The sequence below is a fragment of the Xenopus tropicalis genome, chromosome 3 (genome assembly GCF_000004195.4).
Source record: "Xenopus tropicalis strain Nigerian chromosome 3, UCB_Xtro_10.0, whole genome shotgun sequence".
NCBI lineage: Eukaryota > Metazoa > Chordata > Amphibia > Anura > Pipidae > Xenopus > Xenopus tropicalis.
Window position 1 is genome coordinate 3,980,399 of NC_030679.2, and position 144,179 is coordinate 4,124,577.

A 144,179-nucleotide genomic window follows, 5' to 3' on the forward strand; every position below is an offset into this window, starting at 1 on the left:
GTGGGTGGGACTAGAACACTCTGATGGAAGCTTGCAGGGGGAGGGGCAGGAATTCAGTAACTCAAGCAGTGGGTGGGACTAGAACACTCTAATGGAAGCTTACAGGGGAGGGGCAGGAATTAAGTAACTCAAGTAGTGGGTGGGACTTGAACACTCTGAAGGAAGCTTACAGGGGGAGGGGCAGGGAGTCTGTGACTCAAGCAGTGGGTGGGACTAGAACTGATGGCAGCTTACGGGGGAGTCTGTGACTCAAGCATTAATGACCCTTTATTTATCTTAGTCCTGTACCCAGAAACCCAGCTAGCCTCCCACGCCCAAACTGCCCCTGTTGGGGGCATTTATACAGGCGCAGTTACATATCAGTTACGGCGATGAAGTCATAGTGATGTCACAATTCACCCTGCACATAATAAACACATTTCCTTTTCATTTGTAAACAGAATTCAGCGGGTTTATTTGTGACACAATGTAACGAGGGGACTCAGTGAATAGTGAGAGGGTTAATAGCGCGGGGGGGGGGGTATTTATTCCTACAAAGCGCATTTCATGCCATTATCTGCTCTCTAATAATTAGATGTTTTGGTGACTTAATTTTTTTCTTTATTGTCAATGGGATCAAAAGCGCCGTTAGCGGGTAATTACTGCTTGTTCCCCCTCTCAGCCAGTAATTACCCGCCGCTCGCTGAGCCCGGGGTACTTGTGCCTGTCACCGGCCTCTATGGGAATCAATTACAGGAAAAGTTATTTTCCCTAAACAATGAATATTTTACTTGGATTTCACCCCCAGGTTTCTTCTGAAGGAGATGGAAAAGGCATAAAGTAAATATCATTATTTTATATCCTGGTATTTTATTAAAGGGGTGTTATAGGCTGTTATAGAATGGCCTATTTCTAGCAACTTTGCAATTGGTCTTTTTTTAATAGTTTTTGAATTATTTCCCTTCTTCTTCTTACTCTTTGCAGCTTTCAAATGGGGGTCACTGACCCCGGCAGCTAATGTAACTTGGACCCTAGCAACCAAAAACGTATTGCTCTGTGAGGCTCCAGTTTTATTGTTATTGTTACTTTTTATTCCTTATCTTTCTATTCAGCCCCTCCCCTATTCATATACCTGTCTCTCATCCAAACCACTCCCTGGTTGCTAAGGTAACTTGGACCCTAGCAACCAAAAACCTATTGCCCTGTGAGGCTCCAGTTTTATTGTTATTGTTACTTTTTATTCCTTATCTTTCTATTCAGCCCCTCCCCTATTCATATACCTGTCTCTCATCCAAACCACTCCCTGGTTGCTAAGGTAACTTGGACCCTAGCAACCAAAAACCTATTGCCCTGTGAGGCTCCAGTTTTATTGTTATTGTTACTTTTTATTCCTTATCTTTCTATTCAGCCCCTCCCCTATTCATATTCCTGTCTCTGGTTACTAAGGTAAACAAGAGCCTAGCAACCAGATTGTTGCTGAAATGCAAACTTCAAAGCTGCTGAACAAAAATCTAAATGACTGTAAAACCACTAAGAATAAAAAATGAAGACCAATTGCAAATTGCCTCAGACTATCATACTAAAAGTTTATTTAAAGGTGAACTACCTCTTTAATGGGGTAATATTGTGTGCCTTAGAACCCTTCCACAGGGCAATTGTACTCTTTCTGCGGGGTCAGACTGGGGTGTCTGGGGCCCAGTGGGGCTGCTGCTTGGGGGCCCCCAACCCCACAGTTGTGACGTCAAACCTGATGCGTTGGCGCCAACAGTTGGCAGAGGGAACAGACTGGGTCAGCAGAGGGCAGGGTCCATTAAGTTTTTTCCAGGTGCCCCATTGGCTGGGTGCTCCGGGGCCCCCAGGTCCCTCTTTCCCAATGTGCCTAAGGGTGGAAGGGGTTGGGTGGGTGGTGGGGGTGTCAGGACCATGGCTGCGGTCCCCTGGGGGGTGAGGGGCCCCTGCAGTGGCAGCCCCGGTGGGCCCTGCACCCCCCAGTCTGACCCAGGGGGGGTAGGTACGGGACCCCCTTGCACCCTATAGCTAATGGCACATCTGAATGACATACAAGGCAGGGTGAATCCAAAGGGGCACCCATGCACCATGCACCCCCCCCATCTGATGGTTTTCATGGAAAATGGGGCAAAGAGCAAAATACACAACACTTTACATGTGTTTTTGTTTTCAATTTGTGCACCCATTGTGGTGGGAGGGGCAGATTCCACCAGGGGCTGTCAGCTAAAGGCCCCCCACCCCATCCCTGTGGCGAGCCCACCCTCCGCTGCCTCCTACCACATACCTCGCGCCATGGAGAAGTGGATGTGGGGTGGCAGGGCCCATAGGGATTTCTCCTGACGTCCCATTAGCCCAGTTTGACCCTGACCAGTACCCAGGGTTGGACCCGGTCCCTGTTGGGTGGCAGGGCCCATAGGGATTTCTCCTGACGTCCCATTAGCCCAGTTTGACCCTGACCAGTACCCAGAGTTGGACCCGGTCCCTGTTGGGTGGCAGGGCCCATAGGGATTTCTCCTGACGTCCCATTAGCCCAGTTTGACCCTGACCAGTACCCAGGGTTGGACCCGGTCCCTGTTGGGTGGCAGGGCCCATAGGGATTTCTCCTGACGTCCCATTAGCCCAGTTTGACCCTGACCAGTACCCAGGGTTGGACCCGGTCCCTGTTGGGTGGCAGGGCCCATAGGGATTTCTCCTGACGTCCCATTAGCCCAGTTTGACCCTGACCAGTACCCAGGGTTGGACCCGGTCCCTGTTGCCGCTTCCCCTTGCCTACTCTAACGCATTTCATTTACGCGCACTCAGGGGAGGATCTCGAGGGGGTGCTGGTGGGGGCACCTTGGGGGGCCCTGCACCCCCCAGTCTGACCCCGCTAGTGCCCACCTTGCCCATGGGTCCTGCCCGCACTTCATAAGCACAGTGCAATGTACAAGGGGGCAAATTCCCGGTGCAAATTCTCCACTGGGAGCCCCCAAGCTATTTTATTACTTACCTATAGCAACTGAGGCCCCATATCCTTATAGTATATTCAAAAATATACATGAACATGATCTAATAAAATAATATGAGCATTATAAATAGGGCTCATTAACTAAACTACTGGCACTTTACACAAGTTACTGCCATCATTTACCCACTGGGGGGGCAAATACTTTTGTGCTGGAAACTGGAGGTGCAACATTTTCAGTGTGCACGTTTGGGTGCAACAGAACCCGGCGTTGCTTGGGTGCTAAAGGGTGCGATGAGCTATGAAATTCCCGCATTTCGTGAAACCGCTGTGAAAAAATTGCTGCAAAAATTGCAAAGTCGCCCGAAAAATAAAATCCCATAGATTCCAATGTATTTTGTATGGAAAAGTAACCACCAATTGAAAGGCGCCGACTGTGGGAAAAAAAAAAAAAACGCCCGACGACTAATGTATTTTTGTGCATTTTTCAGTTCTGAAATAACGTTTCACCAATTAAAAAAAAAATAAAATTGTGAATTAATCAAAGGAATAACCCAAATTAGATCTGTCCTGCTGGAAAGTGTTGGCGGCGTTGGCGCTACCGAGGCGAGTGCACTGGATCTTGTCTCCGCCCCCATTTATATTCATGGCAGATGCTGATGTTTATTCAAGGGGTCTCTTCTGATCTTCTAAGTGGGGAACTGGAGGCGACCGCTGGAACGCTGGCGCGGAGCAGGAATCTCGCCGGAAAGCGCAGAAATGCCGGGTTTGGCTTAATAAAAAGGGGGGACCTTGAGCAGACGCCAAAGTGACGGGGGGAACAAAGCCGGACGGACGTGAGAGTTGGAGGGTTTCACCAGCCAGCCATGAAATGGAAAGTAGCAGCTGAGGGAGAATGCAGCATCCTTCCAACGGGGAGGAGGAGGAGGAGGAAGGACCCAAGGTTACAGGGGGGGATGGGATCAAACTTGTAGGGGATTCCAAGGCAAACAAAAAATATAAACATGGAGTAAAGCCGCCATATGATTTGCCCCCCCCCCCCCCGTGCCCCCATCATTTGTCATGCAGGATCTCTGAGCAACTATACAGCCCTGTGCTTTTATTTCTCTCTTTCCATTCTTCCTCTTCCTCTTGCTCCTGCTCCAATCTGATGCAGCTGCAGCCCCCGGAGATTAAAGGGACTTTGCATTTTGATGCCCCCCCCCCCCCCCCACTTCATTGCCCTCAGGTTTTAGCAAAAAAAAAAAAAAAAAGGCAAAGATTTTGTGATTTTCATTCACAGCGTCCGGACTGGAATATGGATTTACAGCACTTTATTATAAATGTAACCCTTCGTGCCCCGCTGGCAATGAGCAATCACAGATATAACTTCCAATAAAGAGCTATTAATAAATGGTTTAAATATGTGCACATTAATTCTGTTTTCTTATTATTATTTTATTTAGTTATTATAATTATTTTTATTCTTATTTAATTTTTAGTACTTTTATTTTTTTCATTATTTAAATAATTATTATTTGTATTATTATTGTATTTTACTATTATTATTATTTTATTTTTATCATTATTTTATTTTTTATTATTTTATTATTTTATTTTTATTTTTCTTTGTATTTTATTTTTATTATAATTTTTTAATTATTATTTTATTTAGTTATTATAATTATTTTTATTCTTATTTAATTTTTAGTACTTTTATTTTTTTTTATTATTTTATTAATTATTATTTGTATTATTTTTATTATTATTGTATTTTACTATTATTATTATTATTTTATTTTTATTATTATTTTATTTTTCTTTGTATTTTATTTTTATTATTTTTTTATTATTATTTTATTTAGTTATTATAATTATTTTTATTCTTATTTAATTTTTAGTACTTTTATTTTTTTCATTATTTAAATAATTATTATTTGTATTATTATTGTATTTTACTATTATTATTATTTTAATCATTATTTTATTTTTTATTATTTTATTATTTTATTTTTATTTTTCTTTGTATTTTATTTTTATTATAATTTTTTAATTATTATTTTATTTAGTTATTATAATTATTTTTATTCTTATTTAATTTTTAGTACTTTTATTTTTTTTTATTATTTTATTAATTATTATTTGTATTATTTTTATTATTATTGTATTTTACTATTATTATTATTTTATTTTTATCATTATTTTATTTTTTATTATTTTATTTTTATTATTATTTTATTTTTATTTTTCTTTGTATTTTATTTTTATTATAATTTTTTAATTATTATTTTATTTAGTTATTATAATTATTTTTATTCTTATTTAATTTTTAGTGCTTTTATTTTTTTTAATTTTTGTAATAATTATTATTATTTGTATTATTATTATTATTATTGTATTTTACTATTATTATTATTATTTTATTTTTATTATTATTTTATTTTTCTTTGTATTTTATTTTTATTATTTTTTTATTATTATTTTATTTAGTTATTATAATTATTTTTATTATTATTTAATTTTTAGTACATTTATTTTTTTATTTTTGTAATAATTATTATCATTAGTATTATTATTATTGTATTTTACTATTATTATTATTTTATTTTTTATTATTTTAGTTTTATTATTCTTTGTATTTTATTTTTATTATTATTTTCAAAATATTGCATTATTATTATTATTTTATTTTTATTTTTTTATTATTTTCAAATTATTATTGTACGTTTATTATTATTTTTATTATTATTAAATGAATGACATAATTTTTTTTTAAAAAAAAGACCAGAATAATAAATAAATATTTAACAAAAACAATTGTTAAAAAAATTAATGAATAAACTTTTTGAAAATGTTTTACAATAATGTATTCTTTTAAAATAATAATACAAATAATATTGACATTATTGTTGTCATTATAATACAATACAATAATAATGTAATTTTTACTAAGCAATATGTTTATTTGCAAACTGGAAAAAAAAAAAAACTTAACCCTTTGTGTCCCATGGACAATAAACTATAAAAAATAAAAAGTCCAATTTTTTACAATACTAAACTTTTGAATATTTTTACATGAATGCACCATTATTTGTGTCCCAACCAGAACACTGAGAAAAAGACTATATTTTTTAAAACTTAACCCTTCATGTCCCACTGTAAAAAAATGAACTCACTAATAAAGTTTTTTTTTACATGAATGTGAGTATTATTACGTTAATTAATAGTAAGTGCAGATATTTCACGATATATACGTTTATATGTTTCATTCATATGTACAATATTTCTTCTTGGTAGTATTTATGTGCAGTTAAAGTGAAGAATTGATTCTGGGAAGCAGGATAAGATCTTTAGAAACACATTATATTTAAAGGGCAATTCATTTCCCAGAATGCCTTGCAGATTTCCCCCTTCCCATTCCCCCTGGTAAGTTTGTGCGGCTGAGCCCGACACGTCAGCCCAATCACTCATGGATCCTTCCTACGCATGACCTGGAAGATAATGACTTTTGTTGTCCTTTGTTCCTGCGCGGCGACAATTACACCCCCCCCCCTCGGCACTCACTTCTTTATCCATTTGTTCCAGGGCCCCCAAGTAGCACAGACAATTCCCTGCCCGAGTGTGACTGTTCATAATAAGTACAGCAGCCATCACATGCTCAATGCAAATATTCTGCTACATTTAAAGGGACAGGAAGCAGGAAGTCTCTCTAACTGCCCCCTCCCCCTTGTAATACCTGTCAGGGTGCATTTAATGGCACTTTGGCATCATTCAAGGTGAATCTAGAACATGTACAGAACTCTTCCTTGCACCCAAAGTACTAATATATACTGGCCTTCCCACTTCAGCACGTGCCCCATACCCACAGTAAGTGAGGCCTGTATGGCCTGTTTGTTTAATCAGTAGTAATGTATTTATTTGTCTTTTCTCCTCACTCTCTTGTATTTGTGTTTAACTCATAATGATTAACCTGGGTCTGTACAGCAACAGCTGTAAGTTAGAAGTGTGAGTAAATTACATATAGTTGAGGCAGTACATTGAGATGTCAGATGGGGACAGTAGGGCAAGATGGAGACAGTAGGGCAAGATGGAGACAGTAGGACAAGATGGAGACAGTAGGACAAGATGGGGACAGTAGGGCAAGATGGAGACAGTAGGGCAAGATGGAGACAGTAGGACAAGATGGAGACAGTAGGACAAGATGGAGACAGTAGGGCAAGATGGAGACAGTAGGACAAGATGGAGACAGTAGGGCAAGATGGGGACAGTAGGGCAAGATGGGGACAGTAGGGCAAGATGGAGACAGTAGGGCAAGATGGAGACAGTAGGGCAAGATGGAGACAGTAGGGCAAGATGGAGACAGTAGGGACAGATGGAGACAGTAGGGCAAGATGGGGACAGTAGGGCAAAATGGAGACAGTAGGACAAGATGGAGACAGTAGGACAAGATGGAGACAGTCGGGCAAGATGGAGACAGTAGGGCAAGATGGAGACAGTAGGGCAAGATGGAGACAGTAGGGACAGATGGAGACAGTAGGGCAAGATGGGGACAGTAGGGCAAGATGGGGACAGTAGGGCAAGATGGAGACAGTAGGGACAGATGGAGACAGTAGGGCAAGATGGGGACAGTAGGGCAAGATGGAGACAGTAGGGCAAGATGGAGACAGTAGGGCAAGATGGAGACAGTAGGGCAAGATGGAGACAGTAGGGCAAGATGGGAACAGTAGGACAAGATGGAGACAGTAGGGCAAGATGGAGACAGTAGGGACAGATGGAGACAGTAGGGCAAGATGGGGACAGTAGGGCAAGATGGAGACAGTAGGACAAGATGGGGACAGTAGGGCAAGATGGGAACAGTAGGACAAGATGGAGACAGTAGGGCAAGATGGAGACAGTAGGGACAGATGGAGACAGTAGGGCAAGATGGGGACAGTAGGGCAAGATGGAGACAGTAGGACAAGATGGAGACAGTAGGACAAGATGGAGACAGTAGGACAAGATGGAGACAGTAGGGCAAGATGGAGACAGTAGGGCAAGATGGAGACAGTAGGACAAGATGGGGACAGTAGGGCAAGATGGGGACAGTAGGGCAAGATGGGGACAGTAGGGCAAGATGGGGACAGTAGGGCAAGATGGAGACAGTAGGGCAAGATGGGGGCAGTAGGGCAAGATGAGGACAGTAGGGCAAGATGGAGACAGTAGGGCAAGATGGGGACAGTAGGGCAAAATGGAGACAGTAGGGCAAGATGGGGACAGTAGGGCAAGATGGAGACAGTAGGGCAAGATGGAGAAAGTAGGGCAAGATGGAGACAGTAGGGCAAGATGGAGACAGTAGGGCAAGATGGAGACAGTAGGGCAAGATGGGGACAGTAGGGCAAGATGGAGACAGTAGTGCAAGATGGAGACAGTAGGGCAAGATGGGGACAGTAGGGCAAAATGGAGACAGTAGGGCAAGATGGAGACAGTAGGACAAGATGGAGACAGTAGGGAAAGATGGAGACAGTAGGGCAAGATGGGGACAGTAGGGCAAGATGGAGACAGTGGGGCAAGATGGAGACAGTAGGGCAAGATGGAGACAGTAGGGCAAGATGGAGACAGTAGGGCAAGATGGAGACAGTAGGGCAAGATGAGGACAGTAGGGCAAGATGGAGACAGCAAAACAAGATGGAGGCAGTTGGGCAATAGAGACACTAAGGCAATATGGGGGCAATAACAGGAGATGGGGTCAATAATGCAAGCTGGGGACAGTGGGAAACCAGTGAGATGCCTTTATATAATATAAATGTATTTTACACCCTTGGGGTTGATTTTGGCTGAGGGGGGTTTGTAGGGGAATCTCACAGACCATAATGAAACACAAACATACAAACTTGGTGCGGCCGCCCCAGTGACCCAGAGATGTAGGCAGGAAGCTGCAATCCTACAGTTAAAGGGATGATCTGTCACTTTCCCTTCCCAGCCAAACCTTCTCCATATTCACTCCATACAAATCAATGGGATTCCGTGCCTTCTGGCTCTTCTACAACTCTGACCTAAAGGTGCGCCAGTCAATAGGCCCCTCCCACATCATTGGTGCAGCCTATAAATGGGCGAGATGGTTCCGCCCAGCACACATTTCATTCCCACTTGAGACTCCCATCCACCCGCGGTGCAATTGAGGCTGATTTCATTACGGCTCTATGAGAGATCCCCTTCGCTGCTGCTAGAAATCCAATTGACTTGGTACAGAAATCTATATATTTCATCCTAATGGTTTAATGAACTGTAGCACCGAGGTGTCACTACTCTCTGTGTTTGTACTGAGCCCCCCCATATCCTGCCCCAAGGCCTCTTAGTGTCCATGTTTAGCCATTAAACTAAACTTTCTATTTCTATTGATTCCTGCATTTGGTCCTTCCCTGGAATACCCCCCATCTTCCCCCCCCCCCCCCCCACTGTCACAGTGTAACCCCCATATCATATATGCACATAATGTAACTGTATAATATATAGGCACAGATATACCCCCCATCTTTCCCCCCCCCCCCCACTGTCACAGTGTAACCCCCATATCATATATGCACATAATGTAACTGTATAATATATAGGCACAGATATACCCCCCATCTTCCCCCCCCCCCCCCCACTGTCACAGTGTAACCCCCATATCATATATGCACATAATGTAACTGTATAATATATAGGCACAGATATACCCCCCATCTTCCCCCCAGCCCCCCACTGTCACAGTGTAACCCCCATATCATATATGCACATAATGTAACTGTATAATATATAGGCACAGATATACCCCCCATCTTTCCCCCAGCCCCCCCCCCCACTGTCACAGTGTAACCCCCATATCATATATGCACATAATGTAACTGTATAATATATAGGTACAGATATACCCCCCATCTTTCCCCCAGCCCCCCCCCCCCCCACTGTCACAGTGTAACCCCCATATCATATATGCACATAATGTAACTGTATAATATATAGGCACAGATATACCCCCATCTTTCCCCCAGCCCCCCCCCCCCCCACTGTCACAGTGTAACCCCCATATCATATATGCACATAATGTAACTGTATAATATATAGGCACAGATATACCCCCATCTTTCCCCCAGCCCCCCCCCCCCCCACTGTCACAGTGTAACCCCCATATCATATATGCACATAATGTAACTGTATAATATATAGGCACAGATATACCCCCATCTTTCCCCCAGCCCCCCCCCCCCACTGTCACAGTGTAACCCCCATATCATATATGCACATAATGTAACTGTATAATATATAGGCACAGATATACCCCCCATCTTTCCCCCAGCCCCCCCCCACTGTCACAGTGTAACCCCCATATCATATATGCACATAATGTAACTGTATAATATATAGGCACAGATATACCCCCATCTTTCCCCCAGCCCCCCCCCCCCACTGTCACAGTGTAACCCCCATATCATATATGCATATAATACCAACTAACATATAGGAGGTAGTACCCAGAGGGATGGGGCTATTATGCTACTAGATTTGCCTCAGAGCTATGCTTGGTACCAGATCCAGCCAATCAGAGTTACCTATGTTATCAAAAGTGATGAATAACATGAGCACTATCCATGGTACAGCTCATCTTGCAGATGATATGGAGACTTTCTCCTTATATCACAGACTGGAGTAATCACCCCCAGCTGTCACCCTGTGATCCTGCCTGCGCCGTATCTCCTTGTTACTCTGAGCCGGGACCCTGTGATCCTTATCAGCTTACAGATCCCCCTCCCTGAGTGTTTCCAGCTTGTAACTGTGTGTGTAATTGTACTGTATGGGCTTCTCTGTGCCTATATATTATACAGTTACATTATGTGCATATATGATATGGGGGTTACACTGTGACAGTGGGGGGGGCTGGGGGAAAGATGGGGGGTATATCTGTGCCTATATATTATACAGTTACATTATGTGCATATATGATATGGGGGTTACACTGTGACAGTGGGGGGGGGCTGGGGGAAAGATGGGGGGTATATCTGTGCCTATATATTATACAGTTACATTATGTGCATATATGATATCGGGGTTACACTGTGACAGTGGGGGGGGGGGGGCTGGGGGAAAGATGGGGGGTATATCTGTGCCTATATATTATACAGTTACATTATGTGCATATATGATATGGGGGTTACACTGTGACAGTGGGGGGGGGGGGGCTGGGGGAAAGATGGGGGGTATATCTGTGCCTATATATTATACAGTTACATTATGTGCATATATGATATGGGGGTTACACTGTGACAGTGGGGGGGGGGGGCTGGGGGAAAGATGGGGGGTATATCTGTGCCTATATATTATACAGTTACATTATGTGCATATATGATATGGGGGTTACACTGTGACAGTGGGGGGGGGGGGGGCTGGGGGAAAGATGGGGGGTATATCTGTGCCTATATATTATACAGTTACATTATGTGCATATATGATATGGGGGTTACACTGTGACAGTGGGGGGGGGGGGCTGGGGGAAAGATGGGGGGTATATCTGTGCCTATATATTATACAGTTACATTATGTGCATATATGATATGGGGGTTACACTGTGACAGTGGGGGGGGGGGGGCTGGGGGAAAGATGGGGGGTATATCTGTGCCTATATATTATACAGTTACATTATGTGCATATATGATATGGGGGTTACACTGTGACAGTGGGGGGGGGGGGGGGCTGGGGAAAGATGGGGGGTATATCTGTGCCTATATATTATACAGTTACATTATGTGCATATATGATATGGGGGTTACACTGTGACAGTGGGGGGGGGGGCTGGGGGAAAGATGGGGGGTATATCTGTGCCTATATATTATACAGTTACATTATGTGCATATATGATATGGGGGTTACACTGTGACAGTGGGGGGGGGGGGAAAGATGGGGGGTATATCTGTGCCTATATATTATACAGTTACATTATGTGCATATATGATATGGGGGTTACACTGTGACAGTGGGGGGGGGGGGCTGGGGGAAAGATGGGGGGTATATCTGTGCCTATATATTATACAGTTACATTATGTGCATATATGATATGGGGGTTACACTGTGACAGTGGGGGGGGGGGAAAGATGGGGGTATATCTGTGCCTATATATTATACAGTTACATTATGTGCATATATGAATATGGGGATTACACTGTGACAGTGGGGGGGGGGGGGGGGGAAGATGGGGGTATATCTGTGCCTATATATTATACAGTTACATTATGTGCATATATGATATGGGGGTTACACTGTGACAGTGGGGGGGGGGGAAAGATGGGGGTATATCTGTGCCTATATATTATACAGTTACATTATGTGCATATATGATATGGGGGTTACACTGTGACAGTGGGGGGGGGGGGAAAGATGGGGGTATATCTGTGCCTATATATTATACAGTTACATTATGTGCATATATGATATGGGGTTACACTGTGACAGTGGGGGGGGGCTGGGGGAAAGATGGGGGGTATATCTGTGCCTATATATTATACAGTTACATTATGTGCATATATGATATGGGGGTTACAACTGTGACAGTGGGGGGGGGGGGGGAAGATGGGGGTATATCTGTGCCTATATATTATACAGTTACATTATGTGCATATATGATATGGGGGTTACACTGTGACAGTGGGGGGGGGGGAAAGATGGGGGGTATATCTGTGCCTATATATTATACAGTTACATTATGTGCATATATGATATGGGGGTTACACTGTGACCAGAGAGGGGTGGAAATGGACATATATCTGTGCCTGTCAGGAATGCTATCAGGAAATGAACAGTTTTCCCCAGACAGGCAGTGCCCGTGTTGCATTGGGCGGGCAGGTTTATTTCCCAAGGGACCAGATTGCCTCATACACAGTGACAGACAGAGACATGTGTTGGATGTGTGCATCTTGCTTTATGGCATGTCAGACTCGCACTCCATGGTGCGGCCGTAAAGCTTTCAGCGGAGGATTTTACTGCACGCAGAACATCAGGGCGTGAAATGCGTTGGCCGCGGGGCCCTCTGCCTTTACACATCGGATCTATTTGTGGCTAGAACCGTCATCTTCCTCACCTCATGTCAAGGATAAAAATCCAACAGTTGCATTTTGTGTATTTTAGCCTCAGTGGTCCGGATTGGTCGGAACAGGAGCAAGATACACAATCCTGCCCCTAGGGGCATCTCTAATAGCCCCAATGACTTGGCAATCACCTGCCCATGGGAAAATGCCCCAAACTGTTCCCATTAGCAAAAAAAACACTAGTGCACATTTTTGTATCGAAAAGTAATTGTAGCAATGGTGCCGGTAGTTTCCGTGGGCGGTCTCATAAGGCTCAATGTGATTGGCTGAATATGACCTATAAAGCACACTATGGTGTAAATTTACTAAAACTCCACAATTTCTCTTTTTTTTTGTTTTCAAATTCGACTAAACTTGTCGTAAAAAAAGTCGTAAAAAGAATCAACTTTTTTGAGCTGTCGCCACGAAACTGCCGACTTTATCGAATTGGCGAATTGACGAAAGAATGAACTTGAAGGAAAGGGGAGGGACTATTGGCTTCTACAGGAACTCAGCGAGTTTAATCTGGCGAATTGTCCAGTTCGGAAAAGTTGCAGCACTTTTTCTCTGCAACTTTTTCAAAAAAAAATTTGAAATGAGTTTAAAGTTAAAAATCGATGGTTAGTAAATGAGCTCCTTAGTATGACTTTGGCACAGCCTTTTTTTTTCCCTGCACTGCTGGTTCTGACTCCTGATACAACTCCCCTATATCCATTCATTCCTCATTCTCACTGGGTTTATAGTTATGTGTAACTGTCACTGTGTCTGTCCCTTTCCCTTCCCTGCACTGCTGGTTCTGACTCCTGATACAACTCCCCAATATCCATTCATCCCTCATTCTCACTGGGTTTATAGTTATGTGTAACTGTCACTGTGTCTGTCCCTTTCCCTTCCCTGCACTGCTGGTTCTGACTCCTGATAAAACTCCCCAATATCCATTCATCCCTCATTCTCACTGGGTTTATAGTTATGTGTAACTGTCACTGTGTCTGTCCCTTTCCCTTCCCTGCACTGCTGGTTCTGACTCCTGATACAACTCCCCAATATCCATTCATTCCTCATTCTCACTGGGTTTATAGTTATGTGTAACTGTCACTGGGTCTGTCCCTTTCCCTTCCCTGCACTGCTGGTTCTGACTCCGGATACAACTCCCCAATATCCATTCATTCCTCATTCTCACTGGGTTTATAGTTATGTGTAACTGTCACTGTGTCTGTCCCTTTCCCTTCCCTGCACTGCTGGTTCTGACTCCGGATACAACTCCCCAATATCCATTCATTCCTCATTCTCACTGGGTTTATAGTTATGTGTAACTGTCACTGTGTCTGTCCCTTTCCCTTCCCTGCACTGCTGGTTCTGACTCCTGATACAACTCCCCAATATCCATTCATTCCTCATTCTCACTGGGTTTATAGTTATGTGTAACTGTCACTGTGTCTGTCCCTTTCCCTTCCCTGCACTGCTGGTTCTGACTCCTGATACAACTCCCCAATATCCATTCATCCCTCATTCTCACTGGGTTTATAGTTATGTGTAACTGTCACTGTGTCTGTCCCTTTCCCTTCTCTGCACTGCTGGTTCTGACTCCTGATACAACTCCCCAATACCCATTCATTCCTCATTCTCACTGGGTTTATAGTTATGTGTAACTGTCACTGTGTCTGTCCCTTTCCCTTCCCTGCACTGCTGGTTCTGACTCCTGATACAACTCCCCAATACCCATTCATTCCTCATTCTCACTGGGTTTATAGTTATGTGTAACTGTCACTGTGTCTGTCCCTTTCCCTTCCCTGCACTGCTGGTTCTGACTCCTGATACAACTCCCCAATATCCATTCATTCCTCATTCTCACTGGGTTTATAGTTATGTGTAACTGTCACTGTGTCTGTCCCTTTCCCTTCCCTGCACTGCTGGTTCTGACTCCTGATACAACTCCCCAATACCCATTTATTCCTCATTCTCACTGGGTTTATAGTTATGTGTAACTGTCACTGTGTCTGTCCCTTTCCCTTCCCTGCACTGCTGGTTCTGACTCCTGATACAACTCCCCAATATCCATTCATTCCTCATTCTCACTGGGTTTATAGTTATGTGTAACTGTCACTGTGCCTGTCCCTTTCCCTTCCCTGCACTGCTGGTTCTGACTCCTGATACAACTCCCCAATACCCATTCATCCCTCATTCTCACTGGGTTTATAGTTATGTGTAACTGTCACTGTGTCTGTCCCTTTCCCTTCTGTGAACTGATGATGATCCTGTAAATTATATCCTTATAAACTGAGCTTAGTGATGTCATCTTTGTCACATGACTCACTAAAACTTGTATATCATTATAAAGTACCCCCTGTTGTAAAATATGACGATATTAGAAGTCACCTCGGAGTTCCTTGACCTGTATAAAAGCATGAGGCCTTTGGTCACAGAACCCCTCAGTGACTGCTAATATCCTTATCATTTACAGTAGGGGGTACATTATCCCTTATAATACATGAGTGATACTCAGAGTTCCCTGTATAACTCAGCCTGCAGCCTTGTGCCTTTATATGGGGGGCACAGAACCCCTCAGTGACTGCTAATATCCTTATCATTTACAGTAGGGGGTACATTATCCCTTATAATACATGAGTGATACTCAGAGTTCCCTGTATAACTCAGCCTGCAGCCTTGTGCCTTTATATGGGGGGCACAGAACCCCTCAGTGACTGCTAATATCCTTATCATTTACAGTAGGGGGTACATTATCCCTTATAATACATGAGTGATACTCAGAGTTCCCTGTATAACTCAGCCTGCAGCCTTGTGCCTTTATATGGGGGGCACAGAACCCCTCAGTGACTGCTAATATCCTTATCATTTACAGTAGGGGGTACATTATCCCTTATAATACAAGAGTGATACTCAGAGTTCCCTGTATAACTCAGCCTGCAGCCTTGTGCCTTTATATGGGGGGCACAGAACCCCTCAGTGACTGCTAATATCCTTATCATTTACAGTAGGGGGTACATTATCCCTTATAATACATGAGTGATACTCAGAGTTCCCTGTATAACTCAGCCTGCAGCCTTGTGCCTTTATATGGGGGGCACAGAACCCCTCAGTGACTGCTAATATCCTTATCATTTACAGTAGGGGGTACATTATCCCTTATAATACATGAGTGATACTCAGAGTTCCCTGTATAACTCAGCCTGCAGCCTTGTGCCTTTATATGGGGGGCACAGAACCCCTCAGTGACTGCTAATATCCTTATCATTTACAGTAGGGGGTACATTATCCCTTATAATACAAGAGTGATACTCAGAGTTCCCTGTATAACTCAGCCTGCAGCCTTGTGCCTTTATATGGGGGGCACAGAATCCCTCAGTGACTGCTAATATCCTTATCATTTACAGTAGGGGGTACATTATCTCTTATAATACATGAGTGATACTCAGAGTTCCCTGTACAACTCGGCAGTTAGGGGGGTACATTATTCCCTGTATATAAATAAGGGGGGTTGGATGGGGGGCTGCAGGAAGCAGAGGGGCTGATAATGAACGTCCCTCACACACAGCCATGAGCGCGGCGTTGGCGTCAGATTAATAATTTATACCTTCATAAAAATAGATTAGGAAGCAAACGACTTCCCTGATTAATATGTTAATAGTGTATGTATTTATGAAGTCTGCACTCGCTAACGTTACTTACTGCGCTCGTACCCTCGCTACCCGCGGACGCTGAATACGAAGGAGAATAATTGGCGAATCCAAGCAAAGGGCACCTTCGTGTCCCGCGCTGCCCCGATAGCGTTTATTAGAATTAATTCCGAATTTACACGACCGGCGGAATCGGAAAGGAACGTTGGCGTCGGCGCCTGGAAATAAAGGGGAAATTAGATTTTAATGGAAATTATGCAGAATAACCAATGGCGGCTGCGTTTGTGTAAGGGAGAATGATTGCTCTACAGTCGCAGGTTTATAGGCTTGTTTGATCAAGGGCAGAGAACCCCCCCCCAAAAAAAGTCAGGGAGTCATGAAGTACACTCCATACAAACTACTTGTTACAGGCCCCACCCACTTGCCTTTTTTTGCATAGGTCACATGGTTGGGCGCTAATAGGACTCCTATATATGCCCCCCCACCATCTGCCCCTTCTATCTAGTGCATCAGTGGGGGTCCTGAATCTAATCCTCCTTCTGTACAACTCAGAAGGGCAGACAGGGTCGGACTGGGCCACCGGGAAAATACTGAGTGGGCCCCGCCGGCCCTGACCCGATCCCCATTGGGTGCTCCACTGAGCCAATGGTTTCCCTCCTCTGCTGAAAGTAAGTTCAAATTACTCACGCTCGGTGGAGGGGATTGGATGGGTTGTGGGGGCCCCAGAGGGGGGTGTGAAGACCACAGTGGGAGCGCCTTGGGGGTGCAAGGGCCCAGCATCCCTCCCAGTCCGACCCTGAGGGAAGAAATACAGAAGAACAAATCCATGCCCTAAGACTGGGGACCCCAATATCAAAAACCTAGTCATTCAGTGGCCCTCCCAGTATGGTTCCACTGAAAGGCAAAGTCACTTGGGGGTGCCAAAATGTTAGGCACCCCCAAGTGACTTTAATCGCTTACCTTGTACCCCAGGCTGGTGCCCCTTTACGGAGAGAACAGCCCCAGCCCGGGGTATCTGCAGCACTTCCTCCTTCCGGTTTCGCTCGTGCACGTAAGCCCCGGGCTGGGGCTGTTCCCCCCAAAAGATGTCATTGGTCCTCAACAGCAGGCCTGTACACCCCTATTTATCGTACTGGGTTATATTCATAGAGGTTTCGCCCTCACATCTTTGACTTCAATGTCATCTTCCCAGTAGAAAGTCCAATGACCTCGCGAGCATTTAAGGAAGTGATATCATAAGGACCAACGTGGAAATGTTGCTGAGTGGGGGAAACGAATGGCTGCCGGCTACTTTTTGCTTTTGTTAGAAAATCACTAATTTTTTGAGCCGAAAGTACCGGTAAAACTGGAAAAGCTCAAGTTTAAACAGACATTCGTTTCCATGAATCCTCTTTATTTTTCCTAAACAGGAAGCGCTCCAGCGGCCATTTTAGGAGCACTGGCGCTCATTCTTGGAAAACAATAATGTGTTTAAATTTTCACTTTAAACTGGGAGACGTAGAAAACAATGAGGGGGTTAACTTCCCCTTGAAAACCTGTGAAATAGAAAACAAGAAAGGGATTAACGTCCCCTTGAAGTTGGGTGAAACTGAAAACAATGAGGGGTTAACTTCCCCTTGAAAACCTGTGAAATAGAAAACAAGAAGGGGATTAATATCCCCTTGAAACTGGGTGAAACAGAAAAAAATAAGGGGGTTAACTTTCCCTTGAAAACCTGTGAAACAGAAAACAAGAAGGGGATTAACGTCCCCTTGAAACTGGGTGAAACTGAAAACAATGAGGGGGTTAACTTCCCCTTGAAAACCCGTGAAATAGAAAATAAGAAGGGGATTAACATCTCCTTGAAACTGGGTGAAACTGAAAACAATGAGGGGGTTAACTTCCCCTTGAAAACTGTGAAATAGAAAACAAGAAGGGGGTTAACTTCTCCTTGAAACTTGGTGAAACAGAAAACAATGAGGGGGTTAACGTCCCCTTGAAAACCTGTGAAATAGAAAACAAGAAGGGGGTTAACGTCCCCTTGAAAATGGGTGAAACAGAAAAAAATAAGGGGGTTAACTTCCCCTTGAAACTCGTGAAATAGAAAACAAGAAGGGGATTAATATCCCCTTGAAACTGGGTGAAACAGAAATCAATAAGGGGGTTAACTTCCCCTTGAAAACTCGTGAAATAGAAAACAAGAAGGGGGTTAATATCCCCTTGAAACTGGGTGAAACAGAAATCAATAAGGGGGTTAACTTCCCCTTGAAAACCTGTGAAATAGGAAATAAGAAGGGGATTAACTTCTCCTTGAAACTTGGTGAAACTGAAAACAATGAGGGGGTTAACTTCCCCTTGAAAATCTGTGAAATAGAAAACAATGATGGGATTTAAGGCCCCTTGAAACTGGGTGAAACAGAAAACAATAAGGGGGTTAACTTCCCCTTGAAACTGGGTGAAACAGAAATCAATAAGGGGGTTAACTTCCCCTTGAAAACTCGTGAAATAGAAAACAAGAAGGGGGTTAATATCCCCTTGAAACTGGGTGAAACAGAAATCAATAAGGGGGTTAACTTCCCCTTGAAAACTCGTGAAATAGAAAACAAGAAGGGGGTTAATATCCCCTTGAAACTGGGTGAAACAGAAATCAATAAGGGGGTTAACTTCCCCTTGAAAACCTGTGAAATAGGAAATAAGAAGGGGATTAACTTCTCCTTGAAACTTGGTGAAACTGAAAACAATGAGGGGGTTAACTTCCCCTTGAAAATCTGTGAAATAGAAAACAATGATGGGATTTAAGGCCCCTTGAAACTGGGTGAAACAGAAAACAATAAGGGGGTTAACTTCCCCTTGAAACTGGGTGAAACAGAAAACAATAAGGGGGTTAACTTCCCCTTGAAAACCCATGAAATAGAAAACAAGAACGGGGTTAACGCCCCCTTGAAACTGGGTGAAACAGAAAACAATGAGGGGGTTAACTTCCCCTTGAAAACCCATGAAATAGAAAACAAGAAGGGGGTTAACGTCCCCTTGAAACTGGGTGAAACTGAAAACAATAAGGGGGTTAACTTCCCCTTGAAACTGGGTGAAATAGAAAACAATAAGGGGGTTAAGTTCCCCTTGAAACTGGGTGAAACAGAAAACAATAAGGGGGTTAAGTTCCCCTTGAAAACCTGTGAACTAGAAAATAAGAAGGGGGTTAATGTCCCCATGAAAGTGGTTGAAACTGAAAACAATGAGGGGGTTAACTTCCCCTTGAAAATCTGTGAAATAGAAAACAATGAGGGGGTTAAGTTCCCCTTGAAATCGCGCCAAGGACAGCCCGTCACTGACTATTCTATTCTCAGCCTCCATAGGAAACAATGGTAGTCGGCAGATCAACCATTGATAGAAAAAAGTTCACTTAACGATAATAAATGAGGAATTATGGGAGTTCTTTCCAACAAACCCAATTGTTTTGAGGGAACAACACCAGAAATATCAAGTACCGGCACAAGCCCACTTGTAAATCTCCAAAAGTAAAAAAAACTAACTTTTTCTCAAAATCGGTTTTCAAAATGAATTCAGCCATAACTAACAGCCCCTGGTTTATACATAAAGAAAAGGTTATAGTTTGGAGCAGGCGATAGGCACTTCCTCCTTCCCAGCATCCTCTGCAAGCACGTAACCGCGGCCACAACAAGACTTTGCTGCTGAAGTAGCGGACAGCTCCACAACTCATCGCGAACGCGCACGCTTCCCAGATGAAGCCCCGCCCCCCTTCCGTCTCATTCGCTGAGAAGCGCGGTCCTTCCAACACTGCGCCGCATCCGGGCACTCTCCCCTCTTGGCGGGGACGCGCATGTGTGACTGGAGAGCCGCGGCACAAGTTTCTTTCATTTCTATCCCTCGTAGAAGCAAAGTGATATCCTTCCGCCTGCGCCGGAGAGAAAGTAATCCCAGCTCCGCCGGCTCGGCAAGTGGCCTCCCGTCGGTAACTTCTCTCGGTAACAAATTCCGGAGTGGGCTCGGGTGTGGGATCTATGTTCCCAGCTGCTCCGGGGAGTCGGTGGAAGCCTGCGGGGCACTTGTTCTCGGATACGGAGTGAGTGATGAGTCCGGTCCCCTCAGAACTTGCTCAGTCTCCTCCTCACAGCGGCCGCTGACTCCGCACTCCCGGACCGAAGCCGCCTGGCATGGAGCTGCACAGCTTGCAGGAGGCCCTCCAGTGCCACCAGGTACCCACTCCCGGCATGCTTTGCGGGGACACTTGGCAAACTACTTTGTGTGGGGGCTATTGTTCTGCACCTGCTCTACTGCCCCCCAGGGGGGCAACAACTAACACTCTCACTCCCCCAGCACCCACTTCTGCCCCCCAGCACCCACTTCTGCCCCCCAGCACCCACTTCTGCCCCCCAGCACCCACTTCTGCCCCCCAGCACCCACTTCTGCCCCCCAGCACCCACTTCTGCCCCCCAGCACCCACTTCTGCCCCCCAGCACCCACTTCTGCCCCCCAGCACCCACTTCTGCCCCCCAGCACCCACTTCTGCCCCTCAGCACCCACTTCTGCCCCTCAGCACCCACTTCTGCCCCCCAGCACCCACTTCTGCCCCCCAGCACCCACTTCTGCCCCCCAGCACCCACTTCTGCCCCTCAGCACCCACTTCTGCCCCTCAGCACCCACTTCTGCCCCCCAGCACCCACTTCTGCCCCTCAGCACCCACTTCTGCCCCCCAGCACCCACTTCTGCCCCCAGCACCCACTTCTGCCCCCCAGCACCCACTTCTGCCCCCCAGCACCCACTTCTGCCCCTCAGCACCCACTTCTGCCCCTCAGCACCCACTTCTGCCCCTCAGCACCCACTTCTGCCCCTCAGCGCCCACTTCTGCCCCCCAGCGCCCACTTCTGCCCCCCAGCGCCCACTTCTGCCCCCCAGCGCCCACTTCTGCCCCCCAGCGCCCACTTCTGCCCCCCAGCGCCCACTTCTGCCCCCCAGAGCCCACTTCTGCCCCTCAGCGCCCACTTCTGCCCCTCAGCACCCACTTCTGCCCCCCAGCACCCACTTCTGCCCCCCAGCACCCACTTCTGCCCCCCAGCACCCCATTGTACCTGAGTTCTCTGCACCCCACTTCCTCATTGTTGCTACTTCCCAGCACCCCAGTAATATTAGCTCCTCCCCCCAATCTCTCTTGCCCCCCCCTTACTACTTTCTTCAGAACTCTGTACCCCATTAACCTTATTTATTCATAACTTTGAGCCCCCAATTCCCCTACTATCTCCCATTGCCCCCCAGAATGCCCCCATAATGCCCCCCCCCAATTAACCCCAAGTTTCTCTCTCTATTCCTTACTATCAGCAGCAATTCCTTTACTCTCCCAACCCCCCCACCTTCTGTTTCATCAGCTCTTTACTCTCATTCCCTGGTGCCCCCCCAATTCTTCCTGTATTCTCTCATCAGCACCCCTGTTACTGAGCAACCCCCCCAGTCCCTTGCCTGTGTCCGTATCTTTCCCTTCAGCCCCCCCTCCCTTCCTGTTCCAAATACCCCCCCATTCCATATAGCTCCCCCCTTTCTAACTCTCCCACTTTGCTACTTGTTTCTTCCATCACTAAACTCTCCCCCCATCTCTTCACTGTAAATCCATTCACTCCACATCTTCAACCTGCAGCGCTTCAGCCCCCCCCTTCCCATTCCATATACCCCCCCATTCCATATACCCCCCCATTCCATATACCCCCCCCTTCCTGTTCCATATTCCCCCCCCCTTACACTTTGCTACTTCTTTCTTCCCTCACTAAACTCTCTCTTGGCTGAAAATCCATTCCCTCTCCATCTTCAACCTGCAGCGCTTCAGCCCCCCCCATTCCATATACCCCCCCTTCCTGTTCCATATTCCCCCCCCCCCTTACACTTTGCTACTCCTTTCGTCCCTCACTAAACTCTCTCTTTGCTGTAAATCCATTCCCTCTCCATCTTCAACCTGCAGCGCTTCAGCCCCCCCCCCTTCCCATTCCATATACCCTCCCATTCCATATACCCCCCTTCCCGTTCCATATACCCCCCCCCCCCCACACACACTTTGCTACTCCTTTCTTCCCTCACTAAACTCTCTCTTTGCTGTAAATCCCATTCCCTCCCCATCTTCACCCTTCAGCCCCTGTGGAACTATATCCCCCAGCATTCCTTGGGCCGGCAGCCTGCTGGGAGTCGTAGTCCATGAGCAGCTGGAGAGCAGAAGAGTGAAGATCTTTCACTCCATGTAACATACACACTACAACCCCCTCCCCTTTGCTTTCCACTCGCTCAACTTACTCGCCCCCCCCCCTTTACTTTCTTCTCTACTTACTCTTCCTCCTCTCAACTCATTCATCCCCCGTCACCTTCATTCTCCCCCTCCTCTCACTATTTCCTGCCAGCCTACCTCCTTTGCCCCCCCCCTCTCCTTTCTGCGACCCCCTTCTCTCCCCGCCCCCTCCCTCCCTAGGCTTTTGCTGGAGCAGGCAGTAAGGATTTGGAGTAATATTGCGGTGCTGCTGCTGCTGCTGGAGATTAGGACGAGAGCTGAATATTTATGAGCCCTGCTTGGGGGGGGCGCCTGCCTCTCGCCCTCCCTCCGTGTTTACTTGTCTCTTTGTTCCTCCCCATTTCCATCAAACTTCAAGCACTTTCCCCTCTCCCATCTTGTGCCACTTTGTTTTTCTTTTCCTTCCTTGCTCCTTTCTTCTTCCCTTCAAGATTAGAGCCCTTGGTTGCTTTGGTGGGGCTCCCCGAGAGTCCCGCTGACCCCCCCCCTTTATTATACAAACTAGTACAGATGAAGCAAGATCCACAGGTAATTCCAAATTCATTTTTATTTGATTTCTTTTCCTAATTAGATCTCTAACGAGAGGCTGGAGTGATGTATGAGTTTGTGTAATGGAGTCCAGACTTGTGTTGTGCGTCGGAGAAACTTTATTCCCAGCTCCTTTCTAATTACCCCCCCCCCAGTTACTATTCTTTGTTTTATATAATTGCTTTATGCAATTTCTGCCAATTATTCCAATCACCAATCGGCTTTGGAAAAGTTATCAATCCCTGCGTGAGGGATGCACCTTCGCTTGTTTATCTATTTGGCCTCTATATTAAATGTGCTTTATTTTCACTGCAGCTTTAGGGTTTCATGGGAATTTCTGTCTAAATCTCACATTTTTTTTCCCATGAACTTCTCGTGTGTTTTTCTCTACTTTCATGACATGTGATCTTTTTCAATTTTTTTTTTTTTTTAGTGGAAAAGTTAAACGTTTGTGTGTAAAAATGTATAACCCTCCTACAAATGGGGGGACTTGGCAAAGGCAAAAGCTACTTCTAACTACCCCCCCTAAAAAAAAAAAAAAACAAGGATCGAGCACTAGTTTGAGATTTGATTCTGTTTTTTTTTTTCCCCCGAGTCGTCCATTTTGAGTTCATCGACATGGGTTTTTTTTTTTTTTTTAGGAAGGTGTAAATAATGTGACGGGAGGAGGGGGGGCGGCTTTTTTTTTTTTTATTTCTACTTGGCTGCTGGGGTTCTGATGCAGTAAGAGGGTGTTGCCCCCCCCTCCCCAATCAGATGGATGTGTTTGAGCCTCTTTGTTGCCGATTGTGTGAAGTGATCACTTTACCCCAACGCTGCACTTTATTCAGTCACTTTCACCGCTATGTTTTTTTTTTTTTTTTTCCCATTGGCAAATATGGAGGTGGCTGTTAACTCTGTGGGTGCCAGCTGGTGTGGAGCCTACGCTGGGGATGGGAGGAGAGGGGGGTGGGTTGGAAGCAGTTCGATGTTTTGTGCAATGACTTTAATGGCATCTGTTCATGGTGTTGAAACCCCCCGCCCCCCCCAACACACAATCGCAGCACTAAAGTCTCCCTTCTGTGCATCTATGTGGCTGAATAGTGAAGTGAATGGTGGGATTTTGCCGTTCCGTGGCGGCGTGTGTGTATTTCAGCCCCGGGGGCAGTTTTGTTCGACGAATCGATCGTTTCTTTCCTTCGGAATGCAGCGTTCAGCACCTAACTTGGAACAGCGCCTTCCTTCCTCCCCCCCACCCTTCCCTTTCTCTCTCTCTCTCTCTCTCCATCCATCCGCGGGTGCTGCTTTCACTTCCAACCGACTTTTTTAGTCAACGTTATTCCCCCGGGGGAGGAGGGGCTCGACTCTACCGAGTTGCAGCACTCGGCACTTTGGTAGTGGAAGCTTCCATTTTGTGAGGAAGGGGTGTTGGTTTCTTCCTAACATGGAGAAAAACTCTGCAGAGTTTGAAGGGGAGGGGGGGGATGGGCCCCATTCATGCTGAACATTACCATTTTGATTGCTTTGATGCCATTTTTGGTGGGGGGGGGTGGGGAGGGGATAAAAGACCCTCGTTGGCGAAGCACAAAGATGTTTAATCACTGTGTAGAATCAAATCAGATGGTTTCCACTAGCGAAGCCAATCTGTCTCTGGAATAAGCAAGTTGTTGACTCGCTGTGTGTTGTTTTTTTTTTTTAATTCCCCTCCCTGCCCCTCGCTTTACTGCAACAATGCGTTTCGAGTCCCCCCCCCCCCCCAAGCCGGCAACGTGGTGTTATTTTTTTAATGTTTAAGACACGTCGCTGCAGTCATTTATTTTGCAGCGAGAATAAAACTCCTCGTCGGAAGGCGGATTAAACACTTTACACCGATATCCTTACGTTAGGTTGTCTGTTCATTGGGGGGGATAACTTATCGGGATCGATAGAGCGTATCAACAGTTAGGAGAGTAACGTAGATCCTGATATTTATGTCGTGGGATTCGGTAGCCCCAAGACGGCCCTTACTTTACACCGTATAACCATTTATTTGCCGTTTCGCCGCTATGCGGAACGCCGAGTCGTATATTTTTCAGGTTCGAAACGATTCTACAACCCGACGAGCCTCCTCGTCGCTGCCAAGTGCTCCATAAACACGTTTGCGTAGCAATTTGTTATGCTGGGAGTGTATATCCGCCTATTCGCTTATCGTATATGCTCGTTATTCCGGCAAAGTTCTCTGCATTACGTGGCACAAGGGCTCGATTCAAGCAGGAAAAAAAATTCTCTTTTTTGACGTTTTTGTGACTTTTTCCCCCGATTCCGGCAACTGTGAATAATTCCCTTTTTCTGCCGGAGGAACAGCTTGTATTTTAGTCATTCTTTCCCCGTTGCCAGCAGGCTGTGTCCTCTGCAGGTTTCTTCTTGGAACTTTCTACGCATATGACTCACACGTTTTATTATTACTATTAACCTTTATTTATAAAGCACCAACATACCCCGCAGCGCTCTACAATAAGTGGGTTTCATACATTGGACATACAGAGTAACATATAAAGCAATCAATAACCGATACAAGAGGGGAAGAGAGCCCTGCCCAAAAGAGCTTACACTCTACTAGGAGTAACATATAAAGCAATCAATAACCGATACAAGAGGTGAAGAGAGCCCTGCCCAAAAGAGCTTACACTTTACAAGTATTTACTTCATTTCCCATATTTTGTTCTCGAAGGGTTCCTCGATTCATGTCGGGAACGAAGCAGGGATGTAAAGGAGTGGGCAAAACCGGAAAGTCATAAAAAATAAGATGAAGCTGAAGGCCTACAAATGTCAAGTTGGAACTCCCAGGTTGGATGGTGGGAGTTGTACCTCAAGCTGAAGACCTACAAATGTCAAGTTGGGACTCCCAGGTGGGATGCAGGGAGTTTTAGCTCAAGCTGAAGACCTACAAACATCAAGTTTGGACTCCAAGGTGGGATGCTGGGAGTTGTAGCTCAAGCTGAAGATTTACAAATGTCAAGTTGAGACTCCCAGGTGGGATGCAGGGAGTTGAAGCTCAAGCTGAAGATTTACAAATGTCAAGTTGGGACTCCCAGGTGGGATGCTGGGAGTTGTAGCTCAAGCTGAAGACCAACAAATGTCAAGTTGGAACTCCCGGGTGGGATGCTGGGAGTTGTAGCTCAATGGCTTCTAGGAGGGTGGCAGATAACTGACCTTGACGTAGGCGTGGGAAGTTGTGTGTTGGCCAAGGCCATGTATATTTCATTTCAAACCATGTAGCTGGCTATTGGCCAAGGCCTAATCAGATATCAATGTGAAAGGGAATGGGAAATGCCATCACATGGGGCACCATCAGGCTGGGCAATGTGGTCCATTCCAGATGGGTCTGAACGTGGCTCTCCATGTGGTCAAGTCATTGACCCAAGGCCCAATTAGACTAGTTAGATCTGGCCTGCACTTGGGTAGGAAAGATCTTGGGTCTTCTGTAGAGCAGTGATCCCCAACCAGTGGCTCAGGGTAACATGTTGCTCCCCAACCCCTTGGATGTTGCTCTCAGTGCCCCCAAACCAGGGAGTTATTTTTGAATTCCTGACTTGGGGCAAGTTTAGGTTGAATAAAAACAAGATTTACTGCCAAATAAAGCCCCTGTAAGCTGATAGTGTGCATAGAGGCCCCTAACAGCCAATCACAGTTCTTATTTGGCTCCTCCATGAACTTTTATGGTGCTTGTGTTGCTCTCCAAGTCTTTTTACATTTGACTGTGGCTCACGAGTAAGAAAGTTGGGGCCCCTGGAGTAGCGGAACTGGAATAGAGGCTAGTACGTGCCGGTTAAGGGGGCGGTTCACCTTTACATTAACTTAGTATGTTATAGAATGCCCTGTTCCTAGCAACTTTGCAATTGGTTTTCATTATTTTTTATCATTTTTGAATGATTTGCCTTCCTTTCCAGCTTTAAAATGGGGGTCACTGACCCCGGCAGCCAAAAACTATTGCTCTGTGAGGCTCCAGTTTTATTGTTATTGTGGTTCATTTTTACTTTTTTTTTTTTTTTTTTACTCATCTTACTATACTGACCCTTTGCTATTCATATTCCCATCTCTCTTTTAAATCACTACCTGGTTACTATGGTAAAATAAGACCCTAGCAACCAGATAGCTGCTAAAATACTAAACGGAGAGCTGCTAAATAACTGAAAAAAAAACCACAAAAAATGAAGACCAATTGCAAATTCTCAGAATATCAATGTCTGCAGCATATTAAAAGTTTATTTAAAGGTGAACTACCCCTTTAATCCTTATGGTTGCCCGATGACTACCATAGTTACTTAGGCTAACAAAAGACTCTCTGTGCTCGAGGATCACGTCTGTTTAATTGGTATTGGTTCAACATGCAGATATATCTTCCTTTCTTCCATCAGTCAGTAAATATTGGCGTTAGCAGTTTCACGTCGCGGTTACACTCCATTGTTTTTAGTATCTGAATGAATTGATGGAGCGGGGGCATCCGTGTAAACATAACACTGTATCTTGTCTTCAGCAGATCTCTCCCGCTTTTATGCACCCACGGCTCGGATAGCTTTATAAAGGACCCGTTTATAGCTTTAAAGAAAAAAAAAAACAAAAACAAACTTAAGTTTAAAGGGGACCTGTCACCCTAAAAAAATGATTCCAAATCCTTTTCCATCTTGTTAGTTGAGCAAAATAAACTTTATTTACACCGTATAAACTAGTTCATTTTTTTTCCCTTCAGTCTTGGAGTTTACAGTCATAGCAAACAGGTCGGCGCCATTTTGTTTGCACTGTTATTAAGGCAAAGCTTTGTATCAGCCCAAAATCTTATGCATTTGCCATTAGGTGATTTCTAAAAAGTGCTGATTGGAAAGTTAAAAGAATTGTAATTAAAAATCTGAGCTGTCAATCATATATTGCCTGCCCCGCCTCCACAGAGGCGGGGCAGGCAATATATGATTGGCAGCTCAGATTTTCAATTACAATTCTTTTAACTTTGCCATTTAGGTGACATTTAGGAAGTGCTGAATGGATATATATAAGGTTTTGGGGGGATACAAAGCTTTGCCTTAATAACAGTTCACACAAAATGGCGCCGGCCTGCTGGCTGTGACTGTAAACTCCAAGACTGAAGGGAAAAAAAATGAACTTGTTTATATGGTGTAAATAAAGTTTATTTTGCTCAACTAACATGATAGAAAAGGATTTGGAATCATTTTTTAGGGTGATGGGTCCCCTTTAATGCAGTGTTTTGATTCGCTAAAACCCAGAATATTCCTATTATCCTTATAATAGATGAGGAATGATTAAAGGGAATCCCACCCCCAACCTCGGCTGACATTGGTTCTTTAATGAGGAGTCAGAAACAGGGGGTCATTGATCTTTTTGTGACTAGAAAATATACAATGTTGGAAGTAGGATAACTACATGTATATTGCTGGCCTGTGGCGCAGCGTGGGGGGGTTATCATTATGTTTTCCCAAGTACAGGGGGGTGGTAGGGGATTGTTGTGCTGCCTCGGGGGGGAAGGTGTTCTTTGTTGCACACTGCGTTTTTATGCGAGTTTAATTCTCTGCACTGCTTGTTCTCACTGCTGAAACAATGTAGGGGCATTTACTTTACTTCAGATCTGCTTTCCTTTATGGCAGGGATTCGACTTTGGTTTATTTAATGGTTAAATGATTCCCTTTTCTCTGTAATAATAAAACAGTACCTGTACTTGATCCCAACTAAGATATAATTACCCCTTATTGGGGCAGAACAGCCCTATTGGGTTTATTTAATGGTTAAATGATTCCCTTTTCTCTGTAATAATAAAACAGTACCTGTACTTGATCCCAACTAAGATATAATTACCCCTTATTGGGGCAGAACAGCCCTATTGGGTTTATTTAATGGTTAAATGATTCCCTTTTCTCTGTAATAATAAAACAGTACCTGTACTTGATCCCAACTAAGATATAATTACCCCTTATTGGGGGCAGAACAGCCCTATTGGGTTTATTTAATGGTTAAATGATTCCCTTTTCTCTGTAATAATAAAACAGTACCTGTACTTGATCCCAACTAAGATATAATTACCCCTTATTGGGGCAGAACAGCCCTATTGGGTTTATTTCATGGTTAAATGATTCCCTTTTCTCTGTAATAATAAAACAGTACCTGTACTTGATCCCAACTAAGATATAATTACCCCTTATTGGGGCAGAACAGCCCTATTGGGTTTATTTAATGGTTAAATGATTCCCTTTTCTCTGTAATAATAAAACAGTACCTGTAATTGATCCCAACTAAGATATAATTACCCCTTAAGGTGGCCATACACGCACCGATATTATCGTACGAAACCTCGTTTCGTACGATAATCGGTGCGTGTATGGCATGTCAGCGAGCCGACCGATATCGCAGGAAGCTGCTGAAATCGGTCGGCTCGCCGATCGGCCAAGTTAGAAAATTTTGATCGGGCGCCATAGAAGGCGCCTGACCAAAATTCTCCCTTCAGAGCTGAATCGGCAGAAGGAGGTAGAAATCCTATTGTTTCTACCTCCTTACCTGCCGATTCAGCCCTGAATGGTGTGTGGCGGATCTGCCGATGTTTCGTGCGACCGACGGTCGTACGAAACATCGTGAGATCGCCACGTGTATGGCCAGCTTTATTGGGGGCAGAACAGCCCTATTGGGTTTATTTCATGGTTAAATGATTCCCTTTTCTCTGTAATAATAAAACAGTACCTGTACTTGATCCCAACTAAGATATAATTACCCCTTATTGGGGGCAGAATAGTCCTATTGGGTTTATTTAATGGTTAAATGATTCCCTTTTCTCTGTAATAATAAAACAGTACCTGTACTTGATCCCAACTAAGATATAATTACCCCTTATTGGGGCAGAATAGTCCTATTGGGTTTATTTAATGGTTAAATGATTCCCTTTTCTCTGTAATAATAAAACAGTACCTGTACTTGATCCCAACTAAGATATAATTACCCCTTATTGGGGGCAGAACAGCCCTATTGGGTTTATTTCATGGTTAAATGATTCCCTTTTCTCTGTAATAATAAAACAGTACCTGTACTTGATCCCAACTAAGATATAATTACCCCTTATTGGGGGCAGAACAGCCCTATTGGGTTTATTTCATGGTTAAATGATTCCCTTTTCTCTGTAATAATAAAACAGTACCTGTACTTGATCCCAACTAAGATATAATTACCCCTTATTGGGGCAGAACAGCCCTATTGGGTTTATTTCATGGTTAAATGATTCCCTTTTCTCTGTAATAATAAAACAGTACCTGTACTTGATCCCAACTAAGATATAATTACCCCTTATTGGGGGCAGAACAGCCCTATTGGGTTTATTTCATGTTTAAATTACTTTTTTTTTAGTAGACTTAAGGTATGAAGACCCCTTACCGCCGGTTCTTTAATGGTTTGGGGCAGAGTAAAACCAGTTGTGTTGTTTATACAGAGGGCGCGGGGGCTGCTAGAGCCTCATTCAATCTGCCGGTGTCATGTTAGGGCACGTTTTCGCTTTTCTCTCGCGTTATCAGATGATTTCGGACATATTGATTATTGTTGCTTGGGGCTGCTCAGAGCGCGGTTTAATAGAGTGCGGTGTTGCTGCTGCCAACGTGACTCTTGCTGGGTTTTTTTTTTTTTTGGTAAAAAATCATCTATAGAGCAGCGCTGGTGTAAATAAGAGTGTTTGGAGCCGTAGCGATGAATTTTTCCTCTCAGTTTGGGGCTTACATGTGTTTTCTCATTTCACCTTCAGGGACCTTTCATTATTGCTTCTTAGAACTCAGCTGGCGACTCTCACTGCCAACGCAGCCTGCCACTCTCTCAACTCCAACCTGCCAACTTATTCCTACTCAGCATCAAAGTACTAGTAATAGGGTGTGGGGCTGTTTGTGTGTGTGCTTATTTCTGCCCTTGGTACCCCTGGAACTAGCGGGGTGACTGTTACCCCAATGTTTCTATATATCTGTAACCTTGTTATGGGCTAAGGGGGCCCAGCCTGAAGGCCAGTTAGGGGGGGATTTGGGGTGAGTGCTTATTTGTGCCCTGGGTACCCCTGGAACTATAGCGGGGTGACTGTTACCCCAATGTTTCTATATATCTGTAACCTTGTTATGGGCTAAGGGGGCCCAGCCTGAAGGCTAGTTAGGGGGGGATTTGGGGTGAGTGCTTATTTGTGCCCTGGGTACCCCTGGAACTATAGCGGGGTGACTGTTACCCCAATGTTTCTATATATCTGTAACCTTGTTATGGGCTAAGGGGGCCCAGCCTGAAGGCCAGTTAGGGGGGGATTTGGGGTGAGTGCTTATTTGTGCCCTGGGTACCCCTGGAACAATAGCAGGGTGACTGTTACCCCAATGTTTCTATATATCTGTAACCTTGTTATGGGCTAAGGGGGCCCAGCCTGAAGGCCAGTTAGGGGGGGATTTGGGGTGAGTGCTTATTTGTGCCCTGGGTACCCCTGGAACTATAGCGGGGTGACTGTTACCCCAATGTTTCTATATATCTGTAACCTTGTTATGGGCTAAGGGGGCCCAGCCTGAAGGCCAGTTAGGGGGGGATTTGGGGTGAGTGCTTATTTGTGCCCTGGGTACCCCTGGAACTATAGCAGGGTGACTGTTACCCCAATGTTTCTATATATCTTTTGAGCTTTCCATTCACATACATTGCTTTTACACATGATTATAATACATGTATTATCTGGCCGGCCGGCGTATGGCGGAGGAATCAAATCAATGCAGTTAAAGGGTAGAATTTAGCGAATCAATATGACAGGACCATCACAAATGGTGCGAGCAACCGCAATGTCAAAAAGGGCATTTTGAACACATTATGAAAAGTGAAAGTTGCTCAAATTTCATTACATTTAAATTGGACTAAAACGAGAGAAGCTGCGTTTTTTCTTTCTATATAATTTTCTCCGATTTAATTTCATAGGTGTCACGCGGCCATCAAGTTTAAATACCCGCAACGTTTCTAAGAGTCGCTTTTATGCAAATGATTCGGACTTTTTAAAAATGTTGGACTTAGGTGCGGGGATCCAAATTATCCACAAAACCTCAGGATACCTCAAGCATTCTGGATAATAGATCCTATACCTGTATTTGATATTAAAGGAGAAGGAAATTATATAAGGTAATTATAATTACTTCCCTAATACCCCGGGCGGCCATTGCTCCTGTTAGTATAAAACTGCACCGGCCTGGGGTACCTGCGAACGATCCTGTACATTGTGCGGGGGGGGGGGAATATCACTCCAACTTGCAGCGCAGCAGTAAAGTGTGCCTGAGTCTGAGCTTTCAGAAGGAGCCAGCGCTACACATTAGAACTGCTTTCAGCTAACCTATTGTTTCTCCTACTCCCATGTAACTGGAGGAGTCCCAAGCCGGACTTGGATTTCTTACTATTGAGTGCTATTCTGATATCTACTGGGAGCTGTTATCTTGCTCCCTTCCCATTTTTCTGCTGGGGGGGTGATATCACTCCAACTTGCAGCGCAGCAGTAAAGTGTGCCTGAAGTTTATCAGAGCACAGGTCACATGGCTGTGGCACCCTGGGAAATGAAGAATATGGCATGCGACATTTCAAAATGGGGCTAGTTGCCTGCCCCGCCTCTATGCCTGAGGCGGGGCAAGCAATATATGATTGACAGCACAGATTTTGGGGGAATACAAAGTTTGCCTTAATAACAATGTACACAAAATGGCGGCGGCCTGCTGGCTGTGACTGTAAAGTCCAAGCCTGAAGGGGAAAAAAATGAAATAGTTTGTATGGTGTAAATAAAGTTTATTTTGCTCAACTAACATGATAGAAAAGGATTTGGAATTAGTTCTTAGGGTGACAGGTCCCCTTGAAATACATTAATAATTCAGCTACAAGTGTCTATAGAAAGCCTGGGAGTCGTTATCTGTCGGAAGAGTAATTACAATGCCTCTCCCCGTTGCACCGACCCCATAAATGAAGGGTGCGTAAAGTTCAGCTGTGAATGTGTAACAATTGTGTTGTGTCGGTGCCACAGGGCTATTGTGTTAGGGAGGAATGTCAGGGAGCAGATGGTGGGCCCACTTGTTTGTTTACATGGGCTTTGTCTCCTTTGTGTATATGTGTGATGGGCAGCCCCCCCCCCAAGGCCGTATAATGCTAATATTGGGGGGGTTTCCTTATGGCACAGGCTGTGTGCTGCCTGCACCTTGGCACTGCTGCAAGCCATATATATATATATATATTTATTATTATTATTATTATTATACACAGTAGAAGTCCCTCTTGGGTGCCAGGTACTTGAATGTGACACACAGGACAGGATCAGCTCAGGACTTGTAAGAAACCAAAAAAAAAAATCAACGTTTGGGTCCCATACTCACACATACTCACACCTTTATCAGGATCATGATCCCAAGCTCTGAGTATGGGGCCCAAACGTTGATTTTGCACAAATAAAGGTTTACAAGTCCTGTGTTGAGTTGATCCTGCCCTATCTACTTGTCTATCTATATCTATCTATGTATCATCAGTCTATCTATAGCTATCTCTGTCTGTCTATAGCTATCTCTGTCTGTCTATAGCTATCTCTGTCTGTCTATAGCTATCTCTGTCTATCTATAGCTATCTCAGTCTATCTATAGCTATCTCTGTCTATATCTCTGTCTATATATTATCTATCTATCTATAGCTATCTATATCTCTGTCTATATATCATCTGTCTATCTATGTCTAACTATCCATATCTGTCTCTATCAATATCTAATCTATCATCTGTCTATCTATGTCTAACTATCTAGCTATCTCTATCCATATCTCTATCCATATCTAATCTATCTATCATCTGTCTATCTATGTCTAACTAGCTATCTCTATCTATCCATATCTATCTATATCTATCTCTCTCTGTCTAATTTAGTAGATATATAGATTATATCTATCCATAATATATATATATGTTTTCTTTTGTTGAGAGCCTTGCAGAGCACGCTGCTTGATAAAAGTCTGTTTGTGAATGATACATATCAGGTATAAATGAATTTCTGTGTATAAGTTACTCCTCCATCTCCTTTGTACTGGGAATGCTGTTGGAGACCTTGGAGATCTGTTGATCATTGCTCTCCCAAAGTCAGCATTAAGTATATACAGGCCGTGCTTAGCACTTACCTACTGGGTGTATTTAAAGGGGAACTTTGCCTTAGTAACTCAGTACAAGGCCTTTTTTTAGTGTAAACCCACTAAGGACCCACTAAGCAAGTTTATAATATCCAGGGTACCAAATAAGTGTAAATCGGGGCTTCCGGGAGTAATCAGGGCAGAAAAAGATATTACTTGCCCCCCCCCCCTCACCCCGGCCAAGGCTTTAAGCCCATTTAATGTTACATACACTGTATGGAAACAGTTTTACCTAATGCTGTGGAACTGGGGTAACACTGCGTTGGGGAAATCAAAGGGGTCACTTTAGATTTTTTTAAAAAAAATATATACCCCCCCCGTTTAGTTTGCAAAGTCCTGTCGCATTTGTCCTTTAATGAACTTCTGTAGCCACGGGTAGCTTAGCAACCTGCTTTATTGCATAGTGGAGCAGGGCTGGCAGTTTGCAGATGGCAGCTACACATGCTAATATATACACTTTGCCTCCCCCCCCCTCCATCATCATCCTCCTTGCAGTTTGTGCTCCATGGCGACTGGATGGGAATGTGCCGAGTTAGCGCTCTAACGTCTAATGGCTCCTTCTGAACAACGCCGCTTCGTTTCTCTGCCTTACGCAACCGCTCAAGGCCAATCAGATGCCTCAATGCCTTTTTATTTTCTCTCATTTTAATGAGCGGACTCCCTGATTGCCCTAATCATTCTAACGAGACATCAAGTACAAGTTCTTATCAGAGACTGCAGAGATTAAGTAAAATAGTAGCAAATGTTACACCCTCCCCCCCCCTTTTTTTTTTTTTTTTTTGTTTGCAACTGCCAACTAAGATGAACAGTTGCCATAGCGATCAGCAGTCAGTTGCTGGAATTCTGATGCATGGGTTGCAGCACTGTAGTAAATGACTGAAGCCATAGTCTGAAATTGCAACTGATATTGAAAAAAAAAATTTGGTTTTCGTCTTTCAAAAACACAGCAATTTCGTTATCGCTTAGAAACGTCTCAGCTGGAAGGAAAGTCATTGTCGGAGCGCCGGGCGCTGGCGTAAATCATGTCATACGGCTAAATCACTGCCGCAAAGCGGCTTGCAGGGATAGTTTCCCTTTACTGCCAAGGTACAAGGCTCGGGGGCTTTACAGAATAGGAAGAAAATAACATTCCCAGTTCATTATGAAGGATAAAAGAGCTTCCCGCACCCCCCGGATAATTTTATTTTGCGCCGTAAATTGAACTTCAGACTCGGGGAAAATGGCAGCGGCGGTCGATTCTTCTGTAAAGTCATTTTCTAAAAGAAAAGGGGGGAAATCGCTTTTGTATGGGGGGGGGGTAATGCTGTTTGAACGTCGGAATAAAGGACAAATAGGAGGGGGCTAAGTAGAAAATAGGGCAGGATTCAATTTCGAATTTAGCCAGCGTTCGGCCCAAACGAGTCCTTAACGAGTAATTAAACTATAATGTACTGCACTGGTAAAAGGTGTGTATTTGCTTCAGAAACACTATAGTTTATATAAACAAGCTGCGCTGTAGCCACGGGGGCAGCCATTCAAGCACAGGATACACGGCAGATAAGCTGGTCAGAATCCCATTGTATTCTACGGAGTTTAGTTGTTATCTGCTGTGTAAAGGTGGCCATACACGGGCCGATTGTAGCTGCCGATATTGGTCCCTTGGCTTATCGGCCCGGGTAGGGGCAGCAACGGCTGGCCTTCCCGACCGATATTTGGCCCCAGGGTCAAACGGCTGAATAAGCCTAAATTCCCCCGATATTGCCCACCCGTAGGTGGATATCGGGAGAAGATCCGCTCGCTTGGCAACCTCGCCAGGTGAGGGGATCGTTACGTGTATGGTGGCCATACACAGGAAGATTCGCTTGTTTGGCATGGTCGCAAATTCGATCATTTGGGTCTCTAGGGGCGGGGCATAGGCACCGTCAGATCGAGGACTGCATTAAACAAACCTGCCCAATTTTAGGCCAGATCTCAGTCAGATAGGCCCGTTGAAATTGGCCTTACATAGGCAGATAAGCAGCTAAAATCTGCCCGTGTAAGGCCACCTTAACTTGTGCCTTTTCTTTACTTTCAGCTTTAAATGGCTACACAGCAGCTTGTTTATATCAACTACAGGAAAGTTTCTGAAGCAACGGTACCGGTTATACCAGCGCAGGGCAATGGTACATTCTATTGTCAGAACAGTCAGTGCTACGGGGAAGAGAGCAAACAGGGACGCACACATACGGCTTTTAGCTGCAATTGTATCGTCCTGTAACTTTAAAAGCAGCGAAAATATCTCATGAATGTGTATTGGGAAGTTGCTCAGTATTCCGCTTTCTTTCATTGGGCAGAATATTATATTCAGGTTGACACCCCCTTTAATGCTTTCCTTCCCCTTTAGAGAAGCAGCAGTGGAGTTGCAGGGAGACTGCAGTACATAAAGGCATCAGAAATGCCAGCGTGAGTGCTCTTGGTGCTCAAATGAGAGCGCTGCCCTTGTGTTGCTCTCATAACTGTCTCACATCAGCAGCTTCATCTACTGTCCCTTATTCTGATACTGTGCTGCAGGGCCTGTAGGGGTTCTGCCCCCAATATGGGGTAATTATATCTTAGTTGGGATCAAGTACAGGTACTGTTTTATTATTACAGAGAAAAGGGAATCATTTAACCATTAAATAAACCCAATAGGGCTGTTCTGCCCCCAATAAGGGGTAATTATATCTTAGTTGGGATCAAGTACAGGTACTGTTTTATTATTACAGAGAAAAGGGAATCATTTAACCATTAAATAAACCCAATAGGGCTGTTCTGCCCCAATAAGGGGTAATTATATCTTAGTTGGGATCAAGTACAGGTACTGTTTTATTATTACAGAGAAAAGGGAATCATTTAACCATGAAATAAACCCAATAGGGCTGTTCTGCCCCAATAAGGGGTAATTATATCTTAGTTGGGATCAAGTACAGGTACTGTTTTATTATTACAGAGAAAAGGGAATCATTTAACCATGAAATAAACCCAATAGGGCTGTTCTGCCCCCAATAAGGGGTAATTATATCTTAGTTGGGATCAAGTACAGGTACTGTTTTATTATTACAGAGAAAAGGGAATCATTTAACCATGAAATAAACCCAATAGGGCTGTTCTGCCCCCAATAAGGGGTAATTATATCTTAGTTGGGATCAAGTACAGGTACTGTTTTATTATTACAGAGAAAAGGGAATCATTTAACCATTAAATAAACCCAATAGGGCTGTTCTGCCCCAATAAGGGGTAATTATATCTTAGTTGGGATCCAGTACAGGTACTGTTTTATTATTACAGAGAAAAGGGAATCATTTAACCATGAAATAAACCCAATAGGGCTGTTCTGCCCCCAATAAGGGGTAATTATATCTTAGTTGGGATCAAGTACAGGTACTGTTTTATTTTTTGCTTCTTGCTTTGCTCTTTGTCTCAACTAAAAAGGCGCTGGTTTGGATAGTTTGCTCACGTGTATTAGAGTGCTCAGTGGTTGGAGTGACCGCTATGCACAGACATGCCCGAAGTTTATAGACGCCACAAGTAAGACCGACTGCTGCAGAGTGTGACAAGATTTGTAGCCCTCAATGTACTAATTGTAAGGTAAAATCAATAACATGATTAACTGTAAAGAGCTACAAATAAAAAGAAATAATCAACTCAGTATCTTCAGTTCCAGTTTTATTCATGTAACAAACTGTGCTTCCCTATGTACTAGTTTTAGATATTCTTAGATATTCAGCCATAAAGCAGGGCAGGACTGCTGCTTACAATGGGGGGATCAGATAGGATCTGTGCCACTGTGACAGAATGCTCTGTTATACAGATAGCTAGAATCTCAGCCATAAAGCAGGGCAGGACTGCTGCTTACAATGGGGGGATCAGATAGGATCTGTGCCACTGTGACAGAATGCTCTGTTATACAGATAGCTAGAATCTCAGCCATAAAGCAGGGCAGGACTGCTGCTTACAATGGGGGGATCAGATAGGATCTGTGCCACTGTGACAGAATGCTCTGTTATACAGATAGCTAGAATCTCAGCCATAAAGCAGGGCAGGACTGCTGCTTACAATGGGGGAATCAGATAGGATCTGTGCCACTGTGACAGAATGCTCTGTTATACAGATAGCTAGAATCTCAGCCATAAAGCAGGGCAGGACTGCTGCTTACAATGGGGGGGATCAGATAGGATCTGTGCCACTGTGACAGAATGCTCTGTTATACAGATAGCTAGAATCTCAGCCATAAAGCAGGGCAGGACTGCTGCTTACAATGGTGGGATCAGATAGGATCTGTGCCACTGTGACAGAATGCTCTGTTATACAGATAGCTAGAATCTCAGCCATAAAGCAGGGCAGGAACTGCTGCTTACAATGGGGGGATCAGATAGGATCTGTGCCACTGTGACAGAATGCTCTGTTATACAGATAGCTAGAATCTCAGCCATAAAGCAGGGCAGGACTGCTGCTTACAATGGGGGGATCAGATAGGATCTGTGCCACTGTGACAGAATGCTCTGTTATACAGATAGCTAGAATCTCAGCCATAAAGCAGGGCAGGACTGCTGCTTACAATGGGGGGATCAGATAGGATCTGTGCCACTGTGACAGAATGCTCTGTTATACAGATAGCTCGAATCTCAGCCATAAAGCAGGGCAGGACTGCTGCTTACAATGGGGGGATCAGATAGGATCTGTGCCACTGTGACAGAATGCTCTGTTATACAGATAGCTAGAATCTCAGCCATAAAGCAGGGCAGGACTGCTGCTTACAATGGGGGGGATCAGATAGGATCTGTGCCACTGTGACAGAATGCTCTGTTATACAGATAGCTAGAATCTCAGCCATAAAGCAGGGCAGGACTGCTGCTTACAATGGGGGGATCAGATAGGATCTGTGCCACTGTGACAGAATGCTCTGTTATACAGATAGCTAGAATCTCAGCCATAAAGCAGGGCAGGACTGCTGCTTACAATGGGGGGGGATAGGATCTGTGCCACTGTGACAGAATGCTCTGTTATACAGATAGCTAGAATCTCAGCCATAAAGCAGGGCAGGACTGCTGCTTACAATGGGGGGATCAGATAGGATCTGTGCCACTGTGACAGAATGCTCTGTTATACAGATAGCTAGAATCTCAGCCATAAAGCAGGGCAGGACTGCTGCTTACAATGGGGGGGATCAGATAGGATCTGTGCCACTGTGACAGAATGCTCTGTTATACAGATAGCTAGAATCTCAGCCATAAAGCAGGGCAGGAGTGCTGCTGTTAATATAAATAAGACCCTTCTGTACAAGGACATACACAGTCTGATGCCTTTGTCTCTCTGCCAGACAAACACACAGTACCTGCCATTAATGGGAAGGTAACCAGTTTCATGTGTCTATTTTTCCATCGCACGGGGGGTGAGTGACAATAAGCGATTAAATATCCCTCCTTCCAGTTATTCCAAAGAGACGTCCGTGCGTTCCTGACTTTGCAGAAAAAGCTGAATTTCATGTCAGAGTTCATCATTCAGGCAACCGCAGCAATTTATTGATTGTTCAGTGATACCTTCCTTAGGCCTCTTTTGTCCTCTGCTATTTCTGCTCCTTCCAAACAGTTTGTCGACTAGTTTTGCCCTTCGCAGAAAGAACAATCGCCCTTCAGAATAATCTCCGTAAAGGAAAAGGTACAGCTTATTGTGTGCCCAGAACATTCCTTCTCTGTATATTTGTATTTATACATATGGGTAGGGGGTGCCATAGTGTTTCCCTTAGACAGTACAGTATGGGGGTACAGCTTATTGTGTGCCCAGAACATTCCTTCTCTGTATATTTGTATTTATACATATGGGTAGGGGGTGCCATAGTGTTTCCCTTAGACAGTACAGTATGGGGGTACAGCTTATTGTGTGCCCAGAACATTCCCTCTCTGTATATTTGTATTTATACATATGGGTAGGGGGTGCCATAGTGTTTCCCTTAGACAGTACAGTATGGGGGTACAGCTTATTGTGTGCCCAGAACATTCCTTCTCTGTATATTTGTATTTATACATATGGGTAGGAGGTGCCATAGTGTTTCCCTTAGACAGTACAGTATGGGGGTACAGCTTATTGTGTGCCCAGAACATTCCTTCTCTGTATATTTGTATTTATACATATGGGTAGGGGGTGCCATAGTGTTTCCCTTAGACAGTACAGTATGGGGGTACAGCTTATTGTGTGCCCAGAACATTCCTTCTCTGTATATTTGTATTTATACATATGGGTAGGGGGTGCCATAGTGTTTCCCTTAGACAGTACAGTATGGGGGTACAGCTTATTGTGTGCCCAGAACATTCCTTCTCTGTATATTTGTATTTATACATATGGGTAGGGGGTGCCATAGTGTTTCCCTTAGACAGTACAGTATGGGGGTACAGCTTATTGTGTGCCCAGAACATTCCCTCTCTGTATATTTGTATTTATACATATGGGTAGGGGGTGCCATAGGGTTTCCCTTAGACAGTACAGTATGGGGGTACAGCTTATTGTGTGCCCAGAACGTTCCTTCTCTGTATATTTGTATTTATACATATGGGTAGGGGGTGCCATAGTGTTTCCCTTAGACAGTACAGTATGGGGGGTACAGCTTATTGTGTGCCCAGAACATTCCTCCTCTGTATATTTGTATTTATACATATGGGTAGGGGGTGCCATAGTGTTTCCCTTAGACAGTACAGTATGGGGGTACAGCTTATTGTGTGCCCAGAACATTCCCTCTCTGTATATTTGTATTTATACATATGGGTAGGGGGTGCCATAGTGTTTCCCTTAGACAGTACAGTATGGGGGTACAGCTTATTGTGTGCCCAGAACATTCCTTCTCTGTATATTTGTATTTATACATATGGGTAGGGGGTGCCATAGTGTTTCCCTTAGACAGTACAGTATGGGGGTACAGCTTATTGTGTGCCCAGAACATTCCTTCTCTGTATATTTGTATTTATACATATGGGTAGGGGGTGCCATAGTGTTTCCCTTAGACAGTACAGTATGGGGGTACAGCTTATTGTGTGCCCAGAACATTCCTTCTCTGTATATTTGTATTTATACATATGGGTAGGAGGTGCCATAGTGTTTCCCTTAGACAGTACAGTATGGGGGTACAGCTTATTGTGTGCCCAGAACATTCCTTCTCTGTATATTTGTATTTATACATATGTGTATAAAACATTCCCCCTGTTTGCACACCTCCCCATCTCAAGGTGAATGAGAGACCCATTAACAGAACAGAAGTACATTCTCCATTAATTAATATTTACCTTACATTATACCCTGATCGGTAGAGAAATATTCCGCCTTTTTCTCTTTAATACATATTTCCCTGCGGAACACGGGCGGAATTATAATGACATTACAGGCAGCGTTACAGTGTATTCCCAGGCAACTTATATATTGTGGGTAGCCCCATATATATATATATATATATATATATATATATATATATATATATATATATATATATATATATATATATATATAGGGAATGCTTTTTTTAAAGTGGCGGTTCACCTAAAGTTAACTTTTAGTATGTAATAAAATGGCCAAATCTAAGCAACTTTTCAATTGGTCTTCATTATTTATTCTTTATAGTTTTTTAATTATTTCCCTTCTTCTGACTCTTTGCAGCTTTCAAATGGGGGTCACTGACCCCGGCAGCCAAACCCTATTGCTCTGTGAGGCTCCAGTTTTATTGTTATTGTTACTTTTTATTCCTTATCTTTCTATTCAGCCCCTCCCCTATTCATATTCCTGTCTCTCATTCAAACCACTGCCTGGTTGCTAAGGTAACTTGGACTCTAGCAACCAAAAACCTATTGCTCTGTGAGGCTCCAGTTTTATTGTTATTGTTACTTTTTATTCCTTATCTTTCTATTCAGCCCCTCCCCTATTCATATTCCTGTCTCTCGTTCAAACCCACTGCCTGGTCGCTAGGGTAAATAAGACCCTAGCAACCAGATAGCTGCTAAACAAAAAGCTAAATAATGGAATAATTTAAGCTAAGTTTTAGTATGTTATCGATTTGCCTATTCTCAGCAACTTTTCAGTTGGTCTTCATTATTTATTTCTTATAGTTTTTGAATTACTTGCCGTATTCTTCTGCCTCTTTGCAGCTGGGGGTCACTGACCCTAGCAGCCAAACCCTATTGCTCTGTGAGGCTCCAGTTTTATTGTTACTGTTACTTTTTATTCCTTATCTTTCTATTCAGCCTCTCATCCAAACCACTCCCTGGTTGCTAAGGTAACATGCACCCTAGCAACCAAATACCTGCTGAAACTCCAAACTGGAGAGCTCCTGAACTGAAAATGAAATACCTAGAAAACTGCAAATAGTAAAAAATGAGGACCAATTGCAAATGGCCTCAGAATATCCCTCTCTAAATATATTTAACTTCCCCTTTAATCTCCGCTCCGACGCAACAATGTAGCAGGGAGAGATACTGCTGACTGCAGCAATAACGCATTGAAACAACTACAGAGCCATTGACCCCTTTATAATCAATGTAGACATTTGCTTAGACGGACATTTTCTTTCTCGTTGCAGAAAGTTCCCCTTTAAAGTCTCCAGTCGGGTTCTGTTTTGTCTTATGGGGGGGGGGGGGGGCAGTTTAATAGACGAGTCAAAGTGCTACTTTCTTCCCTATGCACCTTGCTCAGTGTGTGGGGTAAGATGGCCGCCTGTGTATATTATCAGGGGGGTATTTACTAGCCTCCCCCCCCCCTCCTCCGACTCCGCAGGAAAAACCTAATTGGGGGAAGAGTGGAGAAAGGAGCATCTGGTTAGTTCTACAAATGGCTTTAAGGAGGGGTTACCCAATATACTAGCAGATGGACCCTCGCACACAATTACCAGGCACAGATGCACCACAAATCCGCGCAACTTGCAGTTTTTTCTTTTTTTTTTTAGAAACTGCACTTTAAGTCAAGAAAAAGAAAAAATAGTCGCTTGTTTAAACCAACCGGGTCAATAGAATCATTGTTATTATTATTTACAGCCCCAGGGGTGGGTGGGGGGGTTGGGGGGGTGAGTTGTTACATTTGTAGCCATTCTGTTTTAAAGGGGTAGGGTTATAGAATAGTCAGTTCCAAGCAACTTTTCAATGACATAGTAACATAGGTTGAAAAAAGATCCATCACGTTCAGCCATAATGCCTATATATAACCTGCCTAACTTCTAGTTGATCCAGAGGAAGGCAAAAAACCCCATCTGAAGCCTAAATTGGTCTTGATTTTTTATAGTTTTTGCAGCTGGGGGTCACTGACCCCGGCAACCAAAACCTATTGCTCTGTGAGGCTCCAGTTTTATTGTTATTGTTACTTTTTATTCCTTATCTTTCTATTCAGCCCCTCCCCTATTCATATTCCAGTCTCTCATTCACACCACTCCCTGGTTACTAAGGTAACTTGGACCCTAGCAACCAAAACCTATTGCTCTGTGAGGCTCCAGTTTTATTGTTATTGTTACTTTTTATTCCTTATCTTTCTATTCAGCCCCTCCCCTATTCATATACCTGTCTCTCATTCAAACCACTCCCTGGTTAATAAGGTAACTTGGACCCTAGCAACCAAACCCTATTGCTCTGTGAGGCTCCAGTTTTATTGTTATTGTTACTTTTTATTCCTTATCTTTCTATTCAGCCCCTCCCCTATTCATATACCTGTCTCTCATTCAAACCACTCCCTGGTTACTAAGGTAACTTGGACCCTAGCAACCAAAACCTATTGCTCTGTGAGGCTCCAATTTTATTATTGTTACTTTTTATTCCTTATCTTTCTATTCAGCCCCTCCCCTATTCATATTCCTGTCTCTCATTCACACCACTGCCTGGTTACTCAGGTAAAATTGACCCTAGCAACCGGGTAACTGCTTAAAATTCCAAACTGGAGAGCTGTGGAACAAAAAGTAAAATAATTAAAAATAACTAACAATAATAAAAAATGAAGACCAATTGCAAATTGTCTCAGAATATCACCTTTTAGTTTACTTTTAGTATATTCCAGAATGGCCAATTCTAAGCAACGTTTCAATTGGTCTTCATTATTTTTTTTTTTTTTTATAGTTTTTAAATTATTTGCCTTCCTCTTCTGACTCTTTGCAGCTTTCAAATGGGGGTCACTGACCCCGGCAGCCAAACCCTATTGCTCTGTGAGGCTCCAGTTTTATTGTTATTGTTACTTTTTATTCCTTATCTTTCTATTCGGCCCCTCCCCTATTCATATTCCAGTCTCTCATCCACACCACTGCCTGGTTGCTAAGGTAACTTGGACTCTAGCAACCAAAAACCTATTGCTCTGTGAGGCTCCAGTTTTATTGTTATTGTTACTTTTTATTCCTTATCTTTCTATTCAGCCCCTCCCCTATTCATATTCCAGTCTCTCATCCACACCACTGCCTGGTTGCTAAGGTAACTTGGACTCTAGCAACCAAAAACCTATTGCTCCGTGAGGCTCCAGTTTTATTGTTATTGTTACTTTTTATTCCTTATCTTTTTATTCATATACCAGCCTCTCATTCAGATCACTACATTGTTGCTAGGTTAAATTGTACCCTAGCAACCAGATAACTTTTGAAATTCCAAACTGAACAGAAAGCCAAATGATTACAAAAACCACAAAGAATTCAAAAATGAAGACCAATTGCAAATTGTCTGAGAGTTGCACTCTCTACATCATACTCAAAGTTAATGTAAAGCCGGGTTTGGGGGGGGGGGGGTTATTGGTCAATCCGGTTGGTTTGGGAAAGGTGGAGAAAAGAGAATGGAATCGGGTTTACAAATCCCAGATTAACTGAATGGGAGTGTTGTTGTATAGAGCAGGACAGAGGGTGGCTAATCCGACCACACACGCGGCTATTGTGGCTGGCACGCCACCCAAATACACTCACCCACATTGTGTGTGTGGGGGGGGGCATTGATTGTGTGTCCCGGGCAATTAGATCCTAACGTGATCACATGGAAGTAATCCAGCCGGGTATTAAACTAAGCTTGATCTGGGAGGGCTGGTCATCCAGATCAGGGCAGTATTAAGGCGGCCTTACACGGGCAGATTTTAGCTTCTGATTCGGCAGCTTATCTGCCCGTGTATGGGCCTACCCAACCCATATCTGGCCTACAATTGGGCAGATCTCAATTGGGCAGGTTTGATTTTCCGTCGGATCAGGGGCCGCATTGGCTCGTTGATGCAGTTCTCCATCCAATGGCACCTGTGCCCACCCTAGGGATTGTATTAGCCAGATCGGCCACCTTAGGTAAGTATATCGGGAGAAGATCCGCTCGTTAGGGCAAATGAAGTGTGGGACGAAGTTGTTTTATATTCTTGCGCCGAGCAATCAAACTGGGCAACTGTAATGGTAAAGCTGCTAATAATACTAATACTAAGAGTAATAATAAGAGTTGGTCTGTTCCACCTTAAGGGGGTAGGTCCACCTTTATGTTATCTTTTATTATGTTGTAGAATGACGAGTTCTTGGCAACTTTTCAGTTGGTCTTCATTATTTATTTCTTATAGTTTTTCAATTATTTCTCTTCTGACTCTTTGCAGCTTTCAAATGGGGGTCACTGACCCCGGCAGCCAAACCCTATTGCTCTGTGAGGCTCCAGTTTTATTGTTGCTTTTTATTCCTTATCTTTCTATTCAGCCCCTGACCTTTCTCTCTCTAGTTGCTAGGGGTTATATGAACCTTAGCAACCAGATAGCTGCTTTAATTCCAAACTGGAGAGCGGCCAAAACTCAAAACCCACACAAAATAAAAAGTGAAGACCAATTGCAAATTGTCTCAGATTATCAGGCTCTACATCACAGTAAAAGTTAATTGTAACGGATACAAGTACATGTTGTCACACGGGCCATGGATTTCTTATCAGCTGTGCGATCATTGGTCCATCACGGGCAATTTACCAAGCGTCATGTGACCGCGTCGGTCGATGAGTTAAGGATAAAAACTGGCGTTGATCTATAATCCCCACTGGGGTCGGACCGGAGGGCCCAGTGACACATCGGGGGAAGAGGGAGAACTGCATTCTTGGGGAGTTCTGATTGGCCCAGCAGTCGACATAGGCAGAACCAGGTCGGAACATGCATTGGGTTGGACTCGACCAGTGGGGACCTGGGAACCGGCCCAGTCCAACCATGACCCCCATGCTTGTTCAGAACTGGCTGATGGGCCAATCATTTGATTAAAATGGAGTCTATGGGAGAAGGCCTTCCCGTAATTCGGAGCTTTCTGGATAACAGGTTTCCGGATAACGGATCCCATACCGGTAGGTGGGTTGCTCTGATTTTATATCTCCACTTTGTACTTCTCAGCCCCAATGTCCGTTCGCCCCATATCCTTACTAAACTGTATCTATTTCCCTGTGTTTGGCCCCCACGCTGCCTCTCACACACAAGGAACAAAAGCCCCGCCCACCGAAGGAACACTAACCCCGCCCACCAAGCTGCGTAGGAGCCACTTGCAACTTGGCAGCGGAAATTAGGTCAGCGCATCGCAGCTCAGGTCATGCTATTCTGTGCGGTACAAGAACTGACAGTTGCTCGCTCAGTGCCTTATTATACAGACCCAGGTTTGTTTACTACGACGGTTTACTTCCCCTTTAATGTTTTATAACCTCAGAAGTGAATAAAGCCGCGTCTCACCTAAATCATTGAATGTATCAATCCTGCGGGGACTTTTTTTTTGTGTGTAAATGGTTATTTTTTTTTTCCATCTGACTGGTAGAATAAATTGATTCGGTGTTTCCTCTGGGGAGATCTGTAGTAACAGGCAGTTTTTTTTTCCTTCATTCATTCCGAGCGTAACATAAAAACTGCCTTTGCCAGCGTTTTTTTTTTCCCTTTCTAGTCCCGATATTGGGAATTAAAATGCAGAGTTTGACGGGATCCAGCAGGAGCAGCAAAAACGGCTTTACTGCAGAATATCGACATTTTTCATTTTCCTCTGAAAATCAGTGAGAATAATGAATGTAGAACGGACACTGAAGGCTTGTTAGAAACCCAGGGCAAACCTTTGCTGTTTATATTGTTTGGCCAATCATTGGGCAGGGCCAGAACGTCGGTGGTGGCAAGGTATGGGGCCCCATGATTGCCGATGGTGGCCCTGGGCTTGAACACTAGTACAAGCAGTGGGTTGAATTAAAAAAATCAGAAGGCAAGCTTACAGAGGCAGGAGCAAGGTATCTAAAACTGAATGGGAGGCTCTGTGAATGGCGCTCTTTCCCTGGAATTTGTATGGAAGTGATAGAAGTTTGTTTTAGGCCAGATATCGGCCGGGTAGGCCCGTTGGGGGTGCCTGAATCGGCAGCTGAAATCTGCCCGTGTAAGGCTGCCTTTACCATGAGATCTTGCCAAACGAGTGGATCTTTCAATGGGAAAATCAAACCTTCCCAATCGAGATCTGGCCAGATATTGGTCAGTAGGACCGTCATGAGTTCCCATACAGGGGCAGATAAGCTACCAAATTGGTCTGAAGGACCCGAATCGACAGCTGACATCTGCCCATGTAAGGCCGCCTTTACCAAACGAGTGGATACAGGAGTAATTTGATTGTTTGGCCCTCTGATAAATGATCAAATTACAACGACGGGAATAAGACCTGTTGAAGCGAGGACCCCGCATCAGTGTTTTGCCCGATTTCAATGGGAAAATCAAACCTTCTCAATTGAGATCTGGCCAGATATTGGTCAGTAGGCCTGTCATGAGTTCCCATACAGGGGCAGATAAGCTACCGAATTGATCTGAAGGAATTGAATTGGTAACTTAAATCTGCCTGTGTAAGGCCGCCTTTACCAAACGAGTGGATACAGGAGTGATTTGATCGTTTGGCCCTCGGTCCAAATGATCAAATTGGTCATTAGGCCCGTCATGAGTTTCCATACAGGGGCAGATAAGCTGCCGAATTGGTCTGAAGGACCCGAATCAACAGCTGAAATCTGCCCGTGTAAGGCCGCCTTAAGGCATATTGGGTAAAGATTCTCTCACTTTGTAACCTTGAGTGGATCTTATAATGTACGGCCAGCTAAAGCTCCAATAGAAATCTCTCTCAAAGTTGCTCTCATCCCTTTGATCCTCACTGCCAGCTCCTGGCTCCCCCTAGTGGCAGAATGCCTTATTATAATGACATACAGATTTGCTAAACTTTATATCTGAGAATTCAGTCTCTCTCCTGGTATCATATTCACCTTATGTTCCTGCTTTAGTGATTTATATTTAGTTTAAAAAATAAACAGTTGCAGCCGTTTCTATAGATAATGTTAAAGGAGAAGTAAGTGCATATAATGACCGTATGGTGATCTCCCAGTTGTAGAGAACTAATTCCATAGAGATGAGCAGCACTGATCAGGCAGGTAGAAAAGACAACTGAGAAGAGCAGAATAAGTGTCTCCTGTAATAAGTGACATGTCGCGAATGCTCCAGAAATAACAATGGCGTTTGGCAGCTCCTGTAATAAAGCCGATTGCTTTTTCTTGATGACAGGGAAAGGGGGATATTGATTTGCCCAGTTCCCGCTGTGATGCGTCTTCCAGTGACATCCATCCGCTGCCACTTCTGCTCCATATCCCCTTGTTATTTATGGGAGCGCTAAGGCATTGGGAGTTTTAGTTCAACTACAGCCACAGGCCTGGATATATATATATATATTATAAGAGTTTATATGCATTCCGATGCTTTGCGTATTGTAGGCAACAGCCATTATTTCATTATCTTGGTGGAAAGGGGTTGTTCACCTTTAAATTAACTGTTAGTATGAAGTAGAGAGTGCTATTCTGAGACAATTTGCAGTTGGTCTTTGTGGTTTTTTAATTATTTAGCTTTTTGTTTGGCAGCTCTAACATAGCAATCAGGCAGTGGTGTGAGTAAAGGGGGGGGGGGGGGGCTAAATGGAACAATAAGTAATGAAAAGTAATAAAGACAATATAATTGTACCCTTTTTTTCTTTTTATGTTTGCCGGGGTCAGTGACCCCCATTTGAAAGCTGCAAAGAGTCAGAGGAAGGCAAATAACTGAAAAACCATAAGAAATAAAAAATGAAGACCAATTGAAAAGTTGCAAAGAATAGGCCTTTCTATAACATATTTTAGTATGTTATAGAATTCTAAGCAACTTTTCAATTGGTCTTCATTATTTATTTCTTATAGTTTTTTTTTTTAATTATTTTCCTTTTCTTCTGACTCCTTGCAGCTTTCAAATGGGGGTCACTGACCCCGGCAGCCAAACCCTATTGCTCTGTGAGGCTCCAGTTTTATTGTTATTGTTACTTTTTATTCCTTTTCTTTCTATTCAGCCCCTCCCCTATTCATATTCCTGTCTCTCATCCAACCACTACCTGGTTTCTAAGGTAACTTGGACCCTAGCAACCAAAAACCTATTGCTCTGTGAGGCTCCAGTTTTATTGTTATTGTTACTTTTTATTCCTTTTCTTTCTATCCAGCCCCTCCCCTATTCATATTCCAGTCTCTCGTTCAAACCCACTGCCTGGTCGCTAGGGTAAACGAGACCCTAGCAACTAGATTGATGCTTAAATACCAAACAGGAGGGCTGCTGAACAAAAAGCGAAAATAACTGAAAAAACTACACAGACGACATGCCCCTGACGCTTTCATGACGCTTAAAGGGGATGTTCACCTTCAAGTTAACTTTTTAGTAGGAGTAATATTCAGAGACAATCCACAATTGGTCTTCATTTTTAAATTTAGTTTAATTTAGCAACTTGGAGTTCCAGCAGCTGTCTGGTTGCTAGGGTTAAAATTACCTTAGCAACCAGGGAATGGTTTGAATGAGATGCTGGTATATAAATAGGGGAGGGGCTGAATAGAAAGATAAGGAATAAAAAGTAACAATAACAATAAAACTGGAGCCTCACAGAGCAATAGGGTTTGGCTGCCGGGGTCACTGACCCCCATTTGAAAGCTGCAAAGAGTCAGAAGAAGAAGGGAAATAATTCATAAACTATACAAAATTGATAATGAAGACCAATTGCAAAGTTGCTTCTCTCCCTCTCTTCAGCCAAAACTCATTAACTCAGAGGGGATGCTGGGAGTTGTAGTTTAGCCACTCCAGAGCCAATGGAAGTGTTGATTTAGAGAATATAAAATCAATTTGCTGTACTATTGGATGGTAACCATAGGAGATTGCACTTCAGCCTCTTATTACAGAGATTAAGAGTCTTGCTGGCCTGTCCCCCCCCCCAAAAGCAGCATTTTGGGGGGGGGTTCTCAGTCTGTATGAATGTATTAAAACTCATGCTTCCTTCTGATCAGGGAGAGGCACAGTGTTACATTAAGGCTGAATGTGATTCTTCTAATGATGAGGCTCCGTTACCCACAGAGCAGCGTAAAACAACCCCCCCCCCCCCCCCCGTCAGTGAAATCTGATTTTCCCTTATGGAATCTCGCCGCTCCTTTTGATCCTCCATGAATATGTATGTCTGGCAAGGTGCCCCTGACCTTATCCGCGGTTGCTTTGGGGAATACGCACGTAGCAACGGACACACTCATGTCTAAACATGATAAAATAAATACATACATGCTACATACATGCTACATGTAAAAAAAAAATCTTAATTTTTAGTAAATCATTCCAGCATGTGTTGTTGTGCAAGCCCCCCCCCCCCCCCCCCCCCATAACGGCGGCTGTTCCTCCCCGACTCGGCAGATCTGCTTCAGCTCGGAGTCAGCTTGATAATTAGCCCATAATGCTGCTGGCAGGGAAGGACGGCGGCCCCCGTTGGCCCCTCGGGGACGGTATCGGCTGAGAGATGCGGCTCTGCTCCCTTCTGTGCAGCGATAATCCTCTTTAGACAATGCCAGTAGCCGACTGAACGCTCACAGTAGCCAGGCATCAGTGGGAGGGGCATGGGGAGGGGCCTAGATCATGGGAGGGAACTGTAGTAGCCTCAACTCAACTCATTTTTTTGGTTTCTTCCCTCTCTGTTTGGCAGAAGCTGGCGGTCCGGAGCTGTCCTGTTGGTAGTGCCAAGCCCATCCCGCTCATCAAATCCCCCAGCAGCCAGGGCATCGCCATATCCGTCGTTCCAGCCAAAGCCCCCGTCACCATGGTGACCGCACACCTCAACGGGCAGAAAACCACAAGCGCCGCAGCCGCCTCGGCGGCGAGCGCCAACGAACAGACCGCCCCAATCAACCTTCAAACGTCGGGCAAACTGATGGGAGGAACCTTAAATCTGGCAACGAGGAGGGTGTCCGACATATCCCACGCACAGGTAAGGGTACACCTGTCCAGGCGTTGGGGTGTGGGTGGTTAACTTTTAGTATGAGATAGAGAGGCATATCCTGAGACAATTTGCAATTGGTCTTCATTTTTTTATTATTTGTGGTTTAGTAATGATTTCACTTTTTGTTTGGCAGCTATCTGGTTGCTAGGGTCCAAATGACCATAGTAACCAGGGAGTGGTTTGAATGAGAGACTGGAATATGAATAGCGGAGGGGCTGTATAGAAAGATAAGGAATAAAAAGTTCCAGTTTGGAATTTCAGTTGCTATCTGGTTGCTAGGGCTCAATGTAACCTAGCAACCAGGCAGTGGTTTCAACATAAGACAGGGATGTAAATAGGAGAGGGCCTTAATAGAAAGTAACAAGATTAATAATTGTAGTCTCACAGAGCAATAGTTTTTGGCTGCCGGGGTCAGTGACCCCCCCATTTAAAGGGGATGTTCACCTTTGAGTTAACTTTTAGTATGGTGTAGAGAGCAATAGTTTTTGTTCAGCATCTCTCCAATTTGGAGTTTCAGCAGCTATCTGGTTGCTAGGGTCTAAGTTACCTTAGTAACCAGGCAGTGGTGTGAATGAGAGACAGGAATATGAATAGGGGAGGGGCTGAATAGAAAGATAAGGAATAAAAAGTAACAATAACAATAAAACTGGAGCCTCACAGAGCAATAGGGTTTGGCTGCCGGGGTCAGTGACCCCCATTTGAAAGCTGCAAAGAGTCAGAAGAGGAAGGGAAAGAATTCAAAAACTATAGGAAATAAATAATGAAGACCAATTGCAAAGTTGGTTAGAATTGGCCATTCTATAACATACTAAAAGTTAACTGAAAAGTGAACCAACACTGTAAGATTCGCTCGTTAGTCGCCATCGGATGAGCCAATGAGGCCCCTAATGTGACGGAAAATCAAACCTGCCCAATCAAAATCTGCCCAATTTTAGAGAGAGGGAGGTATTGCCTTGCAGGACTTTATATAAAAAAAGTAATGCCCCAGGCCTTCACAGTTGCCCCCAGCAGCCCCTCATCTTGGCTCTTGTTCGGCCATCTCTTGTGTGTCAGTGGCAGCGCACGTGCTCAGTGGGCTCTGGGCTGCTGCTGAGAAGCTTAGGCATTGTGGGAAGTCATCAAGCAGAAGCTGATGCTACAGGGCTGCTTATACATCAGTTCTGATGCAGACTGCACTGGTTTCAGTGCTGCCATGCAATGTGCATATTGTATTTATACTGGGAATGTTGAGAGCCTACCTTAGGTTTAGTTCTCTTTTAAAAGTAAGTTCGGTAAACTCCAGTATGGGGGGGGGGGGCTGCTAATAATGTCGGGTTGTATCTCAGCCAAACGGATGATTTAAATTATAGGGCATTTATTAAAGAAACCGCTACTTATTGTTCATCTCTTTCCCCGAAATAAAAGCTCCAATTTAGCAAATGAAAGTCTTGTGTAAGGAACCCTCTGCTTTAATTCCCCCCCCCCCCTTACTATAAACGAGCTCTGATTATTAATGCGAGTCTATGAGGAGGCGGCATCGTTGTGAATCTCTTAATTTAATTTTGCACTAATAAGCGACTGCTAAGAGCGGAGCCATGTCTGTTCCCTGCTGCTTCCTTTCATGGCTTTTACAAATAAAATTACTTTATTCATTCCTTCATTACAGCCTTAGGGGGCTGTTCCTGCTGAATTGTGCTTAGTACAGGGGAATCCCTATGTGCCATAGTTTTATGGTATCTCTCTGTACAGGCTATGGGCAAACTTAGGGGGCTGTTCCTGCTGAATTGTGCTTAGTACAAGGGAATCCCTATGTGCCATAGTTTTATGGTATGTCTCTGTACAGGCTATGGGCAAACTTAGGGGGCTGTTCCTGCTGAATTGTGCTTAGTACAGGGGAATCCCTATGTGCCATAGTTTTATGGTATCTCTCTGTACAGGCTATGGGCAAACTTAGGGGGCTGTTCCTGCTGAATTGTGCTTAGTAAAAGGGAATCCCTATGTGCCATAGTTTTATGGTATCTCTCTGTACAGGCTATGAGCAAACTTAGGGGGCTGTTCCTGCTGAATTGTGCTTAGTACAGGGGAATCCCTATGTGCCATAGTTTTATGGTATCTCTCTGTACAGGGTATGAGCAAACTTAGGGGGCTGTTCCTGCTGAATTGTGCTTAGTACAGGGGAATCCCTATGTGCCATAGTTTTATGGTATCTCTCTGTACAGGCTATGGGCAAACTTAGGGGGCTGTTCCTGCTGAATTGTGCTTAGTACAGGGGAATCCCTATGTGCCATAGTTTTATGGTATCTCTCTGTACAGGCTATGGGCAAACTTAGGGGGCTGTTCCTGCTGAATTGTGCTTAGTACAGGGGAATCCCTATGTGCCATAGTTTTATGGTATCTCTCTGTACAGGCTATGAACAAACTTAGGGGGCTGTTCCTGCTGAATTGTGCTTAGTACAGGGGAATCCCTATGTGCCATAGTTTTATGGTATCTCTCTGTACAGGCTATGAGCAAACTTAGGGGGCTGTTCCTGCTGAATTGTGCTTAGTACAGGGGAATCCCTATGTGCCATAGTTTTATGGTATCTCTCTGTACAGGCTATGAGCAAACTTAGGGGGCTGTTCCTGCTGAATTGTGCTTAGTACAGGGGAATCCCTATGTGCCATAGTTTTATGGTATCTCTCTGTACAGGCTATGAGCAAACTTAGGGGGCTGTTCCTGCTGAATTGTGCTTAGTACAGGGGAATCCCTATGTGCCATAGTTTTATGGTATCTCTCTGTACAGGCTATGGGCAAACTTAGGGGGCTGTTCCTGCTGAATTGTGCTTAGTACAGGGGAATCCCTATGTGCCATAGTTTTATGGTATCTCTCTGTACAGGCTATGGGCAAACTTAGGGGGCTGTTCCTGCTGAATTGTGCTTAGTACAGGGGAATCCCTATGTGTCATAGTTTTATGGTATCTCTCTGTACAGGCTATGGGCAAACTTAGGGGGCTGTTCCTGCTGAATTGTGCTTAGTACAGGGGAATCCCTATGTGCCATAGTTTTATGGTATCCGAGGGGCAGTTGACATTAGTGTGACTATTCGGTTTGTACTGCAATTTTCTATTTCTTGTACATAAAAATAACAATAATTTAGTATCAGAGGGAATTTCTGTGCATGGTGCAGACGTACCCCCCGGGGTATCTGCTAATTGCTTGTAGCATTAATTGCCGGGTTTAGCGCGCCGAGAATCCTAATTATCAAATTATGCCACTGAATCGACTTGGGAAAGTATTTCCGATTGTAAAGGGGAAGAAAAAGTCATTTGCTTTTATTCGGATAAAGAGGTTTAGGTTCCTGTGTTACTTTCCCATAGATCCCATTGGGCTGAACCACAAGCAGTCCCTTACTGGGGGTCAGACACTCCCCCATACACAAATCCATACCCTGTTTTTGCCCTGTCCAATTGCATTAAGCCCTTACATTTGCTTTGGGGGGGGGGGGGGGCATTAGGGGGGTGATTTATCAACAGTCAAGTGATTCTTTTTTCTCAGTTAAGTTTCTTTTTAACTTAGTAGGTTATAGAGTGGCCATTTCTAAGCAACTTTTCAATTGGTCTTCATTATTTATCTTATAGTTTCTGAATTATTTCCCTCTGCAGTTCTTTGCAGCTTTCAAATGGGGGTCACTGACCCCGGCAGCCAAACCCTATTGCTCTGTGAGGCTCCAGTTTTATTGTTATTGTTACTTTTTATTCCTTATCTTTCTATTCAGCCCCTCCCCTATTCATATTCCTGTCTCTCATCCCAACCACTCCCTGGTTGCTAAGGTAACTTGGACTCTAGCAACCAAAAACCCATTGCTCTGTGAGGCTCCAGTTTTATTGTTATTGTTACTTTTTATTCCTTATCTTTCTATTCAGCCCCTCCCCTATTCATATACCAATCTCTCATCCCTGGTTGCTAAGGTAATTTGGACCCTAGCAACAGGATAACTGACCCCGGCAGCCAAAACCTATTGCTCTGTGAGGCTCCAGTTTTATTGTTATTGTTACTTTTTATTCCTTATCTTTCTATTCAGCCCCTCCCCTATTCATATTCCCGTCTCATATCTAAACCGCTCCCTGGGTGCTAAGGTAATTCGCACCCTAGCAACCAAATTGGAGAGTTGCTGAACAAAAACTGTCCCGGAATATCACTGTCTACACCATACTAAAAGTTAACTCAAAGGTGAACATCCCCTTTAAATGGGGGTCACTGACCCTGGCAGCCAAAAACTATTGCTCTATGAGACTACAATTATTATTTTTACTTCTTTTTACTTTATCTTTCTATTTAGGCCCTCTTCTATTTACATCCCTGCCTCACGTTCAAACCACTGCCTGGTTACTAGGTTAAATTGGGCCATAGCAACCAGATAGCAACTGAAATTCCAAAACTGGAAAGCTAAATAAGTCAGAAACGGCGGTTAATAAAAAATTAAGACCAATTGCAAGTTGTCTCAGAATAACACTCTCTACATCCTAATAAAAGTTAATTTAAAGGTGAACTACTTGTAAGCTACTTCTTTTTTAAGCTTTAGTTCTCCTTTAATTAATCCAATGGCACATTTTTCACCCCCAATATTTCCATCCCTCCGGCTAATGTACATAGTACTGAAGCGCAAAGGGCGGAACCCTTTCAGCGCTGTAACAAAGCCCCTCAAGGTTAAACCCCCCCCCCCCTTCCCATTCACACCGAGAGAATGTTGTTCAAAGGGCTTTAGTAAATATCCATTAATATCAAGAATTGTCACATTTCCCGTTACCATGACATTTCCTCTCCTCGTTCCGCTAAAATCTTCCGTGCAAAGGGGGCGTCTCGGCTAGTAAATAAGCAGCAAGGCAACGGCCAGTGGCCCCACGTTTAGGCCTTTTAGTATGATGGAGAGAGCGCTATTATGAGACAATTTGCAATTGGTCTTCATTTTTTATTATTTGTGGTTTTTGAGTTATTTAGCTTTTTATGTTGCCGCTTTCCAGTTTGGAATTTCAGCAGCTGTCTGGTTGCTAAGGTCCAAATTACCCTAGCAACCAGACTTTGCTTTGAATGAAAGACTGGAATATGAATAGGAGAGGGGCCTGAATAGGAACGTAAGTAATAAAAAATGGGGCAGGCAGGTAAAAATTGAATGAAAAAATGAATATTACTGTGATTAAGTTGACTTTTAGTAGGATGTAGAGGGTAATATTCTGAGATAGTTTGCAATTGGTCTTCATTTTTTATTAGTTGTAGTTTTTTAATTATTTCTATTTTTGTTTGGAGTTTCAGCAGCTATCTGGTTGCTAGGGTCCGAGTTACCTTAGCAACCAGGGAGCAATCTGGTATATGAATAGGGGATGGGCTGAATAGAAAGATAAGGAATAAAAAGTAACAATAACAATAAAACTGGAGCCTCACAGAGCAATAGGGTTTGGCTGCCGGGGTCAGTGACCCCCATTTGAAAGCTGCAAAGAGGCAGAAGAAGAAGGGAAATAACTCAGGAACTATAACAGATAAATAATTAAGACCAATTGAAAAGTTGCTAAAAAGGAAAGTGATCTATATAAAATAAATAATTAAGACCAATTGAAAAGTTGCTTAGAATTGGACAACATAGTAAAAGTTAACTTGAATTCTCCTGTGTCTCCTTTTCCGTGCAGGCATTGGGAACAATAACGGCGGTGCCCATCAAAGTCCCTCAGGTCAGCTCCTTGCACAGATTGGCAGGACACGGCCCTGCAGTGCTACCTCAGGTACAGACCCCCCCCCCCGATGCACCTGATGTGGAAATCATTGCCCAGCATATATATATATATATAAAATATTTATATTCTCTCTTACAGGTTAGGCCAAAGACTCTGATCCCCGAGAGCCTCCCCATTTCCCCCTGCAGAGAGCAGCCTTCCAAGCAGCCCCCTACCTTTCAGAAAGCAACAGTCGTCAGCATCAAAAATCCCAGCCCCGCACTTCCCACCGCCAACAATACGGTCTGCCGCATCCCAGCCATCCAGCCCCAGAGTGTCGTGGAGCCTTCGCTTTCATCATCTCTCAGCGGGGCCGGGGTCGCCTACGCCATCATATCCGCTTCTCCCAGCAATGCAAGTCCCATTAACACCAGCACAGTCTCCGTGGTCAATGATGGTATCAAAGTTCAGCCACTCCTCATCAGCGCTGACAGTAAGGTAGGTCCGATGGGTTTATTTAATGGTTAAATGATTCCCTTTTCTCTGTAATAATAAAACAGTACCTGTACTTGATCCCAACTAAGATATAATTACCCCTTATTGGGGGCAGAACAGCCCTATTGGGTTTATTTCATGGTTAAATGATTCCCTTTTCTCTGTAATAATAAAACAGTACCTGTACTTGATCCCAACTAAGATATAATTACCCCTTATTGGGGGCAGAACAGCCCTATTGGGTTTATTTCATGGTTAAATGATTCCCTTTTCTCTGTAATAAAAAACAGTACCTGTACTTGATCCCAACTAAGATATAATTACCCCTTATTGGGGGCAGAACAGCCCTATTGGGTTTATTTAATGGTTAAATGATTCCCTTTTCTCTGTAATAATAAAACAGTACCTGTACTTGATCCCAACTAAGATATAATTACCCCTTATTGGGGGCAGAACAGCCCTATTGGGTTTATTTCATGGTTAAATGATTCCCTTTTCTCTGTAATAATAAAACAGTACCTGTACTTGATCCCAACTAAGATATAATTACCCCTTATTTGGGCAGAACAGCCCTATTGGGTTTATTTCATGGTTAAATGATTCCCTTTTCTCTGTAATAATAAAACAGTACCTGTACTTGATCCCAACTAAGATATAATTACCCCTTATTGGGGCAGAACAGCCCTATTGGGTTTATTTCATGGTTAAATGATTCCCTTTTCTCTGTAATAATAAAACAGTACCTGTACTTGATCCCAACTAAGATATAATTACCCCTTATTGGGGGCAGAACAGCCCTATTGGGTTTATTTAATGGTTAAATGATTCCCTTTTCTCTGTAATAATAAAACAGTACCTGTACTTGATCCCAACTAAGATATAATTACCCCTTATTGGGGCAGAACAGCCCTATTGGGTTTATTTAATGGTTAAATGATTCCCTTTTCTCTGTAATAATAAAACAGTACCTGTACTTGATCCCAACTAAGATATAATTACCCCTTATTGGGGCAGAACAGCCCTATTGGGTTTATTTAATGGTTAAATGATTCCCTTTTCTCTGTAATAATAAAACAGTACCTGTACTTGATCCCAACTAAGATATAATTACCCCTTATTGGGGCAGAACAGCCCTATTGGGTTTATTTAATGGTTAAATGATTCCCTTTTCTCTGTAATAATAAAACAGTACCTGTACTTGATCCCAACTAAGATATAATTACCCCTTATTGGGGCAGAACAGCCCTATTGGGTTTATTTCATGGTTAAATGATTCCCTTTTCTCTGTAATAATAAAACAGTACCTGTACTTGATCCCAACTAAGATATAATTACCCCTTATTGGGGCAGAACAGCCCTATTGGGTTTATTTAATGGTTAAATGATTCCCTTTTCTCTGTAATAATAAAACAGTACCTGTACTTGATCCCGACTAAGATATAATTACCCCTTATTGGGGGCAGAACAGCCCTATTGGGTTTATTTAATGGTTAAATGATTTCCCTTTTCTCTGTAATAATAAAACAGTACCTGTACTTGATCCCAACTAAGATATAATTACCCCTTATTGGGGCAGAACAGCCCTATTGGGTTATTTGCTATTCTGAAATAAGACCAGCACAGAGGGTCCGCTTTGTGCTCTTCGTTCTCTCCGATGCCGACTGTCGCTTTTAACTCTCGCAGGTTATCATTATTCAGCCTCAAATTCAGAGCCAGACAGAATGCAAAACTGAAATCAAGAAGCTTTCAGAAGAGAAACCTCAGGGATCCCCAGCTGCCAAAAAGAAAAAGGAAGAAAATCCAGAGGTAAAAAGAATCTATAGTGAATAGTGAAGTACCCCCTATTGTAAAGTATAAGGATATTATAAGACACTGAGGAGTTTCATGACCATATAAAGGTACGAGGCTTTTATACAGGTCATGGAACTCCGAACATGGAATATCCTTATATTTTGCAACAGGGTCCAGATTTGGTTCGGCATTTGGCTGAATCTTTCGCAAAGGATTTGGGTCTTGATGGATCCTAAAATGAAATGTTTTTTGTTTTTTTTTTGCCTAGAAAATTGCCTTCATGGTAGCGTTGGGCCTCGTCACCACTGAACATTTGGAAGGTAAGGCAGCTGATCTACGCTGGCAGGAAAAGGGTTAAAGGCAAATCATAGTTAAAGGGAAAGCAAACGCTTCCCTATGAAGCTAAGGCATTCGGTTTTAAGGCAATCCCTTTATATTGCTTGGTATTCATTGTTTCTGTTGTAACTTTATGAGGCTCGGGTTTCTTCATCCTCATCTGTCTTCAGACGGAACCAATCAAAAGTGACTACTCATGGTGATGTCACTTATTGGCTCTGTGTGTACTTGCTTCTGATTGGCTCCAGTTGCAGAGAGAAAGTAGCACAGGATACAAGACTTGTGCACTCTGATACGTCTGAAGGAACCGCAGCTTGTAGCTCCTAAATGTAGGGCAAAAAATAAATCCTATGTGGGACATTCCAGTAGAATCCCTAACTTGATGGGATGCCTTTACTTCCCCTTTAAAGCTGCAGAGATCATGTAAAAAAAATAAAAAATATATATATCATAGTAAAAAGTGTGCCGCCAAAAAGTGTTTTGTATTTGCCCTGGGAGAAAGGCAAAAAGGGTTTGTTCACCTTTGAGTTAACTCTTAGTATGGCGTAGAGAGTGATATTCTGAGACAATTTGCAATTGGTCTTCATTTTTTATTACTTGTATTTTTTGAAACATTTCAGCAGCTATCTGGTTGCTAAGGTCCAAAGTACCTTAGCAACCAGGAAGTTGGTAAGGTAGAGTTGCGACGAAAGGCTGGAATATGAATAGAAGAGGGGCTGAATAGAAAGATAAGGAATAAAAAGTAACAATAACAATAAAACTGGAGCCTCACAGAGCAATAGGGTTTGGCTGCCGGGGTCAGTGACCCCCATTTGAAAGCTGGGAAGAGGCAGAAGAAGAAGGCAAATAATTCAAAAACTATACAAAATAAGTAATGAAGACCAATTGAAAAGTTGATTATAATTGGCCATATAACATAGTGAAAGTTGACATAAAGGTGAACCACCCCTTTACGGGGAATAAAGTGGTGTTTATGTGGCAGTGGCTTTTGCATGTATTGCTGAAGGGGGCCCAGCGGTGCTCTCCTTGACTTCATGCTGCATACCAAATCGGTAACGTCGATTTGTTTCCACGGTTACAGAGATCCAAAGCAAACGTCACGAGCGAAAGAGGAGGAGTACGGCCAATCCTGCCTACAGCGGACTCCTTGAACCCGAGGTATCTGAATTTGCCCTTACTAATACACACACCAACACACGGCTTCATCTCATTCCCCCCCCTCAGCAATAGATTCAGCAATTTCCATCAACACTCCAGGGTCTTCACTTCTCAGCTTAGTGTCCAGAACTTGGTGGGATAACAAGAATGCTAAATTAGCTCCAGCTGTATTAGAACTATAGCTCCCAGCTTCCTCTGCTAGCTCAATCTAATCAAATGCTACTCAGAGGTGGGCAGAGAGAGAAGAGTTAAGGTCCCCATACACCATAAGGTCCCCATACACCATAAGCGAGCGGATCTTCTCCCGATATCCCCCACCTAAGGGTGGGCGAGATCGGGAGAATCCAGGGTAATTCGATCATTGGCCCTGGGGCCAAGTGATTGAATTATAATGGCAGGTATAGGAAAAGTCGGTCCGATCGAGATCAGGCTGATTAGAGGCCAGATATCGGTCCGGCAGGCCCGTCGGGAGTGCCCATACACGGCCCGTTTAGCTGCCGAAATGGTCCAAGGGACCAATATCGGCAGCTACTATCTGCACGTGTATGGGGACCTTTAGGCTGTAAAACACCACCAAGGGTTAAAGGTGCCCATTGACATTAGAGCTTTCCCCCGATGTACCCACCCAAGGGGAGAAGTATTGTGCTAATCTGATTGTGTGGCCCTAGGGCCAGATGATTGAATTGCAACAATGGGTATAGGAGCCTTCGGAGCACCAATGAGCCGATGCTGCCCCTGATCCAGAAGGAAAATTAACTCCCCCCCCCATACATGGGCAGATAAGCTGCTGAATCAGTCTGAAGGACTTGAATCGGCCGATGTATGCCAACCCTAATCTATAGTCCAACTGCAACTCCCAGCATCCCCAACAACCTTCAGCTGATGGTAGGATGCTTGGAATTGCAGTGCAAAAATATCTGGGCTGGTTGAACCGATAACGTTTATGGCTCTATCATCCCTTTAATGAGTTGGTGTCTGTCAAAATGGGTGAAAAATCCATGCTTCCCAAGCTAGGTAGGGCAAGCAAATCTTCCCACCTTGGGTGGGCGACATTGTACTAATGTGATTGTCTGGGCCCTAGGGCCAAATGATCGCATTGCAATGAAGGGGATAGGAAAAGTCGGCTTGAGGACCGCATCAATGAGCCAGTTCAGTTCCCGATCCCATGAAAAATCATGTCCGATCCACATCTGGCCACTTATTGGTTAGATATTGGTCAGGGAGGCCTGTCGGACCCCGTGTATGGGCCACCTTAAAACCGTTGAGTGGGAATCACCCTATTGGAGGCACTCAGAGTAGTGGCAGGACTTTGGCACATACATTTTGGCAACCAGAGTACACCAACGGCTTTATATTCTGTAGTTTTTGGAACAGTGAGGGGCGGAGAGTCTGCCACTATTTCTGCCTTGTGTGCCGGGACCCTAAAAAGTAGTCCTGGGCCAAGGTAGCCAGATGCCGTCTAGGCAACCCGGCCCCTATGTCCCCAAGCCGCACTTGGGGACTTTTATGTAGAGGGAAGGGATGAGAATGAGAGTAATGAGGCCTTTAAAGGGGTTGTTCACCATTTTAAATAAACTTTTAGTATGATGTAGACACTGATATTCTGAGACAGTTTGCAATTGGTCTTCAATTTTTTTAATGGTTTTTCAGTTATTTAGCTTTTTGTTCATCACCTTCCCCAGCTTAGAATTTCAGCATCTATCTGGTTGCTAGGGTCCAGTTTATACATAGCAACCAGGCAGTGGTTTGAAAGAGAGACAGGAATATGGATAATGAAGGCCCGAAATAGAAAGATAAGGAATAAAAAGTAACAATAACCATAAAACTGGAGCCTCACAGAGCAATAGGGTTTGGTTGCCGGGGTCAGTGACCCTCATTTGAAAGCTGCAAAGAGTCAGAAGAGGAAGGCAAATAATGAAAAATCTATACAAAATAAATAATGAAGACCAATTGAAAAGTTGCTAAGAACCGGCCATTCTATAACATTAGCCTGAACCACCCCTTTTAAATACAGTTCTTATGCTCAAAATGGCAACTTCATTTATTCATATTTTTTTTTTTTCTTCTTTTTTTTCCCCCCTAAAGCGGAAACGCCTTGCCTCAAATTATCTGAGTAACCCATTCATATCAGGGAGAGGTAAGTATCTGCAACTGACTGTCTGATAGCGAACATATTTGCTTATATAGCTTGTATTTTAGTATTTGCTCGGATGCTGGGAGACCCATTGTGGGGGGGCTTTGGGGGTCATTCTCCTGCTGGGACATCAGAGGGATTTAACATTCAGTGTTTGATCCCTCCGCTCTCCCCACTGGCCCTGTATAAGTGTCTCATTGATTAGGGGGAGTCTTAACATGCCCCCTTATTCACACGAGTAGTAACGGGGGTCTCCTTCCAACTGACGGCCCTAACAATCCTTCTACAATAGATTAAATGACCATAAAATGATAATACACCGTACATTATGTTTGGGATCTCCTCAGGATTTAATATGAATATATCTTGGAATGTCTACAGCACAACTAAATGATCCATTTAACTTACTTCCTCTTGGTTTATATCCTACTTATCACTTAAAAAACTCCTTAACCATTACGGGGGTTTTTTTTTTTTTTTCGACCACTAATCTTTTTCACCCTTTTTTTACCTGCAAGCAAATGAGGATCCCTTTTGGAAGGTATGTTGTAATGATATGCATCCATGACGACATCTTTTCATTTTTCTATGTACATAAGTGGTCATTATCAAATAGGATCTGTGCCACTGTGACAGAATGCTCTGTTATACAGATAGCTAGAATCTCAGCCATAAAGTAGGGCAGGACTGCTGCTTACAATGGGGGGATCAGATAGGATCTGTGCCACTGTGACAGAATGCTCTGTTATACAGATAGCTAGAATCTCAGCCATAAAGCAGGGCAGGACTGCTACTTACAATGGGGGGATCAGATAGGATCTGTGCCACTGTGACAGAATGCTCTGTTATACAGATAGCTAGAATCTCAGCCATAAAGCAGGGCAGGACTGCTGCTTACAATGGGGGGATCAGATAGGATCTGTGCCACTGTGACAGAATGCTCTGTTATACAGATAGCTAGAATCTCAGCCATAAAGCAGGGCAGGACTGCTACTTACAATGGGGGGATCAGATAGGATCTGTGCCACTGTGACAGAATGCTCTGTTATACAGATAGCTAGAATCTCAGCCATAAAGCAGGGCAGGACTGCTGCTTACAATGGGGGGATCAGATAGGATCTGTGCCACTGTGACAGAATGCTCTGTTATACAGATAGCTAGAATCTCAGCCATAAAGCAGGGCAGGACTGCTGCTTACAATGGGGGGATCAGATAGGATCTGTGCCACTGTGACAGAATGCTCTGTTATACAGATAGCTAGAATCTCAGCCATAAAGCAGGGCAGGACTGCTGCTTACAATGGGGGGGATCAGATAGGATCTGTGCCACTGTGACAGAATGCTCTGTTATACAGATAGCTAGAATCTCAGCCATAAAGCAGGGCAGGACTGCTGCTTACAATGGGGGGATCAGATAGGATCTGTGCCACTGTGACAGAATGCTCTGTTATACAGATAGCTAGAATCTCAGCCATAAAGCAGGACAGGACTGCTGCTTACAATGGGGGGGGATCAGATAGGATCTGTGCCACTGTGACAGAATGCTCTGTTATACAGATAGCTAGAATCTCAGCCATAAAGCAGGGCAGGACTGCTGCTTACAATGGGGGGGGGGGGGTCAGATAGGATCTGTGCCACTGTGACAGAATGCTCTGTTATACAGATAGCTAGAATCTCAGCCATAAAGCAGGGCAGGACTGCTGCTTACAATGGGGGGGGGGGGGGTCAGATAGGATCTGTGCCACTGTGACAGAATGCTCTGTTATACAGATAGCTAGAATCTCAGCCATAAAGCAGGGCAGGACTGCTGCTTACAATGGGGGGGGATCAGATAGGATCTGTGCCACTGTGACAGAATGCTCTGTTATACAGATAGCTAGAATCTCAGCCATAAAGCAGGGCAGGACTGCTGCTTACAATGGGGGGATCAGATAGGATCTGTGCCACTGTGACAGAATGCTCTGTTATACAGATAGCTAGAATCTCAGCCATAAAGCAGGGCAGGACTGCTGCTAATGATCCCCAATCTTTATTTCCCAGCATGAGATTACCCACGATGAGTACTGCTCCGCGTGCAAACGAGGCAGTAACCTGCAGACCTGCGGCGCGTGCCCGAGGGCTTATCATTTAGACTGCGTGGATCCGCCTCTGAAAGTATTGCCCAAAGGAGTTTGGTTGTGTCCAAAGTGCCAACAGAAGGTAAAAATGGTAGAGACCAATATAGTCAAATAAGTTTCAAATTCCTATGGGAGTTGCGGGAGTGGGTGGGGCATATTGGGCAGCCAATGAGGGGGAACTCAATATATTTCTATTTTTAAGTAATAAACATTGTTCTTTGTTTTTTTTTTTTATATATTAGCTATTAAAGAAAGAAACTGTGCCATGGAGCGGGGCCCTTACATTGGTCCAGTCCTACGTGACCCACAAATCAGGTACAAACCATTTTCTCTCTCATGATACCCTTCCCATGGAATGAATCTCAGGCCAGCACGTTTAAGGGGTTGTTTCCCTTTAAATCAATTATTAGTATGATGTAGAGAGTGCTATTCTGAGACAATTTGCAATTGGTCTTGATTTTTTGTGGTTGCTAGGGTCCAATTTAACCTAGCAACCATGTAGTGATCTGAACGAGTACCAGGAATATGAATAGGGGAGGGGCTGAATGGAAAGATAAGGAATAAAAAGTAACAATAACAATAAAACTGGAGCCTCACAGAGCAATAGGGTTTGGCTGCCGTTTGAAAGCTGGAAAGAGTCAGAAGAAGGAGGGAAATAATTCAAAAACTATAACTGATTGAAAATAAAGACCAATTGAAAAGTTGCTAAGTGTGATGTTGCTGTGTAAGTTCCATTACTCACTTCAGAATATTTTGCAGTGAAAGAAGAGGAGAAGAGAAAATTGCTAAAGAAAGGCACCGAACTGAAGAACGAGCAGCGGCAACTGGAGGGTCAGGAGCGACTGCTGAATAATGCCATAAAGGTAATTATTCCCATCAGTCCCTGCCCCAGTGAGCTTACTATCTAAGGTCCCTATCCCATTCCCATCAGTCCCTGCCCCAGTGAGCTTACAATCTAAGGTCCCTATCCCATTCCCATCAGTCCCTGCCCCAGTGAGCTTACAGTCTAAGGTCCCTATCCCATTCCCATCAGTCCCTGCCCCAGTGAGCTTACAGTCTAAGGTCCCTATCACATTCCCATCAGCCCCTGCCCCAGTGAGCTTACAATCTAAGGTCCCTATCCCATTCCCATCAGTCCCTGCCCCAGTGAGCTTACAGTCTAAGGTCCCTATCCCATTCCCATCAGTCCCTGCCCCAGTGAGCTTACAATCTAAGGTCCCTATCCCATTCCCATCAGTCCCTGCCCCAGTGAGCTTACAATCTAAGGTCCCTATCCCATTCCCATCAGTCCCTGCCCCAGTGAGCTTACAGTCTAAGGTCCCTATCACATTCCCATCAGCCCCTGCCCCAGTGAGCTTACAATCTAAGGTCCCTATCCCATTCCCATCAGTCCCTGCCCCAGTGAGCTTACAGTCTAAGGTCCCTATACCATTCCCATCAGTCCCTGCCCCAGTGAGCTTACAATCTAAGGTCCCTATCACATTCCCATCAGCCCCTGCCCCAGTGAGCTTACAATCTAAGGTCCCTATCACATTCCCATCAGTCCCTGCCCCAGTGAGCTTACAATCTAAGGTCCCTATCCCATTCCCATCAGCCCCTGCCCCAGTGAGCTTACAATCTAAGGTCCCTATTCCATTCCCATCAGTCCCTGCCCCAGTGAGCTTACAATCTAAGGTCCCTATCCCATTCCCATCAGTCCCTGCCCCAGTGAGCTTACAATCTAAGGTCCCTATCCCATCAGCCCCTGCCCCAGTGAGCTTACAATCTAAGGTCCCTATCACATTCCCATCAGTCCCTGCCCCAGTGAGCTTACAATCTACGGTCCCTATCCCATTCCCATCAGTCCCTGCCCCAGTGAGCTTACAATCTAAGGTCCCTATCCCATTCCCATCAGTCCCTGCCCCAGTGAGCTTACAATCTAAGGGCCCTATCACATTCCCATCAGCCCCTGCCCCAGTGAGCTTACAATCTAAGGTCCCTATCCCATCAGTCCCTGCCCCAGAAAGCTTACAATCTAAGGTCCCTATCCCATTCCCATCAGCCCCTGCCCCAGTGAGCTTACAATCTAAGGTCCCTATCCCATTCCCATCAGCCCCTGCCCCAGTGAGCTTACAATCTAAGGTCCCTATCACATTCCCATCAGTCCCTGCCCCAGTGAGCTTACAATCTAAGGTCCCTATCCCATTCCCATCAGTCCCTGAAAATACTAAACTATCCCTGTGCATCATTCCCTGTGCTGAATCCAAATGTAAATTAATTTTTCCTTTTTTTCTTATCTTTGTCTGACAGAAATGCTTGGAGCTAAAGAGTAACTTGCTGGCCCAGCAGAAAGGGACCCAGTCCTCTCTGGAACGCCTCAAAACTCTCATTAAACTGATACAGAGTGAGCAGATGATTCAGGTCACCATGACAACCACCGCCTCCCCCTCTTCCTCCTCTTCTTCTTCCTCCCCTCCGTTGACTGTCCCTTGGATCAAACCATCACCTGCCGTCGCCGGCGCTCTACACAAAGGCCCCCAGCACTCTCAGAGCCACGACTGACAGAGCCACGTGAAACAATACTTTCAGCAACCGTTGCCAAGAAGAGGGAAGATACAAAAAGGGGCTTTGGGGGGAGAGGAATGGAACCGGCCATTTGTGAGCGGTAGGACCTGCTTGGCACCATGACACAGTGCTCATCACTTTCCTCTGTTCCTTTTTACTTTGGCCTTAATATTCTTCTGAATTCAACAAAAAAAACTTTAAGCAAAAAAAACAAAGGGCCAAGTGGACGAGTCTTGGAAGGGGGGTGGGGTGGGGGGGAACGAGCATAAGAAATAAAAAGGACTAATTATATGGTAGATTTAGATGGGGCGGGGATCTATTTTGGGGGAACACAGATGGGGAAATAGGGAATTTAATGAAATACAAAACCGCCATCTTTGTTCAGGGCAATTGTTTTACGGGACTGGTGGGAAAATAAAAAAAAAAAAGTGGGGGGGGGGATAAGTTTGGTGCAACTCGGAGCCTTCAAACAAACAGATAGTTTTTCAGTATTAACCTATAAAACTCTCCAACCCGTCGCCTTTTTAGCGGGGGGAGATGGAAGTATTTTCACGCTCGTCGACGCGCGGCCGGACTTTCCCGCGGGTCCCCTTTGACTTTATTTTTTTGCTATCGATGTATTTTTCTCATGGAGGTTTTCGTTTGTTTTTATTTTCGTTCCAGAAAGATTTATCACAAAGACAAAGTCGGTATATTTGGCGATTTATTTAGATTTTGGTACAAAAAAAACACTATTTCTGTTTGGTTTTTTTCTTCTTTTCTTGCCAGTACAGACGATATGCCAAAAAAAAACCCACAAAAAAAAAAATTAAACTTTTTGTACTGCATTTTTACTGTAAAATATGTGAAAGGAAGAAATAGAAAACTCTTTTTATTTTATTTTTGTCGCCGGCAGAAAATGATCTGCTTTTAACGGTACAGGAAAAAAAAAAAAAAAAGAAATTTACTGCCTCATCCAAACATATCGCTTGGTTTTTATACGACGAATATTTATTTTTTATTTGTTTTCTTGCATATTTATTTACTTGGGGAGAAGGGGCTGAACTGGTTGAAAATGTCTTTAATTAAAAATACTTAGTATGATGTACAGAGCACTATTCTGAGACAATTTGCAATTGGTCTTCATTTTTTATTATTTGTGGTTTTTGAACGATTTCACTTTTGCTCAGTGTCTTTCCAGTTTTGAGTTTGCTGTCTTGTTGCTAGGGTCCAAGTTACCCTAGCAACCAGGCAGCGGTATGAACAAGGAACTGGAACTGGACACTGAATAGAAAGATAAGGAATATAAAGTAACAATAAAACTGGAGCCTCACAGAGCAGTAGGTTTTTGGTTGCTAGAGTCCAAGTTACCTTAGCAACCAGGCAGCGGTATGAACAAGGAAACTGGACGCTGAATAATAATACTAAAATGTATGAATACATTTTAGTATGATGTAGACATTAATATTTGCAATTGGTCTTTATTTTTTATTTTGTGTGTTTTCCCAGTTATTTTCCTTTTTGTTCAGCAGCTCTCCAGTTTTATATTTTAGGCGCTACCTGGTTGCTAGGGTCTTGTGTACCTTAGTAACCAGGAAGCGGTTTGAATGAAAGACTGGTATAGGAGAGGGGCTGAATAGAAAGATAAGGAATAAAAAGTAACAATAACAATAAAACTGGAGCCTCACAGAGCAATAGGGTTTGGCTGCCGGGGTCAGTTATCCTGTTGCTAGGGCTCAACTTACCTTAGCAACCAGGGAGTGGCTTGAATGAGAGACAGGAATATGAATAGGGGAGGGGCTGAATAGAAAGATAAGGAATTAAAAGTAACAATAAAACTGGAGCCTCACAGAGCAATAGGTTTTTGGTTGCTAGGGTCCAAGTTACCTTAGCAACCAGGGGGTGGTTTGGATGAGAGACTGGAATATGAATAGGGGAGGGGCTGAATAGAAAGATAAGGAATAAAAAGTAACAATAACAATAAAACTGGAGCCTCACAGAGCAATAGGGTTTGGCTGCCGGGGTCAGTGACCCCCATTTGAAAGCTGGAATGGAAGGCAAATAATTCAAAAACTATTAAAATTTTAAAAAAAAGACCAATTGAAAAGTTGCTAGTAATTGGCGATTCTGTATCATACTAAGAGTTCATTCCATAACTTGGTGATCTTCCTGTTGCAATAAATTGCCGAGTACTTTAAATGTGATTTACTAACAGAATCTGGCTAGAAATGGTGTATTTTATATACTGTACTGACTGTCCCGGCGCCCTATAGGGGTAACGATCCAGCAGTTGCCCCCGGCAGCCCCCCCAGCTTGTTCGGCCATCTTGTGTGTGTCGGTGGCACCGCACACGCTCAGTGGGCTGCAGCTGAGAAGCTTAGGCATTGTGGGAAACCATCGAGCAGAAAGTGAGCGTCATCTGCAGACTGCACTGGTTTCTATGCTGCCGTGCAACGTGACTCCCTAAGCTCAGGTAAGTGCCAGCAGCCCAGGGTATGTGCTGGGAATCGGCAAGGGGGCTACCGGGGGCATCTCTAGGGGCTCAGATCTTCCCTGCTAAAGGCCTGCGGGGAAGCCCAAAGTATAATGTGTAGCATTTCCAGTGTATTTTTTGTTAAGCTTTACTTACCCTTTATTTTGTATGTAACTGCATTCACGGCGATTCATGTGTAAGTGAATGCGTTAGAGCTCGGAGGAGAAGGAACGGGACCCAAATGCACCTTCTCTGCAACCCCACGGGGCGGCCACACCCCTAGCACCACATAAACCCCGCCCACCCCCCCTTGCTTCAGGACTGATTTTCTATGTGGGCGGTACTTAAGGATCCCGTCGGCCAATCATTGCCTACTCGTGTAATCAAGGCTGCTGTGGTAGCCATGGTAACAGCAGTTTTTTTTTTCCACGTATTTATGTATTTATTTATTGATTTTTTTTTTTACCGGCTGCTCGTTATTCCTAATCCATAATTAATTGATCTCATATTGAGAGTTTGCTTTATAGGAAGGAACCCGAGGCACGGACATATCACAAGCCGGCCAATGGGGGAAATCGGCTACCGGGAGGGGGACCTCCCCTTACCGCTCATGCCCCACCCCTTTTTTAATTTAATTTTTTTTTTGTGTCGTATCCGCGACTCCGGGAGATACTGTGCAGTACTAATACAGATCTATTTTATTACACGTAACACTGGGCTGAACAAGATTTTTTATATTCTTTTATTGACGAACAAAGAACAGACTTGAGCAAAGAAAAAACAAAAAAACCTTGGCTCCTCCTACTACGATTCCGCCGGTTTGCTTTTTCGATTTTTATTTCCATTTTGCGAGGGATTTCTGAGGATAAAGAACTGTTCAAAATAGTTTTATTTTTTATTTTACTGCCTTCCCTCAAGTGCCGAAAGGGGAAAAAACAAAACAAAATGGCTTCGGAGCGACGCTTTCGGGCTCCTTTGGGGGGCGCCCCGGGGTGCAAGGGAACGGTCCATTTGGTAGTGTGCATAGAGAAAAAGTGTTTGTCCTAAATATGCCAATGTAGTTTTACTTCTATATGATGCATTAAAATGATTGAATATTTCGTCTCGTCTCTTTCCATTGGTTTCTAGGGGCTGCGACGATCCGGGAGCCTGTGGCAGCCAATCAGAATCCCCCACTCAAGTACCAACCTTTTGACTATAATAAGCCGTTCATATAAAGAGTTCCATTGATTAATGTGCTAATAAGTCTGTTTATTGGGGGTCAGTGCCCCAAGTTTAACCCCTTCCCACCTACCTGCCCCTGCTCTGCGCTGTCATTGCTTGATATGGAGTTTACGTACGTAAGTTACGCAAACTGCGTAAGTGTCGGGGCCCAATGATGTTACTGTGGGGCCCAATAACCAGTCAGTAGTAGTTCATATAAATAGTAACAGTAATTAATGAGCTAATAAGTCAGTATTGTAAATGAGGGGGGGGGGGGGGGGGGGGTCAGTGGGGTTTATACGTAAGTGACGTAAGTTTTTGCGTAAGTTACGGAAAGTGCGTAAGTGTCGGGGCTCAATGATGTTACTGTGGGGCCCAATAACCAGTCAGTAGGAGTTCATATAAACAGTAACAGTAATTAATGAGCTCATAAGTCAGTCTGTTTATTGGGGGTCAGTGGGGTTTGCCCTGAGTTTAACCCCTTCCCACCTACCTGCCCCTGCTCTGCGCTGTCATTGGTTGATATGGAAGTTACGTACATTATTGCATAAGTTACACAAACTGCGTAAGGGTCGGGGCCCAATGATGTTACTGTGGGGCCCAATAACCAGTCAGTAGGAGTTCATATAAACAGTAACAGTAATTAATGAGCTAATAAGTCAGTATTGTAAATTGGGGGGTCAGCGGGGTTTATACGTAAGTGACGTAAGTTTCTACGAAAATAACGTAAGTCTTTGCGTAAGTTAAGTAAACATCGGGCCCAACTTTATGCATAACATACGCAAGTTGCGTAACTTTTGTGATAGGACTGGGGCCCCTTATAAAAGGAGGGACAATGGTACCCCCCCCCCCTCCCATGGTGGGCCTGGATCCCACAGTCTGTGGCGACCAATCAGATGCTTCCTTTGTTTATTCTACCTCTGCTTGGCTGTAGAATTTTATATAAATGTTTGCTGCTGTATGTAAGCACCTATGGGTGCTCCCCTGAATGCCTGGCTGTACAGGTTGGGCATATACAGTGGCTTGCAAAAGTATTGGGCCCCCTTGAACTTTTCCACATTTTGTCACATTACAGCCACAAACACGAATCCATTTTATTGGAATTCCACGGGAAAGACCAATACAAAGTGGGGTACACGGGAGAGACCAATACAAAGTGGGGTACACGTGAGAAGTGGAAGGAAAATCATACATGATTCCAAACATTTTTTTACAAATAAATAAGTGCAAAGTGGGGTGTGCGTAATTATTCAGCCCCCTTTGGTCTGAGTGCAGTCAGTTGCCCATGACATTGCCTGGGGCAGCAAACATGTGGGAGAAGGGGCTCTGGTCAGATGAGACCAAAATGGAACTTTTTGGCCAAAATGCAGAACGCTATGTGTGGCGGAAAACTAACCCTGCACATCACTCTGACCCCACCATCCCCACTGTCACATATGGGGGGGGCAGCATCATGCTCTGGGGGGGCTTCTCTTCAGCAGGGACAGGGAAGCTGCTCAGAGTTGATGGGAAGATGGATGGAGCCAAATACAGGGCAATCTTGGAAGAAAACCTCTTGGAGTCTGCAAAAGACTTGAGACTGGGGCGGAGGTTCCCCTTCCAGCAGGGCAAAGACCCTAAACATAAAGCCAGGGCAACAAATGGTTAAACCCAAACATATCCATGTGTTAGACTGGCCCAATCACAGCCCAGATCTAAATCCAATGGAGAATCTGTGGCAAGATCTTAAAACTGCTGTTCCCAAAGGCTGACCATCTAATCTGACTGAGCTGGAGCTGTTTTGCAAAGAAGAATGGGCAAGGATTTCAGTCTGTAGATGGGCAAAGCGGGTAGAGACATACCCTAAAGCCTGGCAGCTGGAATTGCAGCAAAAGGGGGTTCTACAGAGTATTGGGGGGCTGAATAATTACGCACCCCCCACTTTGCACTTATTTATTTGTAAAAAATGTTTGGAATCATGTATGATTTTCCTTCCACTTCTCACGTGTACCCCACTTTGTATTGGTCTTTCCCGTGGAATTCCAATAAAATGGATTCATGTTTGTGGCTGTAATGTGACAAAATGTGGGAAAGCTCAAGGGGGCCGAATACTTTTGCAAGCCACTGTATATGCATGGGGCGGGCAAATAGATTTGCCCCCTTGGTTTATGGGCAGTGAGACATCCTGGGAGGTCAGATGTATCTTAAAAGGGGTAGGTTCAACTTTTAGTATGTTATAGAATGGCCTAAGCAACTTTGCAGTTGGTCTTCATTATTTTATATAGGTTTTTTAATTATTTCCCTTCTTCTTCTGCCTCTTTGTAGCTTTCAAATGGGGGTCACTGACCCCGGCAGCCAAACCCTATTGCTCTGTGAGGCTCCAGTTTTATTGTTATTGTTACTTTTTATTCCTTATCTTTCTGTTTAGGCCCCTCCCCCTATTCATATTCCTGGCTCTGATTCAAACCACTCCCTGGTTACTAAGGTAACTTGGACCCTAGCAACCAAAAACCTATTGCTCTGTGAGGCTCCAGTTTTATTGTTATTGTTACTTTTTATTCCTTATCTTTCTATTCAGCCCCTCTCCTATTCATATACCCGTCTCTCATTCAAACCACTCCCTGGTTGCTAAGGTACACAAGACCCTAGCAACCAGGTAGCTACTGAAATATAAAACTAGAGAGCTGCTGAACAAAAAGGAAAGCTAAAAAACAAACAATGAAGACCAATTACAGTTCGTCTTAGAATATCAATGTCTACATCATACTAAAATGTAATTTAAAGGTAAACTTCCCCTTTAAACTTGAAGAACTGAAGCTGAAGGGCAAGCCAACAAAAGGCAATGATTGGCCACTGACTATCTTGGTACCACAAGGAGCAGCTGTGAGAATACAGGGATACGTTTACATTGCTTTGTCTGGCTGCGTATATTAGCTGTGCTGCCGGTTCTCACTCCTGAAACAGCTGATTATTGGGCTACAGAGCAGAAAGGGACTGACAGACACAGTGACAGTTACACATAACTATAAACCCAGTGAGAATGAGGAATGAATGGATATTGGGGAGTTGTATCAGGAGTCAGAACCAGCAGTGCAGGGAAGGGAAAGGGACAGACACAGTGACAGTTACACATAACTATAAACCCAGTGAGAATGAGGAATGAATGGATATTGGGGAGTTGTATCAGGAGTCAGAACCAGCAGTGCAGGGAAGGGAAAGGGACAGACACAGTGACAGTTACACATAACTATAAACCCAGTGAGAATGTGGGATGAATGGGTATTGGGGAGTTGTATCAGGAGTCAGAACCAGCAGTGCAGGGAAGGGAAAGGGACAGACACAGTGACAGTTACACATAACTATAAACCCAGTGAGAATGAGGGATGAATGGATATTGGGGAGTTGTATCAGGAGTCAGAACCAGCAGTGCAGGGAAGGGAAAGGGACAGACACAGTGACAGTTACACATAACTATAAACCCAGTGAGAATGAGGGATGAATGGGTATTGGGGAGTTGTATCAGGAGTCAGAACCAGCAGTGCAGGGAAGGGAAAGGGACAGACACAGTGACAGTTACACATAACTATAAACCCAGTGAGAATGAGGGATGAATGGGTATTGGGGAGTTGTATCAGGAGTCAGAACCAGCAGTGCAGGGAAGGGAAAGGGACAGACACAGTGACAGTTACACATAACTATAAACCCAGTGAGAATGAGGGATGAATGGATATTGGGGAGTTGTATCAGGAGTCAGAACCAGCAGTGCAGGGAAGGGAAAGGGACAGACACAGTGACAGTTACACATAACTATAAACCCAGTGAGAATGAGGAATGAATGGATATTGGGGAGTTGTATCAGGAGTCAGAACCAGCAGTGCAGGGAAGGGAAAGGGACAGACACAGTGACAGTTACACATAACTATAAACCCAGTGAGAATGAGGGATGAATGGGTATTGGGGAGTTGTATCAGGAGTCAGAACCAGCAGTGCAGGGAAGGGAAAGGGACAGGCACAGTGACAGTTACACATAACTATAAACCCAGTGAGAATGAGGGATGAATGGGTATTGGGGAGTTGTATCAGGAGTCAGAACCAGCAGTGCAGGGAAGGGAAAGGGACAGGCACAGTGACAGTTACACATAACTATAAACCCAGTGAGAATGAGGAATGAATGGATATTGGGGAGTTGTATCAGGAGTGAGAACCAGCAGTGCAGGGAAGGGAAAGGGACAGACACAGTGACAGTTACACATAACTATAAACCCAGTGAGAATGAGGAATGAATGGATATTGGGGAGTTGTATCAGGAGTCAGAACCAGCAGTGCAGGGAAGGGAAAGGGACAGACACAGTGACAGTTACACATAACTATAAACCCAGTGAGAATGAGAAATGAATGGATATTGGGGAGTTGTATCAGGAGTCAGAACCAGCAGTGCAGGGAAGGGACAGACACAGTGACAGTTACACATAACTATAAACCCAGTGAGAATGAGGAATGAATGGATATTGGGGAGTTGTATCAGGAGTCAGAACCAGCAGTGCAGGGAAGGGAAAGGGACAGACACAGTGACAGTTACACATAACTATAAACCCAGTGAGAATGAGGAATGAATGGATATTGGGGAGTTGTATCAGGAGTCAGAACCAGCAGTGCAGGGAAGGGAAAGGGACAGACACAGTGACAGTTACACATAACTATAAACCCAGTGAGAATGAGGAATGAATGGGTATTGGGGAGTTGTATCAGGAGTCAGAACCAGCAGTGCAGGGAAGGGAAAGGGACAGACACAGTGACAGTTACACATAACTATAAACCCAGTGAGAATGAGGAATGAATGGGTATTGGGGAGTTGTATCACCCCCCCCCGATTGCTACCTGTGCCCCCCCCGATTCCTAGCTGTGCCCCCTGACTTCTTGCTGTGCCCCCAATTCCTAGCTGAGCCCCCCCTCCCCTGATTCCTAGCTGAGCCTCCCCTCCCCTGATTCCTAGCTGTGTGTTCATTAAAATAATCTCTTTAAAACCCAAGTCGTTTCTAATGAAGATCAAACCGGGCTGTAACGTTACCGTGAGACCCAGCAGTTGGCTGAGGGACAGGAGCCAATGAGACGGCGCCGCGGGGGCTCAGTACGGTAATTAATGTGGGTACGGAAATATGTCGACTTACACTCGGCTTTAATCTCCGAGGGGAAAAAAATTTAATTTTCTATTTTTTTTTTTTTTTTAATGTTCTCTGTAGGGGGTCGCGTGCTGCATGCCCACCCCCCCCCAACCAGCTCTGGGGGCGGAGATATAAATGCCCAATACATTAACAGAAGGGTTTATTGGGTTAATTGGACGCAAATCCCTGGAAGTACAATGGGTTCAGATTTCCAGGCTCTCGCGTGGGGGCAAATTCTTAAATAAACCCAAAAGCTCCCAAATTGGAAAATGAGGCGAATGGGGCGTGTGGGTATAACCAGCGGGACACTGGCGGCCAATCAGATCATTCAGAAGGATCTGTACAGCGTAGCCATTTAATGATAATAATGTAGAATATGCTGAGTGTATGTGTTTGAGACCCCGCCCCCCGGCCCCCTCATACCATTCGCCTGTTGGGGTGGGACCTACTGAACCAAACTGCTCAACCAATGAATAAAAGATTCCAAGTTGCGCCCATCTGCTGAGCTGGAATTGCCCTGATTTGCCCCATGTCATTGTCCCTAGGGCATTCATGGGCTGATACATTGTCCATGTTTGTCCAGATCCACCCATCGTGCCCTATTCCTTAGTTACAGGGTCTCCATGCTCGTCGGGACCTTACCCTTAGTTACCGGGTCTCCATGCTCGTCGGGACCTTACCCTTAGTTACCGGGTCTCCATGCTCGTCGGGACCTTACCCTTAGTTACCGGGTCTCCATGCTCGTCGGGACCTTACCCTTAGTTACAGGGTCTCTATGCTCGTCGGGACCTTACCCTTAGTTACCGGGTCTCCATGCTCGTCGGGACCTTACCCTTAGTTACCGGGTCTCCATGCTCGTCGGGACCTTACCCTTAGTTACAGGGTCTCCATGCTCGTCGGGACCTTACCCTTAGTTACAGGGTCTCCATGCTCGTCGGGACCTTACCCTTAGTTACCGGGTCTCCATGCTCGTCGGGACCTTACCCTTAGTTACAGGGTCTCTATGCTCGTCGGGACCTTACCCTTAGTTACCGGGTCTCCATGCTCGTCGGGACCTTACCCTTAGTTACCGGGTCTCCATGCTCGTCGGGACCTTACCCTTAGTTACAGGGTCTCTATGCTCGTCGGGACCTTACCCTTAGTTACCGGGTCTCCATGCTCGTCGGGACCTTACCCTTAGTTACCGGGTCTCCATGCTCGTCGGGACCTTACCCTTAGTTACCGGGTCTCCATGCTCGTCGGGACCTTACCCTTAGTTACCGGGTCTCCATGCTCGTCGGGACCTTACCCTTAGTTACAGGGTCTCCATGCTCGTCGGGACCTTACCCTTAGTTACCGGGTCTCCATGCTCGTCGGGACCTTACCCTTAGTTACCGGGTCTCCATGCTCGTCGGGACCTTACCCTTAGTTACAGGGTCTCCATGCTCGTCGGGACCTTACCCTTAGTTACAGGGTCTCCATGCTCGTCGGGACCTTACCCTTAGTTACCGGGTCTCCATGCTCGTCGGGACCTTACCCTTAGTTACAGGGTCTCTATGCTCGTCGGGACCTTACCCTTAGTTACCGGGTCTCCATGCTCGTCGGGACCTTACCCTTAGTTACCGGGTCTCCATGCTCGTCGGGACCTTACCCTTAGTTACAGGGTCTCTATGCTCGTCGGGACCTTACCCTTAGTTACCGGGTCTCCATGCTCGTCGGGACCTTACCCTTAGTTACCGGGTCTCCATGCTCGTCGGGACCTTACCCTTAGTTACAGGGTCTCCATGCTCGTCGGGACCTTACCCTTAGTTACAGGGTCTCCATGCTCGTCGGGACCTTACCCTTAGTTACCGGGTCTCCATGCTCGTCGGGACCTTACCCTTAGTTACCGGGTCTCCATGCTCGTCGGGACCTTACCCTTAGTTACCGGGTCTCCATGCTCGTCGGGACCTTACCCTTAGTTACCGGGTCTCCATGCTCGTCGGGACCTTACCCTTAGTTACAGGGTCTCTATGCTCGTCGGGACCTTACCCTTAGTTACCGGGTCTCCATGCTCGTCGGGACCTTACCCTTAGTTACCGGGTCTCCATGCTCGTCGGGACCTTACCCTTAGTTACAGGGTCTCCATGCTCAGTGGGACCTTACCCTTAGTTACCGGGTCTCCATGCTCAGTGGGACCTTACCCTTAGTTACCGGGTCTCCATGCTCAGTGGGACCTTACCCTTAGTTACAGGGTCTCTATGCTCGTCGGGACCTTACCCTTAGTTACCGGGTCTCCATGCTCGTCGGGACCTTACCCTTAGTTACCGGGTCTCCATGCTCGTCGGGACCTTACCCTTAGTTACCGGGTCTCCATGCTCGTGGGACCTTACCCTTAGTTACCGGGTCTCCATGCTCGTCGGGACCTTACCCTTAGTTACCGGTCTCCATGCTCGTCGGGACCTTACCCTTAGTTACCGGGTCTCCATGCTCGTCGGGACCTTACCCTTAGTTACCGGGTCTCCATGCTCGTCGGGACCTTACCCTTAGTTACCGGGTCTCCATGCTCTCGTCTCCACCTTACCCTTAGTTACAGGGTCTCCATGCTCGTCGGGACCTTACCCTTAGTTACCGGGTCTCCATGCTCGTCGGGACCTTACCCTTAGTTACCGGGTCTCCATGCTCGTCGGGACCTTACCCTTAGTTACAGGGTCTCCATGCTCGTCGGGACCTTACCTTAGTTACAGGGTCTCCATGCTCGTCGGGACCTTACCCTTAGTTACCGGGTCTCCATGCTCGTCGGGACCTTACCCTTAGTTACCAGGTCTCCATGCTCGTCGGGACCTTACCCTTAGTTACCAGGTCTCCATGCTCGTCGGGACCTTACCCTTAGTTACCGGGTCTCCATGCTCAGTGGGACCTTACCCTTAGTTACCAGGTCTCCTTGCTCAGTGGGACCTTACCCTTAGTTACAGGGTCTCCACGCTCGTCGGGACCTTACCCTTAGTTACCGGGTCTCCATGCTCAGTGGGACCTTACCCTTAGTTACCGGGTCTCCATGCTCGTCGGGACCTTACACTTAGTTACCAGGTCTCCATGCTCAGTGGGACCTTACCCTTAGTTACCAGGTCTCCATGCTTATTGGAACCTTACCCTTAGTTACCAGGTCTCCATGCTGGTTTATACCTGCCCAGGTCTTGATCTAAGTCCAACTCCATCCATTGTGATGTTCCCTTAGCCACAGGGTCTCCCAGACCCCTCTCCCAAGGGTGGGGCACCCATTGTTATAAACAGAGCTGGATCTGACCCCAAATAACTGCCCCTTTTCATCTCCATCTCCATCTCCAGAGGTGCAGAGAGCACAGATGGTGCAGAACAATAGTCGGCCGAGACCCCCCCCAGGCCTTATCAGAGCGACTGTTTACAGAACCTTCTGTTGGCTCCGCTATTGCGTTTAATGAGAGATAATTAACAGTAAGTGTCTTCTAATTACTCCTTAATATGTTTGTGGCCCTGGGGCAATTGGCTTCAGGAGGTTTTTGAGGAGTCACAAACAATCTTTCTGCCCTACTGGTTGGACGGGCTTTACTGAATGTTTTTGGCATCCCCCTATTGGTTGCTTGTCTGAGCCAGGAGGTACATAAGTTACATACTGTACTGTCTAAGGGAAACACTATGGCACCCCCTACCCATATGTATAAATACAAATATACAGAGAAGGAATGTTCTGGGCACACAATAAGCTGTACCCCCATACTGTACTGTCTAAGGGAAACACTATGGCACCTCCTACCCATATGTATAAATACAAATATACAGAGAGGGAATGTTCTGGGCACACAATAAGCTGTACCCCCATACTGTACTGTCTAAGGGAAACACTATGGCACCTCCTACCCATATGTATAAATACAAATATACAGAGAAGGAATGTTCTGGGCACACAATAAGCTGTACCCCCATACTGTACTGTCTAAGGGAAACACTATGGCACCCCCTACCCATATGTATAAATACAAATATACAGAGAAGGAATGTTCTGGGCACACAATAAGCTGTACCCCCATACTGTACTGTCTAAGGGAAACACTATGGCACCCCCTACCCATATGTATAAATACAAATATACAGAGAGGGAATGTTCTGGGCACACAATAAGCTGTACCCCCATACTGTACTGTCTAAGGGAAACACTATGGCACCCCCTACCCATATGTATAAATACAAATATACAGAGAGGGAATGCTCTGGGCACACAATAAGCTGTACCCCCATACTGTACTGTCTAAGGGAAACACTATGGCACCTCCTACCCATATGTATAAATACAAATATACAGAGAAGGAATGTTCTGGGCACACAATAAGCTGTACCCCCATACTGTACTGTCTAAGGGAAACACTATGGCACCCCCTACCCATATGTATAAATACAAATATACAGAGAAGGAATGTTCTGGGCACACAATAAGCTGTACCCCCATACTGTACTGTCTAAGGGAAACACTATGGCACCCCCTACCCATATGTATAAATACAAATATACAGAGAGGGAATGTTCTGGGCACACAATAAGCTGTACCCCCATACTGTACTGTCTAAGGGAAACACTATGGCACCTCCTACCCATATGTATAAATACAAATATACAGAGAAGGAATGTTCTGGGCACACAATAAGCTGTACCCCCATACTGTACTGTCTAAGGGAAACACTATGGCACCTCCTACCCATATGTATAAATACAAATATACAGAGAAGGAATGTTCTGGGCACACAATAAGCTGTACCCCCATACTGTACTGTCTAAGGGAAACACTATGGCACCTCCTACCCATATGTATAAATACAAATATACAGAGAGGGAATGTTCTGGGCACACAATAAGCTGTACCCCCATACTGTACTGTCTAAGGGAAACACTATGGCACCTCCTACCCATATGTATAAATACAAATATACAGAGAAGGAATGTTCTGGGCACACAATAAGCTGTACCCCCATACTGTACTGTCTAAGGGAAACACTATGGCACCCCCTACCCATATGTATAAATACAAATATACAGAGAAGGAATGTTCTGGGCACACAATAAGCTGTACCCCCATACTGTACTGTCTAAGGGAAACACTATGGCACCCCCTACCCATATGTATAAATACAAATATACAGAGAGGGAATGTTCTGGGCACACAATAAGCTGTACCCCCATACTGTACTGTCTAAGGGAAACACTATGGCACCCCCTACCCATATGTATAAATACAAATATACAGAGAGGGAATGTTCTGGGCACACAATAAGCTGTACCCCATACTGTACTGTCTAAGGGAAACACTATGGCACCTCCTACCCATATGTATAAATACAAATATACAGAGAGGGAATGTTCTGGGCACACAATAAGCTGTACCCCCATACTGTACTGTCTAAGGGAAACACTATGGCACCTCCTACCCATATGTATAAATACAAATATACAGAGAAGGAATGTTCTGGGCACACAATAAGCTGTACCCCCATACTGTACTGTCTAAGGGAAACACTATGGCACCTCCTACCCATATGTATAAATACAAATATACAGAGAGGGAATGTTCTGGGCACACAATAAGCTGTACCCCCATACTGTACTGTCTAAGGGAAACACTATGGCACCTCCTACCCATATGTATAAATACAAATATACAGAGAGGGAATGTTCTGGGCACACAATAAGCTGTACCCCCATACTGTACTGTCTAAGGGAAACACTATGGCACCCCCTACCCATATGTATAAATACAAATATACAGAGAAGGAATGTTCTGGGCACACAATAAGCTGTACCCCCATACTGTACTGTCTAAGGGAAACACTATGGCACCCCCTACCCATATGTATAAATACAAATATACAGAGAAGGAATGTTCTGGGCACACAACTATACCTTATTATACTGTCGATCGAAAAATAAAATACGCAATTTATATAAATGTATTTCCCCAGTACTATAACACCCAGTAATGAATTGGCTCAGTCGGGGAGCAGCAAGTTGTGACTGTGGGACGGACGTTACGGGGCTGATTATCAATGCTGAGCCGACACCGACGGGGACACAATTTTTCTTTATCAAATTTATTATTGATAAGAAATGAATGGGAGTCGCAGGCGCTGTATCTGCTCCGGTCTCTTCACTATAATCAGCTTCTCGTTGGCTGAGACAGATGATCTGAAAATTGCCTTGATGTAGAGAGAGATTGGGGGGGGGGGGTTGGAACAATTATTATTTGTAGAGTGAAACTGTTATCACAGCGACCGCAGGGGGGCCGCTCTACGTGACCCCTCACAGAGGCAAGAAATGTGAAACATTTGTGCAACATGAATCTTTGCTGTGAGATTAATTTTGCTGAATAATGTATGAGATTTCATCCAACATCAGAGATAGAGATACAGCCGGGATATGGCAACTCCTACACTCAATAGGCCCCCTTATCTACACAGCCCCCCCCCCCCCACTGTCACAGTGTAACCCCCATATCATATATGCACATAATGTAACTGTATAATATATAGGCACAGATATACCCCCCATCTTCCCCCCCCCCACTGTCACAGTGTAACCCCCATATCATATATGCACATAATGTAACTGTATAATATATAGGCACAGATATACCCCCCATCTTTCCCCCAGCCCCCCCCCCCACTGTCACAGTGTAACCCCCATATCATATATGCACATAATGTAACTGTATAATATATAGGCACAGATATACCCCCCATCTTTCCCCCCCCCCCCCCACTGTCACAGTGTAACCCCCATATCATATATGCACATAATGTAACTGTATAATATATAGGCACAGATATACCCCCCATCTTTCCCCAGCCCCCCCCCCCCCCCCACTGTCACAGTGTAACCCCCATATCATATATGCACATAATGTAACTGTATAATATATAGGCACAGATATACCCCCATCTTTCCCCCAGCCCCCCCCCCCCCCCCCCACTGTCACAGTGTAACCCCCATATCATATATGCACATAATGTAACTGTATAATATATAGGCACAGATATACCCCCCATCTTTCCCCCAGCCCCCCCCCCCACTGTCACAGTGTAACCCCCATATCATATATGCACATAATGTAACTGTATAATATATAGGCACAGATATACCCCCCATCTTTCCCCCAGCCCCCCCCCCACTGTCACAGTGTAACCCCCATATCATATATGCACATAATGTAACTGTATAATATATAGGCACAGATATACCCCCCATCTTTCCCCCAGCCCCCCCCCCCACTGTCACAGTGTAACCCCCATATCATATATGCACATAATGTAACTGTATAATATATAGGCACAGATATACCCCCCATCTTTCCCCCCCCCCCCCACTGTCACAGTGTCACCCCCATATCATATATGCACATAATGTAACTGTATAATATATAGGCACAGATATACCCCCCATCTTTCCCCCAGCCCCCCCCCCCACTGTCACAGTGTAACCCCCATATCATATATGCACATAATGTAACTGTATAATATATAGGCACAGATATACCCCCCCATCTTTCCCCCAGCCCCCCCCCCCACTGTCACAGTGTAACCCCCATATCATATATGCACATAATGTAACTGTATAATATATAGGCACAGATATACCCCCCATCTTTCCCCCAGCCCCCCCCCCCCACTGTCACAGTGTAACCCCCATATCATATATGCACATAATGTAACTGTATAATATATAGGCACAGATATACCCCCCATCTTTCCCCCAGCCCCCCCCACTGTCACAGTGTCACCCCCATATCATATATGCACATAATGTAACTGTATAATATATAGGCACAGATATACCCCCCATCTTTCCCCCAGCCCCCCCCCACTGTCACAGTGTAACCCCCATATCATATATGCACATAATGTAACTGTATAATCTATAGGCACAGATATACCCCCCATCTTTCCCCCAGCCCCCCCACTGTCACAGTGTAACCCCCATATCATATATGCACATAATGTAACTGTATAATATATAGGCACAGATATACCCCCCCATCTTTCCCCCAGCCCCCCCCCCCACTGTCACAGTGTAACCCCCATATCATATATGCACATAATGTAACTGTATAATATATAGGCACAGATATACCCCCCATCTTTCCCCCAGCCCCCCCCCCCCACTGTCACAGTGTAACCCCCATATCATATATGCACATAATGTAACTGTATAATATATAGGCACAGATATACCCCCCCATCTTTCCCCCCCCCCCCCCACTGTCACAGTGTAACCCCCATATCATATATGCACATAATGTAACTGTATAATATATAGGCACAGATATACCCCCCATCTTTCCCCCCCCACTTTCACAGTGTAACCCCCATATCATTTATGCACATAATGTAACTGTATAATCTATAGGCACAGATATACCCCCCATCTTTCCCCAGCCCCCCCCCCCACTGTCACAGTGTAACCCCCATATCATATATGCACATAATGTAACTGTATAATATATAGGCACAGATATACCCCCATCTTTCCCCCAGCCCCCCCTCCACTGTCACAGTGTAACCCCCATATCATATATGCACATAATGTAACTGTATAATATATAGGCACAGATATACCCCCCATCTTTCCCCCCCCCACTGTCACAGTGTAACCCCCATATCATATATGCACATAAATGTAACTGTATAATATATAGGCACAGATATACCCCCCATCTTTCCCCCAGCCCCCCCCCCCACTGTCACAGTGTAACCCCCATATCATATATGCACATAATGTAACTGTATAATATATAGGCACAGATATACCCCCCCATCTTTCCCCCAGCCCCCCCCCCCCCACTGTCACAGTGTAACCCCCCATATCATATATGCACATAATGTAACTGTATAATATATAGGCACAGATATACCCCCCATCTTTCCCCCCCCCCCCCCCCACTGTCACAGTGTAACCCCCATATCATATATGCACATAATGTAACTGTATAATATATAGGCACAGATATACCCCCCATCTTTCCCCCAGCCCCCCCCCCCACTGTCACAGTGTAACCCCCATATCATATATGCACATAATGTAACTGTATAATATATAGGCACAGATATACCCCCCATCTTTCCCCCCCCCCCCCCCCACTGTCACAGTGTAACCCCCATATCATAATATGCACATAATGTAACTGTATAATATATAGGCACAGATATACCCCCCATCTTTCCCCCCCCCCCCCACTGTCACAGTGTAACCCCCATATCATATATGCACATAATGTAACTGTATAATATATAGGCACAGATATACCCCCCATCTTTCCCCCCCCCCCCACTGTCACAGTGTAACCCCCATATCATATATGCACATAATGTAACTGTATAATATATTAGGCACAGATATACCCCCCATTCTTTCCCCCAGCCCCCCCCCATGTCCACAGTGTAACCCCCATATCATATATGCACATAATGTAACTGTATAATATATAGGCACAGATATACCCCCATCTTTCCCGCCCCCCCCCACTGTCACAGTGTAACCCCCATATCATATATGCACATAATGTAACTGTATAATATATAGGCACAGATATACCCCCCATCTTTCCCCCAGCCCCCCCCCCACTGTCACAGTGTAACCCCCATATCATATATGCACATAATGTAACTGTATAATATATAGGCACAGATATACCCCCCATCTTTCCCCCAGCCCCCCCCCCCCACTGTCACAGTGTAACCCCCATATCATATATGCACATAATGTAACTGTATAATATATAGGCACAGATATACCCCCCATCTTTCCCCCAGCCCCCCCCCCCCACTGTCACAGTGTAACCCCCATATCATATATGCACATAATGTAACTGTATAATATATAGGCACAGATATACCCCCCATCTTTCCCCCAGCCCCCCCCCCCCCACTGTCACAGTGTAACCCCCATATCATATATGCACATAATGTAACTGTATAATATATAGGCACAGATATACCCCCCCATCTTTCCCCCAGCCCCCCCCCCCACTGTCACAGTGTAACCCCCATATCATATATGCACATAATGTAACTGTATAATATATAGGCACAGATATACCCCCCATCTTTCCCCAGCCCCCCCCCACTGTCACAGTGTAACCCCCATATCATATATGCACATAATGTAACTGTATAATATATAGGCACAGATATACCCCCCATCTTTCCCCCGCCCCCCCCCCACTGTCACAGTGTAACCCCCATATCATATATGCACATAATGTAACTGTATAATATAATAGGCACAGATATACCCCCCATCTTTCCCCCCCCCCCCCCCACTGTCACAGTGTAACCCCCATATCATATATGCACATAATGTAACTGTATAATATATAGGCACAGATATACCCCCCATCTTTCCCCACCCCCCCCCCCCACTGGTCACAGTGTAACCCCCATATCATATATGCACATAATGTAACTGTATAATATATAGGCACAGATATACCCCCCATCTTTCCCCAGCCCCCCCCCCCCCCCACTGTCACAGTGTAACCCCCATATCATATATGCACATAATGTAACTGTATAATATATAGGCACAGATATACCCCCCATCTTTCCCCAGCCCCCCCCCCCCCACTGTCACAGTGTAACCCCATATCATATATGCACATAATGTAACTGTATAATATATGCACAGATATACCCCCATCTTTCCCCAGCCCCCCCCCCCACTGTCACAGTGTAACCCCCATATCATATATGCACATAATGTAACTGTATAATATATAGGCACAGATATACCCCCATCTTTCCCCAGCCCCCCCCCCCACTGTCACAGTGTAACCCCATATCATATATGCACATAATGTAACTGTATAATATATAGGCACAGATATACCCCCCATCTTTTCCCCCAGCCCCCCCCCCACTGTCACAGTGTAACCCCCATATCATATATGCACATAATGTAACTGTATAATATATAGGCACAGATATAACCCCCATATTTCCCCAGCCCCCCCCCCACTGTCACAGTGTAACCCCCATATCATATATGCACATAATGTAACTGTATAATATATAGGCACAGATATATCCCCCCATCTTTCCCCCAGCCCCCCCCCCCCCCCACTGTCACAGTGTAACCCCCATATCATATATGCACATAATGTAACTGTATAATATATAGGCACAGATATACCCCCCATATACCCCCCCCCCCCCCAGTGGGGGTAACAGAGAGCAGCACGGAGTCTGAATGAAATGAACCAGTTGTACAGCTGTGGGGGTCAGTCACATTCTAAGCCCTGCCCTCATTATATGCCCCGCCCTCCCCATTACCATAACTAATAATATTTCCCATTATCCTTATAATAATGCAGCTGAACTTTAAACAAATATACGTTACATTTATTGTTACAATTTCCATAAAATAAAGAAAGAAAATTCTGTAACAGACTCTAAAATATAAAAACATTTGTTGCCGTTATTTAAAAAAAATGTGAGTGAATATAAAATAAAAAATTGTGACACAGACGAGAATTTTCTTCCCCTTTGAATCTTCTTCAGGGTAAAACCTCCCCCGGCACCGATTTGGGGCTGAAGATTTGGGGGTAGAACTCGATGAGCAGCTCCGCGAACAGATTGACCGGAACCAGCGCATTGAGAGACTGGATCTGCTCCCTCTGCCAGATCAGATTCAACCCGAATATACAGCCCAGGTTGGACGAGGTCATCTTGTTGTGAATGTGCTGCTGGCAAACCTGGGGGGGCAATGTTTATATGTCAGTAGCACCCCCTGCTGTCTTCCCATGGTATATCCTGCTGGGGCGGGAAACGGGGTTCGGGGAGTAGAGAGACAAATGGGGGGAGAGGGGAAATATAGAAGGGGGGAGAAGAGGGGGGATGGGGGGGAGTAAGGCCAAACAGTTGGGGGGGGGGGGAATAGAAAAGGAAGGAGAGGGGATGAGAGACAGAAGGAGAGAGGGAAGGGAAAGGGGGTTCGGGAAGTAGAGAGACAAATGGGGGGAGAGGGGAAATATAGAAGGGGGGAGAAGAGGGAGGATGGGGGGGAGTAAGGCCAAACAGTTGGGGGGGGGGGGGAATAGAAAAGGAAAGGAGAGGGGATGAGAGACAGAAGAGAGAGGGGAAGGGAAAGGGGGTTCGGGGAGTAGAGAGACAATGGGGGGAGAGGGGAAATATAGAAGGGGGGAGAAGAGGGGGGATGGGGGGGAGTAAGGCCAAACAGTTGGGGGGGGGGAATAGAAAAGGAAAGGAGAGGGGATGAGAGACAGAAGGAGAGAGGGGAAGGGAAAGGGGGTTTGGGGAGTAGAGAGACAAATGGGGGGAGAGGGGAAATATAGAAGGGGGGAGAAGAGGGAGGATGGAGGGGAGTAAGGCCAAACAGTTGGGGGGGGAATAGAAAAGGAAAGGAGAGGGGATGAGAGACAGAAGGAGAGAGGGGAAGGGAAAGGGGGTTCGGGGAGTAGAGAGACAAATGGGGGGAGAGGGGAATATAGAAGGGGGGAGAAGAGGGAGGATGGGGGGAGTAAGGCCAAACAGTTGGGGGGGGAATAGAAAAGGAAAGGAGAGGGGATGAGAGACAGAAGGAGAGAGGGGAAGGGAAAGGGGTTCGGGGAGTAGAGAGACAAATGGGGGGAGAGGGGAAATATAGAAGGGGGAGAAGAGGGAGGATGGGGGGGAGTAAGGCCAAACAGTTGGGGGGGGGAATAGAAAAGGAAAGGAGAGGGGATGAGAGACAGAAGGAGAGAGGGGAAGGGAAAGGGGGTTCGGGAGAGACAAATGGGGGGAGAGGGGAAATATAGAAGGGGGGAGAAGAGGGAGGATGGGGGGGGGAGTAAGGCCCAAACAGTTGGGGGGGGGGGGAATAGAAAAGGAAAGGAGAGGGGATGAGAGACAGAAGGAGAGAGGGGAAGGGAAAGGGGGGTTCGGGGAGTAGAGAGACAAATGGGGAGAGGGGAAATATGGAAGGGGGGAGAAGAGGGGGATGGGGGGAGTAAGGCCAAACAGTTGGGGGGGGGGGGAATAGAAAAGGAAAGGAGGGGGGATGAGAGACAGAAGGAGAGAGGGGAAGGGAAAGGGGGTTCGGGGAGTAGAGAGACAAATGGGGGGAGAGGGGAAGGGAAAGGGGGTTCGGGGAGTAGAGAGACAAATGGGGGAGAGGGGAAATATAGAAGGGGGGAGAAGAGGGAGGATGGGGGGGAGTAAGGCCAAACAGTTGGGGGGGGGGGAATAGAAAAGGAAAGGAGAGGGGATGAGAGACAGAAGGAGAGAGGGGAAGGGAAAGGGGGTTCGGGGAGTAGAGAGACAAATGGGGGGAGAGGGGAAATATAGAAGGGGGGAGAAGAGGGAGGATGGGGGGGAGTAAGGCCAAACAGTTGGGGGGGGGAATAGAAAAGGAAAGGAGAGGGGATGAGAGACAGAAGGAGAGAGGGGAAGGGAAAGGGGGTTCGGGGAGTAGAGAGACAAATGGGGGGAGAGGAGGGAGGATGGGGGGGAGGGCAGACAGTGGGGGGGGGGCAGGGAGATGACAGAGAGGGACATGGGGATCGGAACTTGAGGGGACAAAGTGCATTTCTGCAGTTGGAACAAAATAATAGGCGACAAATAACAAAAAGGGAAAGTAAAGCCTCGCGTGTGATGTTCCCATTACTGTCGCTTTGAAGGCCCCGACATCCCAGCTCTGCGCCCCCCCCAAGAGCCAAATTACAGGGACCTTTTCAGGTAACGTCGCTACAAAGCAAAGAGCCCAGTTACGGGCTCCTCAGAACCGGTCCCTCCGCTCCGAAGGGGGGGAAATCCTTTCATATTGTGCAGCTGCCGGGGGTTATAAATTGTACTGGAAAAATAGCTCCTTAAAGGGGAAATCAGAAGAAGAAGGCAAATAACTATAAAAAAAAACTATAACAAATAAATAATGAAGACCAATTGAAAAGTTGCTCAGAATTGGCCATTGTATAACATACTAAAAAGTCAATCACCCCTTTAAAGGGGTTTTTACCTTTGAGTTAATGTTTATGGGTTTATGTAGTAAAAGTCATGAAGGTGCAGTTACCCATAGCAACCAATCAGCAGGTACCATTTACTGCTCACCTGTTGAAAAGCAAGCATCTCATTGGTTGCTATGGGTTACTGCTCCTGGGCAAACGCAGTCCCTTTTATTACATATGAGGGTAAGTACATTATAGAATGTCCTATTCCTAGCAACTTTGCAATTGGTCTTCATTATTTCTTCTTCATTATTTGCCTTTCAAATGGGGGGGTCACTGACCCCGGCAACCGAGAAACCGCGAGCTCACAATTTGAAAGTTGCTGTGACTTTATATTTAATCCCATCCCTATTCATATTCCCCTCTCTCGTTCAAACCACTGCCTGGTTGCTAAGGTAAACGAGACCCTAGCAACCAGTTAGCTGTTGAGATTCCAAACTGGACAGCCGCTGGACAAAATGTTGAAATGAAATTGTCTTGGAATAGCAATGTCTATGGCATACTTAAGGTTAATTTAAAGGTGAACCGCCCCTTTAACGTCTGAATGTGACTGCAGGAGACTGCGGTTAAGCGAGACCCAGCTGCTGTGCTTATCTTAAGCAAGGAAAAGGCAGTTTTTCATAGAGAATAAGGGTATGCGGATGGGAATCTCTCGTTTGGGCGCTCTCGCCACCTACTTTCTGTCGAATTCCTTGTAGGCGCTCTGTAACCAGCCGAGAGACGGCTTGTTGCGACTGTTGAGGCCGTAGTGGAAGTAGACGAGGGTGTAATCGTTCTCGACGTACTGATCCAACGTGTGTTTCATGTACCTGCCGCAAAGTCGCCAAGAACACCGAATTAATGGGGATTTAGGGAATGCATTGTGGGTAATAAGGGGGATATGTCATGTGATGACTGGGGGGGTAAATATAACGTGGTAGCAGCGTTAATAGATAATCAATGAGGATTGATAGACCCAAAGGCGCCCTGCTTTTTTATACTGACACGATTGCTATGAATGAGGTTTACTTCCCCTTTAATCTCACTAATAACAGGGGAAAGTTTTGATTGCGGTTTGCCAAGGGCTAAAGGCAAAGTCGGACAATGGCAGAATCTATCTGGGCGCTGGGTTTACCCCCCCCCCAGGTGATAAAGGGACGCACTGGAGCAGTCGGACGTGATCGATCTCGTGGCACGGGGGGAGCCGGCAGCAGCTGAACGTGATCACTTTCCTCCCGGAGTTATCGTCCCCTGCGGGGTAGAAAGGAAAAGGGGTTATTTACTGATACCCTATCCCTGCGTCCTTGGACAGTACAGTATGGGGGTACAGCTTATTGTGTGCCCAGAACATTCCCTCTCTGTATATTTGTATTTATACATATGGGTAGGGGGTGCCATAGTGTTTCCCTTAGACAGTACAGTATGGGGGTACAGCTTATTGTGTGCCCAGAACATTCCTTCTCTGTATATTTGTATTTATACATATGGGTAGGGGGTGCCATAGTGTTTCCCTTAGACAGTACAGTATGGGGGTACAGCTTATTGTGTGCCCAGAACATTCCTTCTCTGTATATTTGTATTTATACATATGGGTAGGGGGTGCCATAGTGTTTCCCTTAGACAGTACAGTATGGGGGTACAGCTTATTGTGTGCCCAGAACATTCCTTCTCTGTATATTTGTATTTATACATATGGGTAGGGGGTGCCATAGTGTTTCCCTACAGTAGAAGTGGATGAGGCTGACGTACCAACTACGTGGAGGATCCCATGTCGGGCGATATCATAGTAGGGGTGCCCAATACAGACATCGCTGGGTTTTCTTCCCCCGGACACCACAGGAGGTCCCAGATATTCTAGATCCTCCTCATCCTTCTGCAGCTCTAGAACAAGGATAGAAGACACGTAAGTGACTGTCAGGTCTCACTGCCACCATGCAATTGGTCTCTTCTACTAGCCCACTAGCCTTGTAGCACAGATTCCCAGTGTTACCCACCAATCTCCGCTAACTTTTCAAAGTCGACAGAGTCCATTCCCGACGGGATAAATACGGAGAGAAGTCGATCCTTGGAAGCAAAAAAGAAACATTGTTTTGTCATTTTAGCACTAAAACTAAAGGGGAACTAAACCCTCTTGCATTTCTAATGATTACCCCCCAACCCCCTCCTTTCCGCACTCCACCAATCACGGGACTCTTATGGAATCAGCTGGGCAACCGCCAGGCTTAAAGATCCTGAATTTGTTCCGCCGGCAAATAACGAGTTGCTAATTAATAATACAGAGCAAATGAGGGTCGTTTATTCTCTGGCAAACGTGCAGCTCATTAATGTGCATTGGAATTAACACTTACACCCCCCCCCCCCCCGATTAAATAGTCTCATCCAACACCAGCGCCAGCGTTTTGTTAGAGGTCGTTAACAGTTTTAATTAAATTAAACTGACAAGTTACTGGACAAAGGGATCCTGCTTGGGTCTAATTACTGTCTCCCCAGCTTCCCCCCCCCCACTGAGAGCTCAGTATCATCATAAACATCCAGTCTCCCCAACACCCACCCCCAAATAAGCACTCACCCCAAATCCCCCCCTAACTGGCCTTCAGGCAGGGCCCCCTTAGCCCATAACAAGGTTACAGATATAGAGAAATATTGGGGTAACAGTCACCCCGCTATAGTTCCAGGGGTACCCAGGGCACAAATAAGCACTCACCCCAAATCCCCCCCTAACTGGCCTTCAGGCAGGGCCCCCTTAGCCCATAACAAGGTTACAGATATATAGAAACATTGGGGGTAACAGTCACCCCGCTATAGTTCCAGGGGTACCCAGGGCACAAATAAGCACTCACCCCAAATCCCCCCCTAACTGGCCTTCAGGCTGGCCCCCTTAGCCCATAACAAGGTTACAGATATATAGAAACATGGGGTAACAGTCACCCCGCTATAGTTCCAGGGGTACCCAGGGCACAAATAAGCACTCACCCCAAATCCCCCTAACTGGCCTTCAGGCTGGGCCCCCTTAGCCCATAACAAGGTTACAGATATATAGAAACATTGGGGTAACAGTCACCCCGCTATAGTTCCAGGGGTACCCAGGGCACAAATAAGCACTCACCCCAAATCCCCCCCTAACTGGCCTTCAGGCTGGGCCCCTTAGCCCATAACAAGGTTACAGATATATAGAAACATTGGGGTAACAGTCACCCCGCTATAGTTCCAGGGGTACCCAGGGCACAAATAAGCACTCACCCCCAAATCCCCCCCTAACTGGCCTTCAGGCTGGGCCCCCTTAGCCCATAACAAGGTTACAGATATATAGAAACATTGGGGGTAACAGTCACCCCGCTATAGTTCCAGGGGTACCCAGGGCACAAATAAGCACTCACCCCAAATCCCCCCCTAACTGGCCTTCAGGCTGGGCCCCCTTAGCCCATAACAAGGTTACAGATATATAGAAACATTGGGGTAACAGTCACCCCGCTATAGTTCCAGGGGTACCCAGGGCACCAATAAGCACTCACCCCCAAATCCCCCCCTAACTGGCCTTCAGGCTGGGCCCCCTTAGCCCATAACAAGGTTACAGATATATAGAAACATTGGGGTAAACAGTCACCCCGCCTATAGTTCCAGGGGTACCCAGGGCACAAATAAGCACTCACCCCAAATCCCCCCCTAACTGGCCTTCAGGCTGGGCCCCCTTAGCCCATAACAAGGTTACAGATATATAGAAACATTGGGGTAACAGTCACCCTGCTATAGTTCCAGGGGTACCCAGGGCACAAATAAGCACTCACCCCCAAATCCCCCCCTAACTGGTCTTCAGGCTGGGCCCCCTTAGCCCATAACAAGGTTACAGATATATAGAAACATTGGGGTAACAGTCACCCGCTATAGTTCCAGGGGTACCCAGGGCACAAATAAGCACTCACCCCAAATCCCCCCCTAACTGGCCTTCAGGCTGGGCCCCCTTAGCCCATAACAAGGTTACAGATATATAGAAACATTGGGGTAACAGTCACCCCGCTATAGTTCCAGGGGTACCCAGGGCACAAATAAGCACTCACCCCAAATCCCCCCCTAACTGGCCTTCAGGCTGGACCCCCTTAGCCCATAACAAGGTTACAGATATATAGAAACATTGGGGTAACAGTCACCCTGCTATAGTTCCAGGGGTACCCAGGGCACAAATAAGCACTCACCCCAAACCCCCCCCTATCTCATTAGATGATTTGGGGGATTGGCCTTTGCAAGTGCAGCAATCGACTCAGCTCCCTGTCAGCGTTTCCGTTATTTCCATTATTTTGCCCCGTTCCTGTTATTTATTACCCCAAGCGGAGTTTTTATATTTTGGTTTTGGCCCCTCCCGCCAGTAATGGTCAGACAGAATTTTTGCTGACTGGTCTCGGGCAGTTTAAAGCCGTCAGAGCGGGGCTCATTCACATCAGGCACAGACACAATCACGGGGCTTATTATTATATTGGGCGGCCAAGGTGCTGACCTTCAGGATGGCAGAACGTGGGCTGACAGTTTCCCCCCGTGGCCCTGGGCCAGTAATGAATTCATAACGTTCCAGAAAACAAACCCTTTCACCTGCTATTGATTTTATTAAGCCAGAGCTACGGGGGGGGGGTCCCGGGGGTCTCATTTAATCTTTATTGGGGGCTATTTGCTCTCCTGTCGCAGGGGATGCTGGGAGTTGTAGTAACCAATCCCCCTCCAAAGGGTTATAGCCCTTTTATATTGGTCAAAGATCCCCTGTTTTTCCACTGCATTTTCTAGTTAGTGAGTAAAGTCTGTATGTGTGTATACTTGCCCTTACTTATAGGTCTCTCCCTATGGTGTAGTGTTCTGGATCATACCAACATAGGGAGAGGGGGAACTAACATTCCGTTCAATTAAAGAGAGAAAGTCGTTAGAGAAATGAGGAGTCACAAGGTGCACGATCCCCGATAGCTGCTAACAAACAGATTGGGGTGTAGAAACGGGGGGGGCTACAGGTATTCGTTATTGATGGATTATACAGCCTTGTGATTGGCTATGCCAGTATGCATGCTAATTCTGCCCTGCCAGGAAGTCCCTCCCACTCTGCATCTTTGATGCCATGGTTACAACGTGCCCTGTGGACCTTCCAGAATAACCGCTCTTTAACCCTTTCTCTGCCCCTGGGTGGGATGGGGGTCGATAGGGCAGAACCTGCAGAACCGGCCCACCCTGCCATGTAAGATCTCTATCTATAGGCTGAATTCCACTGGGAAGGGGGCGGGGCCATTAATGAGGAAGAATCTGGGATTTTAGGGTTTGGATGAAGGAGGAACATTAGGAAGATGTAGGGGAGGGAATATTCTGATCCAAAGGAAATGGGTTTTATTTCAGTCCCCGAACCTTTATCTGCAGCACAAACCAGCGGGTGGCGCTGTTACAGCCCCAGGGGTAACTGTGAGAAGTGGTACTGCGACTGGCTCATCCACTCACTTACAGCCCCCCCTCCCTCATCCTATTCTACCCCTACTATATACCCACTCTGACTGTTACAGCCCCTCCCCCTGGCACCATCTTGCCTTACTATACACACTGTCCCACAGTTACAGCCCCCCCCCCTGGCACCATCTTGCCTTACTATACACACTGTCCCACAGTTACAGCCCCTCCCCCTGGCACCATCTTGCCTTACTATACACACTGTCCCACAGTTACAGCCCCCTCCCCTGGCACCATCTTGCCTTACTATACACACTGTCCCACAGTTACAGCCCCTCCCCCTGGCACCATCTTGCCTTACTATACACACTGTCCCACAGTTACAGCCCCTCCCCCTGGCACCATCTTGCCTTACTATACACACTGTCCCCAGTTACAGGCCCCTCCCCCCTGGCACCATCTTGCCTTACTATACACACTGTCCCACAGTTACAGCCCCTCCCCCTGGGCACCATCTTGCCTTACTATACACACTGTCCCCACAGTTACAGCCCCTCCCCCTGGCACCATCTTGCTTACTATACACACTGTCCCACAGTTACAGCCCCCTCCCCCTGCACCATCTTGCCTTACTATACACACTGTCCCACAGTTACGAGCCCCTCCCCCTGGCACCATCTTGCCTTACTATACACACTGTCCACAGTTACAGCCCCCCCTCCCCCTGGCACCATCTTGCCTTACTATACACACTGTCCCACAGTTACAGCCCCTCCCCCTGGCACCATCTTGCCTTACTATACACACTGTCCCACAGTTACAGCCCCTCCCCCTGGCACCATCTTGCCTTACTATACACACTGTCCCACAGTTACAGCCCCTCCCCCTGGCACCATCTTGCTTAACTATACACACTGTCCCACAGTTACAGCCCCTCCCCTGGCACCATCTTGCCTTACTATACACACTGTCCCACAGTTACAGCCCCCCCCCTGGCACCATCTTGCCTTACTATACACACTGTCCCACAGTTACAGCCCCCCCTGGCACCATCTTGCTTACTATACACACTGTCCCACAGTTACAGCCCCCCCCTGGCACCATCTTGCCTTACTATACACACTGTCCCACAGTTACAGCCCCCCCCCTGGCACCATCTTGCCTTACTATACACACTCTCCCACAGTTACAGCCCCCCCCTGGCACCATCTTGCCTTACTATACACACTGTCCCACAGTTACAGCCCCCCCCCTGGCACCATCTTGCCTTACTATACACACTCTCCCACAGTTACAGCCCCCCCCTGGCACCATCTTGCCTTACTATACACACTCTCCCACAGTTACAGCCCCCCCCTGGCACCATCTTGCCTTACTATACACACTGTCCCACAGTTACAGCCCCCCCCCACCATCTTGCCTTACTATACACACTGTCCCACAGTTACAGCCCCCCCCCTGGCACCATCTTGCCTTACTATACACACTGTCCCACAGTTACAGCCCCTCCCCCTGCACCATCTTGCCTTACTATACACACTGTCCCACAGTTACAGCCCCCCCCCTGGCACCATCTTGCCTTACTATACACACTGTCCCACAGTTTACAGCCCCTCCCCCTGGCACCATCTTGCCTTACTATACACACTGTCCCACAGTTACAGCCCCCCCCCCTGGCACCATCTTGTCTTACTATACACACTGTCCCACAGTTACAGCCCCCCCCCTGGCACCATCTTGTCTTACTATACACACTGTCCCACAGTTACAGCCCCCCCCCCCCCTGGCACCATCTTGTCTTACTATACACACTGTCCCACAGTTACAGCCCCTTCCCCTGGCACCATCTTGTCTTACTATACACACTGTCCCACAGTTACAGCCCCCCCCTGGCACCATCTTGCCTTACTATACACACTGTCCCACAGTTACAGCCCCCCCCCTGGCACCATCTTGCCTTACTATACACACTCTCCCACAGTTACAGCCCCCCCTGGCACCATCTTGCCTTACTATACACACTGTCCCACAGTTACAGCCCCCCCCCCGGCACCATCTTGCCTTACTATACACACTCTCCCACAGTTACAGCCCCCCCCTGGCACCATCTTGCCTTACTATACACACTCTCCCACAGTTACAGCCCCCCCCTGGCACCATCTTGCCTTACTATACACACTGTCCCACAGTTACAGCCCCCCCCTGGCACCATCTTGCCTTACTATACACACTGTCCCACAGTTACAGCCCCCCCCCCTGGCACCATCTTGCCTTACTATACACACTCTCCCCACAGTTACAGCCCCCCCCTGGCACCATCTTGCCTTACTATACACACTGTCCCCACAGTTACAGCCCCTTCCCCTGGCACCATCTTGCCTTACTATACACACTGTCCCACAGTTACAGCCCCTTCCCCCTGGCACCATCTTGCCTTACTATACACACTGTCCCACAGTTACAGCCCCTTCCCCTGGCACCATCTTGCCTTACTATACACACTGTCCCACAGTTACAGCCCCTCCCCCTGGCACCATCTTGCCTTACTATACACACTGTCCCACAGTTACAGCCCCCCCCCTGGCACCATCTTGCCTTACTATACACACTGTCCCACAGTTACACCCCTCCCCCTGGCACCATCTTGACTTACTATACACACTGTCCCACAGTTACAGCCCCCCCCTGGCACCATCTTGCCTTACTATACACACTGTCCCACAGTTACAGCCCCTCCCCCTGGCACCATCTTGCCTTACTATACACACTGTCCCACAGTTACAGCCCCCCCCTGGCACCATCTTGCCTTACTATACACACTGTCCCACAGTTACACCCCTCCCCCTGGCACCATCTTGACTTACTATACACACTGTCCCACAGTTACAGCCCCCCCCTGGCACCATCTTGCCTTACTATACACACTGTCCCACAGTTACAGCCCCTCCCCCTGGCACCATCTTGCCTTACTATACACACTGTCCCACAGTTACAGCCCCTCCCCCTGGCACCATCTTGCCTTACTATACACCACTGTCCCACAGTTACAGCCCCTCCCCCTGGCACCATCTTGCCTTACTATACACACTGTCCCACAGTTACAGTCCCTCCCCCTGGCACCATCTTGCCTTACTATACACACTGTCCCACAGTTACAGCCCCTCCCCCTGGCACCATCTTGCCTTACTATACACACTGTCCCACAGTTACAGCCCCTCCCCCTGGCACCATCTTGCCTTACTATACACACTGTCCCACAGTTACAGCCCCAGACTCAGTGCACTTACCTGAGTGCCGACTCTCAGCCCCAAACCCACACGGTGACTTTCCCTGTGTCTCTCAGGTGAGTCTCAGAGCTCAGTGAGTCTCTCCGGGCGCCCAGGTGAGTGTTTACCTGCCCCCGGCCTTGGAGCTGACGGACAGGGTGGGGGGTAAGTATTTCCCAGGGAGGGAGGGCAGGACACAAGCAGCGACTTCCTTAATGTTAATGAAAGAAAAATTCCACCCCCTCAGCAACTGCCCCTCCCAGGCCTGTGGGTAAGTGTGCTGAGAGGGAGGGATTTGTATTCTCTGTGTCCCCCCCCCCCCCCCGCCCTGAGTCAAACATGCACTGTCCCGGGCTGTACCAAAATCTCTATAGCCCCACCCACTTACCTATCCCCCCAACATTCCCCTTTATATAGGGGCTTATGGGAAATGTACTGTGTCCCCCCACATTAGGTGTATCCCCCCAACATTCCCCTTTATATAGGGGCTTATGGGAAATGTACTGCGCCCCCCACATTAGGTGTATCCCCCCAACATTCCCCTTTATATAGGGGCTTATGGGAAATGTACTGTGCCCCCCACATTAGGTGTATCCCCCCCAACATTCCCCTTTATATAGGGGCTTATGGGAAATGTACTGTGTCCCCCACATTAGGTGTATCCCCCCAACATTCCCCTTTATATAGGGGCTTATGGGAAATGTACTGTGCCCCCCACATTAGGTGTATCCCCCCAACATTCCCCTTTATATAGGGGCTTATGGGAAATGTACTGCGCCCCCCACATTAGGTGTATCCCCCCCAACATTCCCCTTTATATAGGGGCTTATGGGAAATGTACTGTGTCCCCCACATTAGGTGTATCCCCCCAACATTCCCCTTTATATAGGGGCTTATGGGAAATGTACTGTGCCCCCCACATTAGGTGTATCCCCCCAACATTCCCCTTTATATAGGGGCTTATGGGAAATGTACTGTGCCCCCCACATTAGGTGTATCCCCCCCAACATTCCCCTTTATATAGGGGCTTATGGGAAATGTACTGTGCCCCCCACATTAGGTGTATCCCCCCAACATTCCCCTTTATATAGGGGCTTATGGGAAATGTACTGCGCCCCCCACATTAGGTGTATCCCCCCAACATTCCCCTTTATATAGGGGCTTATGGGAAATGCACTGTGCCCCCCACATTAGGTGTATCCCCCCCAACATTCCCCTTTATATAGGGGCTTATGGGAAATGCACTGTGTCCCCCACATTAGGTGTATCCCCCCAACATTCCCCTTTATATAGGGGCTTATGGGAAATGAACTGTGCCCCCCACATTAGGTGTACCCCCCCAACATTCCCCTTTATATAGGGGCTTATGGGAAATGTACTGTGCCCCCCACATTAGGTGTATCCCCCCAACATTCCCCTTTATATAGAGGCTTATGGGAAATGTACTGTGCCCCCCACATTAGGTGTATCCCCCCCAACATTCCCCTATATATGGGGACTTATGGGAAATGTACTGTGCCCCCCCACATTAGGTGTATCCCCCCCAACATTCCCCTTTATATAGGGGCTTATGGGAAATGTACTGTGCCCCCCACATTAGGTGTATCCCCCCAACATTCCCCTTTATATAGGGGCTTATGGGAAATGTACTGTGCCCCCCACATTAGCTGTATCCCCCCAACATTCCCCTTTATATAGGGACTTATGGGAAATGTACTGTGCCCCCCACATTAGGTGTATCCCCCCAACATTCCCCTTTATATAGGGGCTTATGGGAAATGCACTGTGCCCCCCACATTAGGTGTATCCCCCCAACATTCCCCTTTATATAGGGGCTTATGGGAAATGTACTGTGCCCCCCACATTAGGTGTATCCCCCCAACATTCCCCTTTATATAGGGACTTATGGGAAATGCACTGTGCCCCCCACATTAGGTGTATCCCCCCAACATTCCCCTTTATATAGGGACTTATGGGAAATGTACTGCGCCCCCCACATTAGGTGTATCCCCCCAACATTCCCCTTTATATAGGGACTTATGGGAAATGTACTGTGCCCCCCACATTAGGTGTATCCCCCCAACATTCCCCTTTATATAGGGGCTTATGGGAAATGCACTGTGCCCCCCACATTAGGTGTATCCCCCCAACATTCCCCTTTATATAGGGGCTTATGGGAAATGCACTGTGTCCCCCACATTAGGTGTATCCCCCAACATTCCCCTTTATATAGGGGCTTATGGGAAATGTACTGTGTCCCCCACATTAGGTGTATCCCCCCAACATTCCCCTTTATATAGGGGCTTATGGGAAATGTACTGTGCCCCCCACATTAGGTGTATCCCCCCAACATTCCCCTTTATATAGGGGCTTATGGGAAATGTACTGTACCCCCCACATTAGGTGTATCCCCCCAACATTCCCCTTTATATAGGGACTTATGGGAAATGTACTGCGCCCCCCACATTAGGTGTATCCCCCCAACATTCCCCTTTATATAGGGGCTTATGGGAAATGCACTGTGCCCCCCACATTAGGTGTATCCCCCCCAACATTCCCCTTTATATAGGGGCTTATGGGAAATGTACTGTGCCCCCCACATTAGGTGTATCCCCCCCAACATTCCCCTTTATATAGGGACTTATGGGAAATGTACTGTGCCCCCCCACATTAGGTGTATCCCCCCAACATTCCCCTTTATATAGGGGCTTATGGGAAATGCACTGTGCCCCCCACATTAGGTGTAACCCCCCCAACATTCCCCTTTATATAGGGACTTATGGGAAATGTACTGTGCCCCCCACATTAGGTGTATCCCCCCAACATTCCCCTTTATATAGGGGCTTATGGGAAATGTACTGTGCCGCCCACATTAGGTGTATCCCCCCAACATTCCCCTTTATATAGGGGCTTATGGGAAATGTACTGTGTCCCCCACATTAGGTGTATCCCCCCAACATTCCCCTTTATATAGGGGCTTATGGGAAATGTACTGTGTCCCCCACATTAGGTGTATCCCCCCAACATTCCCCTTTATATAGGGGCTTATGGGAAATGTACTGTGCCCCCCACATTAGGTGTATCCCCCCAACATTCCCCTTTATATAGGGGCTTGTTCTCTGCACCCCGATTAGGTACATGCCTGATTAAATGCAGACAGAAGATTATTGATTTTCATTTGCAACAGGGAATACATGTTGAGTAATGGCGCCACCTATTGGCAAAAAGGCAGATACATTGTAACTGAACTTATAGAAAGAGGAATGTTTGGGGGTTACAGCTACTAATTACTACTATAGGCACCATCTCTCCCTACTATACCTGCTATCCCACAGCCCCAGTCCCTTCCCAGAGGCTATTATCCCCCCACTGCTACTATAGGCACCATCTCTCCCTACTATACCTGCTATCCCACAGCCCCAGTCCCTTCCCAGAGGCTATTATCCCCCCACTACTATAGGCACCATCTCTCCCTACTATACCTGCTATCCCACAGCCCCAGTCCCTTCCCAGAGGCTATTATCCCCCCACTACTATAGGCACCATCTCTCCCTACTATACCTGCTATCCCACAGCCCCAGTCCCTTCCCAGAGGCTATTATCCCCCCACTGCTACTATAGGCACCATCTCTCCCTACTATACCTGCTATCCCACAGCCCCAGTCCCTTCCCAGAGGCTATTATCCCCCCACTGCTACTATAGGCACCATCTCTCCCTACTATACCTGCTATCCCACAGCCCCAGTCCCTTCCCAGAGGCTATTATCCCCCCCACTGCTACTATAGGCACCATCTCTCCCTACTATACCTGCTATCCCACAGCCCCAGTCCCTTCCCAGAGGCTATTATCCCCCCACTGTTACTATAGGCACCATCTCTCCCTACTATACCTGCTATCCCACAGCCCCAGTCCCTTCCCAGAGGCTATTATCCCCCCACTGCTACTATAGGCACCATCTCTCCCTACTATACCTGCTATCCCACAGCCCCAGTCCCTTCCCAGAGGCTATTATCCCCCCACTGTTACTATAGGCACCATCTCTCCCTACTATACCTGCTATCCCACAGCCCCAGTCCCTTCCCAGAGGCTATTATCCCACTGCTACTATAGGCACCATCTCTCCCTACTATACCTGCTATCCCACAGCCCCAGTCCCTTCCCAGAGGGAGTATAAGGGTTAATATAACCTGTGAGTAACCCTTACCCTTATGTCAGGACGTTGGTATGTGGGGGGGGGGGGGATATGGTTTAATGGGTAAATCATTACTCATAGTATTATAGTATCAGTTGACCCTAAGAACACAATGTATTGAGTAGGGCTACTATCAGTAAACACAGGGCCCCAGTTATTAGTGCACCAATCACTCTGTTACAGTCTCCTATTACCGGGGCCACCTTGCCCTATCTGCTCAGTAGAGGATGCTGGGAAATGTAGTACAACAGCTGCCCTAATTTTGCATTTGTAACTGACTCGCTGAGCTTCCATCTCTGAATAAAACTGATTTACAGCACTGCAGCAAATGACAACCTCATTGTTTAAAAGGTACAGGGTACTTTGTATTTCTAAATGACTGTTTACGGCCCAAGTCGCATAAGCGCAACAGGGTTTCTCCTGCTTGGGTGCCATTCTCAGCTCTGTCACTAGGTGGGGCACGTGAGCATGTTTACAGATACAAACGATTTCTGAAGTTGTTTCCATCTCTAAAATACAGAAATCTTCTCCAGATCCAGGAAACCTGCTTTTTGGAAGGGTAACGGGGTCCGGGGTGTCGGAAATCATTGTCCCTCACTGTATTTTATGCTGCCATAGTTTTATGGTCTCTCTGTACAGGCTATGGGCAAACTTAGGGGGCTGTTCCTGCTGAATTGTGCTTAGTACAGGGGAATCCCTATGTGCCATAGTTTTATGGTCTCTCTGTACAGGCTATGGGCAAACTTAGGGGGCTGTTCCTGCTGAATTGTGCTTAGTACAGGGGAATCCCTATGTGCCATAGTTTTATGGTATCTCTCTGTACAGGCTATGGGCAAACTTAGGGGGCTGTTCCTGCTGAATTGTGCTTAGTACAGGGGAATCCCTATGTGCCATAGTTTTATGGTATCTCTCTGTACAGGCTATGAGCAAACTTAGGGGGCTGTTCCTGCTGAATTGTGCTTAGTACAGGGGAATCCCTATGTGCCATAGTTTTATGGTATCTCTCTCTACAGGCTATGGGCAAACTTAGGGGGCTGTTCCTGCTGAATTGTGCTTAGTACAGGGGAATCCCTATGTGCCATAGTTTTATGGTCTCTCTGTACAGGCTATGGGCAAACTTAGGGGGCTGTTCCTGCTGAATTGTGCTTAGTACAGGGGAATCCCTATGTGCCATAGTTTTATGGTCTCTCTGTACAGGCTATGGGCAAACTTAGGGGGCTGTTCCTGCTGAATTGTGCTTAGTACAGGGGAATCCCTATGTGCCATAGTTTTATGGTATCTCTCTGTACAGCCTATGGGCAAACTTAGGGGGCTGTTCCTGCTGAATTGTGCTTAGTACAGGGGAATCCCTATGTGCCATAGTTTTATGGTCTCTCTGTACAGGCTATGGGCAAACTTAGGGGGCTGTTCCTGCTGAATTGTGCTTAGTACAGGGGAATCCCTATGTGCCATAGTTTTATGGTCTCTCTGTACAGGCTATGGGCAAACTTAGGGGGCTGTTCCTGCTGAATTGTGCTTAGTACAGGGGAATCCCTATGTGCCATAGTTTTATGGTATCTCTCTGTACAGGCTATGGGCAAACTTAGGGGGCTGTTCCTGCTGAATTGTGCTTAGTACAGGGGAATCCCTATGTGCCATAGTTTTATGGTATCTCTCTGTACAGGCTATGAGCAAACTTAGGGGGCTGTTCCTGCTGAATTGTGCTTAGTACAGGGGAATCCCTATGTGCCATAGTTTTATGGTATCTCTCTCTACAGGCTATGGGCAAACTTAGGGGGCTGTTCCTGCTGAATTGTGCTTAGTACAGGGGAATCCCTATGTGCCATAGTTTTATGGTCTCTCTGTACAGGCTATGGGCAAACTTAGGGGGCTGTTCCTGCTGAATTGTGCTTAGTACAGGGGAATCCCTATGTGCCATAGTTTTATGGTATCTCTCTGTACAGGCTATGGGCAAACTTAGGGGGCTGTTCCTGCTGAATTGTGCTTAGTACAGGGGAATCCCTATGTGCCATAGTTTTATGGTATCTCTCTGTACAGGCTATGAGCAAACTTAGGGGGCTGTTCCTGCTGAATTGTGCTTAGTACAGGGGAATCCCTATGTGCCATAGTTTTATGGTATCTCTCTCTACAGGCTATGGGCAAACTTAGGGGGCTGTTCCTGCTGAATTGTGCTTAGTACAGGGGAATCCCTATGTGCCATAGTTTTATGGTATCTCTCTCTACAGGCTATGGGCAAACTTAGGGGGCTGTTCCTGCTGAATTGTGCTTAGTACAGGGGAATCCCTATGTGCCATAGTTTTATGGTATCTCTCTGTACAGGCTATGGGCAAACTTAGGGGGCTGTTCCTGCTGAATTGTGCTTAGTACAGGGGAATCCCTATGTGCCATAGTTTTATGGTATCTCTCTGTACAGGCTATGAGCAAACTTAGGGGGCTGTTCCTGCTGAATTGTGCTTAGTACAGGGGAATCCCTATGTGCCATAGTTTTATGGTATCTCTCTGTACAGGCTATGAGCAAACTTAGGGGGCTGTTCCTGCTGAATTGTGCCCCATGCTCAGGTTTATAAATACAAATGAATTCCGGTAGTTGAGATTTATTATGGGATATTCCATGACCCAGTCACAGGAGAAGGTTCTGCAGAACACAATCCGGATTAAAGGCAAAGTAAAAAAAGAGAAAGTGAAGAAGCCAAGTCCCGGTGCCACGAGGTTCATACGAGGCTTTGCCGCCCGAGATCCACGGAGAATCCTGGGGATTTGGAGCAGTTCCGCCCAAAATCAATAAAAATCCCTTCCGAGTCCGAATCGATGGATTCCAAGATCTGATCGACTATTGTCTCGGGGCTGGAGGAGGGTGCGGGGAGTCGCGGGGAGTCCGGGGATCTTTGGTACAGTCCCTGCTGGCTGTCGCTAAGGTTACGGGGGTGGGGGAACTGCCCATTGGTTGTGGGGGGCCCCTCCCCCTCCCCGGGGGGTCCAATCACAGACAGTTTGGAGCTGCAGTCGAGGACGGTGCTGAGACCGGAGTATCCGGGCAGTTCCGCGAGTGAGGTCACGTCCGACACCGAGTGTCTCCGGATCCCCCCGCCCCCGGGCGCCATGTTCTCCATCTCGTACTCGGCCACCGGCGTCAGCAGCGGGTTATTGTAGCTCTTGGACCGGACCACCGGGTTCTTGGTGATGATCTCCCCCGATTTGGGGCAGCGCCGGAACATTCGCTTCTCTGTGGGACACAAGGAGTATTAGCCAATCACAGAGCTCTGTACCTGGGTAAGTACTGGGGGGGGATTGGATTCACTTACCCAGGGGGAGGTTCCTGCCTGACCATGGGAAAGAGAGCAGCCCAGGAGCAGGAAGTACAGAGAATCAGAGCTCTGTACCTGGGTAAGTACTGGGGGAGATTGGATTCACTTACCCAGGGGGAGGTTCCTGCCTGACCATGGGAAAGAGAGCAGCCCAGGAGCAGGAAGTACAGAGAATCAGAGCTCTGTACCTGGGTAAGTACTGGGGGGAGATTGGATTCACTTACCCAGGGGGAGGTTCCTGCCTGACCATGGGAAAGAGAGCAGCCCAGGAGCAGGAAGTACAGAGAATCAGAGCTCTGTACCTGGGTAAGTACTGGGGGGAGATTGGATTCACTTACCCAGGGGGGGGTTCCTGCCTGACCATGGGAAAGAGAGCAGCCCAGGAGCAGGAAGTACAGAGAATCAGAGCTCTGTACCTGGGTAAGTACTGGGGGGAGATTGGATTCACTTACCCAGGGGGAGGTTCCTGCCTGACCATGGGAAAGAGAGCAGCCCAGGAGCAGGAAGTACAGAGAATCAGAGCTCTGTACCTGGGTAAGTACTGGGGGGAGATTGGATTCACTTACCCAGGGGGAGGTTCCTGCCTGACCATGGGAAAGAGAGCAGCCCAGGAGCAGGAAGTACAGAGAATCAGAGCTCTGTACCTGGGTAAGTACTGGGGGGAGATTGGATTCACTTACCCGGGGGGGGGGGGGGTTCCTGCCTGACCATGGGAAAGAGAGCAGCCCAGGAGCAGGAAGTACAGAGAATCAGAGCTCTGTACCTGGGTAAGTACTGGGGGGAGATTGGATTCACTTACCCAGGGGGAGGTTCCTGCCTGACCATGGGAAAGAGAGCAGCCCAGGAGCAGGAAGTACAGAGAATCAGAGCTCTGTACCTGGGTAAGTACTGGGGGGAGATTGGATTCACTTACCCAGGGGGGTTCCTGCCTGACCATGGGAAAGAGAGCAGCCCAGGAGCAGGAAGTACAGAGAATCAGAGCTCTGTACCTGGGTAAGTACTGGGGGGAGATTGGATTCACTTACCCGGGGGGGGGGTTCCTGCCTGACCATGGGAAAGAGAGCAGCCCAGGAGCAGGAAGTACAGAGAATCAGAGCTCTGTACCTGGGTAAGTACTGGGGGGAGATTGGATTCACTTACCCAGGGGGAGGTTCCTGCCTGACCATGGAAAGAGAGCAGCCCAGGAGCAGGAAGTACAGAGAATCAGAGCTCTGTACCTGGGTAAGTACTGGGGGGAGATTGGATTCACTTACCCAGGGGGGGTTCCTGCCTGACCATGGGAAAGAGAGCAGCCCAGGAGCAGGAAGTACAGAGAATCAGAGCTCTGTACCTGGGTAAGTACTGGGGGAGATTGGATTCACTTACCCAGGGGGGGGGGTTCCTGCCTGACCATGGGAAAGAGAGCAGCCCAGGAGCAGGAAGTACAGAGAATCAGAGCTCTGTACCTGGGTAAGTACTGGCGGGAGATTGGATTCACTTACCCAGGGGGAGGTTCCTGCCTGACCATGGGAAAGAGAGCAGCCCAGGAGCAGGAAGTACAGAGAATCAGAGCTCTGTACCTGGGTAAGTACTGGGGGGAGATTGGATTCACTTACCCAGGGGGAGGTTCCTGCCTGACCATGGGAAAGAGAGCAGCCCAGGAGCAGGAAGTACAGAGAATCAGAGCTCTGTACCTGGGTAAGTACTGGGGGGAGATTGGATTCACTTACCCGGGGGGGGGTTCCTGCCTGACCATGGGAAAGAGAGCAGCCCAGGAGCAGGAAGTACAGAGAATCAGAGTTCTGTACCTGGGTAAGTACTGGGGGGAGATTGGATTCACTTACCCGGGGGGGGGTTCCTGCCTGACCATGGGAAAGAGAGCAGCCCAGGAGCAGGAAGTACAGAGAATCAGAGCTCTGTACCTGGGTAAGTACTGGGGGGAGATTGGATTCACTTACCCGGGGGGGGGTTCCTGCCTGACCATGGGAAAGAGAGCAGCCCAGGAGCAGGAAGTACAGAGAATCAGAGCTCTGTACCTGGGTAAGTACTGGGGGGAGATTGGATTCACTTACCCGGGGGGGGGGTTCCTGCCTGACCATGGGAAAGAGAGCAGCCCAGGAGCAGGAAGTACAGAGAATCAGAGCTCTGTACCTGGGTAAGTACTGGGGGGAGATTGGATTCACTTACCCAGGGGGAGGTTCCTGCCTGACCATGGGAAAGAGAGCAGCCCAGGAGCAGGAAGTACAGAGAATCAGAGCTCTGTACCTGGGTAAGTACTGGGGGGAGATTGGATTCACTTACCCAGGGGGGGGGGTTCCTGCCTGACCATGGGAAAGAGAGCAGCCCAGGAGCAGGAAGTACAGAGAATCAGAGCTCTGTACCTGGGTAAGTACTGGGGGGAGGTTGGATTCACTTACCCAGGGGGAGGTTCCTGCCTGACCATGGGAAAGAGAGCAGCCCAGGAGCAGGAAGTACAGAGAATCAGAGCTCTGTACCTGGGTAAGTACTGGGGGGAGATTGGATTCACTTACCCAGGGGGAGGTTCCTGCCTGACCATGGGAAAGAGAGCAGCCCAGGAGCAGGAAGTACAGAGAATCAGAGCTCTGTACCTGGGTAAGTACTGGGGGGAGATTGGATTCACTTACCCAGGGGAAGGTTCCTGCCTGACCATGGGAAAGAGAGCAGCCCAGGAGCAGGAAGTACAGAGAATCAGAGCTCTGTACCTGGGTAAGTACTGGGGGAGATTGGATTCACTTACCCAGGGGGAGGTTCCTGTCTGACCATGGAAGGAGAGCAGCCCAGGAGCAGGAAGTACAGAGAATCAGAGCTCTGTACCTGGGTAAGTACTGGGGGGAGATTGGATTCACTTACCCAGGGGGAGGTTCCTGTCTGACCATGGGAAGGAGAGCAGCCCAGGAGCAGGAAGTACAGAGAATCAGAGCTCTGTACCTGGGTAAGTACTGGGGGGAGATTGGATTCACTTACCCAGGGGGAGGTTCCTGTCTGACCATGGGAAGGAGAGCAGCCCAGGAGCAGGAAGTACAGAGAATCAGAGCTCTGTACCTGGGTAAGTACTGGGGGGAGATTGGATTCACTTACCCAGGGGGAGGTTCCTGTCTGACCATGGGAAGGAGAGCAGCCCAGGAGCAGGAAGTACAGAGAATCAGAGCTCTGTACCTGGGTAAGTACTGGGGGGAGATTGGATTCACTTACCCAGGGGGAGGTTCCTGTCTGACCATGGGAAGGAGAGCAGCCCAGGAGCAGGAAGTACAGAGAATCAGAGCTCTGTACCTGGGTAAGTACTGGGGGAGATTGGATTCACTTACCCAGGGGGAGGTTCCTGTCTGACCATGGGAAAGAGAGCAGCCCAGGAGCAGGAAGTACAGAGAATCAGAGCTCTGTACCTGGGTAAGTACTGGGGGGAGATTGGATTCACTTACCCAGGGGGAGGTTCCTGCCTGACCATGGGAAAGAGAGCAGCCCAGGAGCAGGAAGTACAGAGAATCAGAGCTCTGTACCTGGGTAAGTACTGGGGGGAGATTGGATTCACTTACCCAGGGGGAGGTTCCTGCCTGACCATGGGAAAGAGAGCAGCCCAGGAGCAGGAAGTACAGAGAATCAGAGCTCTGTACCTCGGTAAGTGCTGGGAGAGGCGACTAGAGCTGGTGATACTGAGCCCCCCACCCAAACCCAACTTTTGTTCTATTTTCTGCTTTTATTCATTAAAAAAAAGTTTATGTAGTAAAAAAAAGAAAGATTCTGGTTGGTTCGCATCATGCTGAGCTGCTCCTCTCTGCAGTTACACTACAAACGCACTAGGTGGCGCCAGATCCACACCATAAAATACAAGTCAAGAATCTCTAGGAAATCTCAGTGTTTCTGTACAGGGCGGGTTTAACATTCACAACTACAAGGGTAAGTATGACACAGAGATGTTATATATATCTTGTAGAGTGTAAGCTCTTTTGGGCAGGGCTCTCTTCCCCTCCTGTATCAGTTACTGATTGCTTTATATGTTACTCCTTGTAGAGTGTAAGCTCTTTTGGGCAGGGCTCCCTTCCCCTCCTGTATCGGTTACTGATTGCTTTATATGTTACTCCTTGTAGAGTGTAAGCTCTTTTGGGCAGGGCTCCCTTCCCCTCTTGTATCGGTTATTGATTGCTTTATATGTTACTCCTTGTAGAGTGTAAGCTCTTTTGGGCAGGGCTCCCTTCCCCTCCTGTATCGGTTACTGATTGCTTTATATGTTACTCCTTGTAGAGTGTAAGCTCTTTTGGGCAGGGCTCCCTTCCCCTCCTGTATCGGTTACTGATTGCTTTATATGTTACTCCTTGTAGAGTGTAAGCTCTTTTGGGCAGGGCTCTCTTCCCCTCCTGTATCGGTTACTGATTGCTTTATATGTTACTCCTTGTAGAGTGTAAGCTCTTTTGGCAGGGCTCCCTTCCCCTCCTGTATCGGTTACTGATTGCTTTATATGTTACTCCTTGTAGAGTGTAAGCTCTTTTGGGCAGGGCTCCCTTCCCCTCCTGTATCGGTTACTGATTGCTTTATATGTTACTCCTTGTAGAGTGTAAGCTCTTTTGGGCAGGGCTCCCTTCCCCTCCTGTATCGGTTACTGATTGCTTTATATGTTACTCCTTGTAGAGTGTAAGCTCTTTTGGGCAGGGCTCCCTTCCCCTCCTGTATCGGTTACTGATTGCTTTATATGTTACTCCTTGTAGAGTGTAAGCTCTTTGGGGCAGGGCTCCCTTCCCCTCCTGTATCGGTTACTGATTGCTTTATATGTTACTCCTTGTAGAGTGTAAGCTCTTTTGGGCAGGGCTCTCTTCCCCTCCTGTATCGGTTACTGATTGCTTTATATGTTACTCCTTGTAGATTGTAAGCTCTTTGGGGCAGGGCTCCCTTCCCCTCTTGTATCGGTTACTGATTGCTTTATATGTTACTCTGTATGTCCAATGTATGTAACCAACTTATTGTACAGCGCTGCGGGATATGTTGGTGCTTTATAAACAAATGTTAATAATAATAATAATAATAATATATTAGTGTGTACTGTGCTATATAGAGACAGGAGGCATGCTGGGAAACATGGGGCACACTGGAGGGAATGCTGGGAGCTGTAGTTCATACCTAAGATGCAGGTGGAGTGAGAGAAGGGCCCCTCGTTGGAGTAGAGCCCGTAGGTGCCCAGGTAGGGCGACACCACCTTCTGTATGAGCGACTCCAGATTCAGATATTCCTCCGTGACCCCTTTGGATTCGTGGACTCCCTGCAACAAAAGCATCACGTGATTGGTCAACTGAACCAGTGACTGTGATTGGTCAGCGAGAATCAGGCCTCGCAGGGCTCCTTAGGAGCCACTACGGTCTGCAGCAGGCAGCTGTACCGATACCAGAGGGGCCCCTTATTATTACATTGATATTAATGGTGCAAACTGACCCCCTTACCTGCAATATGAGCAGCATCTGAATGATGGAGGGCGGGACTCGGGCCCGGGGCCGGGATAAGGCATCGTCCAGTTTAAGGTTGAGGGTAATTATGTTGCGGAAGTGCAGGAGGGCCAGCTGGCGGATGGAGGGCTCCTTCCCCTGTATCAGGGCACAGACAAGAATAGGAGTCAGGGATTGGCTGAACCAGAGCTGCCATACTGCAATAGACTGGACCAATGGGATTTCCCTACTTATATAAGGGAGGAAATGTGTATCCACTAGTAAACCCCCGGCAACCAATCAGCAGGCTGCATTTAGTCTGCCAGCACTAGGAACTGATGGCAGCCAATCAGAAGGCAGCATTCAGTAAAACAAAGATCTTATTGGTTGCTAGGGGTTACCAGACAAGGGATCCTTTCAGCAATGCTTTTAGGACACGGCTCCACCAATCACAGCCGACCTGTTCCTCCTCCAATAAAACTGCTGCCGAGGAGGTTAAAATAAGGTTTTTTTTTGGGAAAAGTTCAATTTCAATGTAGATTATATGTTGCAGTACCGCATCTCACCACTATCAAATCTCCCATAGAATTGCAATGGGACAGCGCCACCATCCCATTTGTGCTACACATATGGATAATCACAACATGTAATATAAATAAATGCACTGATCCCTCATGCTTGGGGGGGGGGGGGGATAAATGGGGTCTTTAGGGGAGGAGCAAGTTACCTGCACGGGGTAGAAGATGGCTTGGAGCATTGGCAGAATGTCACTGAAGAAGAAATCCCACGTTTCCGCTAATGAATCCAGAAGCTTCTGCCCTGGAACAATAAAGGCAACAATAATATATATTGTGTCTGTCCATTTCCCTTCCCTGCACTGCTGGTTCTGACTCCTGATACAACTCCCCAATACCCATTCATCCCTCATTCTCACTGGGTTTATAGTTATGTGTAACTGTCACTGTGTCTGTCCCTTTCCCTTCCCTGCACTGCTGGTTCTGACTCCTGATACAACTCCCCAATACCCATTCATCCCTCATTCTCACTGGGTTTATAGTTATGTGTAACTGTCACTGTGTCTGTCCCTTTCCCTTCCCTGCACTGCTGGTTCTGACTCCTGATACAACTCCCCAATACCCATTCATTCCTCATTCTCACTGGGTTTATAGTTATGTGTAACTGTCACTGTGTCTGTCCCTTTCCCTTCCCTGCACTGCTGGTTCTGACTCCTGATACAACTCCCCAATATCCATTCATTCCTCATTCTCACTGGGTTTATAGTTATGTGTAACTGTCACTGTGTCTGTCCCTTTCCCTTCCCTGCACTGCTGGTTCTGACTCCTGATACAACTCCCCAATACCCATTCATCCCTCATTCTCACTGGGTTTATAGTTATGTGTAACTGTCACTGTGTCTGTCCCTTTCCCTTCCCTGCACTGCTGGTTCTGACTCCTGATACAACTCCCCAATATCCATTCATTCCTCATTCTCACTGGGTTTATAGTTATGTGTAACTGTCACTGTGTCTGTCCCTTTCCCTTCCCTGCACTGCTGGTTCTGACTCCTGATACAACTGCCCAATACCCATTCATCCCTCATTCTCACTGGGTTTATAGTTATGTGTAACTGTCACTGTGTCTGTCCCTTTCCCTTCCCTGCACTGCTGGTTCTGACTCCTGATACAACTCCCCAATATCCATTCATTCCTCATTCTCACTGGGTTTATAGTTATGTGTAACTGTCACTGTGTCTGTCCCTTTCCCTTCCCTGCACTGCTGGTTCCGACTCCTGATACAACTCCCCAATACCCATTCATTCCTCATTCTCACTGGGTTTATAGTTATGTGTAACTGTCACTGTGTCTGTCCCTTTCCCTTCCCTGCACTGCTGGTTCTGACTCCTGATACAACTCCCCAATACCCATTCATCCCTCATTCTCACTGGGTTTATAGTTATGTGTAACTGTCACTGTGTCTGTCCCTTTCCCTTCCCTGCACTGCTGGTTCTGACTCCTGATACAACTCCCCAATACCCATTCATTCCTCATTCTCACTGGGTTTATAGTTATGTGTAACTGTCACTGTGTCTGTCCCTTTCCCTTCCCTGCACTGCTGGTTCTGACTCCTGATACAACTCCCCAATATCCATTCATTCCTCATTCTCACTGGGTTTATAGTTATGTGTAACTGTCACTGTGTCTGTCCCTTTCCCTTCCCTGCACTGCTGGTTCTGACTCCTGATACAACTCCCCAATATCCATTCATCCCTCATTCTCACTGGGTTTATAGTTATGTGTAACTGTCACTGTGTCTGTCCCTTTCCCTTCCCTGCACTGCTGGTTCTGACTCCTGATACAACTCCCCAATATCCATTCATTCCTCATTCTCACTGGGTTTATAGTTATGTGTAACTGTCACTGTGTCTGTCCCTTTCCTGCACTGCTGGTTCTGACTCCTGGGAGTGGGACAAATGCCCCTGTGTGCGCGTATGGAGTGCAGCCCCTAATACAGCAGGGGGGCCCCCTCGCCTCACACAGGCGCCTTTGTCTGGAAGGAACAATATTGTCCCTTTTTCCGGCCGCTGATCCCAGTGGGAAGTCACGGAATGTAACATTGCGGCCTCCACGTCCCGACTCAATGTGAAACCTTTGAACCCCCCCAGTATGGGAATCAGGGACCCCCCATGGGGGGGCAGGGGGTCTCTGCAGGTGCAGTTGGATGGGGGGGGACCTCTGGAACTCTAATAAATAAAATGGGGCCCCAATGCCCATCATGTGTATAGTTAAGCCCCCGATCCACACTGGCTCCTCCCCAGTTAAAGCAAGACTCCACCCACAAGCGCTGTCCCTTCTGCAAATCCATCTTGGGGCCCCCCCTGCCATGGTTGCCACAGCAACAGTACCTCCTAATAGCAGCCCCCCCAAATACAGCCTGTCCATAATATCCATGTAGGGAAGCAGAATGCAGCTACATTTATAGCCCCCGGCACAGGAAACCCACAGTCATATCCATTGGCATCATTCTATAGCGTACGAACGGTTAACTTAAAGGGGAACTAACGCCCTTAAATGTTTAAAAAACAGGCATTATAGGCCATTTTAATAGCAATTTATACCTTCATAAAAGCGAATCTTGTCCCTTAGTATCACCATCCCCTTGGTAAGTAACTGGTTCTGAAACAAAGAGATTGGGGCAGTTTTAAGATTTAAATAAAAACAGAAAAAAGTTGAACCCAGTGAAAATGAGGAATGAATGGGTATTGGGGAGTTGTATCAGGAGTCAGAACCAGCAGTGCAGGGAAGGGAAAGGGACAGACACAGTGACAGTTACACATAACTATAAACCCAGTGAGAATGAGGAATGAATGGGTATTGGGGAGTTGTATCAGGAGTCAGAACCAGCAGTGCAGGGAAGGGAAAGGGACAGACACAGTGACAGTTACACATAACTATAAACCCAGTGAGAATGAGGGATGAATGGATATTGGGGAGTTGTATCAGGAGTCAGAACCAGCAGTGCAGGGAAGGGAAAGGGACAGACACAGTGACAGTTACACATAACTATAAACCCAGTGAGAATGAGGAATGAATGGGTATTGGGGAGTTGTATCAGGAGTCAGAACCAGCAGTGCAGGGAAGGGAAAGGGACAGACACAGTGACAGTTACACATAACTATAAACCCAGTGAGAATGAGGAATGAATGGGTATTGGGGAGTTGTATCAGGAGTCAGAACCAGCAGTGCAGGGAAGGGAAAGGGACAGACACAGTGACAGTTACACATAACTATAAACCCAGTGAGAATGAGGAATGAATGGGTATTGGGGAGTTGTATCAGGAGTCAGAACCAGCAGTGCAGGGAAGGGAAAGGGACAGACACAGTGACAGTTACACATAACTATAAACCCAGTGAGAATGAGGAATGAATGGGTATTGGGGAGTTGTATCAGGAGTCAGAACCAGCAGTGCAGGGAAGGGAAAGGGACAGACACAGTGACAGTTACACATAACTATAAACCCAGTGAGAATGAGGAATGAATGGGTATTGGGGAGTTGTATCAGGAGTCAGAACCAGCAGTGCAGGGAAGGGAAAGGGACAGACACAGTGACAGTTACACATAACTATAAACCCAGTGAGAATGAGGAATGAATGGGTATTGGGGAGTTGTATCAGGAGTCAGAACCAGCAGTGCAGGGAAGGGAAAGGGACAGACACAGTGACAGTTACACATAACTATAAACCCAGTGAGAATGAGGAATGAATGGGTATTGGGGAGTTGTATCAGGAGTCAGAACCAGCAGTGCAGGGAAGGGAAAGGGACAGACACAGTGACAGTTACACATAACTATAAACCCAGTGAGAATGAGGAATGAATGGGTATTGGGGAGTTGTATCAGGAGTCAGAACCAGCAGTGCAGGGAAGGGAAAGGGACAGACACAGTGACAGTTACACATAACTATAAACCCAGTGAGAATGAGGAATGAATGGGTATTGGGGAGTTGTATCAGGAGTCAGAACCAGCAGTGCAGGGAAGGGAAAGGGACAGACACAGTGACAGTTACACATAACTATAAACCCAGTGAGAATGAGGGATGAATGGATATTGGGGAGTTGTATCAGGAGTCAGAACCAGCAGTGCAGGGAAGGGAAAGGGACAGACACAGTGACAGTTACACATAACTATAAACCCAGTGAGAATGAGGGATGAATGGATATTGGGGAGTTGTATCAGGAGTCAGAACCAGCAGTGCAGGGAAGGGAAAGGGACAGACACAGTGACAGTTACACATAACTATAAACCCAGTGAGAATGAGGGATGAATGGGTATTGGGGAGTTGTATCAGGAGTCAGAACCAGCAGTGCAGGGAAGGGAAAGGGACAGACACAGTGACAGTTACACATAACTATAAACCCAGTGAGAATGAGGAATGAATGGGTATTGGGGAGTTGTATCAGGAGTCAGAACCAGCAGTGCAGGGAAGGGAAAGGGACAGGCACAGTGACAGTTACACATAACTATAAACCCAGTGAGAATGAGGGATGAATGGATATTGGGGAGTTGTATCAGGAGTCAGAACCAGCAGTGCAGGGAAGGGAAAGGGACAGACACAGTGACAGTTACACATAACTATAAACCCAGTGAGAATGAGGGATGAATGGATATTGGGGAGTTGTATCAGGAGTCAGAACCAGCAGTGCAGGGAAGGGAAAGGGACAGACACAGTGACAGTTACACATAACTATAAACCCAGTGAGAATGAGGGATGAATGGATATTGGGGAGTTGTATCAGGAGTCAGAACCAGCAGTGCAGGGAAGGGAAAGGGACAGACACAGTGACAGTTACACATAACTATAAACCAGTGAGAATGAGGAATGAATGGATATTGGGGAGTTGTATCAGGAGTCAGAACCAGCAGTGCAGGGAAGGGAAAGGGACAGACACAGTGACAGTTACACATAACTATAAACCCAGTGAGAATGAGGAATGAATGGGTATTGGGGAGTTGTATCAGGAGTCAGAACCAGCAGTGCAGGGAAGGGAAAGGGACAGACACAGTGACAGTTACACATAACTATAAACCCAGTGAGAATGAGGAATGAATGGATATTGGGGAGTTGTATCAGGAGTCAGAACCAGCAGTGCAGGGAAGGGAAAGGGACAGGCACAGTGACAGTTACACATAACTATAAACCCAGTGAGAATGAGGGATGAATGGATATTGGGGAGTTGTATCAGGAGTCAGAACCAGCAGTGCAGGGAAGGGAAAGGGACAGACACAGTGACAGTTACACATAACTATAAACCCAGTGAGAATGAGGAATGAATGGATATTGGGGAGTTGTATCAGGAGTCAGAACCAGCAGTGCAGGGAAGGGAAAGGGACAGACACAGTGACAGTTACACATAACTATAAACCCAGTGAGAATGAGGAATGAATGGATATTGGGGAGTTGTATCAGGAGTCAGAACCAGCAGTGCAGGGAAGGGAAAGGGACAGACACAGTGACAGTTGCCCCCGGGGGGCACTTACCTGAAGATATTCTGTAAAAAATGAGCCCAGTTCAGTTTTCAGCAGTTGCCTGTGACACAAGGGGACAGGGAGTTACAGTCCTACTGCTGCCCGGGGGGGGGGGGTGAAGTTCCCCTTTAAAGTCCCAGCCAATAGACACGAGACATTTATTTCGCCTACACTTGCGGCTGAGAGTGAGGCTTCCGGGGCCCCCCGGCTGCACGGGGAGAAGAGGCGCCGCTGTCAGCGTGTGGTTACTGGCAGTGAGAACCCAAACTGTCAGCTCCCACTCAGTAAAGAAGCCGTGTGTGTAGCATTGACAGTCAGGCCTTGGTCTCTATACGGGAAGGGGCTCATAGCAACAAGGAAACCACAGAGGGACCCTGCCCAGACAGAGGGGGGGGGGCACATACAGAATGGGGAGACACAGAGGGACCCTGCCCAGACAGAGGGGAAGGTGAGGGGCACATACAGAATGGGGAGCCACAGAGGGACCCTGCCCAGACAGAGGGGAAGGTGAGGGGCACATACAGAATGGGGAGACACAGAGGGACCCTGCCCAGACAGAGGGGAAGGTGAGGGGCACATACAGAATGGGGAGACACAGAGGGACCCTGCCCAGACAGAGGGGGGGGGGGGGCACATACAGAATGGGGAGACACAGAGGGACCCTGCCCAGACAGAGGGGAAGGTGAGGGGCACATACAGAATGGGGAGACACAGAGGGACCCTGCCCAGACAGAGGGGAAGGTGAGGGGCACATACAGAATGGGGAGACACAGAGGGACCCTGCCCAGACAGAGGGGAAGGTGAGGGGCACATACAGAATGGGGAGACACAGAGGGACCCTGCCCAGACAGAGGGGATGGTGAGGGGCACATACAGAATGGGGGGGACACAGAGGGACCCTGCCCAGACAGAGGGGAAGGTGAGGGGCACATACAGAATGGGGAGACACAAAGGGACCCTTCCCAGACAGAGGGGAAGGTGAGGGGCACATACAGAATGGGGGGGACACAGAGGGACCCTGCCCAGACAGAGGGGAAGGTGAGGGGCACATACAGAATGGGGAGACACAGAGGGACCCTGCCCAGACAGAGGGGAAGGTGAGGGGCACATACAGAATGGGGAGACACAAAGGGACCCTTCCCAGACAGAGGGGAAGGTGAGGGGCACATACAGAATGGGGGGGACACAGAGGGACCCTGCCCAGACAGAGGGGGGTGAGGGGCACATACAGAATGGGGAGACACAGAGGGACCCTGCCCAGACAGAGGGGAAGGTGAGGGGCACATACAGAATGGGGAGACACAGTGGGACCCTGCCCAGACAGAGGGGAAGGTGAGGGGCACATACAGAATGGGGAGACACAGAGGGACCCTGCCCAGACAGAGGGGAAGGTGAGGGGCACATATAGAACCAATCCCAGCAGGTAGGTGTCGCAGGGGATGCTGGGAGCTGTAGTCAGACTATAAAAGGCCCAGACTCACCGGACTCCTTCATTGAGGCTGAAGAGCTCGTGGTCGGCCAACCCTTTCTTCTGAAATACGGAGATTACTCCATTCTGGATGCTGGAATAGAAAATAATGAACTTTATTGGACGCAGCTACAAACAGCAAACTGGATAAGGAGGGGGCGGAGCTACCCGGACTCAGCTGCTTTGTTTGAGTGTTTGGGTTTATATTCCCTTTAATAGTTAAAGTCTTCTCTAAATAGAGTCTGGGGAGTACTCGGAGCCGGAATGTCGGGGGTTTGGGGTGCAGAACCCACAGTGGGAGGGGGGAGATTGTGTGGGTGCAGGCCGTACCACTGAGCCCTAACGGGGGGGGGGGTCACATACATACAGGGAGCCAAGCAGCTGTGGGATCCACCCAGACAACTGGGAGTTTGTACCATAGGAGCCAATGTAACAGCTGCTGATAGGACTCGCCCTGGGGCCCCAAAAGCACCAAAGGGGCCCCCCTTCAAGGAAAAATCCATTGAATATACAAATGACTTATTGGAACCCCAGACTTTCTACGTTACGGGGCCCCACAGTCCAGTAAAGGGGCAGTAAGGCTGGGGGGGGGCACAATAATACACATTAAAGGGAAAGTGCGCCCTCCACTAGCAATAACATTGGCAAATAAATGAATTAAACATGGAGCAGCTGGGGGGGGGGGGAATGGTAGTAGGGGGGTGCTAAGGTCTTTACCAGACACCCCTCTGGAGTCACATGGTCTGGGCCATTACAGTACTGCTGGGGGGGGGGGGAATGGTAGTAGGGGGGTGCTAAGGTCTTTACCAGACACCCCTCTGGAGTCACATGGTCTGGGCCATTACAGTACTGCTGGGGGGGGGGGGAATGGTAGTAGGGGGGTGCTAAGGTCTTTACCAGACACCCCTCTGGAGTCACATGGTCTGGGCCATTACAGTACTGCTGGGGGGGGGGGAATGGTAGTAGGGGGGTGCTAAGGTCTTTACCAGACACCCCTCTGGAGTCACATGGTCTGGGCCATTACAGTACTGCTGGGGGGGGGGGGAATGGTAGTAGGGGGTGCTAAGGTCTTTACCAGACACCCCTCTGGAGTCACATGGTCTGGGCCATTACAGTACTGCTGGGGGGGGGGGGGGAATGGTAGTAGGGGGGTGCTAAGGTCTTTACCAGACACCCCTCTGGAGTCACATGGTCTGGGCCATTACAGTACTGCTGGGGGGGGGGGGGAATGGTAGTAGGGGGGTGCTAAGGTCTTTACCAGACACCCCTCTGGAGTCACATGGTCTGGGCCATTACAGTACTGCTGGGGGTGGGGGCAGAGAGAGATTAAACAGCTGCAGGGGAAACATGATAGCATTGGGCGTATGGGCCCCAGGGAGCTCAGTAGTCCATGTGGCAATCTCTGTGTGAGGCTGGGCAACTGTCTTAGAACCCCCCCGCTGAATACACATGGATTAGCCCCTAAATCCTTAATCAGGGGCTTAGTGTGGCATTCCTCTGGGCTCAGTACATGGCAGGATTAGGGTACCGGCTCCTTCCCAGTCCAATCCCTGGGCCCTCCCACGTCTGTATTAGCCAATCAAGAGCCAAGACTCTCATGTGATTCTGCCTTCCATTTTGACCCTTTGTCTACAACTGGGAACAATGACCCCAAATCTCACCCCTCTTTATTCTGCCTGAGCCCCCCAGAAACTCATATCTCTCTGTACAGGCTATGGGCAAACTTAGGGGGCTGTTCCTGCTGAATTGTGCTTAGTACAGGGGAATCCCTATGTGCCATAGTTTTATGGTATCTCTCTGTACAGGCTATGAGCAAACTTAGGGGGCTGTTCCTGCTGAATTGTGCTTAGTACAGGGGAATCCCTATGTGCCATAGTTTTATGGTATCTCTCTGTACAGGCTATGGGCAAACTTAGGGGGCTGTTCCTGCTGAATTGTGCTTAGTACAGGGGAATCCCTATGTGCCATAGTTTTATGGTATCTCTCTGTACAGGCTATGAGCAAACTTAGGGGGCTGTTCCTGCTGAATTGTGCTTAGTACAGGGGAATCCCTATGTGCCATAGTTTTATGGCATCTCTCTGTACAGGCTATGAGCAAACTTAGGGGGCTGTTCCTGCTGAATTGTGCTTAGTACAGGGGAATCCCTATGTGCCATAGTTTTATGGTATCTCTCTGTACAGGCTATGGGCAAACTTAGGGGGCTGTTCCTGCTGAATTGTGCTTAGTACAGGGGAATCCCTATGTGCCATAGTTTTATGGTATCTCTCTGTACAGGCTATGGGCAAACTTAGGGGGCTGTTCCTGCTGAATTGTGCTTAGTACAGGGGAATCCCTATGTGCCATAGTTTTATGGCATCTCTCTGTACAGGCTATGGGCAAACTTAGGGGGCTGTTCCTGCTGAATTGTGCTTAGTACAGGGGAATCCCTATGTGCCATAGTTTTATGGTATCTCTCTGTACAGGCTATGAGCATTCCAGCCAAGCAATACCCCAGTAACTATACAGACTTTGCCACAACCCCCCCCCCCCCGATGTCACAGTTGGAACACCCCTTCCCCACATGGTTTGACCCTGGGACTGTGATTGCAGCCATAAATACAGCAGATAAAGCTGCACAGGTGAGTGGATGAAAGGTTCCCAGGTGAGAGGGCGCTGGCACAGATCTACCTGCTGTAGGGAGGGGCGTGGCTACAGATCTACCTGCTGTAGGGAGGGGCGTGGCTACAGATGAATCAGACCATGTGACAGCTGAGGGGGCCCAGGAGGTGTAGGGGGCCCAACTTATAAGCACTATCAATGTACATTTATAATAATTAGCCCGAAAATGATTTCTGTGGGGCCCATTAACCCCTAGTTGTGACTCCGACCCAGAAGTACAGAATGGAGCTGGGAGACAGGTTACACCTGTTAGAACATTCCTCTCTCCCAGATCCAATCAGCCCCTTCCCTTCCTCATAGGGGCATGAGTGGAAAGGCAGGTTGTACTGCGCTCCCTGCCCCGCAGCCCCATTCAAGGGAAACTAATCCACTAGTCTCTGTCCCACACCCTAAATACATACAGGCAGGTTAACTTAATTGTAAGCTCACTGGGGCAGGGACTGATGGGAATGGGATAGGGACCTTAGATTGTAAGCTCACTGGGGCAGGGACTGATGGGAATGGGATAGGGACCTTAGATTGTAAGCTCACTGGGGCAGGGGCTGATGGGAATGGGATAGGGACCTTAGATTGTAAGCTCACTGGGGCAGGGACTGATGGGAATGGGATAGGCACCTTAGATTGTAAGCTCACTGGGGCAGGGACTGATGGGTATGGGATAGGGACCTTAGATTGTAAGCTCACTGGGGCAGGGACTGATGGGAATGGGATAGGGACCTTAGATTGTAAGCTCACTGGGGCAGGGACTGATGGGAATGGGATAGGGACCTTAGATTGTAAGCTCACTGGGGCAGGGACTGATGGGAATGTGATAGGGACCTTAGATTGTAAGCTCACTGGGGCAGGGACTGATGGGTATGGGATAGGGACCTTAGATTGTAAGCTCACTGGGGCAGGGACTGATGGGAATGGGATAGGGACCTTAGATTGTAAGCTCACTGGGGCAGGGGCTGATGGGAGTGGGATAGGGACCTTAGATTGTAAGCTCACTGGGGCAGGGGCTGATGGGAATGGGATAGGGACCTTAGATTGTAAGCTCACTGGGGCAGGGGCTGATGGGAATGGGATAGGGACCTTAGATTGTAAGCTCACTGGGGCAGGGACTGATGGGAATGGGATAGGGACCTTAGATTGTAAGCTCACTGGGGCAGGGACTGATGGGAATGGGATAGGGACCTTAGATTGTAAGCTCACTGGGGCAGGGACTGATGGGAATGGGATAGGGACCTTAGATTGTAAGCTCACTGGGGCAGGGACTGATGGGAATGGGATAGGGACCTTAGATTGTAAGCTCACTGGGGCAGGGACTGATGGGAATGGGATAGGGACCTTAGATTGTAAGCTCACTGGGGCAGGGGCTGATGGGAATGGGATAGGGACCTTAGATTGTAAGCTCACTGGGGCAGGGACTGATGGGAATGGGATAGGGACCTTAGATTGTAAGCTCACTGGGGCAGGGACTGATTAGAATGGGATAGGGGACCTAGATTGTAAGCTCACTGGGGCAGGGGCTGATGGGAATGGGATAGGGACCTTAGATTGTAAGCTCACTGGGGCAGGGACTGATTAGAATGGGATAGGGACCTTAGATTGTAAGCTCACTGGGGCAGGGGCTGATGGGAATGGGATAGGGACCTTAGATTGTAAGCTCACTGGGGCAGGGACTGATTAGAATGGGATAGGGACCTTAGATTGTAAGCTCACTGGGGCAGGGGCTGATGGGAATGGGATAGGGACCTTAGATTGTAAGCTCACTGGGGCAGGACTGATGGGAATGGGATAGGGACCTTAGATTGTAAGCTCACTGGGGCAGGGACTGATGGGAATGGGATAGGGACCTTAGATTGTAAGCTCACTGGGGCAGGGACTGATGGGAATGGGATAGGGACCTTAGATTGTAAGCTCACTGGGGCAGGGGCTGATGGGAATGGGATAGGGACCTTAGATTGTAAGCTCACTGGGGCAGGGGCTGATGGGAATGGGATAGGGACCTTAGATTGTAAGCTCACTGGGGCAGGGGCTGATGGGAATGGGATAGGGACCTTAGATTGTAAGCTCACTGGGGCAGGGGCTGATGGGAATGGGATAGGGACCTTAGAGTGTAAGCTCACTGGGGCAGGGGCTGATGGGAATGGGATAGGGACCATAGATTGTAAGCTCACTGGGGCAGAACACCATGAATAGAGTAGGAGAGAGCGTACCTGTTCCAGGTGGCGTTGGCCCCCGCGCGCCGGTGCTGAGTGCCCCTCTCGTCCAACGCTGCCGGCTCTCGCTTGCCCAGGTCGCTGAGGGTGGGTGAACTCATGAATTTCGACCTGCGGAGAGTCCTCATGGTGAGCGCTCGCCTGAGCATTTGTGACTGTAATGTCTCGCCGAGACTCGCAGGGAACAGGAAAAAAAAAAAAAAGAGAGAGAGAGAAAGCGAAGGGAGGGGGCGGGCAGTAAAAGTTGCCAAGACTTTAATCAGAGCGGCCATAAACCCAGGGCGGGGGCAAATATTCCCCCGGGGGGGGGGGGGGCAGAGAGACAGAACCCAAATCGTCCTCCTTCCTGCTGTCACTTGGAGTCTTCAGTCACACAGCGCTGCATGACTCTCTAGTCTCTCTCTCTGTCTGTCTCTCTCTCTCTGTCTCTCTCCCTCTGTCTCTCACTCTCTTTCTCTCTCTCTCTCTCTCTCTCTCTGTCTCTCTCTCTCTCTCTCTCTCTCTCTGTCTCTCTCTGTCTCTCTCTCTCTCTCTCTCTCTCTCTGTCTCTCTCTCTCTCTCTCTCTCTCTCTATGGAGGTGGAAATGAGAAAGCGGAAGCTCAGAGACACAGAGAACATTAAGGAGTTGCACAACGCTGCCCGGGCCGTCTCATTGCAACACAGCGCGGGGGTCTCGCCCTGGCACAGACGTGCCCTCTCTTGGCATCAGATACAGGCGGGGATGGCACCGAGACAGACGGGGAGAAACGGGGAAAGAGAAGAAGAGAAGAAAATCACGATAAAAGCTGGAGGGAGGTGTTGGATGCAAAGGGGATGGTGATTGGCTGGAACAGACAATAGACACCAATAACCCCCCCCCTTAGTCTGATCTCCCCCCCCCCCAAGGATTTGCATCTCAATAGAGACTGGCAACGTGTATAACCTCTCAATATCTACCCCCAATATCTCACTGGGGCTGATGGGAATGGGATAGGGACCTTAGATTGTAAGCTCACTGGGGCAGGGACTGATGGGAATGTGATAGGGACCTTAGATTGTAAGCTCACTGGGGCAGGGACTGATGGGAATGTGATAGGGACCTTAGATTGTAAGCTCACTGGGGCAGGGACTGATGGGAATGGGATAGGGACCTTAGATTGTAAGCTCACTGGGGCAGGGACTGATGGGAATGGGATAGGGACCTTAGATTGTAAGCTCACTGGGGCAGGGGCTGATGGGAATGGGATAGGGGCCTTAGATTGTAAGCTCACTGGGGCAGGGGCTGATGGGAATGGGATAGGGACCATAGATTGTAAGCTCACTGGGGCAGGGGCTGATGGGAATGGGATAGGGACCTTAGATTGTAAGCTCACTGGGGCAGGGGCTGATGGGAATGGGATAGGGACCTTAGATTGTAAGCTCACTGGGGCAGGGGCTGATGGGAATGGGATAGGGACCTTAGATTGTAAGCTCACTGGGGCAGGGACTGATGGGAATGGGATAGGGACCTTAGATTGTAAGCTCACTGGGGCAGGGGCTGATGGGAATGGGATAGGGACCTTAGATTGTAAGCTCACTGGGGCAGGGGCTGATGGGAATGGGATAGGGACCTTAGATTGTAAGCTCACTGGGGCAGGGACTGATGGGAATGGGATAGGGACCTTAGATTGTAAGCTCACTGGGGCAGGGGCTGATGGGAATGGGATAGGGACCTTTGCAAACAGATAACAGACTTGCTGATAAGACCCATTAACCAGAGGCTATTATGGGAATGAGGAGCTGGGGGGCACTGGGGTGTGGCTACAGGTTGTACAGGGGACGAGACCACCCTAAAGGGGCCCCACAGGCACAATAGATTCAATCTCTGCTGGCAGAACAAAAAGATATCCCCCCCCCCCCAGACACGCCTCATAAAGGAGTAGTTTGCCTTTAAATTAACTGTTAGTATGGCGCAGACAGTGATATAAAATCTATGAGTAAGCTCTCTGGTTGCTAGGGAGCAATTTACCCTAGTAACTAGGCAAAGCTTTGAATGACAGGCATCAGTGACATCATGGTCTCGCTTTCAATCGATAGTTTGTTTATCAAATCACGGATAAGCAATTCCAGCGCAACTACAACTCCCAGAAGCCCCTGACATCCTTGTGCCATAGACCAAAGTGATCTTTCTGCTGGTCTGTCTCCCACTGAAGGGTTAATAAAGCAAACGGGGAGTGTGTGGTATTTAGGGTGGGGCGAGGTGTCCCCATACGGGTTGGTGCGCTGGGGACATGCCGAATCTCAAAGGCTGCAGGGAGTTAGGGCTGGGCCGGCATGGGTTCCACTCATTGGGAATGTGTGCGTAAGGGGCGTGTCCCCAACACTGAGAGGGAGGAGCCAAGAAATGCCAATAACAGTGCTCTGTTATACAGATAGCTAGAATCTCAGCCATAAAGCAGGGCAGGACTGCTGCTTACAATGGGGGGATCAGATAGGATCTGTGCCACTGTGACAGAATGCTCTGTTATACAGATAGCTAGAATCTCAGCCATAAAGCAGGGCAGGACTGCTGCTTACAATGGGGGGGATCAGATAGGATCTGTGCCACTGTGACAGAATGCTCTGTTATACAGATAGCTAGAATCTCAGCCATAAAGCAGGGCAGGACTGCTGCTTACAATGGGGGGGGATCAGATAGGATCTGTGCCACTGTGACAGAATGCTCTGTTATACAGATAGCTAGAATCTCAGCCATAAAGCAGGGCAGGACTGCTGCTTACAATGGGGGGATCAGATAGGATCTGTGCCACTGTGACAGAATGCTCTGTTATACAGATAGCTAGAATCTCAGCCATAAAGCAGGGCAGGACTGCTGCTTACAATGGGGGGGATCAGATAGGATCTGTGCCACTGTGACAGAATGCTCTGTTATACAGATAGCTAGAATCTCAGCCATAAAGCAGGGCAGGACTGCTGCTTACAATGGGGGGATCAGATAGGATACTCACCTTCTGTTGGACCAGGATGGCAAATTAAACGGCAGGGTTGCTCATTGCGAGACCCCAGGTACAGATCCAAGAGGCCCAGAGATTTACATTTGTTCCAATTAAGTTTCTGTAAAGGGAAACCAATAACTCCACTTAGTAAATCCACTGGATTCCCAAAGTATCTCTGTATTATATATATATATACATCTCTCTATATATTATACAGTTACATTATGTGCATATATGATATGGGGGTTACACTGTGACAGTGGGGGGGGGGGCTGGGGGAAAGATGGGGGGTATATCTGTGCCTATATATTATACAGTTACATTATGTGCATATATGATATGGGGTTACACTGTGACAGTGGGGGGGGGGGGGGCTGGGGAAAGATGGGGGTATATCTGTGCCTATATTTTATACAGTTACATTATGTGCATATATGATATGGGGGTTACACTGTGACAGTGGGGGGGCTGGGGGAAAGATGGGGGGTATATCTGTGCCTATATATTATACAGTTACATTATGTGCATATATGATATGGGGGTTACACTGTGACAGTGGGGGGGGGGGCTGGGGGAAAGATGGGGGGTATATCTGTGCCTATATATTATACAGTTACATTATGTGCATATATGATATGGGGGTTACACTGTGACAGTGGGGGGGCTGGGGGAAAGATGGGGGGTATATCTGTGCCTATATATTATACAGTTACATTATGTGCATATATGATATGGGGGTTACACTGTGACAGTGGGGGGGGGGGCTGGGGGAAAGATGGGGGGTATATCTGTGCCTATATTTTATACAGTTACATTATGTGCATATATGATATGGGGGTTACACTGTGACAGTGGGGGGGGGGGGGCTGGGGGAAGATGGGGGGTATATCTGTGCCTATATATTATACAGTTACATTATGTGCATATATGATATGGGGGTTACACTGTGACAGTGGGGGGGGGGGGCTGGGGGAAAGATGGGGGGTATATCTGTGCCTATATATTATACAGTTACATTATGTGCATATATGATATGGGGGTTACACTGTGACAGTGGGGGGGGGGGGCTGGGGGAAAGATGGGGGTATATCTGTGCCTATATTTTATACAGTTACATTATGTGCATATATGATATGGGGGTTACACTGTGACAGTGGGGGGGCTGGGGAAAGATGGGGGGTATATCTGTGCCTATATATTATACAGTTACATTATGTGCATATATGATATGGGGGTTACACTGTGACAGTGGGGGGGGGGGGAAGATGGGGGGTATATCTGTGCCTATATATTATACAGTTACATTATGTGCATATATGATATGGGGGTTACACTGTGACAGTGGGGGGTACATTATCCCTTATAATACATGAGTGATACTCAGAGTTCCCTGTATAACTCAGCCTGCAGCCTTGTGCCTTTATATGGGGGGCACAGAACCCCTCAGTGACTGCTAATATCCTTATCATTTACAGTAGGGGGTACAGTATCCCTTATAATACATGAGTGATACTCAGAGTTCCCTGTATAACTCAGCCTGCAGCCTTGTGCCTTTATATGGGGGGCACAGAACCCCTCAGTGACTGCTAATATCCTTATCATTTACAGTAGGGGGTACATTATCCCTTATAATACATGAGTGATACTCAGAGTTCCCTGTATAACTCAGCCTGCAGCCTTGTGCCTTTATATGGGGGGCACAGAACCCCTCAGTGACTGCTAATATCCTTATCATTTACAGTAGGGGGTACATTATCCTTTATGATACCCAGAGTTCCCGGTTGCTATTAGTATCAGTGGGGGTAACAGACAGTGCAGCAGGATATCTATGCACATTGAGCCCCCGGGGGGTACACATTACAGAGGATAAAGGGACAGTTGGTTCCTGAGGGATCCAGTCATTTCCTGCACTTACAGGCAGTTTCCTGTCTCCGTTGGACAAATGGACGTGATTGGTCAGTAATTACATGAGGGAATCAGGGAGGGATCAGTACAGTAAGGATCAGAGAGATGACAAGATGCACAGTTTGGGGCAATACTGTATCTGTCAAGCTGTGTTGGTCGAATTGGGTATGGATGTTGCTGGCGATGCAATCACACGTAAGCACATGCAATCACATGCAATCACACCCAATAACACACAATCACACCTAATAACGCACAATCAAAGGCAATCACACCCAATAACGCACAATCAAAGGCAATCACACCCAATAACGCACAATCAAAGGCAATCACACCCAATAACGCACAATCAAGGGCAATCACACCCAATAACGCACAATCACACCTAATAACGCACAATCAAAGGCAATCACACCCAATAACGCACAATCAAAGGCAATCACACCCAATAACGCACAATCAAAGGCAATCACACCCAATAACGCACAATCAAGGGCAATCACACCCAATAACGCACAATCACACCTAATAACGCACAATCAAAGGCAATCACACCCAATAACGCACAATCAAGGGCAATCACATGCAATCACACCCAATAATGCGCAATCACACCCAATAACGCACAATCAAAGGCAATCACACCCAATAACGCACAATCACACCTAATAACGCACAATCAAAGGCAATCACACCCAATAACGCACAGTCAAAGGCAATCACACCCAATAACGCACAATCAAGGGCAATCACATGCAATCACACCCAATAATGCGCAATCACACCCAATAACGCACAATCACAAGCAATCACATGCAATCACACCCAATAACGCACAATCAAAGGCAATCACACCCAATAACGCACAATCAAGGGCAATCACATGCAATCACACCCAATAATGCGCAATCACACCCAATAACGCACAATCACAAGCAATAACACACAATCACATGCAATCACATTCAATCACACCCAATAACGCACAATCACATGCAATCACACCCAATAACGCACAATCACATGCAATCACATTCAATCACACCCAATAACGCACAATCACACCCAATAACGCACAATCACATGCAATCACATTCAATCACACCCAATAACGCACAGTCACATGCAATCACATTCAATCACACCCAATAACGCACAATCACATGCAATAACGCACAATCACATGCAATCACGCACAATCACACCCAATAACGCACAATCACAGGCAATCACATGCAATCACGCACAATCACATGCAAACACGCACAATCGCACCCAATAACGCGCAATCACATGCAATCACATTCAATCACACCCAATAACGCACAATCACATGCAATAACGCACAATCACACCCAATCACAGGCAATCACATGCAATCACGCACAATCACATGCAATCACGCACAATCGCACCCAATAACGCACAATCACAGGCAATCACATTCAATCACACCCAATAATGAGCAATCACATGCAATCACATTCAATCACACCCAATAATGCACAATCACATGCAATAACGCACAATCACAGGCAATCACGCACAATCACACCCAATAACGCACAATCACAGGCAATCACGCACAATCACACCCAATAATGCACAATCACATGCAATAACGCACAATCACAGGCAATCACGCACAATCACACCCAATAATGCACAATCACATGCAATCACGCACAATCACATGCAATCACATTCAATCACACCCAATAACGCACAGTCACATGCAATCACATTCAATCACACCCAATAACGCACAATCACATGCAATAACGCACAATCACATGCAATCACGCACAATCACACCCAATAACGCACAATCACAGGCAATCACATGCAATCACGCACAATCACATGCAAACACGCACAATCGCACCCAATAACGCGCAATCACATGCAATCACATTCAATCACACCCAATAACGCACAATCACATGCAATAACGCACAATCACACCCAATCACAGGCAATCACATGCAATCACGCACAATCACATGCAATCACGCACAATCGCACCCAATAACGCACAATCACAGGCAATCACATTCAATCACACCCAATAATGAGCAATCACATGCAATCACATTCAATCACACCCAATAATGCACAATCACATGCAATAACGCACAATCACAGGCAATCACGCACAATCACACCCAATAACGCACAATCACAGGCAATCACGCACAATCACACCCAATAATGCACAATCACATGCAATAACGCACAATCACAGGCAATCACGCACAATCACACCCAATAATGCACAATCACATGCAATCACGCACAATCACATGCAATCACGCACAATCGCACCCAATAACGCACAATCACAGGCAATCGCATGCAATCGCATGCAATCACGCACAATCACACGCAATCATGCACAATCACACACAATCCAGCCACAGACAAAGTTGGATACAAATGTCTCCTATTTTAAACAATCCCTTCTCAAGCTGAACTGTGGGCTGGAGAATCAGATTGCTCCCCCCCCCCCCCCCCCCCCCCCCCCACGATTCCCTAACTTAAAGCCACTGGTTCTTGGGTACCAGACATTGCTGGACTACATTTCCCAGCATCCTTCCACATACAATCACGACAGGGAGGGAATTGCAGCAACGTGTAAAGGGGCTATGAAGGCATGAGCATGGTGCCCGGGGGCATAATTGGGGGGGGGGGGATGGGAATGCAGTGTTACCCCCCCAAGGAAAACAAAATCTGATAAAGATCGATTCAATGGACGTGTTGGGAGCCAAGCGCCTAGATACAGTCTGCTCCATCTGTATATGGTGAACTAGCAGCTTAAAGGGTAACTATACCTTTCTCATAAATAGAATTTTACTTTGCATTTAATATGCTCGATACAGACCAACTGCAACAATAATTCTCTCTGCACTGTACTCATTTCTTGCTAAACTTTCCCCACTAGAGGGCAGTAATGCATTCTTGGTCTCTGGCACACACAGTATGGCAGCACGTTATTATTAATACTCCCATGAAAACTAAATAAATGCAAAAAGACACGACCCCCCCCCCCCCCGAATTCCTTTCTGTGCCCTCAAATTTGGTCCCCACTGGAAGAGAATTCCTGAGCTGTGTAGTGCCGTATAGAGCCACCAGGGGGCAATAGGAAACGCAACATCTGGTGCTTTACTGGTGTAGTGACTAAATACAGGCACCTGATTGCCTGATTGGTTGCTAAAATCAATTCCCTTGCACGCAAAGCCACGCCTCTCAATAGCACAGGCCACACCCCATTAGGCAAGAAGCCCACCCTTTCCTTTCCCTTCTCTGCACTGCTGGTTCTGACTCCTGATACAACTCCCCAATACCCATTCATTCCTCATTCTCACTGGGTTTATAGTTATGTGTAACTGTCACTGTGTCTGTCCCTTTCTCTTCCCTGCACTGCTGGTTCTGACTCCTGATACAACTCCCCAATACCCATTCATCCCTCATTCTCACTGGGTTTATAGTTATGTGTAACTGTCACTGTGTCTGTCCCTTTCCCTTCCCTGCACTGCTGGTTCTGACTCCTGATACAACTCCCCAATACCCATTCATTCCTCATTCTCACTGGGTTTATAGTTATGTGTAACTGTCACTGTGTCTGTCCCTTTCCCTTCCCTGCACTGCTGGTTCTGACTCCTGATACAACTCCCCAATATCCATTCATTCCTCATTCTCACTGGGTTTATAGTTATGTGTAACTGTCACTGTGTCTGTCCCTTTCCCTTCCCTGCTGGTTCTGACTCCTGAAACAATGTAGCAGAAGGCAGCGAATGAACAAACCTGTGTATGGGTTGGTTTACTAGGGGAAAGAGAACAGAATGTCCCCTAGGGTGCCCCCCCCTACCCCAATATCCATTATCACAAACAGCCAATCAGGGCTGAGCAAAGATGAGTCCGTGCTGCCTTACTGGTTGCTCTTGGTTATTAAAGGCAAAGAAAACCCGACACAAAGTTTAAAGTTGACAGGAGTTTCCCCCTCGGAATCCCTGCAATTCCACCATAGTGTATGGCTCCGACTCCATTCAGCTGTGAGTGATGGCCCCAATGTCAGGTTCTCTGGTGGCCCCCGGGGGCCCCGACCAACTCTGCTCACTGTCATTAATGTAACCTGTCCCTCTCCTGCTGAGCTGAGCGCATTCCTCTGTGTGGGATATAAAGGGTCAAATTAAATATTAACTTCCAGCCCCAGGGGGGAAATGTCTGTTTGTGTGTAACTGCCCCCAAGGGCAATAGGGCAAATTACTGGTACCAGAAATAGGGGTTGGTAGCACTAGGTAGGTACCTAATATATAGGGGCAGAGACAGGGGAAAGTGTTGGAAGGGTTACTGCCTGCCCTGCTCTCATTTCCCTACAGAAATAGGGGTTGGTAGCACTAGGTAGGTACCTAATATATAGGGGCAGAGACAGGGGAAAGTGTTGGAAGGGTTACTGCCTGCCCTGCTCTCATTTCCCTACAGAAATAGGGGTTGGTAGCACTAGGTAGGTACCTAATATATAGGGGCAGAGACAGGGGAAAGTGTTGGGAGGGTTACTGCCTGCCCTGCTCTCATTTCCCTACAGAAATAGGGGTTGGTAGCACTAGGTAGGTACCTAATATATAGGGGCAGATAGGATGAATATTCGCTGGGGGTAAATACTCAGTCAGTCGGAATATTCTCAGACTTGCGGTCACATTTAAACCACTTCCTAGCTGTCTCTTTATCTCACGTGGGGGGGGGGGTCACGATTTGAGTCACCAATGGGGCTAATTTTAGCAGCAATGTCTCTTTTTAAAAAAAATTATTTTGCAAGAATTTTCCAATCACCGTTGGTTGGGGGGGCGGGGGGGGGTTGGTTGGGGGGGCGGGGGGGTTGGGGGGGGTGGTTGGTTGGGGCGGGGGGGGTATTACAGAACTCGACCCATTACAGGTTCCGGTTTCATCAGTGTTTGTAGTTAGAAGTTCAGTGGTTTCATTTCCTGTTTCTCTCTAACTAAATGGGTCACAGGAACCCCCCCCCCCAGACAGCAGTGCTGTAATGTAATTGGCCATTCAGGGGGAACAATGCCATAAAGCAAAACTGGGCTGCAGTTTACCCCCCTACACAAAAGGCTACAGGTTAGTCCGGCCTATAGAATGTTCTCATTTTTTGATTGGCTACAGGTTAGGCTCTGCCCCTGCACTGTGAGATCTTCTCTCTCATAGAGGGGGGGGGGGGGATTCCCTGAGACACTGTTGTCACGACTCATGAGCCCAAAACCTGCCCACCTACCTGCTCATCCCTCCCAACTCCCATGGTGCCCCCAGCCCATAATAACACTGAGCCAAGCAGGAATGTGACCGAGCAACGTGTCTGTCACTGTAAGGCAGTAATATCTGTCTCAGCAGAACCTGAGGGGGAGAAGCAACGCTCTGCAGCTTAAAGGGCAACTGCACCCAATAGCCATTCATTCCTCATTCTCTTCCCTGCACTGCTGGTTCTGACTCCTGATACAACTCCCCAATATCCATTCATTCCTCATTCTCACTGGGTTTATAGTTATGTGTAACTGTCACTGTGTCTGTCCCTTTCCCTTCCCTGCACTGCTGGTTCTGACTCCTGATACAACTCCCCAATACCCATTCATCCCTCATTCTCACTGGGTTTATAGTTATGTGTAACTGTCACTGTGTCTGTCCCTTTCCCTTCCCTGCACTGCTGGTTCTGACTCCTGATACAACTCCCCAATACCCATTCATTCCTCATTCTCACTGGGTTTATAGTTATGTGTAACTGTCACTGTGTCTGTCCCTTTCCCTTCCCTGCACTGCTGGTTCTGACTCCTGATACAACTCCCCAATATCCATTCATTCCTCATTCTCACTGGGTTTATAGTTATGTGTAACTGTCACTGTGTCTGTCCCTTTCCCTTCCCTGCACTGCTGGTTCTGACTCCTGATACAACTCCCCAATACCCATTCATTCCTCATTCTCACTGGGTTTATAGTTATGTGTAACTGTCACTGTGTCTGTCCCTTTCCCTTCCCTGCACTGCTGGTTCTGACTCCTGATACAACTCCCCAATATCCATTCATTCCTCATTCTCACTGGGTTTATAGTTATGTGTAACTGTCACTGTGTCTGTCCCTTTCCCTTCCCTGCACTGCTGGTTCTGACTCCTGATACAACTCCCCAATATCCATTCATTTCTCATTCCCTTCCCTGCACTGCTGGTTCTGACTCCTGATACAACTCCCCAATATCCATTCATTCCTCATTCTCACTGGGTTTATAGTTATGTGTAACTGTCACTGTGTCTGTCCCTTTCCCTTCCCTGCACTGCTGGTTCTGACTCCTGACACAACTCCCCAATATCCATTCATCCCTCATTCCCTTCCCTGCACTGCTGGTTCTGACTCCTGATACAACTCCCCAATATCCATTCATCCCTCATTCTCTTCTCTGCACTGCTGGTTCTGACTCCTGATACAACTCCCCAATATCCATTCATCCCTCATTCCCTTCCCTGCACTGCTGGTTCTGACTCCTGATACAACTCCCCAATATCCATTCATCCCTCATTCTCTTCTCTGCACTGCTGGTTCTGACTCCTGATACAACTCCCCAATATCCATTCATCCCTCATTCCCTTCCCTGCACTGCTGGTTCTGACTCCTGATACAACTCCCCAATATCCATTCATTCCTCATTCTCACTGGGTTTATAGTTATGGTGTAACTGTCACTGTGTCTGTCCCTTTCCCTTCCCTGCACTGCTGGTTCTGACTCCTGATACAACTCCCCAATATCCATTCATCCCTCATTCTCACTGGGTTTATAGTTATGTGTAACTGTCACTGTGTCTGTCCCTTTCCCTTCCCTGCACTGCTGGTTCTGACTCCTGATACAACTCCCCAATATCCATTCATCCCTCATTCTCACTGGGTTTATAGTTATGTGTAACTGTCACTGTGTCTGTCCCTTTCCCTTCCCTGCACTGCTGGTTCTGACTCCTGATACAACTCCCCAATATCCATTCATTCCTCATTCTCACTGGGTTTATAGTTATGTGTAACTGTCACTGTGTCTGTCCCTTTCTCTTCTCTGCACTGCTGGTTCTGACTCCTGATACAACTCCCCAATACCCATTCATCCCTCATTCTCACTGGGTTTATAGTTATGTGTAACTGTCACTGTGTCTGTCCCTTTCCCTTCCCTGCACTGCTGGTTCTGACTCCTGATACAACTCCCCAATATCCATCCATTCCTCAGAACTGTAATTAAATTAAATCTGTATCTAGCCATATATATATATATAGGGGGCTGTAACTGGCAGGTAATAGTAACTGTGTGTATAGTAAGGGAAGAGGGTTCCGGGGGGGGAGGCTAATACCCCCATTCCCAGCCCCCCCCCCTCTGACACCTACAGCTTAGAATGTACAGGTGCCCCCCCCCAACAAGCAGCCCCTGACCCCAGCACCCCCGGCCAATCAGCTGCCCCCCATAATACATTAGTGCAAACAGCGCTACACTGACCCCCAAGATTCCCGACCCCCGACAGGCAGAAGCCCCCACATGCATGGGCAGTAGGGGCACAGCCGGGTAGTAGGGGCACAGCCGGGTAGTAGGGGCACAGCCGGGCAGTAGGGGCACAGCCGGGCAGTAGGGGCACAGCCGGGTAGTAGGGGCACAGCCGGGCAGTAGGGGCACAGCCGGGCAGTAGGGGCACAGCCGGGTAGTAGGGGCACAGCCGGGTAGTAGGGGCACAGCCGGGCAGTAGGGCACAGCGGGTAGTAGGGGCACAGCGGGCAGTAGGGGCACAGCCGGGTAAGGGCATAGGGGCACAATAGGGGCCGGGCAGTAGGGCAGAATCTGGGCAGTAGGGGCACAGCCCGGCAGTAGGGCAGATCTGGGCAGTAGGGGCACAGCCAGGCAGTAGGGGCAGATTCTGGGCAGTAGGGGCACAGCTGGGTAGTAGGGGCACAGCTGGGCAGTAGGGGCACAGCCGGGCAGTAGGGGCACAGCTGGGTAGTAGGGGCACAGCCGGGCAATAGGGGCACAGCCGGGCAGTAGGGGTAGATTCTGGGCATTAGGGGCAGATCTGGGCAGTAGGGGCAGATCTGGGCAGTGGGCAGATTCTGGGCAGTAGGGGCACAGCTGGGTAGTAGGGGCACAGCCGGGCAATAGGGGCACAGCAGGGCAGTAGGGGCAGATCTGGGCAGTAGGGGCAGATCTGGGCAGTAGGGGCAGATTCTGGGCAGTAGGGGCAGATTCTGGGCAGTAGGGGCAGATTCTGGGCAGTAGGGGCACAGCCTGGCAGTAGGGGCAGATCTGGCAGTAGGGGCAGCCGGGCAGTAGGGGCAGATCTGGGCAGTAGGGGCACAGCCGGGCAGTAGGGGCAGATTCTGGGCAGTAGGGGCAGATCTGGGCAGTAGGGGCACAGCCGGGCAGTAGGGGCACAGCCGGGCAGTAGGGGCAGATCTGGGCAGTAGGGGCACAGCCGGGCAGTAGGGGCAGATCTGGGCAGTAGGAGCAGATTCTGGGCAGTAGGGGCAGATTCTGGGCAGTGGGGCAGATTCTGGGCAGTAGGGCACGCCCGGGCAGTAGGGGCAGATCTGGGCAGTAGGGGCAGATTCTGGGCAGATCTGGGCAGTAGGGGCAGAGCCGGGCAGTAGGGGCAGATCTGGGCAGTAGGGGCAGATCTGGGCAGTAGGCAGATCTGGGGCAGTAGGGGCACAGCCGGCGCAGTAGGGCAGATTCTGGGCAGTAGGGGGCACAGCTGGGGTAGTAGGGGCACAGCCGGGGCATAGGGGCAACAGCCAGGGCAGTAGGGGCAGATCTGGGGCAGTAGGGGCAAGATCTGGCAGTAGGGGAAGATTCTGGGCAGTAGGGGATTCTGGGCAGTAGGGGTAGATTCTGGGCAGTAGGGGTAGATTCTGGGCAGGGTAGATTCTGGGCAGTAGGGCAGATCTGGGCAGTAGGGGCAGATTCTGGGCAGTGGGGGAGCAGATTCTGGGGCAGTAGGGGGAGCCGGGCAGTAGGGGCAGATCTGGGCAGTAGGGGCAGATCTGGGCAGTAGGGGAGAGCAGTAGGGGCAGATCTGGGCAGTAGGGGCAGATCTGGGCAGTAGGGGCAGATCTGGGCAGTAGGGGCACAGCCGGGCAGTAGGGGCAGATCTGGGCAGTAGGGGCAGAATTCTGGGCAGTAGGGGCACAGCCGGGCAGTAGGGGCACAGCCAGGTAGTAGGGGCACAGCCAGGTAGTAGGGGCACAGCCGGGCAGTAGGGGCCAGCAGGTTAGTAGGGGCAGCAGTAGTAGGGCCAGCCAGGTAGTAGGGGCACAGCCGGGTAAGTAGGGGCACAGCCAGGTAGTAGGGGCACAGCAGGTAGTAGGGGCACAGCCCGCAGTGGGGCAGTAGTAAGGCACAGCCGGGCAGTAGGGGCAGATTCTGGCATGTAGGGGCACAGCGCGGGCAGTAGGGGCAGCAGCCGGGCAGTAGGGCAGATTCTGGGCCAGTAGGGGCAGATCTGGGCAGTAGGGTGGCACAGCCGGGCAGTAGGGGCAGATCTGGGCAGTAGGGGCACAGCCGGGCAGTAAGGGGCAGATTCTGGGCAGTAGGGCAGTATCTGGGCAGTAGGGGCAAGCCGGGCAGTAGGGGCAGATTCCTGGGCGTAGGGGCAGATTCTGGGGCAGTAAGGGGCACACCGGGCAGTAGGGGCAGATTCTGGGCAGTAGGGGCAGATTCTGGGCAGTAGGGGCCAGCCGGGCAGTAGGGGCAGATTCTGGGCAGTAGGGGCAGATCTGGGCAGTAGGAGCAGATTCTGGGCAGTAGGGGCAGATTCTGGGCAGTCAGGGGGAGAGCGGGCAGAAGAATCTGGGCCTAGGGGCAGATCTGGGCAGTAAGGGGCAGATTCTGCATAGGGGCAGATCTGGGCAGTAGGGGCAGATTCTGGGCAGTAGGGGCAGATCTGGGCAGTAGGGGCAGATTCTGGGCAGTAGGGGCACAGCCGGGCAGTAGGGGCACAGCCAGGTAGTAGGGGCACAGCCGGGTAGTAGGGGCCACAGCCGGGCAGTAGGGGCACAGCCGGGTAGTAGGGGCACAGCCAGGTAGTAGGGGCACAGCCAGGTAGTAGGGGCACAGCCGGGTAGTAGGGGCACAGCCAGGTAGTAGGGGCACAGCCAGGTAGTAGGGGCACAGCCGGGCAGTAGGGCACAGCGCGGGCAGTAGGGGCAGATCTGGGCAGTAAGGGGCAGATTCTGGAGTAAGAGGCACAGCCGGCAGTAGGGGCAGATTCTGGGCAGTAGGGGCACAGCCGGGCAGTAGGGGCAGATCTGGGCAGTAGGGGCACAAGCCGGCCAGTAGGGGCAGATCTGGGCAGTAGGGGCCTGGGCAGGGGCACAGCCGGGCAGTAGGGGCAGATTCTGGGCAGTAGGGGCAGATCTGGGCAGTAGGGGCACAGCCGGGCAGTAGGGGCAGATTCGGGGCAGATTGTGGGCAGTAGGGGCAGATTGTGGGCAGTAGGGGCACAGCCGGGCAGTAGGGGCAGATTGTGGGCAGTAGGGGCACAGCCGGGCAGTAGGGGCAGATTGTGGGCAGTAGGGGCAGATTCTGGGCAGATGGAGGACAAACAAAGAGCCGTAGGGTAACCAGCCCCCCCTCCCCGACACTCACCCCAAGGCTCCCGGCTGAGGCTCCAGGTTCCGATCCGGACTGAGAGGGAGACACGGCCCCGGGGGCGCGCACAGGCCCTTTAAACCCACATGCCCGAGTCGGGGACGCGCCTGGCCCATCCGCACCGCTGCGCGGCCCCGATCCTCCCGATGTTCCGCTGCCTCCCGGGGCTCCGTCTGGGGATCAGTTTGGGGCTCTCTGCCCCCCAATATCCGGCCCCGTCCCCTCCCCTGTGTGGCCTTGTCTGGGCCCCTCCGCACTGTCCCCCTCCCACCCCGATACTGTCCCCCTCCCACCCGATACTGTCCCCCTCCCACCCCGATACTGTCCCCCTCCCACCCGATACTGGTCCCCCCTTACTGTCCCCTCCCACCCGATACTGTCCCCCTCCTGTCCCCCTCCCCCCGATACTGTCCCCTCCCACGCGATACTGTCCCTCCTCCCAACCGATACTGTCCTCCCCACCCGATACTGTCCCCTCCCACTCCGATACTGTCCCCCCTCCCCACCCGATATCTGTCCCCTCCAACCCGCACCGATACTGTCCCCCTCCCACCCGATACTGTCCCCCTCCCACCGCCGATACTGTCCCCCTCTCCAACCCGATACTGTCCCCTCCCACCCCGATACTATCCCCTCGATCCACCCGATAGCTGTCCCCTCCCACCCCAAGTACTGTCCCCCTCCCACCCGTACTGTCCCCCTCCCCCCCCGACTGTACCCCTCCCCATCCATACTGTCCCCTCCGCACCCCGATACTGTCCCGTCCCCACCCGATACTGTCCCCTCTCCACCCCGATACTGTCCCCTCCCACCCGATACTGTCCCCTCCCCACCCGATACTGTCCCCTCCCACCCCGATACTGTCCCCACCCACCCGATACTGTCCCCTCCCCTCATCCGATACTGTCCCCCTCCCACCCCAACCCGATACTGTCCCCCTCCCACCCCGATCAGCTGTCCCCCTCCCACCCCTTCCCCCTCCCTCCCCACCGATACTTGTCCCATCCCCACCCGATAACTGTCGCCCCTCCATCCCACCCGATAATGTCCCCCTCCCCACCACGATACTGTCCCCCTCCCCCCCGATAGCTGTCCCCCTCCCATCCCCACCCGATACTGTCCCCCTCCCCACCCGATACTGTCCCTCTACCCACCTGATACTGTCCCCCTCCCATCCCACCCGATACTGTCCCCCTCTCCCACCCGATACTGTCCCCTCCCCACCGACCGATACTGTCCCTCTCGCCGCCCTGATACTGTCCCTCTCCCATCCCCACCCGATACTGTCCCCTCCCCACCCGATACTGTCCCTCTCCCCACCCTGATACTGTCCCTCTCCCATCCCCGCCGATACTGTCCCCTCCCCACCCGATACTGTCCCTCCACCCGATACTGTCCCCCTCCACCCCGATACTGTCCGCCCCATCCACACCCGATACTGTCTCCTACTCTATCCACCCTGTCCATACTGTACTGTCCCCCTCCCCAACCGATACTGTCCCCCTCACCACCCGATACTGTCCTCCCCACCCGATACTGTCCCCCTCCCACCCCCGATACTGTCCCCGCTCCACCCCATACTATCCCCTCCCCACCCGATATGTCCACTCCCAACCCCGATACTGTCCCCCTCCCCACCCGATACTGTCCCCTCCCCATACCGATACTGTCCCCCTCCACCACCCACCGCGATACTGTCCCCCCTCCCACCCCGATACTGTCCCCCTCCCATCCCCACCCGATACTGTCCCTCTCACCTGCCGATACTATCCTGCCCCTTCCCCACGCCGATATCTGTCCCCTCCCACCCCGGATACTTGTCCCCCTCCCCAACCGCGATACTGTCCCCCTCCCCATCCGATACTGTCCCCCTCCCACCCCACCCGATACTGGTCCCCCTCCCACCCGATATGTCCCCCTCCCATCCCCACCCGATACTGTCCCTCTCCCATCCCCACCCCGATACTGTCCCCTCCCCTCCCCAATCCGATACTGTCCCCCTCCCATCACGCCACCCCGATACCTGTCCCCTCCCATCCCCACCACCCGATACTGTCCCCTCCCCGGAGATGATCTGGGCAGTAGGGGCACGACGGTAGCATTCTGGGCAGTAGGAGCAGATTCTGGGCAGTAGGGGCAGATTCTGGGCAGTAGGGGCAGATTCTGGGCAGTAGGGGCACAGCCGGGCAGTAGGGGCAAGATCTGGGCAGTAGGGGCAGTCGGATATGGGGCAGATCTGGGCGTAGGGGCAGCAGCCGGGCAGTAGGGGCAGATTCTGGGCAGTAGGGGCAGATCTGGCAGTAGGGGCAGATGCTTGGGCAGTAGGGGCAACAGCCGGGCAGTAGGGGCAGTTCTGGGCAGTAAGTGGCATCAGCTGGGTAGTAGGGGCCACAGCCGGCAGTGGGGCAATGAGTGGGCAGATTCGGAGCCGCGGCAGTAGGGCAGATCTGGGCAGTAGGGGCAGATCTGGGAGCAGTAGGGGAGATCCTGGCAGTAGGGACAGATTCTGGCGAGTAGGGGGAATTCTGGCAGTAGGGGAGCATTCTGGGGCATAGGGGTAGATTCAGCGGGCAGTAGGGGCAGATTCTGGGCAGTAGGGGCAGATCTGGGCAGTAGGGAAGATTCTGGGCAGTAAGGGGGTAGAGATCTGGGCAGTAGGGCAGATTCTTTGGGTGATCGGCAGTAGGGGCAGATTGGCGTAGGGCAAGTTTTAGGGGGAGAGCCGGGCCAGTAGCAGGGCAGATTCTGGGCAGTGGGGCAGATCTGGGCAGTAAGGGGCATGGGATCTGGGCAGTAGGGGCACAGCCGGGCAGTAGGGGCAGATCTTGGGCAGTAGGGGCACAGATTCTGGGCAGTAGGGGCAGCAGCCGGGCAGTAGGGGCACAGCCAGGTAGTAGGGGCAAGCCAGGTAGTAGGGGCACAGCCGGGCAGTAGGGGCACAGCCAGGTAGTAGGGGCACAGCCAGGTAGTAGGGGGCAGCCAGGTAGTAGGGGCACAGCGGGTAGTAGGGGCACAGCCAGGTAGTAGGGGCACAGCCAGGTAGTAGGGGCAAAGCCGGGCAGTAGGGGCAGAATTCTGGGCAGTAGAGGCACAGCCGGGCAGTAGGGGCAGATTCTGGGCAGTAGGGACAGCCGGGCGAGGGGCACAGCCGGGCAGTAGGGGCAGATTCTGGGCCAGTAGGGGCAGATCTGGGCAGTAGGGGCACAGCCGGGCAGTTAGGGGCAGATCTGGGCAGTAGGGGCACAGCCGGCAGTAGGGGCAGATTCTGGGCAGTAGGGGCAGATCGGGGCAGTAGGGGCACAGCCGGGCAGTAGGGGCAGATTCTGGGCAGTAGGGGCAGATTCTGGGCAGTAGGGGCACGACGGGGCAGTAGGGGCAGATTCTGGGCAGTAGGGGCAGATTCTGGGCAGTAGGGGCACGGCCGGGCAGTAGGGGCAGATTCTGGCAGTAGGGGCATGATCTGGGCAGTAGGAGCAGATTCTGGGCAGTAGGGGCAGATTCTGGCAGTAAGGGGAGAGCGGGCAGTAGGGGCGTCTGGGCATAGTGGCAGATGGGCGTAGGGCAGATCTGGGCAGTAGGGGCAGATCTGGGCAGTAAGGGGCAGATTCTGGCAGTAGGGGCAGATCTGGGCAGTAGGGGCAGATTCTGGGCAGTAGGGCAAGCCGGGCAGTAGGGGCACAGCCAGGTAGTAGGGGCACAGCCGGGTAGTAGGGGCACAGCCGGGCAGTAGGGGCACAGCCGGGTAGTAGGGGCACAGCCAGGTAGTAGGGGAGCACAGCCAGGTAGTAGGGGCACAGCCGGGTAGTAGGGGCAACAGCCGGTAGTGGGGCACAGCCAGGGTAGTAGGGGCACAGCCGGGCAGTAGGGGCACAGCCGGGCAGTAGGGGCAGATTCTGGGCAGTAGGGGCAGATTCTGGGAGTAGAGGCACAGCCGGGCAGTAAGGG

At 47.5% G+C, this 144,179-nt stretch overlaps 3 protein-coding genes across 11 annotated transcripts; 1 reads left to right on the top strand and 2 right to left on the bottom strand.

Moving 5' to 3' along the window:
- The first annotated feature begins 20,383 nt into the window (after positions 1 to 20,383).
- phf21b (PHD finger protein 21B) lies at positions 20,384 to 68,972 on the top strand. Of its 4 annotated transcripts, none has more exons than XM_031898490.1 (13): positions 20,384 to 20,815; positions 51,506 to 51,784; positions 57,437 to 57,529; positions 57,620 to 57,958; positions 59,639 to 59,761; positions 60,015 to 60,066; positions 61,164 to 61,240; positions 63,326 to 63,377; positions 63,893 to 63,915; positions 65,414 to 65,572; positions 65,733 to 65,805; positions 66,250 to 66,353; positions 67,780 to 68,972. In XM_031898490.1, exons 1-13 carry the CDS (start codon positions 20,774 to 20,776, stop codon positions 68,029 to 68,031), a joined length of 1,668 nt encoding a protein of 555 aa, XP_031754350.1. In that variant the 5' UTR covers positions 20,384 to 20,773; the 3' UTR covers positions 68,032 to 68,972. The 4 variants fall into 4 exon arrangements, with proteins under 4 accessions (XP_031754350.1, XP_031754349.1, XP_002942113.3 ...); XM_031898489.1 differs by having other exon boundaries at positions 20,385 to 20,815; positions 51,503 to 51,784; XM_002942067.5 differs by lacking the exon at positions 20,384 to 20,815 and adding an exon at positions 23,086 to 23,412 and having other exon boundaries at positions 51,503 to 51,784.
- A 19,211-nt stretch (positions 68,973 to 88,183) lies between these two features.
- On the bottom strand, positions 88,184 to 99,634 carry arhgap8 (Rho GTPase activating protein 8; the record flags this gene model as incomplete). The annotated part of the gene is given in 7 exon segments (NM_001016951.2): positions 88,184 to 88,562; positions 88,565 to 88,584; positions 91,482 to 91,614; positions 91,948 to 92,035; positions 92,534 to 92,665; positions 92,779 to 92,848; positions 99,481 to 99,634. Coding segments are annotated over 6 exon segments (612 nt in total), but the record flags the coding sequence as incomplete, so codon positions are not given.
- Positions 99,635 to 106,230: 6,596 nt separating this feature from the next.
- prr5 (proline rich 5) lies at positions 106,231 to 140,491 on the bottom strand. Of its 6 annotated transcripts, XM_031897862.1 has the most exons (11): positions 140,232 to 140,491; positions 133,511 to 133,743; positions 127,686 to 127,791; positions 124,716 to 124,829; positions 119,869 to 119,949; positions 118,400 to 118,448; positions 115,481 to 115,538; positions 113,093 to 113,184; positions 112,384 to 112,524; positions 112,067 to 112,205; positions 106,231 to 106,875 (listed from the first exon to the last, which is right to left on the bottom strand). In XM_031897862.1, exons 4-11 carry the CDS (start codon positions 124,817 to 124,819, stop codon positions 106,364 to 106,366), a joined length of 1,176 nt encoding a protein of 391 aa, XP_031753722.1. In that variant the 5' UTR covers positions 124,820 to 124,829; positions 127,686 to 127,791; positions 133,511 to 133,743; positions 140,232 to 140,491; the 3' UTR covers positions 106,231 to 106,363.
- Between the last annotated feature and the right edge of the window lie 3,688 nt (positions 140,492 to 144,179).

Coding starts and splice junctions, on each gene's coding strand:
- prr5 (XM_031897860.1), bottom strand. CDS start 124,990: ATGGCCGCTCTGATTAAAGTCTTGGCAACTTTTACTGCCCGCCCCCTC. Junction 119,950..124,715: donor GCCAACGCCACCTGGAACAG/GTACGCTCTCTC, acceptor TTTCTATTCCAG/CATCCAGAATGGAGTAATCT. Junction 112,206..112,383: donor AGATGCTGCTCATATTGCAG/GTAAGGGGGTCA, acceptor CTTTTGTTGCAG/GGAGTCCACGAATCCAAAGG.
- phf21b (XM_002942067.5), top strand. CDS start 23,152: ATGAGCCCTGCTTGGGGGGGGCGCCTGCCTCTCGCCCTCCCTCCGTGT. Junction 57,959..59,638: donor TCATCAGCGCTGACAGTAAG/GTAGGTCCGATG, acceptor TAACTCTCGCAG/GTTATCATTATTCAGCCTCA. Junction 63,916..65,413: donor ATGAGGATCCCTTTTGGAAG/GTATGTTGTAAT, acceptor TTTATTTCCCAG/CATGAGATTACCCACGATGA.